Genomic DNA, 121896 nt, shown 5'->3' with positions numbered 1-121896 from the left:
TAGTAGTAGCGGTGGAGGAATCATGCTGCTCACACGGGGGGAAAGCTGAAGGTGGTGGCAGTCCGCAGAAACCAATGCAGCCCCAAAGACATGCAGCTGGTGCAGTGTGTAGCCTAGTGCCTGCGACCTGTATGGTGTGCAATTCCCAACTGCTCTGAAATCAAGCAGTTCTAATCTAGGGTCAAACACATTGTTGGACTGGCATGCAGAATTGCTACCACAGCATATCAAGTAATTTTAATTGTATTTTTCCCCAAGCTTTCACTTTTCAATAACTGAAAGCAGTTCAAAATGCTATGACAATGCTTTATATTCTCACTTTCACATATACATATGTTTCAAATATTTATCTCTACATAAAATGCATAAATTTGTAGGAACATTCCATTTTCTTTGTTTAAATCAAAATCAAATATTCATCCTATTCATTCTCCTATATTTTAAAGCAGAGTATGGTCTCTTAAAGCAGTGGTGCCCCCTGGACAAGAGGTGTGGGGTCAGTTCACAGGCCTGATCCAACATATGGGGATGGAACATGGTGGGGCCCTGTGCCAGATCGTCCCTATGACCCCATCCTGTGCAAAGGGCAATATCACATGGCTTGTGGGTCATGGCAATTTGGTAGTGGGGGAGCAGCAGCAGTATTAATTGCCACTGCTCCCCTGCTGCTAAATTTCCAGATCCATAGGGAACTCAATGCCATGGCTGCACAGGCTGGATCTAGCCCACAGACTGGTGGTAGAGCACCACTGTCTTAAAGTATAAATGAAAATCAGATTTTGTTGTGATTCAAGTTGACAGTCATGCTGCACTCCTGTGTTTCTGTAACCTTTAAAAGGAAGAGATTAGCAAACATGTATACTATACTGAAGAAAGAATGAGTAATCAAAGGAGCTCAAATTCAATCTAAAAAATCCTGTAAATAATATCTAATCAATCTACTAAGGGGTCATATTCTTCACTGGGAAGGAGTTGCACAAAAAATTGATTGATCTGAATGGGCACATACTAGGAAGAAATTTGACCTAAAATCTACTCCAGATTAGCACTTAAATCACCAGGTCAGAGTTATTTGTACTTTTTTTTTTTTCCTACAAAATGATTATAAAAAATAACTGCAGTAGTCTCTGTACTTCTCTTTCATTACATATAAAAATGCCAATCATGGGGCTTTTGATTTCAAATAAGCTGTTATCCGAAAAATGGATTCATTTTAATGCAGAAACATTTTTATTGGAAAGTTTGAAAATACAATAAAAAAGCAATAGCATGGTAAGGTAATGAAAATTTATTATTTCTGTAAAGCTTAGCTATACCAGTATTTCAGGGAGCGTGCGTCTCTCAAATGTCATCGGCTTGTTGTATTAAACTGTGTGAAATACTGTCCTGTTGGAAAATTTGAATATACTTCTTCCTGAAGATAAATTCTCCTAGTAATAAATCAAATAGATTCAGTTAGTATATATATTTTTAACTTTCCAAATGTTTGATATCATAGAAATAACCTGAAGTAGAATATCATATAGATATATTGAACACCTTTGTGTGTTAAATTTAGTAGTATTAAGAATAAAAAAATATAGCTGTATTAAAAATGGTCTCCAATACATATGAATTGTCTCAAGATTACATAATAATTCTTATTTTTCTAAAAATGTTTCCAAAATCTTGTAATGCCAGTGTGGAGAAATCAGCATTACCTGAGCCTCGAAATTCTAGAATGCTAATTTTAAACTAGGAAACTGTGTCAAACAAAACCAAATCACGTAGTGGAAGAAATCAGGAGTTGAAGATTGGTAGCCACATTGGCTTATTTTGATTGTCTTTTAAACAAGCTCTTTTTAGGGCCCTTTTTTTTTTTTTTTTACCATCTTCAGGGCAGACCTTCAGGGCAGACCATCTATAGACCTTTCCCTTGATTACTGAAACACTAGTTAGATCTTTTTGGCAGAGGTCTACTAAAGGTGGGATAGATTTGTAATTAAATCACAAAAGCTTAGGCTGTATAAGTGATTTAGTCTTTAAGATGCAAATCTACCCTGCCTTCTGCCTGACTTCAGAATAATAGGCTAACTATCTCTATGTCTACACAAGACGCTAAATGCACAGTAGACTAATTCTACTGTGCATTAGTGTGTCATGGCAAAAGCCATGCTATTGCACTAATACGCAGTAGAATTAATTTACTACACATACGCCAGTGCTACTGTGCTACAGCGCCAGTTACTGTGCATTTAGTTTAGTACCTGTTATTACAGGTACTAAACTAAATGCTCAGTAATTATGAAGCATTAATGCATGTGTAGCCCAATGGCTTTAGTAGACCTGTTTCTGCTCAGAGAGGTCTACTAAAGCCTTTGGGTCTTATCCTGATTTATAAACTGGCAGTTTTACTTAAAAAGAATTCTGATCCTTTCTAATTCCAGGAGACTGAACTTATCAGATGGACAAGTATTCTTTCAAAAATACTTATTACCACACATTTTATTGTATTTATGATCCTTTTCAACCTTCTGTTGTCCACTTTTTTTATCTTGATACTGCTGTTTGTAACACTGAACATAATGCTTCCCATTATGCTCCCAGGCAGAATACCACTGATATTTGAGCCACCGTACAAAGTGTGTGATTTAAGAATAAGCATATCCCACTACTATTACAAAAATTCTCTTTGGTTTGCTACTGCAAAATCCAGACACTTGGTCTAAACTGTTGTGATTTCTTAAACCAGTGACACAGATTAAGTAGAGCAGACTATATTAGTTGAGCTGTTGTGTCGATGGGAAAGAGTTGCAGTACAGAGGCACCTGCTACACGTTACACTTAAAGCAGAATTAACCAAGTAATCACAGCTTAAATTGTAACCTGTCCATGTGTTAAAGCAATTAATGGCAACATAAACCAAGGGATAAACCACAAAGTTATTCCACAAAAAATCTGGAATAACTCTATGGCTGGTTCCTATGATGCCATTAATTGAACGTGTGGCCATGGCTGGAAGCCTAGATTAGCTGATGGGGCTCCCAGCAGTGGGAGTACATGGTGAGCCCCATCAGATGAGGAGGATCCCAGCCATGGGAGCCTGCTACTTGCCAGTGCAAGAGGAGCCTGGGATCATGATCCTGGGCTGTATCTGAACCAGAAATAAGGCATGATGACAGCTGTCGGATCCCACAACCATGCCTCCTGCATACATGTGGCATGGCAAGAAGTGCAACTGTATGAATCGTGCATCAGATACCATCACACCTTTACCTGCATGACTGGAGGAGCCCAGAACAAAACCCGCTTTGTGCACTAACCTTGATTTTTGCTCCTGGGACAGCTGTGCATTGGCGTTATCCAGAGCTTTGCGATGTTCTCGATTCAGTCGCTGCTGTTGCCGCTCAGAAAGAAGTTGTGCTCTGGCAGCTCGTACACGTTGCCTGTCCCACTCAGCATTTCTTTGGAGTGCTTCCTCCTGTAGTCTCTGTATGAATAACAGTAATGTTTGAATTCTCTTTGGTCAAAGAAAACACGCTGTTAAAATAAAGACTAATGAGCAAATTCATTCATTTAATTAATTTGTTTATTTCTGAGAGGCTTAAATAATCCACACAGATAGTACAAACTGCATTCTCCCCCCTATCACTTCATGCATGAAATTCAACCATGGGGGAAAACATATGGTGGTGGTACCACTTTTCCTGTCCAGTGATACCCATTGGATGACATCTCTTAATAGCCAGTTCTCCGTGATCAACCAAAGGATGTTTTCCGGGGAGGTAAAAAAATTGAACTGGTGGAAGTGGGCCACAAAGTTCATGTCCTTTTTTTAGCTAGTCCTATATATATTTGAAGCTTTGCTGGGCAGCTATCTCCTTCCAAAGTGGAGAAAACACTGTGTATTACTGTTAGCTGTATCAGGTAGAGCATAGACTGAATCAGGCTTACTACCTGTAATCTTGCTGTAATTTCTGACTCAAAATTTTCCTTCTTTGCCAAATATCCTACTTCTTACAAGTTTTTCCATTATCACTTGCAATCATGCAGAGTTTATACATGTGCTCTGGGAGGCATGGGGGAGCACTTTAATTAGTGCAGCTCCAAGAGCTAATTGAAAGCGCCTGAAGCGTCACGTGCATCAGCATCCCCATGCTGAAAAATGGCAGTGGGGAGCTTTGAACTAAAACTCGAATGAACTTACCTCACTGCCATTTTTCAGCACTGATGCACATGATGCTGGATGCTGCTGGAGCATGTTAATTTCTATGCTCCAGCAGACTCAATGAATCGAATCTGCTCTGACATGCTGGAATTAAAATGCATTGAAGAAGGTTTCCTGCATGTGTATAAGAGTCCATATTGTCCCTCTTTTTCATTGCTTTGATAACACCTTTTGTAAAGATTCAAAAGATTTAGCTCTATACTGTGTGGATAAGCCATTCTGCTGTGGGTGTCTCTGTGAAAAAAGCTTAACATGTTTGCTTGGAACCAGTATACTGTTAAACGGTTAAAATAAAGCTGAAAAATTACTTGTCATACTACTTAACCCATTTAAATGAACGCTACAACACTGGTTGCAACTCCTTTAGACCCTAACACACTTGACTCATTGACAGATCAGACTGCAAAATTATACATGCTACAATGCTAAAAGAACATTAAAGTTGAGAAGTCACACACTATCTTGGTCTGTAGGCTTTTATGTAGTCTTTAATTACAGCCAACCCCCACTTAGTGCTCTTAATTGGTTCCAGAAAAACTGAGCACTAAGAGGAACCATGCTAAGCAAAACCCATTTCCCCACAGAAGTGAATGTAAACAGAGATTAATTGCCCATCCCACCACCACCTCTCTCCACTCCCCCGCCCACCTGCCAGCACTCTGTCCCCACGTGCCAGCCTGGGCCTGTGCTCTTGCTGCCCTGCCCTGCTCTGGGTCCCTACCGGTCCTGGCCCCAGGTCCCGTGCTCATGCCCACCCCTTCACTCGCCACTTCTCACTGCTAGTGCCTTTCCCCACCTCCCTTGCATGCCTACCAGCTTCTCCAGCCCCACTTGCCAGCCTGGGCACTGGCACTCCTGCCATCCTGCTCTGGGCACTGGCTCCTACTGACCCTGGCCCCGTTGTGGGCCCCATGCTCCTGCCACTCCACTCTGGGTGCGGGCCCTCATGCCCTCCCCACCACTCGCTACCGCTGCTGCTTCTCCCCACCCATCTGCTGAAACTCCCTGGTATAAAATCTAATTATCAGAGGTTTGCCCTGAATTTTTCCTACACCCACTGAAACAGCAGGGAAAATAAATCGGGGGGAAATCAGGTAGCCACTCTGCCTCTCCCTAACTTTGTCTCTTTCTCCACTCCTTACTGTCAAACCCTGCTCTCCCTGAGCACATAAAAGTGAGAAGCAAATTTGAAAGCACTCATCTAGAAACTAAACATAGCTGTAGTAATTCGCATATAGTACCTACAAATTTAGTTCATCTAGAATTGATGCATTTTATCTTCTTTGAAACTGCTGCAAATTTAGCACAGGTACTCCTTAAACACACTTTGGCACCTACTTAAATATCGTACAAACCATACATTATATTAGTCCAAAGCTAAAAAGCTCATGATTTACCATATAGCTCATTGGGCTGGGCTCCACCAGAGTGAAAGGCATTTCAAGCTATGGTGACCCCACAGCTCAACATGTGTATGATACAGCCCCAACCAAAAAGATCCGTATGCAAATTACACCCCCTCCTCCATGACTGGAACCGGGTGTTCTTGTCATGAGTCCTGGGATCCTCAAAAATTCATGTATATGAGGCTCAGGGCAACCTGGTCCAGCTCCACCCTATGGAGTGCAGGGCCACACTAATCATATGCAATAGGTTGAGAGAGGAGGTGACAGAGGGATTCTGGGTGAACTGTTTGGGGCCCCATTTGGTGATGTTTAACTAGTTTAATTTAAGGCTGGTGAAGAAAAAGGACTCATTGAAAATGGGAAAGAAAGGTGCAGCTCAGCTGTAGGAATAAATAGGAAGCTGAAATGTATGCAGCATAGTGGTTCACCACGGCTGGAAAAAAGCATTAATGCTGAGCGGGACTGTGCTCAATGGGCATTAGTATATGTCTTATTCAGATGGGTCATACTACCCTATCAGCATGTCTTTGTAACAGGGCTGTGTTGTTTGTCATTTGCAAGCGAAAGTGACCACATCCAGCGAGAGAGGGAGAAGAGAGAGAGGAAGTGGGAAAGAAAAAGGGAGAAAAAAAGGAGAAAGAAGAAAGAGGAGGGGGGTGGAAGCTAGGTTGTGTGGCCACACAGGTGACTTTGCCCAATCTTTGCCCTGAACAATCTACTGCAGCAGGGGCAGGAGAGCGACAAGGACTGGATGAGAAATTCTTGTCTTCCTGGCCACATATTTCCTCACTGCCTCTGCCGTGTGCTGCTGCTCAGAGGCCAGTGCTTCTGCTCTGGATCAATGACCTCCAAGATGGACGGTCACAAGCGATTTGCTGTGACTCTGTGTCAATGCCGAAAATCTTTTGGGAGATCTTTAGGGTGTCCTTGTACCACTGCTTTGGTGTGCCACAAAAGCATTCTCTATTTGACAGTTCACTGTAGAAGATCTTGTTTGGCAGGTGAGCGTTGGGAATTCTTGAAAGGTAGCTGGCCCACTTTAGCTCTGCTGGTTTCAGTAGGGTGTGGATATTGGGAAGAACTGATCTTCTGAGCACCTCAGTGTCTGCAATCTTGTCCTGACACTTGATCTTCAGTATCTTTTGCAGGCAGCACAGTTGGAAGTGGTTTAGTTTCTTGGCAGGACGCTGGTAGACGGTCCAGGTTTTGCAGGCATAAAGGAGGGTAGGAAGAACAATGATTTTGTAAACCTTCAGTTTTGTCAACAGTCCAATGCCTCTGCGGTCCCAGACTGACTTACAGAATCTGCTAAAGGCCATACTGGCTTCTCCTAGCCTCACGTTGACTTCATTGCCAACGTGGACAGCACGGAAGAGTGTGCTGCCTAGATAGGCAAACTTGTTTACCATAGACAGTTGTTGGCCTTGAACTGAGACATGAAGTTCCTGGTGTGTTGTACCAAGCTCAGGTTGAAACTTCACTTCAGTTTTCTTCATGTTGGTAGTGAGTCCAAAGTTGTTGCAGGCTAATGAGAATAGGTCCATGGACCGTTGCATGTCAGCCTGTAAGCCTCCACATAACGCAAAGTCATCAGCGAAAAGGAAGTTGCAAAGTAGTTGTCTGGACTTTGGAGCTCACTTGGAGCCTGTGCAGGTTGAAGATGTCTCTTGTCGAAACGGTACCTGATCCCCAAACCAAGGTCATCATCTTGGAAGGCATCCAACAGCATGGCATAGAGTACCATGCTGAAGAGAGTAGGTGCAAGCACAGAGCCCTGCTTGATACCATTTGTGACAGGAAAGGGGTCAGAGCATTTGCCATTCACTAGGACACATGCCATCATGCTGTCGTGGAACTGTCAAACCATATTGAATTTTCCAGGGCATCTGTACTTCTTCATGATTTCCCAGAGGCCTTCGCAGTTCACTGTGTTTAAGGCCTTGGTTAGGTCGACAGATGTGAGGAGAAGGTTAGTGTTCTGTTCCTGGCACTTTTCTTGAAGCTGTCAAGCTGCAAACACCATGTTGGCAGTTCTGTGTTCTTTTCTGAAGCTGCATTGACTCTCAGGCAGTAGGTCATCTAGATGGTTGGTCAGCAATTGAGGAGGACTCTCATGAAATCTTGCCAGCATTTGAGGAAGGAGATGCCCCTGTGGTTGCCACAGAGTTGGTGATTTCCCTTTCTCTTGTACAGCTGGATGATGGAAGCATCCTTGAATTCTTGAGGGACCACTTCCTGCACCCACATACTGCAGAAGATCTTGGTTAGTTTCTCCATGAGGCCACGACCACCTAATCAGTAGACCTATGCTGGAATCACTTTGGCTCCAGAAGCGTTGCCATTAGACATTTGTTGTACGGCCTTCTGGATTTCCACAATTATAGATGGACCTTCAAGTGAGGTGTTGATGGCGATCTGAGGTAATTTGTGTATGGCATCCATGTTGACAGAGGAGCTCTGATTAAGGATGGCACTGAAGTGTTCAGCCCATCTCTGGAGGGTCTGGGCTGTGTCAGCTAGCAGTGTAGTCCCATTGGCAGACAGCAGAAGGGAGGATCCGAGGACCTGTGGACCATAGCCTTTAGGATGTTGCAGAACTCCTTTGTGTCACTGCAGTCAGCATAGTGCTGGATTTTGTCTGCTTTGTTCTTCAACCATGTCTCCTGCATCTCTGGCAGCTTGCGCTGAATGGCCTTCCATATCAAGCTGTAGGTGTGTTGTGCCGTCACAGACTTATCATAGAATCAGGCTCTGTGGAGACGCTGTTTCTCTTCCAGCAGCCATTGTATCTCCTTGTCATTGTCATCAAACCAGTCTTGGTGTCTGCAGACACTTAGTCCCAGGGTCTCAAGAGCTGCAAAGTGTATAGCTTCATGGAGCTGCTTCCAGTTGGCTTTGATGGAGCCAGAATGGAACAGCATAGTGTGAACCTGATCTTTCAGATGGTTTGCAAAAGACAGCCTGGTGCTGTCATTTAGCAGCCCTGCAGTGTTGAGCCCTGTAACAGAGCTAAGAATGGGAATGGCGTAACTGTAAAAGTGCATTTTGGATTGTTAAGTGAACAACAGCTGTCACAAGACAGTTGTTAGTGGTACAATTTTAAAAATATAGATATAATGCAAAAATAATAATAATTAAAAAAACCAAAAACAAAACAACAACAAAAATGGGAATATTTGCCCAGTATGGACTATAGGTTTTATAGTCATACTCAGTGTTGGTTGCATTTAATCAGCTCTGTAGTTGGTTTCCATTATTGAACATGTGCTGTTTTCGCTAGTAATTTAATGATAACCTATGTATTTAATGAGGTTTCCTTGTATGTGAATACAAGACAAGGGGCTTTTTTCCCCATGCTGATTTAGGGTGGGGGGCGGTGGAGGGCCAGAGGCTTATATTGCATTTAAGTAAATAGGATACATGACTGCATGCTATTTTTTCCACCAGAACTGCTATCTCGTGCAGCACACTAGGAAAAAATCTGAGCTACAAAATAAAGACGGTTGTCTGTAGGCTCCCTGATTTTTTTTTTGCAAAAGCACTGAACGAGAGAGAGGTCATTTCAGGAAGAGAAACGAAAAGATATTGTTGTTCTTCAGGATTGCCGTGGAGACCCAGATACAGTAAAACCTCTGCTATGTGGTATTTAACCAACCGGAATACTCCATTAACTGGAGTTTTGCACATCGCCACCACCCACCACCCTGAGCTGCTGCTGCTCTGCTTGCAGCCACCACCGCCACCCTCCCTGCCCCCTGCTCTCAACTCCGTGTTATCTGAAAACTCTGTCAGTTATTTCAGATAACTGGAGATTTTACATAACTGGCAATCCCCTTACTCCAGGGATGCTGGAAAATAGAAATTTTACTGTACTACCTTTGCCTCTGCCAGAGTTCCTGTGCGACTTGTAGACAAGTCACTTGTAAACATTTCATAAGTGATCACTGATTATGCATTAGTCATTTCCTGCATACCTTATCTGAGACCTGGACATCATTTAGGAAGGGCTGAGCACTCACTGATTATGCATTACTCATTTCCTGCATGCCTTTTTTGAGACCTGGACACCATTTAGGAAGGGCTGAGCACTCACAGCTGCAAGTGAAGTTAACAGCAACTATGCACTGAATATTATGTGATCATTTAATTAAAGATTAATTAAATATTATAACATACAGACAAAGGACTTAAAGTTATAAAGGCAATTAATTCTGGCATTTCTGAATGCTTTACTTTGCAGCCTTCAATTTTTGTGCAGTCTCAAGTTTTTGAAAAAGCAAACTGAAAAACATAAAAATGTCCTCATGCAACAACACACAAATCATCAGCACAGAAGATCTTAATTTAATTCCACCTGACAGACCTTTGCAACTTGAGTAACAGGAAATATTAGTAACAGTATGTTGTCATCCTCTAAGGGGATTGGTGGTAGAGAGGGAAGAGATACCTGTGAAATTTATTGAAAAGTATGTGCTCACAGGAGAGGACAGGGGGAAGCTCAAGAATCCATTTGAGGCTCTGGGAAGTAGCATTGTCACAATATACTTTTCCCCTCCCAAGTGTGACCCCTTCTGTCCCATCCCTCCAAATTGCCCAGTTCCATCTCTTCCTCAGCCCCAGCTCTTTGTTCCATTCTTGTCACTTTAGGTCAGTGTTGTGAAACATATGGCTTGAAGGCCTGTGGAGTCCCACAATTCATCCCTGGGTACTGTCCTATTGACCCACATGCTGCACCAGACCAGCCCTGCACACAATGCCCAGGATATGTGCAGCATGCAGGACTTGGTAGGGTTGGGTCCTGGGCTGTGAAACTTATGGGGCTAGCTGAGGCCAGGTCCTGGGCTGTGCTTCCCATGGTGCTTGCTGAGGTCAGGTTCCATAGACCAGCTCTGCACCACTCATTTGGCCGCTTGCTTTAGGCCTTTCATCTCCATCTCGTGGCTGGACCAGATTTATTTCACTGTTTCCAGTTGACTGTCTGAGCTCTCTTCTACCACATCATTCCTCCCTCTTTCTTCCATTAGCTCCCAGCTATCCATGTTCTTTCTAATCCAATCTCTGCATTGGCTCTTTATTGGCCATAGTACTGACAAAATCTCAACACAGCACCATATCAAATTTTAGCTGATTTTTTAATGAAATCTTCATATCTTCCCAAGCAAGAAACAACTTTGACCACCTAAAACCTGAGATCTGCTCCTGCCTTTGCCTAAGGTAATTTGTATTATCACAGCCTCACAGAAGAGCTGAAACTCCTTACCAGCTAAGAACTGCTGCCCAGAGGGTTTTTCCATTTATTGACTCCTCTGTGAAATCCTATGAAATATGAACTTTTGTTTCTACCCAGGAGAACTTTTACAATCTTTTCTCTGATGCCTGATGGAAGAGTGTTTGTTCCCAAAAGCTTGCAACTAAAGAATTTTTTTTGCAAAAATCTTTTTGGTCTAATAAAAGATATCACCTCTGTCCACAAGCCCTGATTGCTTCAGCACAACACCAAGAACTCAATTACAATGATCTCCCTCTCCCCCCACAGCCTGCAAAAGTCCCTCTCAGAGTTACTATTTTGGAGTTGTTTTTTTTTAAACAGACTCCTGCATTGTAGGAATAACCAGATATGAACTATGCATTCTGGGGATTGTGATTCGTATTATTTATTAAGAGTCACCAGTCTTCCTCATTATTTATTACACCAATCTCTACACCATCCACAAATTATAGCAGTAAAGATTTTATACCACTCTAGTCCCAGTTTTCTTGCCCAGAAATTCTTGGTTTCCCTTCCTCCATGCTACTCATCAGACCTCATCCCCCACTATCATCTCCCTCACCAAATCCCAGTTTCAGCTTTCCAACCCAACTCTCAGCCCCAAAGTCTTTGAATCTTGGTCTCTATGTGGCTCTTGTTTTCACCTTTCATTCTCAGTTCCTAGTTTACAAATTTCCTTTCCAACCCCCACGTCATAGGGTTTCTTTTTCCTAACTACTCCTTTTGTAGCCTCACTATTGATCTCTTGACCCCTCTACATTTGAATCCAGTAACTTCTGTCTTCATGCTGCCTAAACAACAGCATAGGACTTAATCAGAGTACAGGTAAACAAATTATTACTTGAGATGCCTGACTCTAGGCAAGCCTGGAGGAGCTGGGAGCTTTCTCTACAAAAAGAAGTTCTATTTTAACCCTGTAATTATGGGCTAGAACAGTGGAAGCCAACCCTTTGTGCCAGCCCTGCATCCTCCCCAAGTGCTATTCTGATCCCTTCCTCTGTCTGGTACATTGCTTTGCTTTTGCCTCCCAGCCTTGTGCTCCCTTCCCTGTCTTCTGCTGTGTTCCTTTCTCCCTCCCTGATCTGCTGAGTGCCACACACATAGACTGCCTATGCCACTTGCAGCAACCATGCCAGAGGCTAGACACCCCCCAGTTAGCATATACTCAGTTGGCCCCTGAGGATGGGATATGTGCAGTTCAGTCACATACAGGAACTGAAAGACAACAGAATCATTGAATAGTTATAGAATCATAGAAAAGTAGAGGCAGAAGGGACTTCAAGCAGGGATTGGACTAGACCTCCTAAGGCAAGCTATCCTAGACAACTGTTTGTCTAATCTGGTCTTAAAAACTTAAGTAACAGCTTTGGCATACAACTACCAGACATAATACCTGAAATGTCCAAAAGACCCTTTAACTTGCCACAAGTGCAGTGTTGGGGAGAGACAGAGGTGGTGGGGGTGGACATAGTTTGTTAAAATATACTCAAGAGATGTAAGGAAGAGGACCACATCTCTCCATGACAGAGGATGACAAAAACCCTCATAGTCCATCTCAGTTTGACCATGGGGTAAAACGCTTCTTGATCCCCAAATGTGATGATCAGTCTGACCCTGAGCAGGTGAAGCACATCAGAATGAAATCTTCAGAGATGCTTCCTGTTAAAACTCCAACAAGTCTCTAATGAGCAAGTGGAGACTGAGATTTTTCAAAGGTTTATATCTTGGCCAAATCTGAGTGGACATTTATGGGAATAGCAAAAAGCAAATTCCTGCCAAATTCCATGCTCTTGCTCCAAAAAACTGGGAACAAAAACTCTCTCAAAAGTAAAGTTTGATAGATTTTTTTTAACATTGCCAAATAACCAATTTTTCTCCTAATCCAGGCTAAAAAAATTCCAATAATGTTCAACCAGTTTCAGGCACGCTACATGAAAAGCTTCAGCCAAAAACTTATGAAACGTTGGTGATGTCATAAAGAGCATTATATACCATAATAGCCTGAGCAACCCCAACAGTGTGTGCTACTGCCTCTCCTTATACTATTCCTTTTAACAATTCAGATACACAAGCAAGCTTGGATACCAGTTTCTCCAGAACTTGCTGCTGTTGAGTGTAACGTATTGCCATCAACTGATCCTGGTTCATTCCTTTCCATCGATCTGTAAACACACGATGTGGCCCAAAGGACCTGGCTGCTTGTTCTGGATTTTCAGAAAGCAAGTCTCCTCGAAGGAGGTTGGAAATTTCAGCCATATTATCACCTTCTTCCTGACGCTTTTCTATTTTTTTTCTTTCTGCTAAATCTGCAGCCTAATAGGAGGAAAAAGGTGAAAGTTGAAACCATTTATTTTAAAGCAAACACCAATTCAGTACAGGAATCAAGGAATTAATACACTAGATATGTGTTAAACAATCTTATTTCCAACCTACATGTGACCAAGTGCATTATGTTCTTGACTTAAACTTATACAAAATATAAATGTATCCCTTGAATGCTGTGATGGCATAAATCAAAGACACTTGGGGAAATACCTGCATGCTTGAAAACATATGCCAGAATTATCAAAATTATTTCCACTTATATTTAAATACATCAGCTCCAATTTTAGTTTGACAAAACATCCATCAAGCATAACAATTTACTCAGCTATCACATGCCAGAAACCAGACTAAAAACTTTACAATCTCAAATTAATACAAGAAACTCTATTTATATGAATATTTGATTAGGGATGTAAATTAATTGTTTAACTGATAAGTCCAGTGATAACTGGTTATAGTTTACTAGTTATCATTTAGTGCTGGGCAGAGAGCAGTCTGGCAGGGAAGGGGATGAAAAGGGAAGCTGCTTGACAAGAAGTGGAAAGCAGAAGGGGAGGAGGGAGGGATGGAGGAGCGACAAAGAGTGTAAGGGGAGTAGGAAAGGTGAGGGGAACTAGTACCCATAGTTAGTCTGCTTCATTCTTCCCTGTGTGCCGGTGGCTGCAGTGAGCTGGGAAAGCCCCTTGCCTGTTGTGCTGCCCAGGGTGTTGGCTGGCAGGGCTTTTTACCACCTCCTCACCTCTCCTGCCTCTCAAAGGCCCTAGGGAGTGGCTCCCAGAAGCAGCTGTGTCCGAGCAGGTTTGTGTGTAGCACCCAGCTCCCCATACTGCACTGTGTGGTGGCTGCGGCCCCTCCCCCACCACAGGGCACTGGCCTAGGGCTCCACACTTCCTGGCCAGGGCTAGGTATGCATTATTGGTTAAAGATTTAATTGATAAAATTAACTAGAGGTTAAATGGGTAATTTTTTAAAACAATATTTACATCATTATATTGGATAAACAAACATTTCACTTAACTACACAACAAAATACCAGCCTCAGTTTTTTTGGCTGTTGGCTATTGCTTACAACAGGGCTGTCCAATTGACTTTACAGACAGCATGAAGCCCACAGGGGTTAAATTGCAGTTCTCAGGCTCCTGCCTCGCTGCTGCTTTCACTCTGCCCATCACTCTGGCTGCACTCTCCCTTCCTCCTCCACCAGCCATGTTCTGCCTCCACCCCAATCTTTAACTTTAAATGATTTACTTTTAGGTGGGAAAGAAAATAGGATAAGATTTCTGCTGTAACACGGATAAGTAAACTTGAGTTAAATGGAGTGACAGGCCTATGAATTATCCACTCTCATTCCTGACCATTCTCTTTGGTCTGTATTGGGGTCTATAACCCCAAGTTAGACTGTTCAAGACAATGCAAACAGTGGACTCTTTGCCTGATATGATGTAAAGTGTCCACGCTAGTTCCATGTAGCAAAGCAGTACAGACAGCATGTTGTCAGGCCTACGTTTTCCACCCCCAACTACAATTAAGTCAAACGAGTACAGAATGGCCTTCTCCCAGCCTTAACTTTAGCTGGCTGATTAGAATGGTCTCCTGGGAGATGTATATTTGAATCCCTCTGGAAGAGGGAACTGTACCCAGACTTCCCACTTCCAGGCTGAGTGCTCTAACTAGGGTAATTAGGTGGAAGGTACCTACTACCACATTCTCCTCCTGCTATGTTATGCATGGAAGTGAATATGGCTAGTTTCTGCTAAAATCAGCAATCTGTATGTTAGGTATGTTCTGAGCACGCCTACTGGATTGGGCATCTCAGAGGTCACAGTTTTAGAGACATGAAATCTATGAATTCATAAGAAGTAACACCTAAATGTGCAGGACAGCAAAGATGTTGGCAGTTCTGGGTACACACAGCAAAAGAATGTTGGTTCGCTATGTAATTTTAATGGCACAAATTTATGTCTCTGCAACTTCTCTAACAAATAAGAAGTTGCAGGGGAGAGAGTAGAAGAAAGGGGGAGCCTTTGTGAATTACTCACTTGGATTTAAATACATAAATTCAACCTAAGCTCTGTTTTAGACACCTAGGTACTCTTAGCATCTGGCCCCAAGTATTTTTAACTTGGGAGCTGCCATAAAAATACACCATGATTTATAGAATGGACACTTTGGATGGACAGTTATTGTTAGAAAGAATTATACAAGGTTAAAGCAGCCATGCTTTTTAAAAAGCTAATCTTGCTGAGATCTGGTATTTGCTCCAAGAACAATTAAATCTCCTAAGCATGTTTCACATTTTTAACATTCAAACATCCTCAGCAACAGGGAAAGTCCTAAAGTTTTCTGAACCTCCAAGGGAACCTCACTGAAGGAAAACTCCAAGTATGTGCAACTCCATGTATGTATGTATGTATCCATTAACAGAGATTTATGGGCTTATAAAAGAAATATCTTGTTCTCAGACTAAAATCTGTTGCACTCTCCATCAAAAGTCAAGTGCCCAATAAAAATGATATATCAGTATAGCTTAGGAAACAAAACAACTGGCTGAAGGATACATTATTTCCCGTATATTTTAGCCTGCTTTGTGACATTTTGTTTATGTTGCTTCATCCTGTTACAGCTGTATAAGTTACTACATACAATATAATAAGAGATGTGGGGAGTAATAGCTTTGAGGCCAGAACTTCCCATGCTGAAGGCACTGCCTCATTTAAAAAAGCATTTTGAATTGCTGAGAAAGCCAAGTGCTTTCAAGCACAGGGCTGAACGAATGCTTCAAAGGGCCTGGAGCAATTTGGCTACATTTCTCAAGAAATACTGGAAGAAATACTTATTTACATGTAAAACAACTGCATACATCTATTTCACATTAGGATCATGAATGCACACAATTGGCTACCTGTACACATGCTTGTTCATGTTTTAATTAGAATGCTCTGGAGCAGACTCCACATTCTAATTAAAATCCTCTAGCATCACCTCATTGTCATGTTTATTGAGCCCTGTACGTTTTTAAATGCCTGTGACAGCACTTTAGCTAAACCTTGTTGCGTGAAGCATTCTGCGGCCATTTTCAAATGCATGGGGGTTAACAGACATTAAGATAAGGCACTTTAATTAGAAAGGCTCTCTGGGAACCACTCTTAATTAAAACACACACACCCTTCCCTCCCTGAGCATGTATATAGTCAGCCAATGATTTAAAACTGGAAGCTTTTGGTCAGCAGTTCCCATCAGGGTGGTACATGTGCACTGAATATGCCAGGGCCCAGAACTAGGGGTGTACCAATAGAGATTTTTGCGGCCAATACCAATAGCTGATATTTAAGGAGGCATGTTGGCCAATACCGATCTGATTTCCGATACCAGCCTGGCAGTGTGAAGAGCTACCTCCAGCTGGTAAGTCAGAGGGTCGGAGGGGGGAAAGAAAGGGAAGGGGCATGGGCAGGCAGATCAAGGCTGCTGCGGGGAGGGAGGCTTGTGGCTGGGGCTGCCCAGCTGTGGCAGAGCAGGTGCAGGATGGAGCAGCAGCTCGTCCGGGAGATGCAGGGAGGTGGGGTGAGCAGCTTCTGCTGCCATGCGCCACTTGTCCAGGAGCCTTTGGTCTGCCAGCTCCCACCACTTGTCCAGAAGGGCATGGGGGGGACATGTGCCCCCAGATCTGTACAGGGTGGGCTGGGCTGGGGCTGCACCAAGCTCTTCCTGGTGGGGCAGGGCTGTGCTGGGAAGGGGATACAGTGAATTCGTGGCTGCAGCCCCCACTCGTAGTCTGCCTTTAGAAACCGAATATGTAACAGAGCTTGGAGTATTCCGACTGTCCTGTGCAGGGCAAGCTAAAAATCCAGGAGACTATCTTTAAAGAAAAATAAGTAAATGAATAAATAAATCTATATATTCTGATTGTTCAAATAAATTTGGAATTTAACTGCTGACAAGCCCTTGTGCCATAATGGATTCATCATAATACTCCTCAAAATTATTGTTGGTCTTATTTTCCCTCCATTTTATAAACAAAATCAATTCACCTGGATTCGGTTAAAATCCTTTGTAGCTGCACAAACAGCTCGTCTGGTTTCTTCATTTATTTTCTGCAGTTCCATGGCCTTTTGATCAAGTTCAACCCTGTTCTTGTCATAGAGATCCTCTGAATTTGATTTAAGTATAAGATATGCATGAACATGATATGTCATATGTAAATACCAATTTAAATAGTCTATTAAAGTGGAGTGAATATCTCAGACTGAAAGTTAATTAAAGCATCAGTTTCCAACTCCTTATCCAATTTGTCATCTTCAAATTTGTGATGAGTTATAAGAAAACAAAAACATTTTTAATATTAATATTAAAACTGCAAAGAAAATATGTTTGTTTCAGGTCAGAAGTTAATGAATAAATCAGACTACAGTTTTTCTGTTCAAACACTGGTCAAGTTAGCTTGACTTCACTAAATCAATTCTCAAACCTTTATAGTATACCAACTTCTTCAAAACTAGTTAATCCATCACTTGAAGACAAGTTCAGAAATCGAGATCATCCTAAATTCAGGTACTTTTTTAATTGACACATTAAATCAAAATTACTTTCTATCAGTCTCCAAATGTTACTGCCTATGACAAGTTAAAACCCCCACTCATTTTGTGAAATACATTGAGGTATTTCTGTATCACAGACTAATATAAAGGACACTTGTATAATTTTGTCAGTTACCACCTTCAGAATTTGGTGAGAGAAGGGAATAAAAAACAACCCCTCCCCCCAAATATCCAATTTTTCACATTTGTTACCTGCAAGTTTTTTATCTGCTAATGCATTTTCCCAATCTCTCTGTTGCTGCAGAAGCCACTCTCTTGACTGCTCCTTTTGAAAATCTGACCGCTGAGCTTGGTTTAAATCTTCTCCTAGAAACATCTGCAAGCCAGACACAGTACATCGAGGGTCATTGTCAGAAAGGCGAGCAGGAGTATCTTTCTTTAGGCCTTGTGGATCAGATAAGTCAAATTCACGCCGAGTTTCTGGCTTCTGAAAATTTTGTTGAAACTCTGCAAGAGCTTTATTTAGGTTTCTGATGTCCTTCTTCTGTCGTCTGTCTAATATACAGGTGATCTTGTCATTTTGCTTCATCTCACCAGCTAAATATATACATTTTAAAAGTGAAGATTTCAGTATCAAAATATAAAGTCATGTAGGAAGAGTCTGACTTTGAAAAGACAATAATAAACTTTTATATATGATTACAGTCCAGTAATGTAAAGACAATGCTGATGTTTTCTAAAGCTGATAGTAGCATCCAAATATGACACTTTTAAAGGGTTTTTAATAGGTCACCTTTTCATTAGAAGCATGATCGAAAAGATAATAAAAGCAATGGATAAAACTGGTACTAAAGCTAGATGACTTTATGCTATATAATGTTGCTGCAGCGTAAACATGAAGTACTATAGTACTTCCCTAGTACAGGAGTAGGCAAAACACAGCACACAGGCTAGACTTTGTGGGGCTCGTGGCAGGTCCCAGTCCCACCTGGGCCAGGCACTGTCCAGCAGTGGTGTGTTCTGCTGCCCCTGGGCATGCAGTAGGGCTGGGGCAGCTCTGCAGCAGGACTGACTTTCTAGGCAGCCCAGGTGGTGGCAGCTTCTTGTGGCTGCTGCTACCACTGGCCTGAGCCCCAGCAGGGACCCATGCTGCACAGTCCTGACCCTGTGTGCCCCACACCGGCTCCGGGCTTGCCCGCCCAGGCTGAGCAGTGGTGGCACAGAACAGAAGCTGTTGCTCAGCTTGGGGGAGAAGCAGCCCTCCCCCCACAGCTGCCAACCATTCCTGTTTTAGCTGCCTGGAGCCTGCACCGCACCAGGCTTCCCTGCATCTCCACCAACATCACTGCCTCCAGGGGGTGGCAGGACACACCACAGGCAGGCAGTACGCAACAGGGACAGGAGATAGGGCTGTGCCCAGGTTCTGGCTGATCCACTCTGGCAGGGGTAAGCCCGGAGTGGGGTGAGGCGTGTTATTTGTGGTGGCAGGGAGGTGCCGCAGGACATGTGCTTGCTTTGGGCTGTTGCAGGGTGGGTGCTGACTGGCATAGGGGGGCTCCCATGCACACCACACCATACCCACAAGCCCTGCCCCACACACCCCACCCTCCCCCACACACAATCACACACCCACCCACACCTGCCACAAACCCCACCCCTCCCCACATGTACCACCCCCATACACACCTCCACACCTCTGGGGGGGAGCCCTGCTCACTTCTACATGCACACACACACACACACCCTCCACATACCCCACAGCCCCCCAAACTCCATATCCACCCACACACAAACTGACATCCCCACAAACATGCCTCCCCAAACCTCCCATATCCCCCCACACACACACCCACAGCTCCCCATTAACCCCATACCCACCCTTCCACACAATATACAAGAATAAGACTTCATTTTGAGCTATTATGCAACAACTTCTGTATACATTATACAAACACATGCAAACCAGGACAACATTATTCTACTTCATAAAAGCCTAAGTCTGTTTGTCTGTCTGTTTGTCCATAACACTTTATTTGCGCTCTGATTGGCTATCTTAGCAGCCAATCAGAGTGCCCTACACAGACAGGGACAGACAGCGCAGTGCCACCACGCCAGTGGGGACTAAGGGGCCGGAGGGGAGGAGGAGAATAGCCCCGGCCCAACATGATGGTGGGAGGAAGGCAGGGAGGGCCCCGGCCACAGCCCAAAGCAGCGGAGGACGCAGGTCTCTGTCCCTACCCGCCTCCCCCCTGTCATTCTTGATGGGCACTTTGTAACTATTTTTAAATAAAATTAAAATAGTTATTGTTGTAACAGGGGGCCTGCTTGGGGCATATCCAATTGTGGCCCACCCACCTGTTCTTGGGCCAACTGCCCACTCTCTCACCTGCCACGCCTTGATCTTAATTGATTAATAAAGTCGTCAATTAAGTAGGAGGCTGCCCATTTTCTGCCCCACTGCCAGGGGGTGCTATCTGCAGCTCCATTCCTCCCCTACACCACAGCCCAACCCTCGCAGATGGCATCTAGGTGTTCTCATCATCACCGGCCCCACAATCCTCCCGATTAAACCCCAACCTAGAGTCCTTTCATCAGGCGGCCTCATCCACCTTCACACAGGCTATATAGCTCCCCAAAACCATTTTTCCTCTCTCGGGCGTGGTCCCTCAAGGGACCTTTGGCTACCAGCCTTGGCCCACCTCCAGGCTAGTCGGAACCCCTGGCCCTCGGCTCTTGGACGTCCCTTGCAGTGGGCCCCTGGCCCGGTCTGGTCCTGGCCCCAGCACGGGCCAGTCGAGGGTACTCTCTCAATCGGTCAGAGTCTCTAGCCCCTCATTCCCTCCAGGGGTCCACCCTCTGGGCCCAGATAACACCATGATGTTTTCATATGTTCCAGTCCCACACGACGGCCCCTACTGTAGGACCCCACCTGGGTTCCTCCCTTCAGGCGGACTCTGCTGCCGTCATACCAGGCCATATATCTCCCTGCCACTGGTTCCCCTTCGGGTGTGGTCCCCTCACTGGGACCTTCGGCTCCTCTAGCCCCGGCCCACCCACAGGCCAGTCAGGATCCCAGGCCCCTGGCTCTTCAGCGTCCCTCTTGGTGGGCCCCCTAGGCCTTCTGACCCTCCTGGTCCTGGCCCCTGCCTGGGCCAGTCAGGGGAAGCTCCGACAGGCCTGGATGCATGTCCCTCACTCTTTCCCCAGGGTCCCCCTCTCTGGGTCCTCCTTCACGGATCTGGGGAGCTGAGGTACTTCACACCATGACTGGTGCCTCAGGGTCTCACAGGGGACTCTCACTCCCCCCCCAGGGCAGCAGGTTGTGGTGCTACTACAGATGTTATTTTTGACCCACACACTGCCTCCCCACAGCGGAGGACTCACTGGGGTCAGGAATCAGCTCTCACTCTCTGGCTGAGCCCCTGTTCTTCCCTCACTGGGTTCCACCTCACACTGCCCCCTCACACTGGGGCTTCACATCGCAGCCCCCACACACTGGCTGCTCTCAGCGCTGCCCCTTCTCACTGGGGCACCTCAGCGCAGCCCCCAGATCTCTGCTTCTTACTCACTGGGGCTTCTCATTGATCGTAAGCACCCCCTCTACTCGGAGTCTCGGGGCTTCCCTCTTCAGGTAGGCTCAGGTGGCCGCAGCTGTACTTGGTCCCCACTACCTCCTCAGAGTCTTGCACCTACAGGGCTCGGGCAGCCTCAGTCATACCTGGCCTCTAACTCTCCCCCTCGGGGTCTCAAACCCCCACAAGGCTCAGGCGGCATTAGCCGTATATGGCCCTGGCTCCCCACTCTCCTCCTCAGGGCTTGCACCCTGACAACTACCTCCAATGGAACGCAACCCACCCAAAGGTGAGGGCTAGGGGTTAAGGTGCCCCTGTTACCTATCAGCTCCATGTTCTTGGGGAACCCTGACACAGGACGCAGACTGTCTGACTCACAAAGAATCCCCCCCACTCGCACCTACCTAAACAGAAACTGATTAAGATTCAGTAAGAGACACACCTAAAACCCTCCAGATAAGGGTGACAAGAGTGAAACAACTGCCCTAGGTCTCATTTGCATCCGAGATGGAACCAGATGACCATTCATTTACATGAGAGATGGAGAACAGAAAGCCTGAAGCAGAGACTCCAGTGAATTCTGGGATCAGAGAAGCAGGGGAGCACTGCATGATGGGGAATCTGTGCTCCAAATGCTAGTCAACTCACACACCCAGCGCAGCATTTATCAGACCAGTTCTAATCTGGATTTACAAAGGACCCCCCCCCCCCCCCCCCCCCCACACACACACACACACCTCTAAGCAGAAATAAATTTAATAGGCATCTCGGGCCATACATTCCACGGTCCCACTATGGGAGACCTGTTTAAACTTAATTGGCTAAAACGCAGCGGCCAGGTTAGGGAATGCTGAGACAGGATACCGAGTCAGGGGGTATGGGCAATGTTTGAACAATGGTAAAGGGTTCATCACAGCGTCCAGCCCATTGGAGCCCTGACCACAAGTGTTGTCCTACTTTTCCCGGGATGATGGGTGGAAGTCCTCCCCTCACCTCCCAAAGGTTATGAACACTCCAAAAATTGCCTTAAGTCTGTTAAAAGACTATAGTAAGATCTGGAAAAGTCATGCTAAGCTGAGGCTTGTTCACAAGTAAAAATCCAAAACCCTGATGCTGCAAGCTATCTATTGTTTCTGAAGAAACCAGGAGTTATCCCATCAGTATATCTGCTATCCATAGGAATGTCAAGCTGGCTCCTAAGTATGTGTTTGCTGAGTAACAATCAGTTTCCTGAGATGTTCCAACTAGATAACCCCTTGTCAAGAGAAAAGACAATTTGATTTACACTATTGAGAATGCTTGAAAGAGGCTGAACCGAGGGTATAAAAATCTGTAAAAGAAGCAGCAGTGTGTGTGCTGACCCCACCCACTTTCTTCTGAAGAGGCTGAAGGAGGCAGATCATCTCCCTTCAAGGATCGTGCTGAGAACTTTGACCTGTCAGCTTTGCAACCCGAGTGCCTTGAACTGGTAAGATTCCAGCTCTCTCTCTCTCTAAGCATAGATTTCTGAAACTGAAGTGTATTAGTTACGCTTGAGCTAAGTTTCCCCAAATACTTAGTGAAACCAGGGTAATACTGTAACTGTTTGTGTTTGTTTTTCCTTTGCATGTCTGTTACTACTAGTGTCATTATATATTTCATATACTTAGCAATAAATAACCTTTATAGTCAAACTGGTGGTAATTAGGTATATTTTTCCTTCTCTATTTCTCCTTCCCCACTTGCTCTGCAGCAATGCTTCTTTTACCTAAGCTAAAGATCCCAGTGAAGCCCAAAAATACTGTAGAGTCTGCTCATCAAGAGGCTAAAAGATTGGGATGTGCCGAGTTTAAAACACATAAGGGGAATCACCTTGCACAGGCTGATTGACCCAGTTTGGCTCAGGTGTGCCCTAATGAACTGAATGCTGGCCCACGAGGGTGTCATCTGGACACCCAGCCGGATTCAGAGGTATTCTGTTTAACTGTGTGCTTGTGACTGACTGTAGTTATTGTTACTCTGATGAACTGATTCTTGGCATATGAGGGTATCAGCCAATCCATGCTGATCAACCCGGCCAGGTCAGGCGTGTCACGTTAATCTGTGTGTGTTTGTGTGTATGACTGATTCGGTCCCAGCCCCATGGAAACTGAGTCCTGCAAGATAGCTCCATTCAGGGTGAGGGCTTGCAGAAAGGAGAGATACAGCTCCGTATAGAAACACAAGTAACACAAGCAGCACCTTAATAGAATTACCAAGACCCTAGAAATGTATCCCAAATAAATGAGGACACCCCAAAGTAACGGGCAAATCTGGTAACACCCCGACCCGCCTTTCACCAGGGTGATCACTGGCCTGGCATTTGACTGGGGGCTCCTGTGCCACTGGGAGCCCCACCAGGCCACCCACTCCCAGCAGGGTGTAGTTTTAGGTCATACCCAGGACCAGGAGCCTCCTTACCCTCCCCTACAGCTCCTCCCTTAGCTCCGGATGATCTCAACAGCCTTTGGGCCAGGCGATGTTGTTACCTGGCCTCCAGCACCCAAACTGCCTTGCTTATACGGGAAGGCCTGAACCTAAAATGGCTTCCCTCATTAGGCACCTGGTGGCTGCCAGCTCCAGACCCTTAAAGTAGCAGGTACATGCAGTGCCCTGCCACAATTGTCTATGTTTGATTTTTTATATACATTTTTATTTTTCAGTTCCAAGATGGCAAGCCCTCCTCTCAAAAGGAGTATTTCTGGGTGGGGGCAAGGGGAGGGATGTCTGATGGCAAAGGTCAGGGGTTAGGGGACAGGATTTCCAGTCCCAAGATGGTAGGGCTACTCTTGTGGCCCTTGACAGCTCACCAAAACTCATTAAGCGGCCCTCTACGCAAAATAATTGCTTGCCCTTGCCCTAGCATTTACTCCCAACTTGCAGTTGGGACAGAAACATACTTGCTAATTAGGACCAAAAGAAATCACAAAAACAAATCAATGATTTAAATAATGGAGGTTTAGATGGTTATGCTAATTTTCCAATTTTCAGCAAAACCACTCAGGGGAAAAAAAGTCTGAAGAACACCATCACTTTTAGAAGAGCTTATTGTCACTTGTCCACAGCTGAAGTGCAACACTTCAGCTGATCCAGTATGAGATAGTACAGAGTCTGACCATTTAAATATAATCCACAAGTGAATACCACAGATGTGCATTCTGGCAGGAGCAATTTCTGGCTGTTTTATAGGGGGTCAAATTCTGGCAGGTATTCTGTCTGGGTGCCTGCCACAAAAATCATGACCAGAAACATGAAGGTATAGCAGAAGCTGGATACTGCTTTCTGGGTCTTCTTGAAACTCAGAGAGGTTAGCTTGTGGTCCCTTTGCAAATGAGATCATGTGGTGGCATTCAAGCTGTGGCATGGTGAGTCTTACAAGCCAAGGGATATGGTCATTATGTTTGTATGGGTATGTTCCCTGCTTGATGTAACTAATTCAAGTTTCTAGCAAAAATAATCTGTACAGAGGGCAAAATCAATTCACAGATTTAAACCCCACAATTCTGAGAACAACCCTGTTGGTAAAACATGGTTCTTTGTCTGTTTGTTTAAAAAAAAAAAAAAAAAAAAAAAGCATATATCTTCAAGCCATCTACAACTATTGTATTTTGTATTGCTGCTTGGTAAAAGAAATCGTTGCAATCATTGTATTTCTCACTTTTAGGTCCTGTCTCAAGGAAATTCAAACTATCATAACTGTGTTGATATAGTTACATTGGTGCAAGCTCCTGATACAGACCCACAAGAAATCAGTGCTTACAACTAGTGTGCATACCATGGGTGCCATAAGATCCTTCAAAGGATACCACAGGAGGTATGAGAAGAAAAGAGAAGCAGATAAGAGTAGGCTCAGGCTCCCAGTGTGAGGAGATAAGCAGGGGCTCCCCCTGCCTTGCCCCTCTGAAAGAGGTAAGCACTGTATTAAATAAACGCATTTTTGAACTGGGGTGCTGCTCAGTTCACAAAACTTATGCAGGAAATCTTGAGTCTGAGTGGTGCCTTGACTCCAAGGCTGTTGAAAGCCAGTGATTCTCACTCTAGCTTAGTCTGGTAACATACTAGACTTGTGTAAATGTAGCCTTTTGCTGGGGTAATGCATCTAAATAAAGTAGCAGGTCACTCTGACACAACTATACCAACATAGTTACATGAGTGCAGACTTCCTTAGTAGAATCAGGGCCTCGAGCTCTTGGCCAAAGAACAGACTGTTTATACAGAAGTAGGAAGAAAAAGCCCAGAAAAGCAACTTTCTGTTTGCTTTCTAATTTGAATTATTGAAGAGTAGGGCTGGAAGGGACCTCAAGAGATTATCGACTTACTCCAGGGGTCAGCGATCTTTTGCTACAGGCCACTGCTTGTGACTTTGCCTGCAATTCTCTGCCCCTGAAATGCCCAAGCTGCTTATTGCCATCTACAACAGCAATGGGGAGGGGCAAATTCTGTGGCAAAAGTAAGCACAGATAAGAGAGAGCAGGAGCAAGGGCTGTTGAGGGTGGCTGTGTGAGGGGTGGCATGGTGCAGCTGCTGATCCACCAAGCCATCCCAGCCAAAATGGACCTTCATGAGCTGCATCCAACTTCTTTGCAGGCTGGATCTGACCCAAAGCTATAGCGTGGCATGCCCTCTTCAAGGTCATCCCAGTCTGAACATCATTAATTCTTTACTTGCAGGTGTTAATACAAGATATGGGATTTAATGCAATAACTTTGTTAACATTAAAATAACGGTACAGCCACCCCCAAATAATTATTTTAATTTGTCAGGGGATCAAAACATTAACTATTTTTACCTAACTAACAGCAAGTAGGATGTACATGATCTATATTAATGCAGAACAGCACACCAAACTGAAGTTCTTATTCAAGAAAAGCCTGTACCGACTTTAAAAGGAGTATTGCCTAAGCAGGTACAACTAGGTTAAACCAATGTGATCTGTCTCCCCCACAGAGGAAACTAGATATTGTTTCAAGGTTTACACCTAAACATGAATAGAATATACGCTCTCTGTCTGAATTAAGAGGGAAATGATGACACACAATGGATCAACGAGGTCCAAATGTAATGCTATTCCATCTTGACAGCATCTCTAAAAATTGACAATGGATGTATTTTACCCATCAGAGCATTAAGGCTACTTCATAAATGTAGACAGAAGGAAAAGAACTCATCTACTTTCTACACTAGTAGTTTTGCAGAGACCCAAACAGTGTAACAGGATTGCATTTAAGCACCACTTAGATGTTTAGTACACTTTAGGACCACTTAGACTTTGACTTCAACTGAACATACATTCAAGATTCAGTATGTAAATATAAATGCAAATATAAAGTTGCATTATCGCTAAATATACCAATTGTTTCATTTTGTGCTTTTTCAGTTTCCTCTTGAATCTTCCTATCTTTGACCTGGGTGTCCAGAGCATCTTGATCAACCTATTAAATTGAAAAAAACATGAAACTCTTTAAAAATGTAATCTATTGAAAATATTAAAACATTTATAGACTTTTGTCTAACCCTGTTTGTTAAAAATTGACTTGATCAAGAAATGAACATATCTGACCTGCAAATTTATAAAGCAAGGCAGCTGTGAATTGAGCTACTGCTAGTGAATTAGCTTTAATATAGTAAATGACACACACAACATACTTTAAATATGTGGCTGTAAAAGAAAATCCAGTAAGAACATAGTCCTGTTTGTTGATTTCATTTTAATAGCAACAAGTACATTCAAACACAAACATGTTTATAAGGCTTATTGAGCTCCTATACATGGCTGAAATATTTCCTCCCCGTTGTAGCTAGCTGTCTAATTTTCCTCCTTTCACCATTCCCCTTTATTAAATAGTTAAAAGGGTTTTTACCAGTTATGCTGTAGTAGAAATATAATACCTTGCTGTTGTAAGATAGTTTGGACATTTACTTATAATGCTCTATTCAAATTCTTTGTTGGATGACAACATGGGAGTAGAAGAAAACTTTCAGCCTTTTCTGTAGAAGATACTATTTTTGGTGTCTGGAAACAGTGGTTTAATCCCTGAATTTTCCACTGACTTGTGTGTGATCTTTGCTAAGTCACTAAACGCTGTATACACAGCTATACAATAAAGATGACAATACAGATAATATTACATGACCGCCTTGGTAAAGCAATGAGATAATTTGGTGTAAATTGCTGTTTTCAACTGGATCACAAAGGTTTATTTGAACAACAAAGCTCCTCATAATGTCAATAACAGTTAAGGAAAAAAAACACAAAACAATTTTTCCTCAGAAAATCCTGGGCATGGCATGGGCAAGCGATTAGATAGTATGTGGAAACTCTTAATTATTATACTAATTTATCCTTTATCATCTTAGAGCATATAAAAAGCTAGTCATCATATTAACTAAACTCAACTTAAATAATAACAGCAAAATAACAAAGTACTTGCTATCCTGACATAACCAACTCCTTTTTTTTTTTTCTTCAATTTTGTCTTCTAATCCGTATTCGTTAATTTTACGTTATATCCCTAATGATAAATACTGGATAAATGTTAACATAGCTTTATTAATTATTCAGTCCATATATCTCCACTTTTTCCAAAAATAAATTATTTTTAGAAAAATTAGATTTTGAATTGTAACAGTTATAGATTTAAAAAGCTATGCAATTGCAAAGACTCTTTATAAATAGGAGTAAATTTTAATTTGCTCATTTTGCAGATGAGAACATTCAGCACAGAAGTAACTTGCCTGAGATTACCCTGTAAATTAAGGGCATGATCATTCCCACTTCCACTCTCAATCACCCATTTTGATTTTGCTTCTTCTGAAAGATTTGTTGACTGTTAAGTCAAATACTGGCATGGCCTTCCAACTGTGTCAGCCATAGCAGCTAGGCAGAGGTGACAGTGAATATTACAAGTTACACATTAGGCAGTAATTTTAAAAGTGTACCTAAAAGCACAAAAACACCACATCTACTGTAAGTTTATAGGATGTTTCTACTTCATGTTTTACTTAATCTCACAACAGACGACAACTCCATCCCCCATGTTACCGTTACCTTTCAGCTGTTGAATATATCATTTTCATCTAAATAAAGATAAACATTTACGTGGGTTTCTCTTGCATTTCTGATGTTTTTCTGGCAAATTGATCTGTTATACACCTGTTTGACATATTACTATTGCAAAACTCTTTGTGCCATATCCTCATTTGCTGTAAATTGGCATCACTTTATTAAAGATATAGAGACTCAATGCTGACTTACATCACCTGAAGATTTATCACTGAATTTAACTTGTAAGAAATGCTGTAGAAACGTATATGACAGAACAAACTAAATGATATATTTCCACATGCAGAAAAGTGGAGTTGCCTTCTTACTTCGTTATTTTTGTGTGCTTTATTATTTCCATCTACTAATTGATTGTTATCATTTTCCTTTGATGGATCTGGGTACTGGCTGTTGTTACTGGTGACAGAATCTTGAAGCAGATGGATGACCGCTCCGACAGCATTTCTGCTGTTTCTAGGTAATTAAGTTGACTGTGGCAGAAAGGTCACATGTATAATCCAAAGACTGATCGCACACTGGATGAAAATTCTTTTCAGTAACGTGAAATATAAATCTCAGTCCCTAAGACTTGAAGGATAAAATTTAGCCTTGTTGCAAGCATACCCAATCCACCAAATGCAACAAACCAGGGCTGCTTTCACCCATTCTGAATTTGATCTTATGTGATCACGTAAAATTGTTCATGCAGACATTATTAGGTGACACTGGATACTTCCAGTATGCGTGAGAATTTCACTATACTTGACAAATATTAGTTCACTTAGCATCACAGCACATCTGCAAAGCAGGAAAGTGCAGCTCCACCCCATAACACCCCCTACCCGAATCAGGTGGCAAGCCTTTTGGCCAACATGACAAAGGCTATAAACACATCAGGCACATCCAGATGAGCAGGGACGTGCAGTATGTGGCACCGCAAGACAGGTCTGTAGCACCACACACTGAGGATACAGGCATTCCCTACGGTGCTACTTTGTAGTAGCAGGGGTCATAAAACCCACACCAAAAAATAGTGGGGTGATGCACATGGCAGTATTGCGTGCTGCCCAGAACTGGCTGGCTGGGGCCACACTCTGGCTTCTGATCAGCCTCCCAGCTGCAGATAGCATTCAGATGTCCCCAGAACCCCAGGTCAGGCTGCTGAGGCTAGCACAGGTCCTGGCCCCAGACTCCCTTACTCCACCTGAGGTAACCTGCTGTGTGCCAGAGCATGTGTGGCATAGGCACTCCCCAAGGACAAGTAGTAGCAAACCAAGTTGTGCCACTTGTCCCCATACATGTTCCTCCTTGTCCGGACACGCCCATTGAGTTTATCCTCAGTCTGATTATCCCAGCCTGGGAGTCCCCATCAAAACAGGTGGGGGCCAGCCAGCCAGAGGACTGGACACCAAGAAGCTTGAATGGCAATTAACTTAAATTTACTACTCCTGCCCCCAGGCTAAGTGTCAATTCAGATACTTCACATAAACAAGAGACAGTGGGATTGGTCCTCTGGATAAAAACAGACAACCAGCTTCATTCAAAATTTGATCATTTTATCTCCTAGCAAACCCCAGATTTTACAGAGGAACAGACAAGTTTATTGTCCCACATTAACTGCCTGTGAATTATCCAAATTAACACATTGCCTCAGAACCATCCTGGCTGATGTCACTCTCCCTAGGCCTAAAGAAGGGTGTTTATGCCGGAGAGCTTGCAAAGAACAGTTTTTCCAACTATTTAGTTGGTCTAATAGAAGATATCACTTTTACCCAAGGAACCTTGCCTGGATATCTTTAAGAGTGTTATATATGTTACAACTGCCTGGAGATGGCAGGAGGGAACAGCAGGTAGGTAGGCTAAGAAGGCTCTCTGAATAAACAAGCTTTACCAGTTTAGAAGTTTAACTCCTTGGTCTTTTGAGAATAACACGGCTAATTGGAGTTAATTACCTTGTTTGCTTATGTAAATAGGGATCGAATTACAGAGAAGCTCAGGGGATTGATCCCCATCGTAAGAGATGAGAGTCTCCCCCCGAAGATTTGCGTGATAACCTGGTATAGTGCCATAGCAAGGGGGGAGAGCGGGGGACCGCCCGGTGTACTGACGAGGGGCGGGATGTGGGACGGAGTCACGGGTGGCTCGTTGGGAGCCGGGGACAGGGGGAGGGAGACTCCTGCTGCTGCGTGCCCTCCCGGCCAAGCGTGGGCACATGCCTGCCTGATCTGTGCAGGCTTTGCTCCAGGAATCAAACTTCGTTACTATGGCACTGAGGGGGGCGGGTCCTTCCATTTCATTCGGGCAGCTCAATTTCTTTTGCACAGCCCCCAAGAGTCGCCGGTGCAAAATGAATTCGTTTTCTACCTAGGAAAACTTTCACTATCTTTGAATCCCCGCAGCCCGACGAGGGGCGCTCGGACCCGACACCTTACGAAGAAAGGGATTTGCTCCTGTTGAGCTGGTCTAATAAAAAACCCTCACCTCCTGCTCCAAAGCTTGCCTGTTTTTTGGAAACGGCTGCGCCCATGTGCGGGGATGCGGCTCATCTCACCCCAACGCCGCACGGACCCGCCTGTTGCTCTCTCCGCACAGCTAAGAAACACGCACGGGTTTAACCCATCCTGGCCCGCACCAGCACCGCAGCGACACAGCGGCTCCCGCAGGCCGGGATAAACCGGGACTGCGCCCAGCGAGCGCGCAGCTCCTCACCCCGATGATCCTGGCGCGGGTGTCAAAGATGCGAGCCTGCCGGCGCCGCTCGTTCTGCCACCGCCACTCCCGCAGCGCCGCCTCGGCGCGATCCGGCCCCGGCCGCAACATGACGCCACTGCCCCTCAACAAGTGCCGTTGCCACGGCAACCAAACTTGTCCGCCCCGCCCCACCAGCTCTCGCGAGACGCTCCGAGACCTGTGCTGGGCTGCGTTTGCGACGCTGACACGTGCGCGAGGGCTAGACGTAGGGCGCTGCATTTGTCCGTCCGCCATGGGTTTTCTGAAGCTGCTAACGATGGAAAACTTCAAGTCGTGGCGGGGCCACCACAACATCGGGCCCTTCATGCGCTTCACCAGCGTCATTGGGCCCAACGGCTCAGGTAGCCCCGCCCTCCGGAGTGGTACCTCCCCTCCCCCCACCCGGGTGGCTGCTGGGGGGCAGTGCGCAGCCAGGGATGCCTCGTCACAACCAGGGGTGTTTGCGCAGCCATGAAAATGCAAGGGAGTATTTGCACAGCCTGCCATGCACCGGAGGTCTTGCTGGGAGTTGTGCCACATGTTGCTGCCCTGCTTCCAGGGGCTATGGACACTCAAGTCACTTCACCACATTGGGGTTACTTTATTTCCAGCTAAAAAAAAAGAGGGCACCTGTCAGGGCGGTGGTAATATTGTTTGCAGTGATATGGCTGCGCCCTGCCCCTCACTTCCAAGACACAGCTACCCTAGCCCTATTCCTGGTCCCAGTACTGTGCCCCCCAGACCATGCTGGTGTCCCTCTCACCCAACATCTCCCCCAGCCGGCTGCTGCCCCTCTCTTGCAGCCTGCACCCCCTTCCCCCCACCCCCAACTGCTGGTGCCTCTCACTACCAACCCTGCTACTCCCAAAGAATGCTCCCATCTCCTTCCCTTGCTGGAGGGGCAGGCACCTCACCTGTCTGCCCACCCTGCTGCAGCCCCAGCAGGCACCTGCACCCACCCACACATGTGTACAACCCCCATCCCCTCCCAACAGTCCCCATGCCCTGGCCCTCCAAACCCTGCCCCCCACAGACTTACCTGCTTGCAGCTGTTGGGGCTTCACACAGAGCACATGATGTCCCTGCCTTCAATCGCCCTCCCCTGCTTCCCACACCCCAAGCAGCTCTTTTCTGGGGCAAGCCAGGAAAAACTTTGATGCTGAGCAGAGGCAGAGCAAAATTCCCAGACATTTGTTGATATTTTAAAAAAACGTCTGGACAGAGATGGGAGGACCCAAAAAGAGGACATGTCCAGGAAAATCAGATGTATGGTAACCCTACGCTACATCAATTTGGGAATACCGCGAGTGGGGATATTGTGAGACTGTTGGTTCTAAATTATTTAAAAATCTCAAAAAAAAAGTTGTTAGTGTCACTATTTCTTGAATGTGTATACAAGTTGTGAAAAACACTTAAAAAACAAATAGAGATTGAAGTTAAAAACTTCAAATGAGTTGTGAGCTATGCCCGTTCATTTTTTATTCAACTAAAAAAAAATCCTTTTTTATTTTTAAGGCAAATCAAACATAATAGATGCTCTTAGTTTTGTGATGGGTGAAAGAACAGCTAACTTGCGAGTGAAAAATATTCAAGAACTTATTCATGGCGCACATGTTGGAAAACCTGTTTCTTCTGCTGCAAGTGTAAAAATGGTATATTGTGAAGAGAATGGAAAAGAAAAAACATTTGCGAGAATTATTCAAGGTCAGTAGTAAGCTTCTACAGCCAGCTCTGTTATAAATTGAGGTCCAGACTCACCAAAGTGTTTAAGTAGAATTTAATCACATATGTCTGAAGCTCAGTTATTTACAGCAGCTCACCTAAGCTCCTAGGTGTACATGGACAGCTAGAATTTCACCAATGAGACTCCTTTTCTGCCTATAACATCCTTTTATGCCCATAACTCCGCTATTGGCTGGGAGCCTGTCTCCTGTCTAAACCAATTTAGGATCTACCAGCTAGTCATACTTGTGCCAGTAACCAGGCTAGGCATAATTGTGCCAACATCCCCCTGAGCAGGACCCTTCTGCGCTCCCTATTTAAATGCTGGCAATGCTCAGTGCAGACACCTACACAGGATAAACTCAGAGATGTCATATAAGAACTAGAGCTGTGCAAGTTTTCAGATAGAGCTTTGGATCCGGAGAAGCTTCGGGTCTGGAACAGCACATCTGGGTCAAAGCACTGGCTTCGTTAGGCTTTCCAAAGCAGTTTGGAGCTCCCGAAGAGCTTCAGAGTTGCCTTGCAGTTCCGACCATAGGGTATAATGGGGAAACAAAATATCTATAACTTTGTTGTTTTTTTGTCCGATTAGGTTGAAATTTTCAGGGGTGGTAGACTGCAGAGAGGATGAAGCTTGCCAAATTTCAAGAAGATTGGTGCAGGGGCTTGGAGGGAACAGCATCCCAAATTTTTTAAAGCAAAACTTCTGTCACGTCTATGTGTTACAACACAGGAGGGTCAAAACTGCAGGGCTGGTAGCTGTTACTGAGGCCACAAAGCCTGCCAAGTTTCAAGAAGATTGATGCAGGGGTTTGGGGGGAACTGCCCCAAAAGCTGCGGACAAGCAAAACTTGTGCCATGGGTGCTGTGGAACTGACCGTCTGTCTTGGGGAGGGGAGACACTACTGCAGGCCTGGCTGCTAAGCTACTGTGTTACCGGTTCCCAATCAATCAATCATGATTCACTCAGGGACTTAGGGACCAGCTCAATATGCAAGACCTAGCTACTACATAACGACTTAACGAGCATCAATTAGCACCTACAAAACCAGGCTAAGGAGAGGAAAGAATACAGGCAAATATTGGCTGTCAGTAGCTAGGGGTGCAGGGCCCCAAACCCCCCTGCACCAATCTCCTTGACAACTGGCAGGCATCATGGCTGCAGCAGGGACTACCATCGCTGCAGCTGTCACCCTGCTGTGCCTCAACACGCAGGGTCACCCATGGCACAAGTTTTGCTTGCCCACAGCTTGAGGGGCAGTTCCCCCCAAACACCTGCACCGATCTCCTTGAAACTTGGGAGGCTTTGTGGCCTCAGTAAAAGCTACTAGCCCTGCAGTTTTGACCCCTCCTGTGTTGTAACACGTAAATGTGACATGAGTTTGGCTTTCAAGAATTTAGGGTACAGTTCCTCCCAAACCCCTACACCAGTCTTCTTGAAACTTGGCAGGTTTCATGCTCGCAGCAGAGGCTACCATCCCTGCAAGTTTCATCCAAATCGGACAGAAATCAAAGTTATAGATATTTTATTGATTCCCCATTATGCCTTATGGCTGGATCTCCGAGGCAGCTTCAGAGCCCCTTTGACTGGATCAAGGCGGAAGCCCCATCCAGAGCTCTGGATTGGATCACGGCCATCCAAAGCAGCCAGATCCGAAGCCGGATCAGATCGCTGCCAACTCGCACAGGCCTAATAAGAACCCATGGTGTCAGAAGCATTCTGCCTTGTTGTCTTTATGAGTTCTTTCCAACAGAAGAATGACTTTATGTTTTACAGTAAAAAAAATGGTGGAAGTTCAAAGCTGACATTTCTGAAAGGTGCCTTTCATATAAACAAGTTGAAAACCACTGGACTAGAGCAGTGATTTTCAAAGTCATGGAAGTCATGGAACCCTCCCATATCACTTCTGCCGTGGAATCCCTATTCCTATCCGAAAGATGGACAAGTTTTGTAAATGTAAATAAATATATACAAATAACGTCATTTATTCTATTTATTTTTCTTTATGTGTACAAATAGTGATGACTGTGAAAAGATAACTATATACTTGCAGGACACACTTGATTTTAATGTGATGGGTGTCCTTGTCTTTCCTTTTATAAAGGTCTCTGATGTTTGGTATGATGGTTGACAATTGTAGATGCATCTCTGGTTCTGCATCTAGCCTGTTTCAGTGTTTTTATTCTTTGTAATGGTGCTTGATGAGAAATCTACCTTGCATAAATAAGTAGTAGCAAATGGCATTAGCTGGATTACTGCATGGTGAGTAAATTCAGGATGCTAGTTCAAGAGTTGTAGCCATAAATTCCCCAAAGATATTGATTTGAAGTGTTAATAAGCTGCTTGTGCTACAGGGAGAAACAAAGATCTCCTGCTCAGTGTCCACCTCTCCCTCTCATTTGCTGAGTTTTCCTGGAGTTAAACCCAAAAAACCTGGTAAAGAAAAGGGGTGACAGTATTTAGATCTTGGGGAGCACTGGATTTGCAGCTGAATAAAGGCTTTACTCTGTGTCTCAACAAAGCTGCTGAACACAAGGCAGAATGATATATTAAAAGTAACATAGCAAGACACTTAGGCAAGCATTTTTTAACCATACAATATTGTTGTATTGTATAGAGCTCATTATGTATCATTAGGAGGTAAAGCAGATTTTGCTTATGAATGCTTATGCTAAGCCACCCATTTGCTTATGCTAAGTAACCATCTTAACTGTGTCAACCATTTTCAAGTGAGTCTGTAAGTTTGTGTGAATGAGGTGAAGTTTTAGGACTGTGGAGATGATACAACCTGAGACCGAAAAACAGACTGGAACGTGAAAGACAATACGTAACTGGTAACAGAATCCGAGATAAAGATATGTGAAAAGGTGAATGGTAATTGGTGAAGAGGCCTCCAGAAGCTTCCAGGTTTTGGTCGAAGTCTGCCCGGTGACTGAAAGAAGTGGAGTCAAGGTCTTAGACGTGTGCTCATAGCAAAAAGACATGTAAATAAGTGAAATACATAGGTAATTCCATGCTAATGAAATAAACAGAAAACAGAGGTGGAGCTTGAGATAGGAGGGACTATGAGTGGAACAAAGAAGAAACGAAGGTGGAGTAAATGTTAGTGAGCGGGATCCAAGGTGTATAAATGTAGAAAGAACTAATGTTCACAGTGGTTCCCCGGTTTCTTTGGGAGCTAGTCTGAAGCTGTCTCCATTTCGAATAAAGCTGTTGTGAGCAATGTGTGCTGGTGTTTGCTCCCTGAGCAACTGGATCCTGAGCAATTGGATTGTAGTCTTCCTAGTCGTTGGGTACTGCATGGAGTCGGGGTCTAACAGAAACAAATAAGAATGGTCGATGAATCTTTCTGAAGTATTGGAGTATTGCATCTAGTTCTGGGCACCACACTTCAAGAAGGATGTGGAGAAGCTCTAGAGAGAGTCCAGAGGAGGGCCACGCTCATGATTAGAGGGCTAGCGACTACGTCATCTGAGGAGAGACTGAAGGACTTGGGGCTGTTCAGCCTGGAGGTCTGGGACTTAGTGGCAGCCTACAAGTATATTAGGGGTGTACATCAGGGCTTAAAGGAGCATCTATTCACTAAGGCCCCCCAAGGGAGGACAAGAAATAATGGGCACAGACTGATTGAAGATGATTTCAGGCTCGACATAAGGAAAAACTTCTTTAGAAGTTGAGCGCCAAGGGTTTGGAACAGGCCCCCCAAGGTGGTACAGTTACCCATCCTGGCGATCTTCAAGAGGCATCTTGACACCCATTTTGCTGGGGTCATCTGATCACATCAGTCTTTGCTGCCCAAGTGCAGGGGGGCTGCTGGACCCAGTGATTTGTAAGGTCCCTTCCAACCCCTAACAACTATGAAACTATGAAGGGTAATTAACATGAGCTGGCTGATGGATTTGCTGATTGGATTGCACAGCCAGGCCAGGGACTTGGTTATTCCTGGAAAATATTTCCTGAAAGCTGTTCATATATTAGACGGTTGTTAAATTATGCAACACTTAATACCTTCATCTAATTCAACTAGTAATAAACAGATCATGGAAGGACAGGAAACACTGAACACTATTTTTCTTAATGCTGTTGCACCAAAAATCAAGTTTTAGAAGCATCAACTTGATTTTATCTTGGACATTCAAGAACATTCATATTTAGTCCCTGACAAGACAAGTTCATCTAATTAAGCTAGGAAAATATATCCATGAGATGCCAATTTCTGTACCCAAATAATGTCAACAAATTTAGGTGCAAGTTTAAATGGAAGGTGAGAGAAGAAAAAGTGTGTTTCTTTTTGTAGTTTGTACACGTGAATGAACACTTTTCCACAGGAGAGCTAGTGGACATAAGTATGTATGTAGCAGGACAATTATTTGTATACTGCCCATCTCCTCATACAATACCAAAACTACCTTGGAGTTAAGAGGACGAGCTTTAATAAAAATTTACAATTTTCACTGCTTCACGAAGCACAACTTTCAGATTGTTCAGCATGTGGTTCATAATGAGCTGGATAGTGAAGACTGCAGGCATCTGCTTTTCATATAAGGAACAACATTTTCAATGCATGCTGCCACGCCTCCAACTTTTTCAGTCAATGCTTTCAATATGGCTTTTCCTCTTGTTTTTGTCTTAAGTGGACTGTACAAAAGCAGGCATTCCTGTATTGAAGCTTCGAAGAGGCAGCACAAATATGAGCAGCATAGCCGACCCAGCAACATCTGTGGATTCTGGATTCATTCATTTGAAGAATCAGGCCAGTGGAACTAATTTGAATATGCCTAACTGTAACAGAGCCTGGGCCTGTTACGATTGGTGTGGAGGAGCCCAAATGGGCCCCATACCTTGGAGACATTCCCCACACCCACCCCAAACCATCAGAGGCTGAGGATCCAGGCCTGGAAATGTAGCGAGCCTCCCAGCAAGGGAGCTCACTCAGGTGTGGAGAATGAAGAGCTGGCCCACAATAAATGGCAGGGAGAAAAATAAAAAAACACTGAAAGCAGCTTCTGGGGGTGGCTACACCAGCAGAGGCAGAGAACGTGGCTGTCTTGAGCCTGGGGTCAGTCATGGTCAGGCAGCTGCCAGGAGGGGCCCCGAGCAAGAGTTCTCTTTTGTTTGTTTATTTGTTCATTTAGTTTGTGTGGGTTCTCTTCAAAGCCTCTGAAACATGGGGGTGGGGCTGGGGGAGAAGGGACCCTGTGAAAAACCTAGCAAGCCAGAGATCTGGAGCCAGTGAAAAGCTAAGTGGCAGTGTATTTGTTGAACTTTGTTTCTTCTGTCTTTCTTACAAACCCAGGATGGTATTGTGTTATAGACCAGGGAGTTTCAACTTTTTTGAATCATTGTATCCCCCAGCAGCTGGATGTGGGACAGTGTACCCCCAGCCACTGAGCTGGGAGGGGGGTGGTATGTGGCTGGATGTGGAGCGGTGGCAGCCACTGCATGCAAGCTTCCCCTGTCCCTCATGTCTGGTTGGGTGGGTGGCGCCTGTGTGGCAGCACAGGATGGTGCATGGTGGCTGTCTGTCCCCACCTGCCCACGCACACCTCCTAGGGCCTTCTCAAATACCCACCAGGGGTATGCATACCCCTGGTTGACAACCCCTGCGATAGACTAACTTGGCTGCAGTGGAGGCAAGAACCCTGAACAGTGGGTCCTTAGCTAAAGCCAGCAGTGAAAGTAAAAGTAATTGGCTCAGAGTGCGTGACCAAACTTGACTAGCTCCACCCTGCCTGAACGCTAACCATAATAGTGTATATTAATTAGCTCTGCTTTGCAACTATCAGACATGTCTTTAGTGTGTCTTGAAACCATACTGTCCAAAAGTTGAACAATATATATTTTCTTACCTGACTAGTTGATTGCCTGTCAAAAATGAGGGGGTGGAGGTAGCCAGGGACAGCAGCCTGTGTCTGACCCCGCTCCACCCCCCCACCTTTGGGGTCACGCCTGCTCCCCCTTTCCCCCCGCTGCTCTGGGGCTGGGCTGCCCCCTGCCACCTCTGTCTGCTGGCCCCGTCCACTCCGTTGCCGCTGCCTGCAGGGCTGGGGGACATGGCCAGCGGTGCTGGCCATGCCCCCCACCCCTGTCCTCTCTGTTTTTGCAGCCTGCAGGGAGCAGGAGGTACAGGGCCAGTGGTGCTGGATCCGCTCCCTCTTCATCCACTCCATCACCGCTGGCTGCAGGGTCGGGGGGCCAGGGCCAGCACTGGTGGCCCATCCGCTCCATCGCCTCCTGGTGGGGGACAGACCTAGGGCCAGGCTCACTCCCCCCACCCTCTCCCCTGCCACTGCAGAGTTGGGGCTGCTCCCCCCACCCGGTGGGGCCAGCAGGGCCAGAGCCCAGTGTCCAGCACTGAGCCCCCACTCCCCTTGTCCGCCTCTGCTCCCACCCCCAATTCAGGCCTGATCCTTTCCACCCCCACCCCGGCCCTGTTCCTCCCCAGCAGTTCAGGTTTGGGGCCACTCCCCCCCGTCCCTCCCCTCACCATGGCAACCCAAACCCCATTCCCCCTCCCTCACGCCACCACCACCTCCTCCGTGGGGCATGGGAGGGCGCTCCCTCTTTCCCCCACTCTGCTGCAGGGCCAAGCCTGGCCCCCCCACCCTCCCTGCTGTCATTGCGGGGCCTGGCATTCCCCCCTATACCCTCCATTTTGGGGCCAGCCCAGGCTTGGTGTGCCCCCACTGCCCTCCCCATCACCACCAACAACTCCAAGGAGTAAGGGTGGGGAGCAGTGCTGGCCCCCCTATTCTGTCTGCTCCATTGCCGCTGCCTCCAGGAAGCGGGGCTGCTCCGTCCCCTATGTCCCCACCATCATGGCGGTGCTCCACCGTGCCACCCTTTCCTGTCCGAACTCTGTATTTGCATTCTGATTAGTTGTTTCCATCAACCAATCAGAGTGCAAATAAACCATTATGGACAGACAGACAGACAACAGTGTTTATAATATTAGAATTTTTCATCCAGCATGCAAGTCACTATTTCTCTTGCACATAGCTATTCTGAATTTTCTTAGTCTTAAAACGAAGTACTGAAAACAACCATATTTGACCTTCAGTAGGCTGATGAGACTGTGCCATCCTTGCACACACTGAGGAAAACCTCCAGATCATGCTGGATCTTTTTGAAGAAGCCTATTGAACTTTGGACCTCTCTCTCAACATTGTGAAGACGATGGGGCTCTATCACCCTGCCCCAGGCCATGAATGTGGCCCCACTCCCCAAATTAGCTTCAAGGGAAAGACTGGAGGTAGTCAAGCACTTCCCCTACCTCAGTAGCTCCTTCTCAGTGAGCAACTGCTGATGAGATCCAGCATAGGATCTGGTATGCAAAGTCCTCCTTTGAGAAATTCTTTTGGCATGTATTTATTTATTGCAATCTTCAGAAAAATACTATGATCCAAGTCTATAATATAGTCATTATCCTGTCCCTTCTCTGTGGAGGTAAATGTGTGAACTACCACCCTCATTTCAAGAGTCTGGAGAGTATCATTAATGATGCCTCTGGAAAATCCTCTGCATCAAATGGGAAGATAGCTGCACAAAGGCCACTATCCTTGCTGAAGTCAATGGTACCAGCATTGAGTTGGTGATCCTCAAGAATCAACTTTGCTGAATCAGATGTGTGAGGATGCCTGACATATGGTCTCTGTACTTCTCTTTGTTTTATTCCATATTTGAAGAATGTCACTTAAAGTTCCTATAGTTAGTGTATTATACTGTACAATTAGTGTTTTATACCAGTGTTCCCCAATGTTTTTAGACCGCGGACTGGCAAACCATGGACTGGAAGTGACCACGGACCAGCAAACTGTGGACCAGCATAGTGCAGATCAGAAGTGACCGGCATACTGCAGACTGGCAGCCAGCCCTTTTTTATACTCAGCATAAAAAAGGCTTTACTGCTGGTCCACAGTATGCTGGTCACTTCGGACTTCCAGTCCGGCAGCCAATCCTCCTGCGAACCAGGCCGCAGACCGGGGGTTGGGAACCTCTGTACTATACAATGTATTTATACTGTATCTATTTCTGACTTTCCTAATCTGCTTCCAGAATGTGTGTGTATGTTCATGTGTGCTTGTACTTCAGTATTGCAGTTCCCTGTTCAAAAGGTTTTTCTTCCTTGTATTGCTCTGTAAGAAGATCATTGCGAGCAAAATGAGGAACAGCTTAACAGACCAGCTGAATTTGTCAAATATACTAAAACAAATATTTTTCCCATCTAATCTCAATTGTCATAGACTTAACTCTGTTTTATAACAAAAAACAAGTACAATGTTTTTAGATAGAACAATGATTTTCTCTTAAAGCTGACTTTAAAATATTTGGTCACAATTAAAAGGCCACTTGTACTTTGTAAATTAATTCAACAACTTTTGATATAGAAAGATATGATTATAGAAGGGACTAAAAATGTATTTATTTATAATAATGATACTCATTTAAAAATAATATATATTAAGAAATGTATTTGAATTATATTAATGCATTCCCAGCAGTTGCATTTTCATACATTTTGAACATCATCTTAGGTCAAGTATTAGGCTGTATATTACTCTTAATTTTATTGTTGTTTCTTCTTTTATCAGGAAGTTCTTCAGCATTTCTTTTCAATGATAAACCTGTCAGCCGATCTGTATACACAGCTGAGCTTGAAAAAATAGGCATAATTGTCAAAGCAAGGAACTGCCTGGTTTTTCAGGTAAGTATTGACGGTCCAAACTTACAACTTACAAATTATCTGCAAGCTAAATAGGGACTGGGAGGGCCATGGAAGTACAGGTTTCCCTTGATTTATGGGGGTTCTGTATACACAAATTCACTTTTATGCAATGAGCATTTTTAGACCCATAATTCATTATATGTGAAGTAAATTTGCTCTTGTGCGATTGGTATAGGCGCCCCCACCCCCCTGCCCAAGCAGGTAAATCGGGAGAGGGGAAAGGCCAGTAAGGCTGGGGCTCCACTCATCCTAGCACTTGCTGCAGCAGCCCCAGGTGTAGCCATTGCCAGCTGCCTCCAGCTGCTGGGCTGCACCATGCTCCACCTGTCCCCCACACCTGGGCTCCACCTATCCCCACTCACCTCAGCTCCTGGTGCAGGCAGCTACCTGCCCTAGTGCAGACAGCTGGTGTTGGCTGTTCCTGGGGATACTGCAGCAGGGACTGGGGCGAGTGGGAAGAAGTGGAGCCCTGTGCAGCAACAGCCTGGAGCCGCCACTGGCCCTAGCTTGCTTCAGCACCATGCTGTCATCCCATGCGCAGATCTAGGGGCACGTGCCTCCCAGGAAGAGCCCAGCACAACCTTCCAGCCCACAGCCCTCCTTGAGGGCACCCCTCCCCACCACTGACACTTCCCTCTTCAGCTGGTGCCAGCTGCTCCTGGGGCCGCTGCAGCAGGGGCTGGGGTGAGTGCAGACAAGCTGCACCGTGCCCCATGCCGCCCAGGGCTCCACTTCTTCCCACTCACCCCATCCTGTACTGCAGCCGCCCCAGGAGCAGCTGACACCAGATACCTGCATCAGGGCATGGCACAGCCCAGGAGCAGGGGTGAGTGGGGACAGGCAGAGCCCAGGTGTGGAGTGACAAGTGGAGCACAGTGCAGCCCAGTGGCTGCAGGCTGCTGATGCTGGTTGGTCCCAGAGCCACTGCAGCAGGGGCTGGGGTGACTGCTAATCTGTTTCCTCTGCTTTGCTCCCTTCTGCAGCCCTGGGAGCAGCACCCCTGCCCCTTCCCTGGTCCCAGCTTCACTCCCTCCCTTCATCACCACCATGGGAACCTATCCCTATTTGTTACACTATAAAGTGGGTTCACTTTATGCAAATTCAATTTATGTGCTGTTCTCCACGAACACATGTACCGCATAAATTGAGGGAAATCTGTAAAATGCTTAAGTCATGGCAATAGACAATTACTGTACATTAGGGGTGGGCAAAATACAGCCCATGGGCCAGATCTAGCCCAACAGATGAATTTATCTGGCCCATGGCTGCTCCTCTGAAGGAGAATTGTATGCAGCCTGCAGCTGCCCTGGTGCTGCTTGGCTTTCTCCCTTCCCTATGCCAGCCAGCTGCAGCAGCAACAACCCCTCCCTGGCCAGCCCACCCTATCCCACCCCCAGCCCATAGTGTACCTCCAAGACTGTGGATACTGAGTGTCTAGCCAGGCTTCTGCCCATTGACGCTATCTATGCAATGCTTGGACCCTATGGCCATTCGCAGACCAGACAGCCAAGCCCCTGATGAACAGAAGCTCAGGTAAGGTTTTCCTTGCTGGTGGGGCAGGGGTGTGGGGGGAAGATGGCCAGGAGTCATGGGTTATCCAGGCTCTTTTGTGCCAGGGCTTGGTAGGGACACGGGTACCGCTAATACAGTGTCTCACTGTGTCCCCATGTACCACTTTGGGCTGCCCCACGTGGGTGCAGCTGGAACAGTTGGTGCAGCTCCTGGCTGACCCAAAGTCCCCTTTACACAGATGGGGTGGACAGGAGCCATACCAGCTGTATCCATTTAGCCTGAAGTGGCATGTGGGAACAGTGTGGCACCAGCCTAGCCATGTGCTGGGGACTTAGGGCAGGGCAGGGAGAAGTGGGGAACACAGTGCGGAAGCTGGGAGCCCCTGGGCCCAGCTGGTCGGTGCAGGGAGTTTCCTCCCATCTGCACCAACCCCAAGTCCCTGGAACGCAGCCAGGTCACAGGAACTGTGCCAGCACGGCCCAAGGTGGTGCACAGGAATATAGCATGGCACTGGCCTGGCCACCTTCTGGAGACTCAGGGTCTGGGAGGGGAGGGCAGGAAAAAGGAGAGAACAAAAGTTAGGTTCCCCTAACTTTGGTTCTCTCTGCCCTTAGATCAGGGGCGGGCAGTTTGTAGTTGTTGTAGCCAAGATTAGGACAAGACTTTTTTTTGTTAGCAAGAGACTATTTCTTGGTGCTCCCCAGTTAGTCAAACTAGTAACTGTGTACAGCGGGATGAATAATTATGTGGGCTGGAAGGCCACTTACAGAGTTTGGGAGAGCTGTTGTGGGGTGGGGGCAGGGAGAATGGTGCTGACCTGGCCTGTGACAGCTCACCCAAACTCTGTAAGTGGCCCTCTGGCCCACATAATTATCCACCCCTGCTGTACACAGTTACTAGTTTGACTAACTGGGGAGCACCAAGAAATAGTCTCTTGCTAACAAAAAAAGTCTTGTCCTAACCTTGGCTACAACATAACATGTCTTGAAATGAAAATTAGGTGGCTTGCTGAGAGATGTGTTCATAAGAAATCCAGCGATTTTTGTGCTTCATTAGAGACACGCGTTCTTCATTTTTTAATTAACTAAGGTTGATTTATTGAGCCAAAATGATTTTTCTCCTTATTTTTATAATATTTGTAGAAACTGAGGTGAGAAGATATTGTTAAGATATATGGTCTGTTTTCCTCCGGACACAGTTTTTCTTTAAATATTTTTTTTCTACCACTGTGTCCAGTCTAGCCTAGTTTAATCTATGACTACAGATTTATTATTGACAATACAAGCCACTGGCATCTTTTATTTATAAAGGCGCTCCCCCACAGTGCTAGCTTCCTTCCAGTGGCCTGTCAATGAGCCTAAATACTCAAGTGGAAAAACTTCTGTTAAGGTGCAAGTTCATTTTATATGTTTGTTCAGAAATTCAACTTTCAAAGCTACCAGCAAGTATGCTATTCTTTTTAGAGGATGTGATGTTCTGTGGTCATTTTTCCAGTAGGAAATAGAATGAGATGACTAAACTCCTTTTGTGCAGTCTTCTGCAATGGTCTCAAGTTGCTGCAAGGAAATTTGAGGTTATATATTTGAAAATACTTTCTCACTAGCAGGGTAGTAAAGCACTGGAACAGGCTACCCAGAGAGATTATGGAATCTCCATCTAGGGAGGTTTTTAACACCTGGCTAGACAAAGCCTTGGCTGGGATGGTATAGTTGGGGATGGTCCTGCTCCAAGCAGGGGGTTGGACTAGATGACCTCCTGAGGTCCCTTCCAGCCCTTATTTTCTACAATTTTAAAGAACCATCAGAGGTTATATAAAGAGTATGATAGATTTGATTTGGTGCTGTAGAAGAACTGTATCCTAATACTAATATCCTTTTAATCAGAATACTAGTTGGAACTGAAAATACATTATAAAAACATACACATTAAAATTTTCTTGAAAAGCTTGCCCTACATTTATGTTAATACACTTGAAATAAATGGGGCATAATACTGATTTTTTTTTGCATTGGTGATAATACTGTATCAAGATCCCAGTTAAGTTTTATCAAGATCCCAGTTAAGTTTTAGCCTACAGAATAAGAAACATGTTTGAAGTATATAAATTGTATATTTTGAATACTGATATTTATACTGTAATTTCCAGTTCATTTTTTTTTGCTGGTTCTGGGGTTCAGAAGATACATGATGTTAGAATTCCACTGTTTTGTAGAAGATATCTGAGTGTCAAACTTGGGTTCAGTGGATTTTTAAGTCTCCATGATTTAAAAGTTATTCAAGCTTGTGGAATACTATGGAAGCAAGCTCCTGAGTTGATGAAAATAGCAGCAAGTTTTAATCATTCAATCACTGCACAGTAGCGCAATCTGTGATACTATGATTCATAGCACTACGTGTTTGCAACTCCATTTTAGGGAGAAGTAGAGTCAATTGCAATGAAGAAACCCAAAGAAAGAACTCAACTTTTTGAACAAATTAGTAATTCACGGGGCCTGACTGAGGAATATGAGAAAAAGAAGAAGAAAATGCAGCAGGCAGACCAGGACACACAGTTTAATTTTAACCAGAAAAAAAACGCAGCAGCTGAACGGAAGCATGCAAAGTTAGAAAAAGAAGAGGTAACTCCAAAAAATTTCAAATTTAAGATATTCATGCATAGGGCTTGATATCTCATAAACTCATATAGTACACAATACAGTTTTAAGATAAGTAATAGTTTTTAGAACTTAGGTCCAATGTCTGTAATAATTTTTTCTTTTTTTCCCCTACAAAAAAAGGTCCTTGATCTTATATTTTTTAACTAGAATTTTTGCCTTAAATTTGTGAATGACTTATGTAATCTGAAATACTTAACCAAAAAGAACAAATCTGACCAAGGAAAGCCTGTGAAACTGTGAGCCAGTGGGTGCATCTACACAAGACATTTACTGGCATCTACGCATGCGCCCCTATTAGGACATGCAAAACTAATAAGCTCCACACAAAACTACTGTGGAGCTTTTTTATGTACAGCAGCACTCCTGTAGATGCTGCTCCAGTTGGCTGGGACACAGGCTGCTTCAGTGTGAGGCAGCTGGCAGGAAGACCCCATGCTCAAGCACCCTTGTGCCCCAGCTAACTCCATAGTGGCATGTGGAGCCCAATCTTAGTGGGGCCGCTGCCAGCCCGGGCTACTTCAGTCAGGCTCCACGTGCTGTGCATGAATTAATTCTGGAGCAATATGCTCCAGAGTTTATTAATGGGCATTAATTGCATGTGTAGACACGCCCAATATATGTTAATGATATTGGATTTCTATATATGTGTGACTTTTATTTGGTCATGGTGTGATATATTTTTGAAGGAGCAATATAATAATTTATTATTGGGCAAAATGTTTAAAAGTGGAAGAAAAAGTTTTGTGTCCAAATGAGCTTGGTCTTAGAGGGCACCTGTACATGCGTATCTTCCTGCAAGTGCTGACTGATCACCACTCCTACAAGCAGCTGCAGCGATTGGCCACACCAATTAGCCATCGTGGGATTGGCTGTGGGTTTTCCCCCGAGCAGCGAGATCAGCTGCAGGAGGACCGCCCCCGCTCCGGTTGGTGGGATTGGTAGTGGGGGCACCCCACCCCGGTTGGTGGTACTGTTCTAAGGACCTGACTAAGGCGGCACCAGTCACCTATGGTATCAAGGTTGCTTCGACATGCTGTAATTGCAGCACATCAGAGCAGGCTGTATTAATCAAGTCTGCTGATGCGTAGTAATTGCTATGCTGCAGCAGACTCCAGCTGTCACGGAGTCACATAAGTGCCCCGTGACTGTGAGTATGATTGGCAGAGCTGCCAATTATCCAGGCAGCTCAGGTGCCGGTTACCAGGGCAACCAGGCGGGTCACGTGGCCAGAAGGGGGCAGGGCCAGGCCTTTATAAACAGCTTAGGCCGGAGCCTGCCTCACAGTTCCTTTCTGACTGCCACAGGAGCAGGAGCTCTGCGGCTGAGCTGAGTGGCCCGAGTTAAGTGGTCGCAGCCTTACCACACTAACCGGCTGCGATGATGCGGGGAACAAGATCGACCTGAAGGGGGGTAGGACTGAGAGCCCTGGCGGGGCTTGGAGTTATGGTTAGGCGTACAAAGCCTCTGTGTTTATGTTGCAGCCAGATGGCTTGAGTTTATGTTACAGTTTGCACTGGAGGACCAGGTGAGGCTGTAGGGGAACGAGGAGGCCTCACAGGGGCTCCCCAACAGCTTGGGGGTTCCCAGTGCCCAGTAGGGGCACAGTTGCCAGCAGGGCACTATTGTCGGTGCCAGAGAGGCACCGTATTGCGCCAGGGAGGTGCGGTGTGCGGGGTTGCCAACCCCGGCCCATAAGGGCGGTGTTTGCCCAATTGGGCAAATGGACCCAGAGAAGGGTCAAGGGGACAGGCACGGCGGCGAGCGCCTGTGCCCCTAGCGTGAGGTGTGCGGTGTCAGCCCTAGAGAGGGCAAGGCCCCAGAGCGGGGCAGAGACAGAGCGCGAGGCACGCGGCGTGTCAGCCCTAGAGAGGGCAAGGCCCCAGAGCGGGGCAGAGACAGAGCGTGAGGCGCGCGGTGTCAGCCCTAGAGAGGGCAAGGCCCCAGAGCGGGGCAGAGACAGAGCGCGAGGCGCTAGGCATCAGCCCTAGAGAGGGCAAGGCCCCAGAGCGGGGCAGAAACAGAGCGCGCGGCGTCGGCCCTAGAGAGGGCAAGGCCCCAGAGCGGGGCAGAGACAGAGCGCGAGGCGCGTGGTGTCGGCCCTAGAGAGGGCAAGGCCCCAGAGCGGGGCAGAGACAGAGCGTGAAGCGCTAGGCGTTGGCCCTAGAGAGGGCAAGGCCCCAGAGCGGGGCAGAGACAGAGCGCGAGGCGCGTGGTGTCGGCCCTAGAGAGGGCAAGGCCCCAGAGTGGGGCAGAGACAGAGCGCGAGGCGCTAGGTGTTGGCCCTAGAGAGGGCAAGGCCCCAGAGCGGGGCAGAACAAGCGAGGTAGCGAGCCAGACCCAAGGGCGCCGGTAGAGAGGGCGGCGATAGCGAGCCGGCCCAAGGGCGCTGGTAGAGAGGGCGGCAGTAACGCTCTAGACCCAAGAGGGAGCCAGTGATTAGCTGGATGCTGGCGAGAACCCGGCCCAGGGGGTGCCGGTATTAGGCGGCGCTAGCGAGCCGGACCCAGGGGGCGCCAGCGATTAGCTGAACGCCAGCGAGACAGGTCCAGGGCGCAGGGAGCAGGCTGGAGATAGGAGCCCGGCCCAAGGGGGCGCCAGGTGGGCGAGGAGCCCCGGGGCCTGAGAGAGAGAACGAGGGCACCTGAGGGGCAAGGGACTATACAAACATCCCCCAGAACAGCTGCGAGGCTTGGGGCGTGCTGAAGGGGAGGTTTGGAGGCACGCATAGCCCTTAAGGCGGGGCGCATATAGATACCCCATTCTGGAGTAGGGACAGGAACATCAGTACCGTCCACTAGGGAAACAGGCAGCCTCCCATACTACTTATTGGTCATCAAAGTCGTGGCGGGCGAGATTCTGAGGGTGCTACGTTCACCCTAACGTGACGGTAGGGGGCGCTAGGGAGTTCACGGCCGCCCCTAGGCCCCGCTCCCTCACACCAGCGTTATGTGTATCACCGTCCAACCACTGAAAAATGGTGGTGGGGGCACTTTAACTAAAGCTCGTTTGATAAGCTTCAGTTAAAGCACCCCTGGCACCATTTTTCGCCACAGGGATGCCGATACATGTGATGCTTCAGGCACTTTAATTGAGCAGCTCTCAGAGCCACTCTAATTTAAGTGCTTTCTCCTCCCCGACCTCCTGGAGCACATGTATAAAAGCCGAGAGGGCCTAAACCTACAACTTGTTATTCAACCATAGTAAACCATGTTCAAGTGCCTGGAATTTTCTGAACTTTTGGAAACTGAGTTGATTTCTCCTGTTCACTTTTTCTGTTGAGAGTTCAGTAATACTGTATTGTTAAGTGTGTTTTCTGAAAGCATAAATAAGGAAGAACAGTTCTAAGTGGCCATTTTTCATAATACTTAACTGAATTAGGTTAGAATGCATAGTTTAGATTTACAAGATGAATTATGTAAATATTTAATTAAAAAATAAAGAAATGACAGTTTAGGTCTGGCAAAGGTTACAGTAACTCTACAGAACTATACAGCTGAGTTTTGTGATTAGGCCACGTTACTGAAATAATCATGAGTACCAATACACCACTTAATGTTGGGCCTGAGATCAGACCATTACTGATCCAAAACTTTTTTTTTTAAAACTACAACTAAAATGTTACTGTTTATAGGCAGAGCGTTACCAGATGCTGCTTGGAGAGCTGAAAGAAAACAGGATACAGCTGCAGCTCTTTCAACTTTATCACAATGAGAAAAAAATTGAATTTCTGCAGAATAAATTGGATGAAAAGAATACGGAGATACGTAGCAAGAAAGACTCCCTTTCTAATGCTGAAGATACCTTTAAAGCCAAGAAAAAAGTATGTGGTATACTAAATAGAGACCAGCAGAGCATAGAAAAAGAAATGAAGTAAGTTTCCCATGTAGTTCCTGTGATTGTACAGAATTCAGTCTTTAAGTTAGTTTACATTGTAAGCCATTCTTCAGAATATATTTTCTCATAAAAAGAATGGTGAAATCTTAGCTGAGTTAAATTTTGCTACAAACTAGTGGAATTAGGAGTTCACCTACTGTTTCAGGGACTGATTTGTCACTTTTTTTTTTGGACTATACCATAAGAGTGCAGGTGTTCAAACCAGTAGCATTATGCTTTACTTCAATTTACACATCTAGCTTCAAGTTTGAGTCAAAACCTTCTAGGCTGAAATGTCACATGGTTTGTCATAGTAGAAATGTGATTTAGAAAAAAAAAGAAACATTCTTCTGTCTTCTGCCAGACTGCATTTCTTAATTTTTCTAAAGCATAACATTGACAAATATGTTTTTTTTAAAGGACTATGGAAGCATCCTTGTCTCAGAAGAGGCCCCGATACATTAAAGCAAAGGAGAATACTTCTCACCAAATCAAAAAAGTAGATATATCTAAAAAATCCTTGAAGGACAATGAGAAACAGTATGGTGCACAAAAGCAAGGCATAAAAGAAATGGAGACAGAGCTGGCTGATATTGAGACAGCATGGGCAACATTTAAAAAGAAATTTGAGGAAGAGATGGTACAGAGAGGAACAGATATTGAACTGGAAGAAAGTCAGGTGATTTTTGTAGGGCAGAAAAGCAAAGACTCTTGCCATTGACTTGAAAGGTGCCACTGTTTCATCTGTTCTTTGGAAAGGGGGTCTATAGACTAAACTGCAAATAAGAAAAAAATAATTCAATTAGTAAGATGAGAAAAATAATGCTATTCCCCCTTTTCTTGCACTTCTTACACTATTGTTTTTAGAAACTGGCAATTATAGAATCTTTTTGGACTTAAAATACTTGATACCAAGGTTCCTTCTAAGGTTTGCGCGTGTGTGGCCACGCACAAGTAAAAGGCTGGCTGCACAAAGACTTCTATAGGCCACGCACCCACCAGGATAGGAGCTGGGCTGTGGCGTAGGACACTTACAGAAGGTAAGCTCCTCCCCGAGCCAGAGGCGGGAGCCTGGCGTGGGCTCTGCTAGCTCCAGGGAAATGCTCCGCTCCCCCGGCTTTGCCTCAGGGAGCGAGGAGGCACATGGCGTCAGGGCTGGGGAATGGAGCACTTCCCTGGAGCCGGCAGAGCTCATGGAGCAGTTCCCCGGAGCCGGGAGAGCCTGCACCACCCACCAGCCTCCATCTCTGCCTTGCCTCACCTCACGGAAGAGCTGCTGTCTGCCCTGAGTGAGGCTCTGCCAGCTCTGGGGAAATGCTCTGTGGGCTCTGGGGAAGTGCTCCATTCCCCAGCCCTGACGCCACATGCCTCCTCGCTCCCTGAGGCAACATGGGGGAGTGGAGCAGTGTCCTGGAGCCGGTGGAGCCCGCGCCAGGCCCTAGCTCCTAGGCCCCCAGCCCCAAAGGCCCTGGGCCCCAGCCCATGCTGCTTGCCCCAGCTGAGGAATGAGGAGCTCATCTACAGTAAGTGTCCCACGCCGCACTGAAGCGGCATGCTCACGGACCGCTACTCCTTAGAGGGAACATTGTTTGATACCTCTGTCTTTGTGGGAAAAATCAGTTGTAATTTCCTTTTCAATATTTATGACTTATAGTATGAAGCTCTATGAGTGAGACGACATACCCATATTTTTCTTTAATGTTAAGGTCCTTGGTCTCCCTTAATGCAGAAGAGGTAAGAGAGCTGTCAACCATGTGTGTTTGGACTTTTAATTTATTTTTAAACCAGCAAACTCATGGGGTAAATTATAAAAAGAACTAAAGGAAACAAAAGGAAAAAGAAACTAGTATCTAGAATTTGTTTAGCATATGTCATGTTACTGTAAATCAGCAGGAAATTATCCAGTAAATTGCTCACAAAAATATAAGTGCTAGCACTTTTAAGGAAGGGGATAATTCAAGCTTCCAAGAAGTGCCAGTCATAGAGAAGTTTTGGAGAGTACAGGCAGCCCCCACTTAATGCTGTTTCGTGTACTGTTATTTCACTATAATGCTCATTTAAAATTAATACCTGATTTCACTTAGCACTCAGCAGGTTTCATTATAATGCTCATGGTCACCATCTTGGGTCATTAAAAACAATTGTGGTTGCCATCTTGGGTCGTCAAGTACTTTTGGTTTCACTTAACACTCGTTTCACTTAACTCTTGGTTTTTCAGGAACCAGTTAAGAGTGCTAAGCGGGGTTGCCTGTAAAACTAAGAGTGTATTCAAAGATACACACTTTTGAGAGTGTTGGAGACAGTATACACCTTTCTGAGTGTAAACCAGATTAATTTTAAGCAATAGTGAAAAGTCTTCTTTAATGATCACCAAAACAACTCCCCACAGCAGTACCCAGCTACTGTGGATAAAATTTGAAATTGAGGTAGTTCATATCTTATTTTAGGCTGTTTTGTGAGGAAAGCACACCAGTCATTTTGCACCGAGTTCATGTTTCGCACCCTCTCTGCATGCTTTGTGTATGTACGTGCATTCTTTGTTCTTTATTTCTTTTATTCCGTTAATATTTAAGTTCCACAGAACCTGATGGGTGAGGTACTTTCTTTTTTTTCCACTTACCAGGAAAATTTCCTAGTCCAGTCTAATAAAAAAAAAATGTTAAGCTCTTGGTGTAATTTACAAGGTTGCCCAAAAATCTTAATTAGCTATTTAAGCTGTTTTACTAAAATAATCATGCTGTACTTAAAACTTTCCAAATTTTTGAGCATCACACACTAGATGATACCTTGGCCTTTTCCTGTCCTGCAGAACATGCTAGATGATATCTTAGCCTTTTCCTGTCCTGAAACATTTTAAAAAGTTGTATTCTTATGACAACATTAAAAAAACACTTTAAACAGAAGGCAAATACTAAAGACTAAGATGTGAATTCCATTTGTCATTAGATTTGAGTGTTCATACTTGACTTATCAAGGATTCAGACTATCCGATTACTAAGGCTATTAACTTGCTAATCAAGAACAAAATGTAATGAGACTTTATTTTATGTTTAATGGAGTAAGTTATTAATTTTTAATGCCATTTGTACAGCTGGATCAGTATAAACAGCTAAAAGAACTAGTAAGAAAGAAAGTAGCTATACTGACGCAGCAGTTAGAAAAACTTCAGTGGGAACAAAAAGCAGATCAAGAAAGAATGGCACTTGACCAGAGGAAGCAAAAAGAAATTGAGGTACTTAAATCAAAGTGGAATTAATTTAACTGGGGGGAAAAAACCCTGTTGTCCTTTCTCTGTCCTTCCTCTCCCCTTCCAGTCTAAATTCTTTATATAATCATATCTTTGCAAAACATCTAAATATAATAAAAATATCTATACTTCTTTTCTGATACACCTACAGAAGGTATGGAATGTCTCTTTGTTTTTATGAAATTAATCTCAAAGGTATGGCTATACAGTGCAAACCAGCTCCTCACAGATACCATGAGGTAGCTCTTTGTGTGCCAGCTCCAGAACTAGAAGCAGTAGCTGCTTATATACATGCTTGGGAGTGGAGGGTGGGCATTTTAATTAAAGCAGTTTGTGGAGAGCTGCTGTAATTAAAACCCCAGTGTGACATATATTAAGCCCTGACATGTTTAAAAATGGCCACAGGACACTTTAATTAAAGCTCATTTGACAAGCTTTAGTTAAAGTGCCCCAGTGGCCAATTTTAAATCTGCAGGTACTTATACATGTGACACTGCAGCTATGCTAGAGCATTCTAATTAGAACATGTCAGAGCACATGTATAGTCACTCAGGACGTCTGCTTACTACACCCAAGCTAATTTGCTTTACAAAGAAAACCAACACGTCACCTTGGAAAATCCATTCTAGCAGTTACCAGTCCTGAAGGTAATTAAGTGCTTGTTAATCTGGGGCTGCACTTACGGCACAGTGGTAGGTTTTCCAATTATGTACTTGTATCTCTTAAGTTCTTTAGCTCACTAGATTTGGCCTCCTGTTTTGATGCCTTTTTTGAGCAGAGCATTTCAAAGCTAGCTCTCAGAGGTGAGGGGTGTTGTACTATTTAATCTTCCAAGAGTGAGAATACCCAAAAGCAATTTTTTAAGTGAATTTTTTTTAGTCTATATATTCAGATGCTGCAGTCCTTTGCCACTGCCCACTTTTTTGTAGTTCTGACCTGGTCTGTTTTACTTGGTGGAGAAAAAAATGAGGAAAATTGAAAGTGTGCACAATTTCTATGAACCTGTGTCTGAATGTTCAAAGATGGAATCCATTCCTGCTTTTGAAGGAGAGAAGACATATGGTAATACTCCAGAGCAGGGCTTCCAAATGGTGACCCACAGGCCACATCCATCCCTTGAGGTATTTCCTGCCCAGCTGCCACTCCCCTCCATTGTTCTTGCTGCTGTGATAACTAGGATCTCGAGCCAGGGGTCTCAGTGAACTTGCTCCTGTGCAGCGTCGAAAGGGATGGCTCCTGCTGTGGGCTGGGAGGAGAGGGAGGTTCTTACACTTTCAGTGCAGTGGGACAGCTGTCTTGCCCATGCAGTGAGGGTCCTGGAGAACCCACATGATGTGCAGCCTGGGTCCTGTGGCTACTGTGCTGTGTGGCCCCTAGCTACTCAGAAGTTAGACAGCTATGTTCTTGAGTAAAAAGTACAATTAAAATAAAAATTGTCATAAAACAGAACTAATTATTCTAGGTCTTCAAACTGTTCTGAGCTTTGAGAGTCTGTCATCCTGTACAACATAAACAGAAGGCACCAGAATTTTTTCTGAGTGGGGGGGGAAAGGGGGCTACCTTAAATCAAAACAGCATGGTTCATTTCACTTGGGAACATATTTTCTGTAAAAACAATAAGAAATGTCAATTAGATCTAATTTTAGCTGATAGTTTCTTTATGGGATTTTTATACTAAGTATTTTAATATTTTCAAATAACTTTTTGGAGCACAAAGTTAAAAATAAAACATTGAAGTGAGAATATAAATATAATTTTCACTTCATCATATACTCTACACTTTATTATACTGTCGGATGGAACAGTTTTAAAAGGCTGGTTATTTTACTTGCTTTTTTCTGTTCGTAGATACAATGCTGTGAGGTTGAATTGCAAAATCTGTGGAGAGACATGGTTTTAAAATTGGAAATATTTATAAAAGTATTTCTTCATTGCTTACGTGGTGGTTATGAAATATCAAGATCCCTTCACTTTGAAGAATCTGTTTGAGTTGTGCCACAATATTGAAAACATATTGTCATTTTTTCTTGATAGATTCATTTCAGGTCACTGTTCACTAAATGCTCAAAGTGATATGCTGTGACTTGGTAATAAAATATGCATTGAAGCCAGGGTTAGCCACCACGTAAATCTCAATACCACACATTAAATGCTTACAGCCATTAGCAAATTGATTTTAGAGTTACTTAATATTTTCATATTACATTCTTTTTGTTTGTTTAGGAAAGTATAAAGCAAGCTGAGGAACAAATAGAAGATCACAAAAAAAGAATAGAAAAGGTGGAGGAATATACCAAAGCATGCATGTAGGTGTTTTGTTGCTGTCATTCTTTAAAATAAGTTTCAGTTGTGACTTTAGCGTTCCAGATGTTATTCAGGTAGCTGCCTATAATTTTTGGCAAGATCTATCTTTTACCAAAATAATATTGTTTAGTTTGATTTAAATGCTGTTGACTTGGTTTTGGTTTAATTTTCCAGTTGATCTGACTATTTAAATGTGTCGCAAGCAAGAATTCCTCAAAGATTCTGTTTTCAGACATTTCAGATAATTGCTTCCCCTATGTTATATGTATACATATACAAGGAAGGTGTCCTCAGTACAAACTAGATAATAGTCCATAAAACTAAACAGCAGCCGATTTTATCCAGTACTGATTAGAGATTTGATTTGCATCAAAACAGGGAAGGTACAGTCATTTACACACGAAACTTAAGTGACAGTTACTTCAAATTAGCCATAATTGTTCCAAGGCAAAGCATTAATTTGGATAGAATCATAGAATAGTTGGACTGCAGGGACCTGTAAGATCGCCAAGTCCAGTCCCCTGCCATGATCAGGAGGTAGTTGAGCTCAAATGAGCTCAATGGGGTGCTTGTCCAGCCTCCTTTTGAACACCTGCACGGATGGTGACTGCACCACCTCTGCGGGGAGTGTGTTCCAGATTCTAGGTGCGCTTATGCAAAAGAAGTTTTTCCTTATGTCCAGCCTAAATTTTTCTGCGATTAGCTTGTGCCTGCTCATCCTCGTCCTCCCAAGGGGTGCCTTTCTGACAAGTTGATCCCTTAGATCTTGGTGTTCACCCTTGACATACTTATAGGTGGCTATCAAGTCACCTCTTAGTCTTCTCTTATGCAGACTGAACAAACCCAGTTCCCAGAGTCTCTCCTTATACGACCTATCCTCCAGGCCCCTGATCATACAGGTGGCCCTTCTCTATAACCTTTCAAGCTTATCCACCTTCTTGAAGTGCGATGCCCAGAACTGGACACAGTACTCTGCTATGGCCTCACCAGTGCTGAATGGAGGGGGAGGAGCACCTCTCTGGATCTATTGGCAATGCATTGGCTGATGCACACCAGAGTTACAGTTGACCTGCTGGCAATTTTATTGCGCTGATAGCTCATATCCATCCTCTGACAGTTGTCACCCCCAGGTCCCTTTCAGATGCAGTGTCAGCCATTGGATCACCACTCATCTTACAGTTATGCTGAGGGTTCTTCCTACCCAGATGAAGGACCCAGCACTTGTCCCTATTGAACCTCAACTGATTACGTTGAGACTGTAGGACCAGCCAGTCAAGGTCATTTGGATCCTTGCCGTATCCTCAGATGTGTCTGTATTTCCCCACAGCTTGGTGTTATCTGCCAGCTTAATCATTGTGCTTTCCACTCTAACATCTTTATCAATGATTTCAGTGGGGAAGAGCACAGGCCCAAGCACCAATCCCTGGGGGGCACCACTCAAGATAGCCCTTCAGAATGAGGCCAGCCCATCAGTTACAACTCACTGGGATCGGCCTGTGAGTCAGTTGCCAACCCACCTCACTATAGACTGGTTTAGCCCTGTACCCTCCAACTTATTTGAGAGAATCTCATGGGACACAGTATCAAAGGCCTTGCTGAAGTCTAGGTAGATGATGTCAACCACATGTCCCATATTCAGTAAGTTAGTTACCTGGTCATAGAAGGACACCAGGTTTGTTAGGGATGACCTCCCCTTGACAAAACCATGATGGTTGTTTCTTAATACCCTGCCAATTATGAGCTTGTGGTTGATGGCCTCCTAGACATTTTTTTTGAAGATTTTTCCCAAGACCAAAGTCAGACTGACCAATCTATAGTTGGCAGGGTCATCCCTCTTCCCTTAAAGATGGGTACCACATTAGCCCTCTTCCAGTTGTTTGGGACTACTCCTGAGTTCCATGACTCTTTGAACACCGCTATGAGGTTGGCCAGTTCTTTCAGGACTCTTGGATGCAGGTCGTCTGACCCAACAGACTTGAAAACGTCCAAATATTCTAAAAGTATTTTCACCTGTTTGGGACTGATTTCATGTGGACTGCTGTCTTCTTCATATTCTCTGGTCCTCTGGACAGGTGACATGTTCCCACCTGATTTCAAGAATACTGGTGCAAAGTAAGTATTTAGGAGCTCTGCCTTTTCACGGGGATCAACTGTGGGCTGCCCCTCCATATTCAGTAGGGGTCTGAGAGTGGAGCTTGATTTTTTTTCTTGCTCCATGTGTACTATAGGAGGACTTTTTGTTGTCTTTTAATTTGGTTGCCAGTTTGATCTCTATGCATGCCTTGGCTTTCCTTGTCTCATACCTGCAGACTCTGGCTGTATGTGTGTATTCCTCTCTGGATGCTGCACCATTTTTCCATTTCATGTACCTTTGTTTTTTTCTTTTTTAGAAGTTCTCTAATGTCCCTGTTGAGCCAAGTGGGTCTCTTGGCCCCTTCCCATGTTTTTGACCACATGGGGATGGCCTCTTTTTGAACAATGGGAATTGCCTCCTTAAGGAAGGACCACTCTTCCTGAACTCCCAAATCATCCAGTTACTGGTTGTGAAGGGCCTTTCTAACTAGACTCCTGAGTTTACTGAAATCTGCCCTTCTGACTCCAGGACTTTTGTTCTGCTGGCAGAATCCCCAGTCTTTCGGTGGATGGTGAATCTGATCAGATCATGATCACTGTTGCCCAAAGTACCTCCAATCTTCAGGTTGCTTACCATGTCTTCCCCTTTGGTCACCACCAAATCCAGAGTAGCATTACCCCTAGTCAGTCCCTCCACAGTCTGTGTCAAGAACAGGTCGTCTATAGCTGCCAAGAAGTTGGTTGATGTACTGGAGCTGGCTGAATGGTCTTCCCAGATGTCAGAGTAGTTGAAGTCTCCCATGACTATCAAGTCTTTAGTGCTGGCTGTTTTGGTCAGTTCCCTGGAGAATGCCTGGTTGCTTTTCTCTTCTTGGTAGGGAGGCCTATAGTAGACACCCAACATCAGGTCCCTTTCTCCTGAGCCAAAGGGTCTCAAGGGGCCTCTCTGTACAATCAAATCTGTAATCTGCAGGAATGGGTATTGCTTTCACAAAGAGGGCTATCCCTCCACCCTTTTTCCCAGCCCAATCCTTCCTGTAGAGCCTATAGCCCTCAATATCCACTGCCCAATCATAAGTATTGCACTAGGTCTCTGTCAGCTCAGTGAAGTCAAATTCCTCGTCTGCCAGAAGGAGAGCTAGTTTGTCCTGTTTATTGCACATTCTTCGGGCATTCCCATAAAGACAGCTGAGTTCACCCCTAGTTTTCTCAGGTTTTCTGTCCCCCTGCAATTGTCTTGGGGCACTGGTACTCATCCAGACATGGGCAACTAGTGTCACCTTAGTCGGGGGGGGGCATGTGCCCCCATAGCGACTGGGGATGTGTGTTTCCACACAGCCAATGTTGCTGATGGGGGAGGGGGTCTCCCGTGGCTGATCCTGCCAACCAGGGTTGGGGGTCTCCATGGCTGTTCATGAGACAGCCAATCACTGCAGCCACTTCCAGAAGTGGCTGTGGCTGCTCCTGGGAGCACCATGGCACTCCACTCCGTGGCTGGAGCTTGCAGGGGGGACACCAGTGCTCCTACCTGCCCCCCTGCCTGTTGCCTAAGCAGCGAGCATGGTGAGTCAGGGGGTGCACCAGCACTCCTAGGGGGTGCATGTGTACCCCCTATGCTTTGCTACTACATCCGGATGCCCCCTGCTTGAATATCCTCCAATGATACTTCATTGATACTTAATGTGGGACAGTGGACCTGTCTGTCAGGTCTGGGATTTGCTGCCAAACAAGACGCTCAAATCTGAAGCACAGTAGCATTCTTGTTTTAGCCCAGTGATCCACAAGGTCTGAGTAAGAGGCTAAAATAGCTTTGTAGTGCTTTTGTAGAAATAAACTGGATTGTGATTTAGAATCGCAGCTTAGTTTCTAGTCCATGTCTCCTCTTCTTCTCCTTCACCATTTTCTCCTCTTGAGTGTATGAAGTAACATGAACCAGTCTTACTTGGCACATATTACTTACTTTCAATCTGGCCGAGCTATGCTGGTTTGTACATTTTATGGTTGGAATCAATGATTCATAGATTCTGGGGTCAGAAGGAACCTCAACAGATCATTGAGTCCAACCTGCTGCTTAGGCAGGAGTGTGCTGGGGTCATATGACCCCAGCCAGATGCCTATCCAGCCTTCTCTTAAACAACCCCAAGGTAGGGGAGAGCACCACCTCCCTTGGAAGCCCATTCCAAATTTTGGTCACCCTTACCATGAAGAAGTTTTTCCTGATATCTAGCCTAAATCTGCTCTCTGTCAGTTTGCGACTATTGTTCCTTGTTACCCCAAGAGGCACCCTGGTGAACAGAGCATCTCCAATCCCTTGCTGCGTCCCCTTAATGAATTTGTAGGTGGTCACAAGATCACCTCTCAGCCTTCTTTTGCAGAGGCTGAAGAGGTCCAGGTCCCTCAATCTCTCTTCTCATAGGGCTTGTCCTGTAAGCCCCTAACCATGAGTGGCCCTCCTCTGGACCCTGTCAAGTCTATCAACATTCTTCTGGAAGTACGGTGCCCAAAACTGGACACAGTACTCCAACTGCAGTCTGACCAGTGCTGCATAGAGGGGAAGTATCACCTCCTTGGTTCTATTTGTCATTCATTTGCTGATGCATGATAAAGTGCGGTTAGCTTTGCTGATGATTTTGTCACACTGACGACTCATGTTCATGTTGGAGTCCACTAGGACTCCAAGATCCCTTTCCACTTCTGTGCTGCTGAGAGGGTCACTTCCCAGCCAGTAGGTGTGCTGGATATTTTTGTGCCCTATGTGCAGCACTCAGCACTTGTCCTTGTTGTACTGCATCCTATTGTGTACTGCCCACTTTTCTAACCTGTCCAGGTCTGCCTGCAGTCGTTCCCTACTCTCCAGAGCGTGCACTTCACCCCACAATTTAGTATCATCCACAGACTTGTACAGACTACACTTCACACCCACATCCAAGTCACTGATGAAGATATTGCAGAGTACAGGTCCAAGGACCGAACCCTGCAGGACCGCATTACCCACATCCTTCCAGGTTGATACTGACCTGTCTACTACCACTCTCTGGGTGCAACCACTAAGCGAATTTGCCACCCACCGGACCATGTAAACATCTGTCATAGCCTCTTAATTTATTTCTGAGACTAGGATAAGATACCATATCAAAGGCCTTCCTAAAATCCAAGAAAAAGTCATCCACCTCTACTCCCATGTCTAAGCATTGTGTACCCCTGTCATAAAATGAAACCAGATTGATCAGGCATGATCTACCTGCTACAAATCTGTGCTGTTTGCCCTGCTGCATTATTTTTCCTGCTGGACTTCCACAAATATGATCCTTCATAATCTTTTCAAAGACCTTTCCAACGATGGAGGTGAGACTGATTGGCCTTTAATTACTCGGCTCCTCCTTCCTCCCGCCTTGAAAATAGGGACCACTTTGGCCCTTTTCCAGTCCTCCAGGACCTGACCTGAGCACCATGAGTGCTCAAACAGCTGTGCCAGTGGTTCTATGACACCAACCAATTCCTTTAGTACCCTCAGATGCAGCTCATCTGGGCCTGCTGACTTGAACACATCCAGTCCATCCAAGTGACTCTGCACCAAGTCAGTGTCAACAGTTGGTAGGCTGGTGTCCCTCTGATGCCCATCTAAGAACTCATTAGGAGACTTATCTTGAGCCCTGTTCAGGAACACTGAGACAGAAAAATTATTGAGCAGCTCAGCCTTGTCCTCCCTCTCTGTCACTAATTGCTCCTGCTTGTTCAGTAGTGGTCCTATGCTGCCCTGCACCTTCCTTTTACTCCCTACATACCTAAAAAAAGACTTTTTGTTATCTTTAATTTGTGTTGCCGGCCTCAGCTCTGTAGTTGCTTTGGCCTTTCTGACTGCCTCCCTGCAAGTGCAGGCCAAGTAGGAGTATGGTCCTCCTCGGTAGCTTCCCCCTTCTACTGCCTGTATGCCTTCTTTTTTGCCCTTAGGCTCCCCTGGATGTCCCAGTTTAGCCAGGGCAGCTTTTTGGCTCCTTTCCCCCTTTTCCCTCATACTGGGTTAGTTTCCCTGTGTGCCTGAAGGATCACTTCCTTTAGGAACGACCACCCTTCCTGGACTCCCATCTCACCAGTACTCTTCTCCTGCAGTGCATCATTGACTAGACTCCTAAGCACACTGAAGTTAGCCTTCCTAAAGTCAAGCACTTTCACCCTACTAATTATCTTTTCCACCCTATGCTGTACAGTGAATTCGATTGATTCATGGTCAGTGTCCCCAAGGTGACCACGAATCTGCAGCTCCCCTACCAGGTCTTCCCCCATAGCCAACAACAAGTCCAGTAAGGCATTCCTCCTAGCAGGACTGTATACCTCCTGCGTTAGGTGAAGGTCCTGCATGCAGGTTAAGAACCTACATGAATGGTTGGATTTGGCTGACTGCTCCTCCCAGCAGATGTCAGGGTAGTTTAGGTCCCCCATGACAACTATGTCCCTAGACTGTATGGCCTTGGAGAGTTGCCTCAAGAATTCCAATTCTAGCTTTTCCTCTTGGTGTGGTGGTCTGTAGCAGATCCCCACCACCAAGTCTCTTTTCCCATGACCTCCATGTATCCTAAACCACAATGCCTCAACTTTCTCTGATCCCATTTTGATTAGGGTAGATGTATAATGCTCCTTTACATAGAGAGCAACCCCACCCCCTTTCCTCCCTACTCTGTCCCTTCTGTACAACCTGTACCCTCAATGGGTACCGCCCAGTCATGGGTAGGGTCCCACCAAGTTTTCATTAGCCCCACTAAATCAAAGTTATTATCTGCAAACAGAAGTGCGAGTTCTTCCTGCTTGTTCCCCATGCTCCTAGCATTAGTATAGAGGCACTTGAGCCCTCTGAATGGTGCCTTTGATGCCCCCCCATTCTGATGCCCACAGGGCCCCTTGGTACTTACCTAGGATGTACTGCTGCATGTCTTGCAGTTTGTAGGTTGTAGACTCTCTCCATCTCCTGTCTCCCCATCCCCCATCGTATTTAGTTTAAAGCTCAACATAGGAGGTCAGCCAACCTGTAAGAAAAGACTCTTTTGTGGAGAGATGAAGACCATCGTATCCCAGGAGGTACCTTGCACGGAAGTGCAGCTCATCGTCCAGTAAGCCAAAACCTGCACAATGGGACCAACTCTGGAGCTGCGGGTTGGCTTCCCTGACACAAGTGACGTGATGCCTACTGTGACTGCTGACTGGGAGGATTGACGACAAGACCACCTGCGCCCCTGTCTTCCTAAGCTGGGCCCCCAGAGCCCTGTAGTCACTCATGATACGGTCTGGACTACTGGCCGCATCATTTGTTCCCACATGGATGAGGACCATGGGATAGCTGTTGGAGGGCTGGATGAGGTCAGGAATTCTCACTGGGACGTCCCTGATCCTGGCTCTGGGCAGGCAGCAGACCTCACGCACCATGGGATCCAGACAACAGATGGGTCCCTCTGAACTGCCATGGAAAGGAGTAACAGCCCATTAGTGGAGGATTATGGGTGATTATGCTGGTAATGTGTAGGATTGGAAAACAAAGTGACTTATGCCCCCTTATACCTTGTGCAGGTGATTTCCTCAAAATTCCCAATCCTTACGAATTTTCACCAAACTGTACCTTGTATTGATCCTGGATAAATTTCTGCATTTCAGTGTTGCATACATCTGAGAACAGAAATTGAATTCAGATTAGAAGCATGTGTTTTTACTGTTTACAAATGGTTACAGGGTGTGACAAATCATGTAACTTGGCAGAAAAAGGAACTATACATAACCAAGAAAATAAAACTGAAGAAGCTTAAAAAATTAAAAAACATGCATACAAAGCCTAGCTAAAAAACATTTGGTTTAACTTCTGAAACAGTAATGTATATGGGTCTCAGCTAGTTGAGGCCTGCCTGGGCTTCCTGGCTTACTAATGACCTCCCTGTCTCACCTGCTACACCTTTGTTCTTGCTTTTAATTTGGGATGCAGCAGTTAAATCACTAGAGTGACAACTTCAGTGCCTTTCTCTTCCCTGCTCATCATAGGGCTCCTCTGTGTAGTCCAATCAGTTTCTCCAGAGCTCCTTACCCCTCTAGTTCAACAGGCTCCTTGCCTCTTAGTTTGTTACCCCAGCTCCCTCAACTACAACCTTTCCACGCTTACTTACCATTTATTTCCAGTGCCTTTGCAGTCCTCCTCAAGGTGCTGCTTTCCCTCTTGCTGCTTGAGCTCTGCTCTGGAGCCTGACTTGTATCTCCCTTGGCTCTACCCTTTCTGGCCACTATCTTCATGGCCTTTGTGGTATGGGTTCCCCATTACATAATTAGGCTTGTTGCTTTGCTGCTTCTAGCCCTGAAGTTTATAACCTTGCAGGTTGTTATCTGTAGCCAAGCAGTTTATGGACTTCATTATGCACTCATCCTCTTCTAATTAACGAATTAATTCTAGTTAGGTAATTAATTAATTCTGTTACAAAGTGTTTGGCTTTCATAACAATAGTCTGAAAAAAGACTGTGATGATCAGTTAGTTATAGCTGAAAAGCCATTGTTACTTTATCAAACCTTGAACAATGAAACCAATTTACTGTCTTTTGACTCATGTCTGCACTATATTCTGTGCAAGGGACCCAAGGGAGCCAAGGGACCCTGCCTACTTGCTCCCATTTGTACATACCAAGGGTGGTGGTGTTAGTGGCCACTCTCAAGTGAAGGCTTTGGTTTCAGGAATGCCCATGGAGGAATGATGCTCTTGGAGGAATGATGCCTAAACTCAGTGCCACATTTCCAAGTTTGGCACGTGTGAATGGGGTGGGTGGATAGTGTGTACTTGGGAGCATCCATTCTGGAAAAAGTCAGGAATATGCTTTAGGTATACACTTCAACATCAAAGTGTTGTAAAAGTAATGTGTTTTTAAAACAAAATCAGTTGACCTGTATTTACTTTTTCTTCATGTTCTGCCTTGGTTTGAAGTGACTCGCTAACAGAGAAAAGGAAGCAGGAAGAAACCCTAACTGCAGAAATTGAGAATTCAAGAATTCGAATGACAGAAGTCAATGAAGAACTAAATAAACTATATGATGAGCTACAAAATGCTAGAATAGATTACCACGAAGGAAAGCGCCAGCAAATGAGAGCAGAGATCCTAGAAAGTCTCAAACGTCTCTACCCTGATTCTGTGGTAATTGAATAGTTTATTTAAAATCTTAGTTGATAATTAGATTTGAGAGTTGCATTTGGAATTGGGGTGTTATCTTGAATATATTTTACTTTGGAAGCTGTGTACGGATTCTGTGGTTACTTCCAAATGGGAATTGACAGTGGTTCATGTACAACCATTTAAATTCTTTCTAATGCTATAAATGAGGGGTTGACTTTCACTAACTGGGACCAAATAATACCACTCAATCCTAAGGCAATCTAGGGGTCTAGAGCAGGGCTGTCCAAATTTTGGGGGTTCGGGGTCGTGTGCTATGCAGGCCAAAAAGCAAGCAGCCCATCTTTCCCCTGCCTTATACTCAGCCTCACCTGCTCCCAGGTGTGCATGCTGCACTTGTAGCCCTCTTCTGCAGTTGCACACAGCAGGGGCAGCCCCCCACCACACTTACAGCGTGGGCACGCCAGCCTCCTCCTGTGCACTGATCCACTCCCTGGAATGGGTAGGAAGCCGAAGCCTGGGAAAGGGGGAGCTTGATGCCCCCAGCCACTGCTGCATCAAAAGCAATGAGGAGAGTGGCAATCAAGTGAAAGTCCATGAGCTGCCCCATGTTAGTCTTTTGTGGGTTGCACATGGCCTGTGGCCACCTGTTGGACATACCTGGTCTTGAGTATTAATCTACAACTGTTAGTAATTATTTGCAAGAGAGGGCCTTTTAGAGGTAGTTAAGGACTTTATCTTAAGAAGGGTGTTGGTACTTCTAAATGCCATTAACTTTGACAGAAGCCAAGGGTATTATGTCTCATTTCAGACTGATCCCAACACTTTAATATAGGGCTTTTTAGTGGTTAAACTGGAATCGGTTATGCTGATGTCAGCCCCTTTGACTCATGGGAATATTTGGCAGAGGCAAGTCCATGAAGTGCAGTTGAAACTCTTCATGTTCTAGCCAGAGTGTAATTTGGATAATCGCTTTCTGCTAGCACAAGACCCTCTTTTGTAGCCCTTGTCTGGCAGGTCTAAGCTCTCCAAAGTACTAGAGTGCTGTGCCAGACTGGAGCCTCCTAAACCTCTTCTTTGTGCTCTTATAAAGCATAACCTCCACTGAAGAAAATAACAGGCTGTGGCAACAAATGCACAGCTGCCACTATAGTAAAGACTGGGTGTAGACATGCCCTGTTCATGGACCTGGGCCTTGTGTGAAATTGAAAAAAGTTTAGGGTGCAGGAGAAATGAGTGAGTCAGCGCTGTAGAATAAGCCATGCAGCAACCTGCTGGTCTAAACTGAGTACCTTCAGCTTCCTGGCAGACTAGCAAGTCCTGCAGGTCTTGTTGCACTCAGCAAGGTAAAAATGGCTGTATCCTCATCTCCCCTCTCCTGCTCCTCTGCTTGGTGTGGGTGAGGATTAGCTAGAATGTGAAGTGAGGAGAGCAACACCAAGCCCCTCAGGGCACTGAGCCCCATACCTCCAGTGCTATAAGGGAACAGAAGCGGTTTTGTTGCTGCTTTATGTGCTTGGGGTCCACACTTCTGGGGGCTTGGGAGACACTTGGGTGGAAAGAGCAGTGCCTCAGTACTAGTATACTTAGCCAGATAAAAATCTCCTTATGGGCTGAATTTGGTGAGTCCCTGAGCTGCTGGCTGACTGTGGACAATTCGTTCCTTAGCAGCAGCAAGATTTGCCCCAGAAATAGCTTCAGTACTCACACAGTGATGGCACTTAAGATGAAATATACTTTACTTTGCCATCCCTGACACAGACTTGGTAGAAGAACTGTACTGGAACTAACCTAGAGTTTGCCTCCATGTTCTGGAACTACCTTACCTCTTACACGAGGCCTTGTCAGCCAGTACAGCCTTATAGCATTAGACATCATTGCCCAAAGCTATGCTATACATTTCCACTTCAGACTCCCTATTCCAGCCCTCCTCCCAACCCAACCCTTATCCAGGTATACTTTTCACCTAGGGCCTGTTAACAGAAGTAACCTGGTTGCTCCATTTAGAAACGTGTGGGAAGTCTTTCAAAAGTACAGCAAAAAAGGGTTCTACTCTTGATGTTTCAAATGTACAGCATGTCAGACACAGAAGGGTAAAGTTTGCATCCATCATATAGGGGTTGGTTTAATAAAAAATATCAGATTTACCCAAATAACCCTGTCTGTCTATGTCCTTAGACCAACATGGCTACAACCTAGACCCCATCCATCATATGTATTCTTCAGGTTCAAGACTTTTGTGACTATCTACTTACAGGTTTCATTCTTCCGTGTTGCCTTCCATCTCACAATAGGAAATACCCAAAATTTATAGTATCATACAACCATTACTAGGTACAGCCATTCATACTTGCCACAGCACCTCAAGAGTTTATGAAAGATCTAGTGACAAAAGTGATACACCTCAGAAAGAAGCTTATTTAAATCTACCCTAACCTGGATGGTGTGTTGATTATGGACAATTCTAGCAGAAATAGACAGCAAGCCCCAAGACATCCTCTTCCTGCTCTCTCAGTTTAGACCTTCTGGAAGCTATGAAAAATTGTTTATCTCATTACAGATGACGTTTGGGGGAATCTTGGTCTACTGTAGAGAATTAAGAGCATACCTTTTTAAAAGACAGGTTTCTGTTATGGATATGTGATGTCACTTGCCAAACTTCACTGTGACCTCTCTAACTTTGGCTTAGGTGGTTTATTCTATAGCTTAACATAAAATGAACATGAAAGCTGTGCTCCTACTTCCTGTAACTTTCAAACTGAAATGGAAGGAACCAAAATGTATGAAGAGTGATATCAGTCTCTATCTATACCAGGACTTGATGCATGTGTCAAGAACAGGCTAGATAGTCCATATAGACCATCTACAAATGGAAAGGACTTATGTACCAGAAAATACAGAGCTCCATGTGACTTATGAAGTCCCTTTGGCTTCCTCTCGGCTTTTCAAATCTCTGCAGTGCATATTTTAACTTAATAGCATGTTTACAATGTGCTGTGTAAGTAGTGAATTCTTGTTCCACGTCTATTCAGAAGATGTCAAACTGTGACATGGTACTGCCAACATGGGATAATCATTGATAGCAGTTTTTTTCCTGGGAGTCAGTTGTTACCTGGGAGACTTTGTGAGCGGAAAAAATGAAGTCCTGTGATACCCAGGGTAGTTTCAGCAGCCCCGTCCTCAGAGTGGCATACCTGCTAAAGCAGTTTTGACTGCTGGACTTAGTGCATGTGTCTACTCAACAGCTGATCTAACTCTCAGCTATGTGACCCTGATCTTGCTATCTGCAACATACTGCCCTGAAGCTTACTGGCCAGATAGTCCATCTGAGGCCTGAAGTTGCTGTACCTGATATGGCTGTTGGTTAGAGACTTGCTCTACAAGATCCTTGCGTAAAGCAGGAAAGCAACCCAAAAGACATGGATTCAGATAGGTTAGGTACCTGCAGGGGTGGATCCAGTATTTGGTAAGGGGAGGTGCTGCAGTAGCAAACTGTGCTCCAGGGGTAGCTACACCCCTGCTCCTAGCCTCTATACCCCTTCGCCACCCGCTTGTGTGAGCAGACCATGCTGAAGGAGGCTGCAGGGAATTTTTTAAAGTGGTGGAGAAGGTAAGAATCTCCTCTTCTCCCCCTCTGTGCTCAGAGTCAGTTCCTCTCCCTTCTGCTTCCCCCGCTTCCCCGCTCACCGCTGCTGCTTTTCCCATTTTCTCTGGGTCTGGAGTAAGTTTCAGAACTGCTTCTGCCCACCCCAGCTGGGCTGTGTGGGGGCTGGGCACACCTGGCGCGGCAGTAGGGGTAGTGGTCCCCCAGAGCAGGTGTGGGGAGGGAGACCTCCCCTGCCCATTGCTGCTGCTATTATCTGGCTGAGCTCAGCCCTCTCACAGCCTAGCTAGAATGGGCAGGAGTGATTCTGAAGCTTCCTTCACCCTGGGACATTAGAGAAAGCAGCAGCAGCAGCAGGTGGGGGAGGAGAGGGGAGGGGAGAGGACATGACTGAGTATGGGGAAGTAGGGAGGGAATCCTTACTTGCAATGGCAACACTTAGTGCACAGGGGGTGCACATGCACCCCCTGAGAGTGCCAGTGCACCCCTTGACGGCCATGCTTGCCACTTAGGCGATGGGCAGGTGAGGCAGGTGGGAACGCCAGTGCCCCCCATGCAAGCGCCAGCCGATCTCTGCGCTCACTGCAGCCACTTTTGGGAGTGGCTGTGGCCACTTCTGGGAGCGGCTGCAGTGATCAGCCGGCGCTGCTCCCAGAAGTGGCTGCAGTCATTCCTAGGAGCGGTTAAAGTGAGCACAGCGATCAGCTGTTGTGGGATTGCCCGCAGGGGCCCCCACCTCCAGACCACAGGATCACCTGTAGGAAACCACCTCCCTCCAGACTACAGGATCACACACAGGGCACCCCCCTCTGGTCAGTGGGACTGGTCACAGGGGGGGCATGTGCTCCCCCTGACTAAGGCAGCACAAGTCACCCATGCTCACTTGCTTTGGGAACTTTAAAAAAGTCCCCAGAGGTTCCTGAGGTGTGGTCCAGTCTGAAAAGGGGTTGAAACTGTACTACTGCATACTCTGGATTTGCCCCTGGGTGCTTGACATGGTAGGACCTAGTCCAGCCTTATTATCAAAGATCCTCAAATACCAAATTAAAACAGGCTCTCCTTTCTAATCCCTTATACTGGGTTCCACACGGACCATACAGGAATTCTGGTCTTTGAAATGTTGCCACTGTAGACCTATTCTTCCTTCAATGTTTTTTGAAATCCATGGACTTCAAATTGTGAGGGAAAAAAGGATGAGGTTACGTGATAATTCCTTTTCTTTATTACATGCTTTGATCTGAAAACAAAATATTTTTTGTTATGACATTTAAGATACTGTCACTAGGCATCAGTCTACACTGTCTTGAAAAAATTCAAGATGTCCACATCATTTTCAAAGTTGTTGTTTTACAATCTGCAGACTTGGGTGTTGTGAATGTACAACAGTGCATTGTTTAATTAAAAATATAAGCTGTTTTATTTAAACTGGTTCAAAATTCTGTGTAACTATTCTTTAAATAATTAATTCAGCAGTTAAAATAAATTGATAATCCAGGTCCAAAACAAGAAGGTCAGAAGGTTTGTGCTAGTTTGAATTACATTTTTAAAAGCAATTTCTGTTAAACTACAACTTCTTTGTAGGGAAGGATAGTCATGACTGCATGCCTTTGTATTTTGAAGACTACTTTTTGAAAGCTGCAGCTGCTAGAGATTCATCTATCCCAATATGTGGCAAAATACTACTTCACTTTCATTATTCATGCTGCTAACCAAGTGAAAAGGGTATTGACTTTTGTCATCCTCCTGGTATTAATGTTGCATACAATACCTTTACTTTTGATGAAAATAAATTTGGCTTCAGGTATTGTTTTTCTTAGTCGGTGCTTTTTGTGCATTCAGATATTTTGCGTGTATTTTATTATACTTTATACACTGCAAGATAGACTTTCAAAAGTAGGGATTTTCAGTATGTTTGTGTTCATCCTTTAGCTTCATACTAAAGAATATGGATTACCGTTATTTTTGGTCAGACTGAAATTATAGACTAAGGAAAATATCAAATCTTAGAATTTCTGTAGTAGTACTTGTACTACAGATAAGGCTTTGTGATATACAAGTTTATTAAATACCAGAAGTAAAATAAGACATAATATATATTTTTTTTTATCCTAAGTTTGGAAGGCTGCTTGATTTATGTCATCCTATTCATAAAAAGTATCAGCTGGCTGTTACTAAAGTCTTTGGCAACTACATGAATGCCATTGTTGTGACCACTGAAAAAATTGCAAGGGATTGCATTCGATTCCTAAAGGAGGAAAGAGCTGAGCCTGAAACATTTCTTGCTTTGGATTACCTTGATGTAAGTTTCCTTTTGTCATCTTGAAAAGTACCCACACTGGTTAAGTTCTTTACAATGTGTTAGAAGTCATTATGAGAATGTATCGGTGTCCTTGGAATCTGATAGAAAATGTTGATTGGAGCAAGATACAGCAAGGGATTCCCGGCCGACTGAATGGAAAGATCAAGATTTGTATGTCTGGCAGTAGACTGTCCTAAACAGATCATGTGACATGCATATCTGGGCAATAACAGTTTGGCTTAAGAGATGTTACACAGCACCCACTGGAAAGTAGAGTTGTGCAAAGTTTCGGTCACTGATTAGATTCAGCAGAGATTTGATCTGATTCGGGGGCTGAATCTCCAAATCCAAATTGAATTAAAGGACCCTTTAATCTCTCCGAATTGAATTGGAACCCTCTGAATCGATTCGGAAAGATTCGGCAATTCAGACATAGAAAAAACATTTAAAGCTGTGCCTACATACCTCTAGGTAGCAAGCAGCTTGTGAATGCTGTGATGCCAGGGTGGATGGGGTGTCCCCCAGAAGCACTTCCAGTCTGCTTCTGGATCCACGCGGGAGTGTGCAGGCCCCCGCCCCCTATGCTCCCCCGGCTTGGTGACTAGCGCCTTCTGGGTGTGTGGGGGGTGGTGCTGAACCAAGAGGGTGGAGCCCCCAGTGCGCTCCCAGTAGACCCGAAAGTGAATCAGAAGTACTTCTGGTCCACTTCTGAGTTTGCTGCCAAGCGTGTTGTGGGGGGAGTGCTCCAGTGGGATGCTCCGTGCGCCCCGGCATCACAGCATTTGCAAGCTGTGCTGAAAAAACATTTAAAGCTGTGTCTGTGTCTGAATCAGCATTGAATCTTCAGATTCAGGTTTGGCCGAATTGAATTTTTGACCTGGAGGGACGTGGGCAGTGGGGTTCTGCAGGGCTCGGTCCTCAGACCCATACTGTTCAACATCTTCATCAGTGACTTGGACGAGGGGGTAAAAAGCACCCTGTTCAAATTTGCTGATGACACTAAGATCTGGGGGGATGTGGGCACGCTAGAAGGAAGGAATAGGCTACAATCGGACCTAGACAGGTTACAGGGGTGGGCAGACGAGAAGGGAGTAAGAACCAGCACCATACCTGCAGGCTGGGGAACTCCTTTCTCGTCAGTGCAGGGGCAGAAAAGGATCTTGGAGTCGTCATTGATGCCAAGATGAATATGGGCAGGCAGTGTGGGGATGCAGTCAGCATCCTTGCACCTTGTCATGCATCCACAGATGCATCTTGAGCAGGTCCAAGGAGGTGATCCTTCCCCTCTATGCGGCACTGGTCAGGCCGCAGCTGAAGTACTGTGTCCAGTTCTGGGCGCCGCACTTCAAGAGGGATGTGAACAACATGGAGAGGGTCCAGAGGAGGGCCACTCACATGATCAGTGGGCAACAGGGCAGGCCCTATGAGGAGAGGCTACGGGACCTGAACCTGTTCAGCCTCCACAAGAGAAAGCTGAGGGGGGATCTAGTGACCTATTACAAACTAGTCAGGGGGGACCAGCAGGCATTGGGGGAGTCCCTGTTTCCACAAGCGCTACCAGGAGTGACTAGAAATAATGTTCGCAAGCTGGCAGAGGGTAGATTCAGGCTAGACATCAGGAGGCGCTACTTCATGGTCAGGGCGGCTAGGATCTGAAACCAACTTCCAAGCAAGGTGGTGCTGGCTCCTACCCTGGGGGTCTTTAAGACAAGTCTTGACAATCACCTTGCCGGGGTTGTTTGACCCCAGTACTCTTTCCTGCCATGGCAGGGTGTCGGACCTGATGATCTAACCAGGTCCCTTCCGACCCTACTATGAAACTATCTTATGAGTTCATTTCTAAACCATTAGTTGGCTATTATAAGGTTACATATGGTAAAACAGAAGAGCTATTATATACTTCATAAGATTTTACATCACTGTAAAACTCCAACTCCTCTGTTCTTTACATGACATATTTAAGATCATTTGATGTAATCCTTTCTATTCATTGCCTCCTTTATGTAATTTTTTACATAAGTTTTTTATGCAATTGTAAGCTACTAGAGAATTCTGATTTTATAAACTATGTAAGGTAGACTTGAAAACTTCAGAGAAACCTACTATAAAAGCCTTATTTTCAGCCTTCTGTTCTACACCACCCATAGTTGGCATTCTCTTCTTTCCCACTTGGACATTTCATCTAGTTTATAGTTTCACTCCTGAAAAAATAGAATACAAAAAAACCCCTGTCATATCTTGAAATCTATGGTCCCTTCTTGTATTGAGTAATAACATTTTTAAATAATAAATTGGAAACTGATTTAGACTGTACATCAAAGTATTGTATTGCATACTTCTAAAATTGTTTTAATAGATAAAATTCTTGCTTGTTTCATACAAACACAAATATTTTTCATAATCTTAATGGAGTAAGCCATTCATTTAATGAACCATGATAATATCAGCAGGACACAGGGAGTTTTCTTAATTGACAATTAATGTTCCAACCTAGGATATTCTAGAGCAGCTGCTACTTCTAAGCTTAGCTATGGAAATCCAATTATTCCTCTCAATACATTTAAAAAAATACTTCATCAGCTTCTGACTTCAGGTACCTTACTGCTTATTCCCTCTTCTCGCTTAGAATATTAGGCCACTGCTATTCAGGATGTTGGTGCCTCCTGCAGTAAACTACTGCCACAGATGCCAAAGCTATCCTCAACTCTGTTAGCCTGGCAGTGAAATATTGCTTCTTTAAGTAAAGTACTCTAGATAGACTTTGCTGCAACCTCTGCTGTTAAAAAATGATATTTGGTCCATGGGGACTTTATAATAAATTTGCCTGTGAATGTACCCTAAATTATGTTGTTTACCTAATAACCAGGTTTATTTAAAGTACAGCTGCTGTAATAGAACTGTTTCTGAATTATTGTTCCCATTTCTGCTTTTCAGGTTTTAATGTAGAAATTGCTACTGTAGGCACCAATTCAGGAAGGCATACTTAAGTACTGATTGGGGATGCTTTTTTGAGTGCTTGTGATTGCTTATGGGTAGAATTCTAAAGTTACTGAAATGTATATTAACAATATAAACTTTTTTTGGCTATAGAAGGCATAGAGAGGTATTGACAGAAAATACCATTCAGGAAAATACGGATGTTTGTTTGATAGCTTCATTCAGGCCGTGTACTATACTATCATGTTATTTGCATCAGTTTCAGCCAGTTTTGAAGACTGCCTGTTTGCTTTTTTAGATTAAGCCAATCAATGAAAAGTTAAGGGAATTAAAAGGATCTAAAATGATGATTGATGTTGTTCAAACTCCATTGGCTTCACTGAAAAAAGTGCTTCAGTTTGTATGTGGGAACAGCCTGGTCTGTGAAACTATTAAAGAAGCAAAACAAATAGCATTTGATGGACCTTTCAGGTTGAAAGTAAGAAGCTGAATTTTATTTCATGTTTTTGTATCAAGGAAACTGAAATTCCATATGATGTCAATTGTAATAATTTTTCCCATAAAGATTCTACAAAATATTATTTAATTTAGCTAAATTGCCCTGCCCCACTCACCGTCAAAGAGGATTTATCTTTGTTTTGTGGGAGGGAGAAGTTTCTTAGAGAATTAGACAGAATTGCAAAATTATATACCAGGGTTAAAATAATAAGTTTCTAAGATGTGAGGACTAACCAAAATTACAATCCCTAGTTGTGGGATTAATTTCCAGTATTTTATGACACTAATTTATCTTAAAACATTCTTCACTACAAAACAGAGTAACAGTAATTTGCCTCTGTAATACATCCTATATTAGTCCAAGTAAATGTGTCATGCATGGAAGGTTTGCTTTTGATCTACTAGTTGCTAGGATGTTGCAGATACACAATTTATAACCAAACTTAATAGTATTGTTCATTCAGAAAAATAAAATATCTTTAATTTTCAGACAGTAGCTCTTGATGGAACTCTATTTTTGAAATCTGGAGTGATTTCTGGAGGATCAAGTGATTTGAGATTTAAAGCTAGGCGTTGGGATGAAAAAGACATTAATAAAATGAAAGAAAAGAGAGATAATTTGGCTAATGAACTAAAGGTAGGTCTGTTTGATAGGCAATTATAGTCTAACCAAAGGCAAAACATATTTAAAATCCTAGACTTGAAGATGACATGAGAAACTATTAAAATTTGGTTTGCTTTATAATAGCAACTATAGGTGATGTGTGCCTCCTGAGGCTGGGGGGGCATGGTGACACAGGATGAGTGGGGACTGTCTGCAGATAGCTGTGGTGGTACTGACCAGGCGGGACTTGAGGCTGAAAGTGCTGGTGATGTGCCCAGAAGTGCCAGCGGCATTTCTCATGGTGGTGGGGGGGAGGGCGTTAGCACTCTGTCTGCCCCCCCGCCTATTGCCTAAGCCAAGAGCACTTGCTGTCAGGGGGTCACCAGCACTCTTCACTCCCTACGCATTTCCACTGATAGCAACTTAATTTATTTAATTCCTGATTTACTTATTCTTTGAGAACGGGAGAAATGAGTGCTAACTTGGTGGGGGAAGATGTTAGACAAAGAACAGTATCATTTTGGCAGGAGGGATATACTAAAACTGCAGACTATGCTATAATTAGTGTGGGGCCTACCAAATCTGTGGTTTTACAATGTTCAAAGAAACTGTGAATTTGGTAGGTCCCTTGTGAAAAAGCTTGATCCCTGCAAAAAAGCATGGGGACCACAAAAAGGCCCTGGTATCCTGAAGCATGGGAGGAGAGTGGGGAAGAAGGGGAAAGATGTTCACAGCAGGGGGCCCCCACACTTCTGATTGGCTATGGGGCCATGGAAGTCCTGCCCCTCCCGAGAGATTGACCATGGCCACCTTTCAACCTCAGGGGTGGGGGGCGGAACTTCCAGGGCCTCTTGGCCAATCAGTGACCTGCTGCACTGCACTGCAGGACATGAAATCAGGAGGCAGCCACCCCGAATTAGGTAGGCCCCTAACTACAGTATGTCATGGTAACCTCTGTATCATACCATGAAATGAAGATCAGCTTATACTCTTCATCTGTTTCTAACCCATAGTAACACACTGTGCTTCTCTATTATTATTTACTGGGTAGTTCACACATTTTGGGGAACCTAACCATGCTTCGGATTAGTGTCGATTAGCTGTGTAACAGCTAGCTGTGCTAGGGGAGTTGCGATCTGGTCAAATCACTACCATCACAGAAGATAACATGACTTACCATAGAGGTGTCAAAGGTATGGCCCAGAGTGTAGGTTCAGCTCATGGAGCCATTTTGTCAGGTCCTCTGGGCTGCTGTGAGACCACTGGAGATTGAGGGGAGCATGGCCAGGTTAGAAGGGGAGTGACCTGCTGCAGAATCTGGACCACAGTGGATATGGTGACCAGGTGCAGAAGGTGCACAGGAGCTGATACAGCCCCGGCTGCCTTCCAGCTGCTTTGCTTGTTGCCACTTCTGCAGCCCTACCTTGCCTGGGATGTAAGGTGAGTTTGACTCCCTTGATTTATTATAACTATATCTTTAGCACAGACTGGGACTTTAATCAAGATCAGATTGATTTTTTTAAGCCTTTGAATTTAAGAATACAGCAATATATTTGCAGATAACTTGACTTCTTTTTTTTTAATTTGCTTTACTACTATTTCCGCCTTTTCTAGGAATTGATGAAGATCAGCCGTAAGGAGACAGATTTGAAACAGTTACAGGCTCAGTGCCAAGGAACTCAGACTCGGCTCAAATATTCACAAAGTGAATTAGAGATTCTTAAAAAGAAACACCTTGCTAATTTCTATAAGGTAATATAAAAACAACCAACCATTAGTTTTTCTCAAGTGTTGATGATACATTTATTTCTTATACATATTTTAGCTACGATCCTACTTTCCTGTGATCATCTAGGATATAATGATCACATGTTTAGCACATATTACTTTATATTTATTGATGTATACTTTTAAATTATTACAGTTAATAAAATTAGAGAACAAGTTAAGGTACTTGGTTAAATCAAGGCACCTTTTTCAGTGTAATCAGATTTTTTTTAAATGTACTTGACCGTTATATAAAAGTTATCTCTATTTTAGTAACCCCAATATGTCTGCAAATCAAGCCTTACTGATACATTTACTTTCTTATCTTACATTTACTTTCATCTCTTAAAACTGTGACAACTAAATCAATAATGTGTTTTCAGAAGAAAAAGTTTTAATTTCTTAACTCAGAAAAAGATAAATTTTCAGTGTCAGTGCATCCCTGTACATGTAAAAAGTCATCCATACTGTTTAGGGAAATAATTATCTTCCCCCTTTATATTTAGGAAAAGTCTAAACTGGAAAGTGAACTAGTAAATATTAAATCAGAATGTGCTATGCTAAATGAAGGACTTGCACAAAGAGTAAGGAAAATGGAAGAGTTTCAGAAGAAAATAAATGAGGTAACACTTTCTGTTATGTTCATGATCATTTATGCAGTTGGAGATGGCTTGTGGCAGCTCCCTGCATTTCCTGTGGCTATAACTATGGTTCATACAGCTTTAAAAATGTTTTGTATAGCTACAATTTAGTTATGTTCCAAATCCAAGTTCTTCAGAAAGAGCACCTACTTTCTATATTCCCTAGATGTGAGATGAGTCTAAAATGGAAACAAAAAAGTTCTACTGTTGTATTTACAAACATCTGCATTTTAACTGTGCTTAACTTAAAAAACTGAATGAAGTTTTTCAGTCCCAAATTATTTAGTGGGCATTCAAAAAAGCATATTTGAAGTTTCAAGTGTCAAGTGCAAGACCCTCCAACTTTTCTCACAGCCACAGAAAATTCTGCTTTTTATAGATGTGTCTTCCTTTATGCTGTCAGGGACAGCAACATATGATTTTTGCTCATGCTGCATTTGCTCTGTGTTATTGCCTGTTGTAAACTCGAGTTGGCCTTAAGCTTTTTAATGTAGGATAGAATTAGGAGGTGCATTGTGTCCGGGAGTTACCCGGACTAGGGGACTCCGGGAAGCTCCTGCGGCTCAGGCGCAGGGGGCGGAGCAATCACTTCCCCGATCCAGGCCCCCGGATGAAGCGGGCAGTTTAAAGAAGAGCGCGAGATCTGTCCGGGGATGGGAAGCAGTGGGACTGGAAGCGGAGGGGAGGATCCACGCCGCCCAGCGAGGAGCCGCCGGACCAGAGCTGCGAGGGTGGTCCCCAGCCGTCGGGGAGGGAGCGGCGAGGCGGATCCCCGCTGCCCAGCCCCAAGCCGTGAAGCCGGAGCTGCGAGTGTGGTCCTCAGCAGCTGCGGAGGAGGCGGCGGGGCGGACCCACGTCGTCCAGCGCAAAGCCGCAAAGCAGGAGTGGTTGACAGGCTTTCCAGCCGCCGGTAAGGGGACGGAGGGGCGGATCCACTCCACGCAGCGTGGAGCCACCGAGCCAGAGTTGCCGGCGTGGATTCCAGACGACAGCGAGGGCGTGGGGGAGCGTAGTCACCCCGCCCAGTGCAGAACCGCAGAGCCAGGTCGTACAGTGTGGTCCCCGGCCGCAGGCAGGAGTGAGGAGGGGCGGATCCATGTCGCCCAGCAAGGATCCGCCGAGCCAGAGTGGTTGGCCAGGACCGCGGTTGCGGATGAGGACTCGGAGGAGCAAGTAGGCATCGTCCGACATGGAACCCGGACATTCTGGCGCAGTGAGCAGGGACGGCCGGTGAGAACACGGGGAGCCAGCGGTGAGTCAGGCGCCCGGGGACCGCAATACCCAGTGGGCAGAGGGCGTAATGCTAGCCTGGGGCCAGCTGTAGCCGATAGACCCCAAGTGGTGGCCGCGCCATACGACCCAGGGGAAACTGCGGGACCCCCATAGACGGAGGACGGAAGCAGCGGGGTCGTACCCCGCAACACCCCTGGTGAAAAGGGGGACTGATACTTTGCTTAAGGGGAGCGGTGAGGACGCTCATCCCGGAGGACTGGGCGAGGGTGTAGGGGAGGAGGAGCCCTCAGGAATCCCCGCGGATCACCAGTCTCATTTTTGGACACTCTTGCACACGCTGCACAGGAAGATCCAACTGAACCGGGAATGACAACAAAGTCGTGGCAGGCGAGTGCGGCGGGCGCAGAGACAGCGAGAAGGAGGGAGGAGAGGCTGGTGACCGGAAGAGGGGATACTGGGACCGTGTCGCCAGGCGGGCGACTGGCACGTTCACACATTGATACATTGGTCCAGTATCAATGTGAAGAATATTGCCTATGTCGGATATCAGCCCTATGGGGCTAATAATTTGGCTGATAAATGCCTGTGCTGTGCGTAGCCATGGAGAGTTGCCTACAGCTGGTAAAGTCAGAAGGGAAGGAGCATGGGGGGAGGGCAGATCAACCCCCCTCGATGAGGGAAAGAGTAGGAGCAGGGAGGTAGGGGCATGGGACAGCCACGGCTCATGGGGTGGGGCGGACTCCCTCTACTGCTTGCACTTGCGGGGGTATGTATGCCCCCAAGTCTGTGCAGGGTGGGGTGGGTAGCAGCTGCGGGGTGGAGCCGGCACTGCGTGGGGCTCTTCTCACTGGGTCTGGGCTCAGAGTGGGCCCCGGTGGTGCTGGGAGGAGGCTGCAGCCACTCCAGATTTTGCTGCAGCTCCACTCTCAGCCCCACACAGCCGCCTGACATAGCCCCAGCTGAACGCCTCGCCTCCACCCAAGCACCGGAAAAAGCCGGGGCTGCAGCGGGTGGCAGCATGGGGCTGGGACTGGAGCTGTGGCGAAATTCTCCCAGGATACAAGCAGTGGCAGGAGCTACCTCCACCCCATGAGCTGCATCCCCATCCCACACTGCCTCCACTGCCCAGGCTAGGTAGCACCTGCCCCTCTCTCACCACAGGGGCATTGATCTGCCCCCCCCATACCCTTTCCCTTCTCCCTCCCCTTCCACCACACTGGACTTACCACCTGATGGCAAGTGTACCAGATATCGGATCAGTATTGGATGATATGCCTCCTTAAATATCAGCTATTGGTATCAGCCCCCAAAATCTTTATCGGTGCATCCCTAGATAGAAAGTATAGATCTGTATATGTATTTGCTTGATCAAAGTTCAGAGAAAAACAGGCAAAGGAAATGATCAGGTGAGAGAATGTCACAAGGTGTGAACCATTTTAGAACACTCAAGAAAGATGTATTGAAAAAGGTAGGGTAGAGGTTGCAAAGTTACCTTGAGTACATTTAGCGTTTGATGATAGACCAGACTAATTTTAGACAAGATGTAGTTTAGATAGGGAATAAAAATATGCAAATGAATAGTACATAGAGTAGCACCTTTTAGGAACATATTTACATTTTACCTTATTTAGTAAGCTTTTGGGTATTTTACACACTCAATAGAATATAAAATCAGGGTCCAGTGTGGAATTTTTGCCCTTCATTCTTAAACTATAGTTCTTGCTCAGTTGCTGTTTATTAACTTAGATCTTGAAACCTAGGTAAAAAGGTCCTTTTCCTAAGGGTCTGGCCACCTATTAGAGGGTTTTTAAGATTTTTGGATTTAGAAACTCTAAATTGCTTTCAAATATGAAAAAGATTCTTATGCCTTTAGATAAGTATTCTAATATTTTAAGAGCCTAAGTAGGTCTGCCTGTCTATCTGTCTGTAATGCTTTATTCGCCCTCTGATTGGCTGTCTCAGCAACCAATCAGAGTGCCCTACAGAGACAGACAATGTAGTGCCACCATGACAGTGGGGACTGAGTGGAGCAGAGCAGAGCTGGCCTCGCCCTCCTCCCCTACTCCTTGTCAGTAATTATAGTAAGCTATAATAATGATAAACTATAATTAGTTTACTGATTATACATGAGGCAGAGGGGGACTATGGGGACTGGACTGCTGCCATAACAGAGGTGATGGAGCGGGCAGGGGGCAAGGCCAGCAGCGCTAGATCTGCTCCTTGGAGCCAAGGGCCAGCACCACCCCTCCCCACAACAACAGCCAGGAGGGAGAGGAGTAGGGCTTACTGATGGCTGTGCCCCACTGCCACCATGAATGCCACCGCGGTTGCAGGCCCTGGCTCTGGCCCAAAGCGGCAGTGGGGGGGGGGGGAATGCCCCAGCCCCAGCCTGAAGCAGTGCAGGGGAAGGGGGGGAACGGCCCTGACCTGGCCTGAAGCACCAGGGGGGGAGGCAGGGAATGGCCCAGGCCCCCGCCCCAGTCCAAAGCAGTGGGGGGGAGGCGGGGAGAGGGCCTGGCCCTGGCCCCAGCAGGAGGAGGCAGGGAACAGCCCTGGCCTTGGCCCCAGCCCTGGCGGGGAGGGACGCAGGCCTCTCTCCCCACCAACCTCCCTGTCATTCATGAAGTATTTTATGGATGAATAGAAATTAATTCATATATGCTTAGAAGTTTTTTAAAATTTGTCTCTACCAGTGAAGCCAATTATGATTCTTATGAACTAATTGTACAGAGTTTGAAAGCTGAAGTATACTCAAAAGCACATTTTGCAATTTCCTGTGTAAATAAAGTACTTCTTGCTTTTGCAGCAACAGAAACTACACATTGGGAATTAATTTCCAAAGAACAGTATAATTGATTGAATGCTTTTAAATAAACCTGGGTATTAATATATTTATAAATGACAATATGTTTGACATTTGAACTTATTAACTCCTTTTTTGTCAGATCTCACCAAGTTTTCTTACAGAAATCTAGATCTGGTAATTTTGGATGTCTTTTCAAACTTAGTCTTCTGCTAGATCCAAAATAGCTCTGTATTAATATGTATCAATTTCCCTGTTAAACTGTCATTCTTCTAATTTACAGTCTGATTATTCATTTTAGGACATATATTTGTGTTGCTGCTCCAGTCATTATCCATTTTTCATTAGGAGACGCATTGGGGTTTTTTTTATTGGTATGGAGGAGACTGGTGGTGGTCCCTCTCAGCAAAGGTCCATTGCAGAGACAACAACACTTCTGGATTCCTTGCAGGGGACCGGTGACACAGAGCTTTACTCTACAGAGGAGCTTAGTAGCAGGAAAGGACTAGGATGTTCAAGGAACTGTGCATGCTGGCCAGCCTTATCTTTTTACCACATAGAGTGAGAGCCACAGCTGAGAGACATGGTTAATATTTCAGTCTACTGGCAGGAGTAATCACTGGAATGACCCTGCTTGTTCCCTGGCAAAAATGGGTAAAATAGAGATTCCTCTCCTCATTTATCCTATGGAGGTTTCATCCACTGTTTGATTTTTTGGATGGGATAACCACTTTGAAACTCTTTAATGCAAGTAAATTTTTCCTGGCAACTTAAAACATGTTGCTTATTAAAAATCCTTGAAAGAGCTAGACTGTAGTATCAAATACAATTTCTAAAATAATATTTTGTTTTCATGAGCTGCAAAACAGTTTAATTATTTGTTTGTTTAAAGGTTGAAGATAGTATATTCCAGGAGTTCTGTGAAGAGATTGGGGTAGAAAATATACGTGTGTATGAGCAAGAGCATGTGAAACAGCAGGAGGAAATCGATAGGAAAAGGTGGTAGTATAACTGAAGTATAAACTAATAGAGATAGGTGTTATCGCACAAGTAAATGGGTAATCAGTTATCAGAAGAGACCTCAAAAAGGCTTAAGGGACTGTAAAATGTCATGTTATCTCCATTTTCTCTATCATATTTTATTGAAGAAATACAACAAAATGATTGCATGCTTATTGCTGGGAGATGTGTCAGGACTCTCTCTGTCTAAACTGCCAACACAATTGTAATGTGTCTGTCCATCATGGAATTCCGCGACAAACTGAATGATGAGAATAAGCTTGTAATACAGTGGTACTGATAATATTACAATAGCACCTATATGTAGCAACAAGGAAAAATAGTGTTCTTAAAACTACACTGAGAAATGATTCTTACACAGATGTGAAAAGTGAACATTTAAATAAAGTTTATACTTCTAAAATGAAAACTGAATGTTAGGTGAGAGAGTTCTGTGTGAAAAAAATGGAGATTTTCAGACAAATAGTGGGAAATGGATTCACAAATTTATTTAAGAAAAGACGGGCTTCTTTCTGAAAGAGGAGTCAGAGTCATTAGACACTGGTGTACTGTTCTTAGCTTTCATCTCAGAGAAATGGAACATGGGAGGTGAGGATGGGTTTAATAAATCTGGTGACAGAACAATGAAAGAAGAATTTATATATAAATCAGCTCAGGTTAATGCCTTAATGCACCTTGTACTAAGTCATAAACTCTACTTTTCTGATGGGCAAAATATTCTAGTCACATGGCATTTGTCAACTTTGGATATTGTACCCTGGATTAGTGGATTTCTCTTTTCTTTCCAGTGTTGTCCCAAATCATAATGTCATGTTATTTGTCTAGACTGGAATTCGAAAACCAGAAGGCACGATTGAACATTCAGCTTGAATTTAGTCGTGGTCAGCTTCAAAAACAGTTTAACAAAATCAGTGCATTGAAAGAGGCAGTTCATAAAGATGAGGCTGAGATTGTCAACCTGAAGAAGGTAATTATAACCTAGAACAATCTTGTGTTTTAGGGTAGAGGAGGAGGAAGTAATATAGAGAATCACAATTTTAAATGAAATGGTTGATTCTATTTGTCATTCCTTCTAAATATTCAGTACTGAACCATAAATATTAAAAATGATGCATACTCTTATTTTAACATTGTAAGTATGTTAATATAACAGTATAAGATATTTGAACTCCTCAAAACTAGAGAAATCCAGCTATGTAGAGATAAGACCAATGAAGGTCTTTTGAAAGTTTTATAAGTAATTAATATTGAACATTATTATGGTTCTTCTTATGTTCAAAGCACTTTACAAATATTAACTAGTCAACTTAAAATAATTTAAGCGTAACTCAACATAAAGAATGGTTTATATCTTGGTTATGTAATATTTTTATATGAAATGGCTTTTGAAGTTGACCAGATGTACAGAACGTACAAAGAGTTGTAGTTGGTTTTCCTTAGAATTTATCCTTAAAATCCTCTGGAGCTTTAACTCCTTAGGAAAAAAAAGGATCACATGGAGTAATAGAAAAGTTAAACATTTGTGTATAGTTAACACTACTTTAAAAACCCAAAATCAAATGCCAAAATTTATAGGTATTTAGAATTTATTTTATTACTAGCCAATTGCTCATCAAGAATGGTGGGAGGCGAGGGGGCTGGGATGGAGTGCTGTCACCTAATGCCCCATGCTGCTGCTCTGCTTCTTGCAGGGAGCGGGGTGGGGGAGTCGGGGCCATCACTGCTGGCCTTGGCTCCCCCACCCTCTGTCTGCCTTGTCACAGTTTCAGAATCATGGAGGTGCTCCCTCACTCTTGGAGCACTCTGATTGGCTGTTTCCAGCCAAATAAAATTTTACAGACAGACAGACAGATTTAGGCTTTTATAAAATTAGAGTAGTGATTGAGACACTGGTAGGCTTCCAAATTGCTTTAAAATTGTAAATACATCAATAAAACATTGTGTTCAATTGATACCTGTCAGTTGATAGTGGCATTTCATTTTAATCATGGATTTTGGGGGTTTTATCAGAGAATTTGTGATTTTTATCGGAGAAAACCAGGATCCCTCATATCATATAAACTTGTTCCATACTGAGAATGATTTCATGTACCTGTGTATTTTTTCATCTTTCTATTGTATAATAAATATAGTTATATATAATATATTATTATAATATATAGAAAAGCTGTTTGAAGGTATGAAACTCTTCAGCTCTAGATTCAACAAGACACTGAAACACAACTGTTTTTTCTTATTTAAGCATGTATTCACTGCAACTGAATTTTAAGATAAATGTAGTGACTTAGCTATTACTGTTGCAGCCTTGTAACAGTGTTTCCTTTTTAGAGTTCATAATAGGCATTCCAGTGGGAACTCTGCTTGTCCTGGACAAGCCTGAGTAAATGGGACAGTTTGTACAGGAGAGCTTCCCATGTGAGCTGAGAAAAGGATGGTGAGGTATTACTGAAGAGACAAACAGTAATCCATATAGTGTACAGTTAGTGTCATTTCAAAGGTAGCTATGCCCCTAGTTGTACAACATCCCAGTACTTACAATGCATAGGACTGGCTGTGCAGGTTTTACACAGTATGTTTTGTTCTCAGTACCTTCCAGGTATAATGGGCTGTAATGTACTGTAATACAATGGAACATTCTTTCATTTTGACTTCTTCTTTCTGTGTAGTAGCTAATAGGGGCAAATTAGATTTTCTTGATAAAAGTCAATCTAAAGATACAAAAATATTTTTGTTTCTTATGCAGGATGAAGAAAAATGTCTACTAATGTTGAATGAAGTAATGGAAGAACAGCGGCACCTTAAGGATAGATTAATGACCCAAAAATCTGAGGTTACAAAAACACAAAGTGAAATTGAGGAAGCCAGGAAGATATTACTAGCTCTTAATAAGTAATTACTAATTGTGCTTACTAACAGGGATTAGTTTGGTTAATACAAAAAGAGGTCTTGACTTTAAATGCCTGAACTTCTTGTGCTTGTGCTTTTTGGGAGCCTTTAGAAGCAAGAAAATTGCTATTTCTTTGATCAGGTCCCCAGTCCAGTGTCCTATCTCCCAACAGTAGCTGCGACTTCAGAACATTAGCACCAAGTGCTCCTCTTGAATGGATAGTGTAGACTACAGTGGTAAAATCCCTTATTTGTTTGTCCTTACTTGATCACTACCAGTTATACAATGATACAGTTCTACAGGCTGTGATGATACTGCCATTGTTTACTGGTTTCATGTATTTTTGTACTTGTAGGGAAGCAGGGAAATTACAAAGGGAAGCTACAGCTATTGAAGCCTCTCTGGAACAGAAAAGATTAGAGAGACATAACAGGCTTCTTGAATGCAAGGTCCAAGACTTGAGAATTGATCTCCTGTGGGGATCACTGGATGAAGTCAGTGAAATTGAGGTACTTAAAAAAATATGTATTAAATACTTACTGTGACAGAATAATTACCTGGTCCTGAAAAGAAAACATTTTCATTTCCCTTCTAGGAAAAAAATGCCGTTGTTATAAAACGTATAAAAACAGTAATACAGGCACAAGAAAAATTAGCCCTCATCCAACAAACAACAGATCTTTACCTTCACCATCTTTGGCAATATCTTCCTGAAAAAAATACTGGCTTTGTACTATAAAGTTTTGGTGTATCAGTACTGAAAAAATACATTTAAGAGGGTACACAAAGATCCAGCCAGAATTACAGAAGTATAAGACCTGAGGATGGGGTAAAATTCAAGTTTATATGCTTGGCATTGAGAATTCATCCACATGAATTTCTAACATAAAATTCTAACGCCTCAACTTCTAAAATGATTGTTATCTAAATATGAACCTTCTTCATCCAGCAGAGGCATAGAAATACAAGAAGTAATATAATCTGTTGATGGAGGATTGATACTTTATTACATTTTCAGTCTTTCTTCCTTTCCCAAGAGAATCTTCCCCACAGTCAGTGGCTTGTGAGGAGAAAAGATTCTTTACTTTTTTTGTTATCTCAGTAGGAAGAGAGTGATTTTTTTTTTTGAGGAAGTTTACAGGAATTGTCACTAAACCTATTAATTGGGAAGGGTCTTATGGGGAGATCAGGCAGAAATGAGAATACAAGGAGGACGAAGAATAAGATGACCAGGGTACCCTCTGAGCGGGCAGGGACATGAAGTCACTCATGGAGTGCATATATCAGAGAAAAAGAAATCTCATATGAGGGTAGAGCACTGGCCCATACTTAGAGTTGAAATGAGGAAAGAAGGGTGGATGGGGACATCTAGTGAAGGTCTTGGAGGGAATGTGGCCTTGACACTGAGGATGGAAGTATTTGGTGAGGGACTGATACTGAGACCAGGCAGAAGTTCTGTTTGTCAGGGAATAGCTACTTAGATCTGGGTAGTTACCCTTTGGGACTGGTGAATAACAAGTATTCTGCTTATGCTTACTATCAGCACAGGAAATGGAGTCTCATTCATTTTTTATAAGACCAATCCAGTGGAAGAGATGTTTTCTCTGGACAAAATACTCTCCTTTGAAGGGGAATGAACTGTTCTGGGAAAGCCAGCCCTCAGATCAGGATAGTGTTGCTTTTCCCATTGTACGCTAAACAACTCCACTGCTGCTTTCATCTTAACATTACAGCCTCAGTTGATATATTCTTCACGGTTTGCAGATAGCTTTTTCAACTAATAATGCAAAATGTCAGGCAATTGCTAAATCAACTTGTGCTTGCAAAATAAGTTAGGCATGGACTTTTTTTTCTTTTAACAATTGAAAAGATCACTGTATTTCATGTTTCTCAACTGGGAATTCCTTCACCTATTTTATAGCTAGGATCAAAAATAGAAAGCACTCAGACGACAGCAGATATCTATGAAAGAGAAGGTGCAATTCAGATAGACTACAGCAGTCTAGCAGAAGATCTAAAGGTAAACAGTTTTTATTTAGCACTTGGGGAGCGGACATGGGAATCTTTAGAGAAACTTCAGAATAAAAACTGGTAGGCCTGAGATTGGACAGCAACCATCCCCTGTTACTCATCTTGACTTTATACCATTTAGTATATGTTTTGGGGGTGTTGGTTATAGCTGTGTTGGTCTAAGGACATAGGCAGATAAGGTTCTTTGGGTAAATGTCATATATTTTATTAGACCAACTAAATAGTTGGAAAATTTCTTCTCTACAAGGTTTTGGGCACAAGCACCCTTCTTCAGGCATAGGGAGAGTGTGCTGGTTATGTATGAGCTCTCCTGGGTGAAGTAGAAGCTTCCCAAAGCACATTTACCCAAAGAACCTGGTCCGCTTAGCATTAATATATGCATTTGCCTAGTTGGAATACATTTTTAACTTTATTCTGTAGGTCTAAGTTTATGCAAATCTAATGGAGAAAAAAAGCAGGATTGCTGTTCTGATTTTCCTTTATGTTGTTGCCTTCATAGGATAAACAGTATGTGTAGCATCCCTAGGTTCAGCATTTTTACAAGTGATTGACAGTTGAAGTGCCTTGAGCCCTCCTTTTCTTAGTCTAAGGTTATAAGTACCCTTTTCTCTATAAGAGTCCCTCAGGTCATGGTTACTCACCTGTTGAAGAGGTTACAGAAGCAATTTTCCCTTTCTTGATCAAGTTAGTTTTCATAAAACAGTTAAGTTGGGGAGTTGTGGTTGTTCATGGCTCTGAGAGAAGAGTTCTTAAAAAACTAGCTCCTAAAATATTAATATAGTTGCACAATGTCAAAGTCTGGTTCAGAATATCAGGCTAAGAGTTGGTAATGTTGGAGTAATGTTCCGGCCTTGATAGTCAAGGTATCTTCTATTGAACCAACTGTGTGGTTGGGGTAGACTTAGACAACCTTTTGATTGCAATGTATCCTTCACATTCGAAAGCTTTGGTTGTTTCAGTAAAACATTCCAAACATGAAGTTATTCCAATAAAACAATACCACCCACAAAAATCCTTGCCTCTTGCAGGTTAAAAATTAGTCATGATTTTGATAAAAGCCATAACATATAGAAGTTCTGAATGAATTTTGCTAAATGCTGAGCATCAAGGGTTTTTCAAATAGAGGTAAGAAAAGTACCTTTTGGGCACATCTACATGTCACCATACAGCAACATTGCTATGGTGCTGTGCTTTAGTAGTTCCTTTTGGAAAAATAGTAAAACATGGCACAGTAACTGCCCAGACTGCACCGTGCACACTACATACAATTAAGTTTTGTCACTATGCCTCCACAGTAGCATGCTATACTGGGGGAGTGTGTCACTACAGCAGTGTAGCTGCTGATCATGTGTAGACCCATGTGATTGCTATGTTGCTGTAGCGCACCATAGGACAACGTAGCGCATCACTACATCACTGTAGGGCAACATGTAGACGCACCCCTTATAGTTTTGCAGGGTCTCTTATTTCAAGAGAAAGAGTTGTTCTCTCAGTCTTCAAGATGCCTCATACAACAGATTATTAGGCTTAGATGTTGGGGTGTCTTGGTATGTCTAGACAATCCTTTAAGTGTAAAGAAATTCTAGACAGTCCTTTAAGTGTAAAAAAAAACTTCCTTCAGGAAGTACATGTTGCTAGGTGCAACTGATTTAAAAGGTTTGCTTAAGACATTGGCATTAGCCTAGTTCTTGCCCATTTATTCCAATACAGGTTACCTTGTAAACTTCTGTTTCTTTAGCATTTTGAAGACTTGTCTGTTTAATTCCTATTTCTGCTTAGCATGTTGCAGCATTTGTCCATTCCCTGTCAAAACAATGTTTTAAAGCTTTTTAATAATAGGGCACTACCATTCAGGATCTGCCTGAGTAATGGCAAGTAAACCCTTTTTATGAGTTGTCTGTCTTTATGTAGGACCTACAGTCTGATGGAGAGATTGAGGCTCATCTGAAACAACTGCAGCAGCAAGCAGCAGCAAAAGAGAATATTTTGTTAAGGACAGCTGCACCAAACCTAAGAGCACTGAAGAAATTGCAGATTGTGAAGGACAAGTTTGAAGAATCAGTAGATGGTAACAGCAAACTTTTACTTGTTATTAGTCACTTCTCTGGATAGTGAATAATCTTGCTTCTGAAATTGACCTTCACTAATTTCACTCTTCAGGTGTTTAAGTATTTCCTTTGCTTTTTGCAGAAACTTCATTCTACATGCCTTACCATTATCTTTGGTTTCACTTTTAAACCGACAGGGTGCATCTACACGAGGCACTTTACTGTGCAGTATACTACACAGTAAGTGTGTGTGTCTACATGTGCACAGGCTTACTGCACCGTAAACCTTGCTAATTGCAAGTAAATTTTTTACCTGCAAATGCAAGTAGCAAATTTACTTGTGATTACTTACTGCAGAGTAGCACTTGTGTAGACAATGCTTCCTGCCCCTGAGAGCTGCCTGCTGCCAGGGCAGGTTCTGCCACTGGAGTCCAGGTGGGGACTATGTCCCCATGCCCTGGCAGCAGTGAGCTCCAAGACCCCAGCTCCAAGATCATGAGCAGGGGCTGGGAGATCCTTATTTCCCAGCACCCACTTCACCATTATGATCAGAGAGTGGGGTCTGGGATTTCCTTATCTCAGCGTCAGCCCCCCAACTGCAGAGCTGGCACTGGAAAATAAGGATCTCCCAGTACCAGCCCTGCAACCACAGAACTGGTGCTGGGAAATACAGATCTCCCAGCACTGGCCCAGTGACTGCAGAGTCTGATGATGGGAGCTCCCTGCTGCAGGGGCTCAGGAGCCTGTTCTCCACTCAGCTCCATGCTCAGGGTGCTGAGCAAGGAACAAATTCTCCAGCCTGTTCCCCAACCAGCTCTGTGAGCACAGAGCTGGGCGGCATCCAGGCTCTCCAGCCCCTGCAATCAGAGTAGAGGCTGGGAACCATCCCAGTCGGGCAGGTCCCAGCCCTGTGCCCTGATCAAGCAATTGAGGTGCGGGGCAGGGGAAGGGCAGGTCCTGGCCTGCTGCCCCATCCACCAGTTGGGCAGCTAGTAGGAAACCCCACTCACTGCTAGCTGCCCCACCAGCGGATCAGGGCAGGGGGCTGGGACCTGCCTCTCCCCTGCAGCTCTTTCCAAATCTCCTGCCCCGATCAAAGAGCCAGGGCCAGGAGCTCCTGGCTGCCAGGGCAGGAGGACACTGCCAGGGAAGCAGTGTTCCAGCCCCAGCCAGAAGACAGCTTTCTCTTGGCCCAGTGCTCCCTGCCAGCCCCTGGGCTAGCATCAAGGGGGACTGTAGAGCTCTCCATGGTATGAACAGGTGCTCATTGCAGGGCCCCTGGAAGCCAGAGCAGTTTGCTACCATTAGCAGCAAATCTGTTTCCACTTCCTTTCATGGGTAGACGCCTGCCTGAGAGCATTTACTCATGAGTAGTTTACTTGTGAGTAAACTGCTCCTGGTTCTAATACACATGTAGACACAGCCACATGTATATTAATGACTTTATATAATGTTCTGTATGTATTTCTAAATTACTTATTTAATATTCCATCCTTAGTTCTGTTTCATCTTCACCAAAGAGTATAATCTTTGGAACTCAGATGTATCATAGATGGTGTATTTAATTGTTTTTAGAGATAATTGATTTGATTAGTAATATCTGTGTTTTTTAAAACAATCCACTTATTAGGCTAATTCACTTATCAGTTCTGGAACACAGACACCAGCATTACTGCACAAATACCATTCAGTTAAATTGACCTTCTGGTTATTGACTTATCACTGAGAATATAAAGAGTTAAATTACTGCCAGAACAATAAATAGCCATATAAAATGCTTTAGTTTAAATATTCAGTTGTGAGCATTTTATGCACCCAGTCCCTTATCACAGAATGTAAGTTTTTTTCTAGTTTTGGGTCCTAGAAGTTGGGATTTGGAAGCAAATTTAAGACATAAATATGTTGAATTATATGTGCTTTAAACTTGTTTTCTGTTTAGATGGCAAAATACAATTTCCTAATAAATATGACTTAATCGTTACTTTTCTTGATGCTTGATAATTAAGAAATGGATTAAGAGAATTTAATTTGAAGCTTACTGTGGTTAGTTTCTGTGTTGTTGACTGTCTTAACTCTATTGTGTGTTAGATTACTATTATTGTTTTAAACATCTTATGACATAACACAAAGGAAGCATTAAGTATATTTATTGCAATTTTTTCATAGCATTCGAGGCCAGTAGAAAAGAAGCCAGGCTACGTAGGCATGAATTTGAACAGGTGAAAAAAAGAAGATGTGAACTTTTCAGCAAATGTTTTGAGCATGTCTCAGTAGCTATTGATCAGATCTACAAGAAACTCTGCAGAAACAGTAGTGCTCAGGTGAGTAATGGTTCAGGTACTTGGCTTAAAGCTTTGCAGACTTATTCCCTTTCATTTGTAATAAGAATCCTGTACTCAAAGCTTCAATAATCAGAATAGTACAATTTCCTAACATTTTCACTCTCCAAAGACATGCTGGTTTCAGTCTTGGGCTTGAGACCCACTATATATCAGGGAATTATGCGCAAAAAAATTCAACATTATGTGCAGAAAAACACAACATTATGCTAAAATAATTACTTTATTATTAATATTTTTACAAATAAAACTAAATATAACACTATTTGAACCTTTTTTAGAAATACATGCAGGTACTTTGTGTGGTATGGGGGTATGGGGTGGGATTTTAGAAGGTGTGGCAGGATGTGAGTGTGTGGGGGCGGTTTGTGGGTATGTGTGGGGTTCGTGGGGGGATTGTGAAATGGTGTGGGGGGTGTGAGCCTATCACACATTTTCCCCCTGCAATGGTACACAGCCTCCGGTGGCACAAGCCTCTGGCTGAATCACAGGGCCTACACATGCTAGCATGGAGCTGGCCTGGCTCGCTGTTTCGTGCCTTCAGACCAGATCATGCTGGCTGTCTGTCAGCATGTGTAGATCACAGCACTACAGGTGGGAGCTGTGTGCCATCAGGTGGGCGGGCTCTGTGCTTTCATGTGCGGCTTTCCACTGGAGTGCTGGAAGCCCCACATGGAAGCACGGAGCCTGCTGACCTGGCCTGATGACATGTGGACTAGGAGCTGCGCGACATGGTGTTGAGCGGACTCCATGCCTCCATGCAGGCCTTCCAGCACTCCAGCAAGAAGCCATACGCAGAGGCACAGAGTCACACGCCATTGGGCCGGGCAGGCTCCGTTCCTCCATGGCTTCCTGCTGGAGTACTAAACCAGCCAGCCCAGCCTGATGGCATGTTGCCCATACTCATGCACAAACCCTGCACCCATCCACACACCTCTGTGCCCACCCACAAACCTCATGCCCACCCCCACAGGCAGGAGCTTCCTTCCTCACTTACCCAGCTGTGCAGTTGTGTGTCTCTGTGCCTCCACATCATGGAGGTGGAGAAACAGAGCCCACTGCAGTTTAATTATGGAAAAGTATGCAATTGTGTGCAGTCATGCCTTTTATGTGCAAAATTGCTCAGGTGCATAATTCCCAAGGGTGTAATTTATACCTGTGGAACCCAAGGCTGGGCAGGGGGCACCTTATAGACTCAGTGAGGAAAGAGTTTTCATAGATTACAGCCTACTTAGTTAGATTCTATGAACAGAGAGCATCTCTCTCTCTCTCTCTCTCTCTCTGCAAGTCCATTCATAGCATCTGACAAACTAGAAAAAAAACATTCCTAAATAATTCTTGATACGAGTGACAAGGCTAAAGACCATGCAGAGTTTAGCTAGGCACTTGACTTAACTAACAAAGCATTATGGGAGTTTGGTTAACTAATTAGCACCATATCCAAACAAGCATGCCAGGTAAAATAGCTATCCAAATAATAACATGCCAATAGCTCTTGCAAAGACATAACACCCCCACCCCACCCTAGGGCACTAAAGGGAGCAGACTCTAGCAGGGCAGCTCCCTCTACCTGCACATGCAGAATGAATTGAAATGCTTCCATGTTCTCCACCAATTATTCTCTGTTATTCCTAGCAGCATAGCTGAGCATGGAGAGAATCTATATGTGAAGTTCCACTCTTATCAAATAGAACACAAACTGTGCCAAGCCTACAGCATTTTGTATGGCAAGGAAAGGGACACCCCTCAGCAGAGAGCTAGGAAACTTTCCAGACATGGGACAGAGCAAAAGATGCATCACAAAAGATGCCCACCAGCTACATTCCTAACTGATGAAAATGCAAAACTCTCTTCTTAACCAGGGTGCCAGATCCCTTTAAGGACGCCACAGTGTTAGCACTGTTCACTGCAAACTTTTATACTTGATTCACAAGAAAAACCCAGAGATTTTCAATGGGAATCCATAGTGTCCAAGCCATTCTGCCCTGCTGTTGTCTCTGAGTTCTTTGAAAGAGAAAAGCTGCTCTATTATTTTTCTGCAGTCAAAAAATGATTGAAAGCTAAAAGCTGGCATTTTCTGAGCAGTGCCTGGAGTCTAAAAAGCTTGAGAACTGCTTTTCTAAAAGACTACCACGACCAAAGGAAAGTTTTGTCCAAATAATACAATCTCTGCAAATGGGTTTTAACTAACTTGAGAACATATTTTGGCATTGTTGCTGATTTCTGTGAAGTTTAAGGGATTTCTAAGAGGACATCCCTTCATAGTATTCATTGTCTTGTGCAGTGGGAAAACTTGGCTGAATGCATTCTGTGTAGGGATGCACCAATAGAGATTTTTGGGGCCGATAGCCCATTTTTAAGGAGGCATATTGGCCAATACTTGGAAAGCTGCGTGCAGCTGGTATGTCTGGTGTGGGGGGAGGGAAGGGGCATGGGGGTGCAAATCAAGGCTCCCACGGTGAGGGAGGAGTGGGGCTGGGGCTGGGGCTGGAGCAGGAGCAGGGGCAAGCACTCCTGCTGCTGCTCATCTGGGAGGGCATGGGAGATGGGTGGCATGTGCCCCCAGATCTGGGCAGGGAGGGGCAGACTGGGGCCAGGGCTGCATAAGGCTCTTCCTGGCCCACCCTGCCCTGCTCCATGCGCTTTCTCGGGTACACCCCTCTCCTCCCCACCCATGCCCTCCCAGATGGGTGGTTGGAGCTGCCATCCAGCGGCTCCAGGACGAGCAGCACACAGTGGCGGGAGCCACCCCCCCAACTCATGCCCCCTAGACAAGCCATGGCTCCATCTCACGCCCGTCTCTCCCCAGATGGGCAGTGCTTGCCCCTGTTCCAGCCCCAGCCCCACTCCTCCCTCACTGTGGGAACCTTGAAGTGAACCCCCAACACCCTTTCCCTCCCTCCTCCCCTTCCACCACGCCAGACTTACCAGCTGCATGCAGCTCTCCAAGCTGCAGCTGTGTGCACGCACAGGCATTTATTGGTCAAATAATTGGCTACATCAGGCTGATTTCTCATATGATCAATTTTCTTTATATCGGTGCTGATCCGATATTGAACCAATGTATTGGTGAACCTCTAATTCTGTGTAATTGTGAGAATGAATATAATGCCATGCAATTTATTATTTTTTTTCTTTAGAATAGACCCATTAATACTTGTTTTCTGATGGACTATTTTTATTAATATACTTGGTATACTGGATCTCATCTCCAAATAAAGCTTGCATATAGTAATATCCTCCTAGCAATAAGGGCAGTGTCAATTTAAATTGGCCTCAAATTTACATTTTGTTAAAAAAAAAAAAAAAAAAAGCTTTTTATGAAAGCTGAAAAGCAGCCCTGAAAGTATAATGTAAAAAATCTGTTCATTATTTTATCCAATTAAGGTAAAATAAAAAAAGTAAATAATGAAAATATTTTTAAGATCATTTTATATATCCTGTGCAGTCTCTAGAATGAGACTTCTTTCAGTGATGTTTGTCCCATCCCAAAGATTTCACAACATAAAGACACTTTCTAGATACACGTTTATCAATGGTTTTTTTCAGCACACATTTATAAGTACTTACTACAAGTACAGTCAAAAAGTCAGATTTGATAGTATCATTAGAATTTTGGATCTCGACAATATTGACTGTAAATCTTCCATGTATTTCTTTATCAGTCTATATAATTGGCATATCTGTTTCAGGCATTCCTTTGTCCTGAGAATCCTGAGGAACCTTACCTAGGTGGTATTAGCTATAACTGTGTGGCTCCTGGAAAACGCTTTATGCCAATGGACAACTTGTCTGGAGGTGAAAAAACCGTGGCAGCATTGGCTCTCGTGTTTGCTATACACAGGTAACTGTAGTAAAATCTGTTTCATTGTAACAGGGCATCGATGACATGAGCATAAGTGAAGCGTGGTATTTTTCAGGATACATTTTGAACAACTTTTTAAGCAAGAAATCTTTAAAGAATAGACAAGCATTAACTAAAATGAACCATCACAGAAAAAAAGATTAAAAGACAGAGAAACACAAGGATAGGAAAACACTTTTCACAGAACAGCCATTCCCTCTCTCACCTCACAATCCTTGTGCTCAGAGAAAATTTACAAACTCTTGAAAAAATTGAGCCTGGGAGCAAAAATTCACAAAAATTCAAAAATTCACAAGTTTGCTGGACATTAAGAACCAAGAACTAAACACAAAAATTGACTTTATAGATCATTATAATCTGCCTGCTCCTGGCTGTCTGCACTCCACAGGTGTTAATGACACTCTTCCATTTTGCAGTGGTTTTGATCTACGCTAATAGGGTTCTCCTTTCCTTTGAAATTTTCTTGTCTGTTATCCACTGATAACGTCCTTTCTTTTCCTGTGTCACAGACCAGCAAACTTTTTATTTACTTGCAGAGTTTTACACAGAACTTAGCTCAGGCTGTACCTACTTTTTCCTCAGACCTGGGACGAATGATTTGTACTTGAAAACTTGTCTAAATCTATCCTAAATGTGCAGTTGATCCAGTAAAAGAAATCACCCACAAAAATCCTCATGCATTTCCTGAACCATCATGATCAAAATCACTCAAAGACTACCACAGTATTTAAAATTGTGTTTACCATTCCAGTTCATTTTTGTTATTGTTTCTGTTTGTTGTCAGAATGTTATAAAGCAGCAAACTTAAAACCTTAAATAATTAGTACATTTGAGCAGATTACTTTTGCACAATTTCTTTGCAGTTTCTGCCCAGCCCCTTTTCTTATTTTGGATGAGGTAGATGCAGCACTGGATAATACAAACATTGGGAAAGTAAGTTGGTTCCTTCCATTCTGCTAATTTACAAGTAATTTGATGAGACAGTAGTCTCCTTTTGCAAAAGAATAGTTGTTTACTTTTGAGTGTCTGGGACAAAGAAAATACCCATTACACTGTATCACTATCAAAATGGGCCAGGTGAGAGACAGAAATTAGTTACAACACAGGTGCTGCTTAAATGCTGCCAAATAGCTGGTTACTACTGCAATTATAATTATTTCTTTGCTCAAAAAGTTCCATTTAATAACCAGCTAGAGCATCAAGTCACCTGGCTTCCTTTGTACATAAAACATCTAGCTATTTGCATAACAATGGAATCAGGCAACTGTGTGAAGTTTTACGCCTACTCATTTTGGTGGTGGTTTTTGGACCAAATGATTCTCACAACCAGCTGGTTTTAGTACATGTAACTGCAAATTGTAAATACATCTGTTAGATACTCTATTCAAAACACTGATCACCATTAACTAATGCACCTGGTTTTGAAATATGCATACCAGAAAATATTATATAGAACACTGAAGCAAAATAGAAGTTAAAATTGCATGGCAGAGAAAGTGTAAACAATTTACAGGTATCAGAATAGCTACAGAGGTCATGTTACCATTTATCTTTTGTTCTGGGTTGATGTTTTCATCTACTTCAAGTAAGTGTAGTTCCATGCTGTAACATTTTTGCTGGTAGTAAAGAATGTTTTCTGTTGCTGTTGTGTCAGTTTAATATACATCTATAATCTAAATCACATATAAACAGTAAGAACTAAAGTTTTGCCTTATACAGGGGTATCCACCTCCCTTGAAAGTGCTATCAAGTGAAGTGCCTTCCATTATTTTAGAAATGTGGCATACTTCTTTCTTGAAGTGGATTGTTTACCTATATATTTTTGGAAAATCTTTTGAGTGATATTGGGGAACCCACATGGTTCCATTCCATTCCTCCTCGATTTATAAACTGAATTTTCTCTCTTAGTGTAACATATTTATTCCTCTGTCATTCTGGTTAATGACAAACCCCTTTTTAATGCTGGAATTGTTGGCTTCTCTCCAAAGGTATCAAGCTTCATTAAGGAGCAGTCACAAGAACAATTTCAGATGATAGTTATTTCTCTAAAGGAAGAATTTTATTCCAGAGCAGATGCATTAATTGGAGTCTGTCCAGAGGTACATAACATCTTCATTATAACTCTCCTGTAATTTCATTTAAATTAGTTTCATATGACAATTAACTTACTTTTTAAAAATATCAACTACTGTTACTGTTTTTCTTTGGAACACTGATCTCTGCAATTCTTTTAAAATGCAACTTTAAGTATGTTTTTGTTGGGCAACTCAAACATTTGGCTGTTATATAGACTGAGTAAGAAGGGATCCTTCTGGTAACCTGCAGCACCTTATGATCAGTTGTGGCATGCTTATGTTAATAATGTATATGCTGAATTTTGTAAATTGATATAGCCCTTTCTCTTTTCAGCAAGATGACTTCATGTTCAGTCGGGTGTTCACACTAGATCTCACTGCATATCCAGATACTGAGGACAATGAAAGAAGACAGAAACAGAAACATAGCTCCACACTGGATTAAAAGCTTTGATAGTTTCAGGACTATCTTTGGATGAAGATATATTAGAATTTCTAAGGTCCACTTTGTGACAAGTTTCTAAGTTTGCATATTGTTACCAGTATATTCATATACAAAATCCATGAAAATTTTCATTTGAATTTGGGAAGGAACAAATGAATGTTATACAGCATAAAAGCATGTCCCCATTTTGTTAAAAATTAAAAGTCAGCTTTTGAAAGACATTACTGGAAGTGCTGGATTCTAGTGACTAGAGTCTAATGTCTTTAAAATGTTTGTTTTAAAAGGAGCGATTGCAAATGTCATGATAATATAAAATCTGGTAAATTAAATGTGTAACACTTTGCTGTTTACTGGTTGCTGCATTAATTTTCAATAAGTGTCTGTTCTTAAAATGTTTTTTCTGTAACTTCTAGTTCCTTAAAGTTGAAACAGATGGATTTTTGTTCTAGTTACAAGGCTAGATTTGAGACAGTTATGATGTTGGAAAAAGTTGCAGCACATTTTTTTACTCTTTAATCTTACAGGAATGTTTCAGCTTTGTTGTGGTTGAAGAAACAAAGTTCCATAGTTTACTTTCTGAGCCTCTGCCTTAGAGAAGCAGGGGAAGAGATGCTGTCTTCTAACACTTGTGAAAACCGGCTTCACAAGAAATTTCACTCTTCCTGAAACTGAATCCAAAACTTCCAAGTTCTATGACATTTTAGATTTGGAAACTGATCTTAGCTTCATATTATATGGCCGTGTTGACAGTTCAGTATCAGAGCAAAAGCTATAGAAATAAATACATATAAAACAAAGAGAAGGCAGAGCTATATACACATATATGCATATACAGACAAACACAGATACATATTCAGGAGAGGCAATATTAACGTCAAACATATACATGCAGCTCTCTCATCTCTCCTTTTGTTTTGCTGACAGATGAATGAAAATATACAGCCAAGACAGCTGAAACTAGGCAAGGCCAAATGGTGATACCTTAACTCGTTCTGAATAACTTACACCATAAGTAGTTCCAGTGTAGTCAGTAGGACAGTTAATGGAGCAAGTTACTCCATGGGATTAATGATGTTGCTTTGATCCTTCTTTTTTTAGCTGCGGAGTACAAAACTACTAAATTCCATAAGAGCTACATTTTAGCAGACCGGTTTTCATTGTCAGTCTTTACTGCATGACTTCATCTAGTCTCTGGGCTAGTAAGCTTTTGAGACAATTCTTTAAGGCCGAATTAACAAACACACTTTCAGAATCTTTTGTTTTTTCTAGTCTGATAGACCTCAAGAAATGTAGTTCAAGCAACAGCAATTACCCTTAGTCATAGTCCTAGATGTTTTGGGGATCTTGTTATACCTATAGACCATTGTTAAAATTTCAGTGCTGTTATTACGAGTTCTTAATTTTGCATGAGTTCACAGCAGTTTAACTGGTTGTAATCTATTTGTTATTCCACACAATGCTGAATTGCCACTCATTGATTTTTACTTAAGAGTAGACTTTTCTAGTCTGACTGCAAGAAAAACTAGAATGAATATATAGCTCAAGACACAGGAAAAACTTAGAATGTTACACAGACTAGTATGCTTATTTTGACAGTTCTGGTGATGTAGTTTCAGCCATAAAAGGCACACCTTTTTTAAGATGTGGAGAACTCTCAAGAAGCAGATGTCATATGAATTTATAAGTTATTAAAAAAGGCTTGTTAAAAATCTGGTGTACAATTTTTTAAATTGTAGAACGTAATCAATATGCATTTTTAAAGGGGTGTGATCATTAGCAACCGCAAAACAGACAAAGGCACTCTCTCAGCTCTTGCCAGCCACTTTACTGATGCAGCAAACCTGGTGTTATACAAAGACCAATAATCAGGTACACAAACCAGTGTTTCATTTTGCAGCAAATGTAAAGACTACATTTACAATACTCCCCAGGCTCAAGGAATCCAGTTGGTTGACATTCGCATTACTCATTACGCATTCACAGTGCATTGTGGGAAAATGGATGTATAGCTTCTAGTACCTGACCAAGGAATAATGTGCCCAAAAGATATAAAATAGCATAAAATAAACACTGCATCTAGGTATTATTTAACTTAACAAGTGTCACATCCTACTTACAGAAGGATGTGCACTTGATACGCATTTTGCTGGAGAAGGTGAAACACGGATAGCTGTCATCCTTATTGACCATGTTTTATGAACACAAGTCATATTTAGTCATGTCATTGATCTGAATGGCTTTAGAAGTTGCAGTCCTGGATATGCGAGTGATGAACAGGAGAGAGCCTGCTATTGTTCATTTTCCCTAGCCAGTTTGAGCTTGCATTTCAGAGGCAAAGATCAAATGCACAAAGCTACACTGTACTAGAAGTAGAAAGTTTTTCCAATTGATGCTTTATGCAGCATTTCCTTTTGTATTCTTCAATTTCTATCTACTGACCTTGGGTTCAGAATTAAAGGAATAGACGATTAGAATTAGAAGACACGCCATGGTGTTCTGGGCATTAGCTAGCAAGCACTGGAGAAGAAAAATAATTTTAAATATCTATTTTTTTAAGTTAAAATAGTACACAACAATAGTGCCCTGCTTTAAACCAATCGAAGAGGTTGAAAATAAGTATATCACTTCTCTAGTCAGCACAGTAATCATAGGGCTCTAAGAGGGAAACAAGGATAATAAGTAATGCATGCACACCCCATATCATACACGTGCTACCTCCATGGCTGTCTTTTCTGCACAGCATGCTCTTAAAGTGCTTACTGCATGGAGCCCTGCAGGCAAGGAACAATGGCTGCTGGAAAATTCCAGAGGGGGTTTGGCCTAAGCGTAGCAGTGTCTAAACTTGAGTGGTTCTGAATGTACCTAGTAACAGAAACTCGGTGCACAAGTAGCAGCTGAGCACGAGAGGCCCAAGGACATCAGGGGCTCTGAAATGTTGGGGTTCAGGGCCAAATATGACAGTTCAATGCCTAAATCCCCCTGTGGATCTAGCCTTTCAGTGCTTAACCAAACCCAATACACCTTTGGTCTTTTGGTCCACAGAACAAAACATGAAGAAAGGGAGCGAGGTTTAAAGAACCACCTTAGCCCCAGCTCTAAGACAGATCTGAATTGTGCAAACAGATTTTAAATCTGGTTGTCTAAGGTCACAATTAAGTAGTGCATTTAAGCACATACTTATTTTTAAGGAACTGAAGTGGTTCCACTGTCTTCTACTACAGGAGGTAACAGTGGCCTGCTTTAATTGCATAACAATGAAAATTTCTCTAATAAGGTAATGACAGTGTATCCTGCCCATCATCATACCCAGTGGGTGTGTCTACACATGCGGTAGACTACTTCAGACTACTTAAGCACAATTATTTTTAGCTGCTACTGTGCAATAGTGTTGGCATCATGGTTCACGCCTGGCAACACTACATCATAGTAGCTCATTGCTATGGTGATGTAGTGTCTTTAGTGTCCAGAGCATAGCTAGTAGTTCAATGAGTCCCATTCCACAGGATTTGTTAACACTTTTCAATTGCACCCCTGTCCTTCCCCCATGACCTGATGCTCAGTAAAGGTGCCAGGCCAACATAAGTGAAAACTGATACGCTCAAACTCCAGGTGTGACATTGGTGGTGCTACCTGCTACGCAAACATACCGAGGCAGTTCCTGTTCCAAAACAGCTTATAGTTAAAGGCCCAGATCTGGTAAGCAGCTTTCTGCTGACAGAACTGAGGACATTAGACTCCAATAGCCTTAATGCAGGTTGTCAGTTGGGGGTATCAGATGAGACAAAGAAAAAAACATTCATTTTAAGTGGGTCACTGATAGCCACATTACTAATAGTTTGAACTGTGACAGGTAAGTTTCTCCATTTACACTTCTATGCAAAGCACTACTTTCACCGCTAGACAAAATTATTGAGAGCTGCTGAATGTTTTAACTCCACTTTAGAAACAGAAGCAAGTAATTAGCTCTACAACTTTTCTCTATTTCCTACTTAAGCATCTGGGCATAGCACTTTGCTCATTAGGTGGTGAGAATACCATTATCTGATTGTTTGATTCTCGTAGAAGGATTTGTGCTATTTTCTCCTAATTTTCTCTTTGCATAGTCCTTACATGAAGTCCCTGGAAGGAAAAAAAAAGGAAAAAAATAATCAGAGAAGTTGTAGGCAGCTGTTTAATGTCTTTTCCATTTTTTATACACAAGATTACTTCAATTCTGTGCAAATAATACTTATCCAGTTGGAACTCTTATATTTGGGGATTTTATCCAATGATCTCAATTTGTGCCATAAAGGAAGCAATGCTTACAGATATCTGATGCTCCTATATCTGTTACAAATGGGTTATTCCTCATCTTCTAAGCACAATGGGATCTTTATACATGCACCGGGGGGTGAGGAGGGCACTTTAAGTAAAATGGTTCCAAGAACCACTTTAATTAAAGTGCCCACAGCATCTCCTGTATTCAGCATCCAGCGTTTCAAAGTGGCAGTGGGGGCACTTTAAAGCTCATTCAACAAGCCTTAGTTAAAGTGTACCTGCCGCTATTCAGAAGCACGGGGATATTAAATGCATAAGATGCAGAAGCTGCTGGAGCACGCTAACTAGCACACTCCAATGTGCTATAATTACAGCATATCAGAGCAGCATCCCCACATGTCTACAGGCACCCTAAGGTATTTTTAACCTCTCTGTACAGCCAGCAGGTGGAAGAGCTGCTCAAAGAACTGCCTGCCTCCCTTTGCCTTATCGTCATTCTAAACAGAAGGAGATAGTTTCTTGACAACTGCCCTCTACCTCTCACCAAACAAGGTCATTCCTACTAGTATAATTCTCCTTCTCCTCAATGCCCTCCTGATAGAAAGGATTTTTGAGAACAGGAGTCTATGGCAAACTGGTGCACAATGAAAAAACATGACACTGTAGCAGAAACAGCTCAAATTAAAGAGGTTCCTGCTCCAGGCCAACCATGGAAAAAGGTCTGTCACCTTTGTAATTGAACAGCAATGTGACAGGCTTGAAACTGTTTGGAACAGAAATGCAATGGCAGAAGCTGGTGCAGCAAAAGTCTCCACGACAATTGTTTTTGACTCGGTCATAGTTTCTGCTCAGAGCTCCTGGCTGAACTGAAAAGTAGCAGCAAGGCCTGAATCTCCAAGACTAACAAACAGATGTCACATTTGTCCTGGGACAAACCATTTTATCCCAGGACAAAAAAGTGCAATTGTGCAGATATTCATGTTTGTTATCCTGACATAATACCCTGAGAGAGGAGTGGTATGTGAGTGGCCCTTTGGGGCTGTAGAAAAGAGCTACAACTGTGCGCCCAGTTTGCTTCAGCTGTAGGCTGGAGAAGTAACATCTGCGAGGCGTGGGACCCATGGAGGGAAGGTCCGAGCGGGTATTAGGCCCTTGTCAGCAGGGCGAGTAATGGGTAGCCTCCTGCCTTAGTAACAAGTCTCATATTTTTCCATCAAGATGTGGGAGGTGAGCAAAGCAGGCCATTACCCCAGGGTTACCCCAGGAACATGACGGCCAGTGAAGACCTGATGAGAAGGCCACCCTATCACAGTCCTGCAAACACAAAGATGATCTCATGAGCTCCCTCCAGCCCCTAATGTCTATGAAATCTATGAAGTGACAGAAAAAATATCCAGCTAGTTTATGCCCATACTTAGGGGAAGGGAAAAAATGGCTTTAGGTTTAACTTAGAATGAGAGATTTGTTGTCGAGTATAATATCAGCCCCATTGAATTGAATGGAATTACAAGATTATGGTCTAAATTTGCAGTAATTTCTGGTATTTAATTTTGCACTTATTTCAGATTTACCATTTAATCAAGCAGTCACCTACACTGATGAAGTAAACATTAAGTAACAGAAGTACCTGAAAGGATGGACTTTAGTCCACTAAAGTCCCTATTTTCTATAAACACTTTTAACCTATTCCCCAGAAATATGATCAGATATCCTTCCATTATATGCCTGCAATAGACAGACCAGCCTCCCTGAAACCTAAATGGGGTATTTGCTATTTCCCTCATCTTTCAGGAAAATAAATCCACAACTATCCTGCTTCTAACCATAATCTTAACTAGGTTCCAGAAATCATTAGGCTATACTGAACTGAGCTGACAAAGTTGTAGTCATAGGAATCATATGAGCGTAGGGCTAGAAGGGACCTCAAAGTCATCTATAATGCAAGTAGCTCCTCAAGACAGGACAGTTTAAGTGGCAGTATACATATTTTAAAAAATGCTGTGAAGCAAATTTATACTCAAGGTTAGTTTCTCTTTTTGATGTCTCCCCTGCGTTCTGAGAGAGGTCACTGCAAAAGGGATCTTGTTTTTGAAATAAGTGCTAGAGAAGCTCTTTTAAAGTGTTTTTCATCACCACCTTTTTTCTTTTTGCCTTTAATAAATCTCTCTTTTGTTCTTGTATTTTAATATTTTGAATATTTCTATAATTTCTTAATGAGTTAATAGACTTCAAGGATTGGAGATGAAGATATTTAGTAATTAAATATAAGTTATTGCCTTGACAATGCAAGATTGCTGACTGCAGGAATTTTTCAGGTTTTCCAAAATTTAGTTTTAAAATGCTGCACACAGTAGCAAACTAACCATTGCCCATAGAAAATTGCTCCACAGCTTACTCAGCCTTACTATAAAAATTTTTTTTCTTATGCATAACGTAAGCATTTATGATCAGCTTCCCTTCAATTCTCCTATGAATCTTTAACTTGTGTGCATCTTTTGTATTTATATCTTTCAAACACTTGTAAATTTTATATACCCACTTCATGCTTTACGGATGACTGTCAGCTTCCCTCATAATCCAATTCCCACAGTCTACAAATCATTCTTGTCATATCTGAACTCCAGGCTCTTGTAATATGAAGTCCAAAGAAGGTTTGCAAATAGAGTAAAATTCCTGTTGTTAGACCCTGACTCCAGGCGACAATGCCCGATGACTAGGGAGACAACGAATCGATGCCATCAGGCATCATCTGCACACATTGCTTGTCAACAGCTTTACTCAAAATGGAGAAAGCTTCAGGCTAGCTCCAACAAACCAAGGAGCTGCAGTGAACATTATTATTTTTTTCCATATTTATACACCTTTAACTAACATTTACCCCACCTTTGTCCCCGCTTTGTTCCACCCTTAGTCCTTCGCATTTTAAACTCCGCCTCTGTTTTACTGTTTGTTTCATTAGCATGGAATTGCTTATGTATTTTACTTATTTATCTTTTCGCATGCCTAAGACCCTGACCCCACTTCTTCAGTCACTTGGGCAGACTTCAACTAAAGCATGGAAGCTTCTGGAAGCTTCTTTACCAATCACCATTCACCTTTTCACATATGTTTATCTCAGATTCTTTTACCAGTTACATGTTGTCTTTCACATTCCAGTTTGTTTTTCAGTCCCAAATTGTATCATCACCATATTCCTAAGACTTCACCTCTTTCACAGCACACAGACTTACACAGACTCACTTGAAAATGGTTGACCCAGTTGCGATGGCTACTTAGCATACACATTCATAAGCAAAATCTACTTTACCTTCTAACAATAACTGGTAGTTTGCATCCTGTTTCTTTTATACAATGAGCTATATATCTTGCAACACTACTACAGTGTTAAGAAAACACTTGCCTAAGTATCTGCAATGTTACTTTTAACATACCATTCTGCCTTGTGGTTAGCAGCTCTTCTAGGCCACAGGTTATAGCCTCTTATTCAGCTGCAGATCCAATGCCCCCCAAGATCCAAATACTGTCACTCTAACACCTGTTATCTAGCATTCTACAATACTCTATTAACTGGAATTTGGCCGGCTGGATGCTAGGGAGGGCAGGGAAAGCTTGCATGCTGCCACTGCCACCACTCTGCATGCAGCCACCGCCACTTCCCTCCCTGCTCCCCCCACCCCCCTGCTCTGTGTGCAGCCACTGCCATGTATTCCCCTCTGCCCCATCCCCTGCTCTGCATTATCTGCTTCAGATAACCAGAATTTTTACATAACCAGCACCTGGCATTCCCACTTATGCCAGATAATAGGGATTTTACTGTACATTTAAAATTTAAACTTCCTAACAAGAACTTTATAGAAAAAAAGGCATGAAATTGAGAATTAAGTTTCAGTTTACAAGAAATCAAACTTATAAAAGTAAAAAACATTATGTTATAATTTGGTAGTATATGCTTCAACCCTGTTACTCACCCTCTACTCACAAGCAGAGATTTCTGCCTATACACTCAAGACTCCTCCTAGTAATATCTCTGATCAAGGACCACATATATAAAGAGTTTAATGAGAATTAAATTATTTTGGGCTCTCACAAAAATTAAAATAAAAATTAAAAAAGTTACCTGGACTTCACTGCATGCAGGTTTGAGCAGTTAGATCTTGGACACAATCAGGGAAATATTCAAAGCAATCCCCATAGGACACTATTTTTATTCCATGAAGAAGCATATCTGTTTGGAGTTTAAAAGAGTGGGTTTTGTTTTCTTTAGGCACCAACATGTAATGTTCTAAATACATGTTATTCTTTACAGTATAAAGAAAGAGACCCTGGAATATCTGATCATGCAGAGTCTCTCCACAGCCCCAAAACAAGAAGGATTTGGTGTGATACAAGTTTTGAAGAACCTTCTGTAAGAAAAATGTAAGCTAATTTCATTTCAATAATTGTAGACCAGATGCATGCATCAAAGACAGACTATTTTTCAAGTTCTACATAGTTAAAGAAATGTTTGATATTCTCAATCATTGCATAAATAAGGATTTATTTTAAGAAGAGAACAAATAGGCATTTGGTCCAATAAGTTATTTCTTTAAGCACTTTCTTTAAGACAGGCTTGAAATCAATGACTGCTCAAAATTAAAGCTTACAAACATGCAAATTTTTGCAGGATTGGGGCTTTATATGCTAGCCATATTTTAAAAAAGGAAAACAATAATTAGGACAAAGCATCTTTCTGCTAAAGTCTGTCTATATAAAGGAAAGTATACATATTCTTGGGTAAAGTCTGAAAATTTAATCCATCTTCATACACAAAATGATATGAATGCTAAAATATCTGGATATTCAAAAGACAGAGAGCAAGGATCCAGAATTTGTTTAATTACATAGTGAAGAATCTTTATATTAATATATCATTACTGTACACTGCACACTGCATTTGGGTACCACAATAACTCAGCTTCACAGCTGGGATTTGTACCCAACATTTCTAGTCTTGAGAAAAAAAGATATATCATTTTAAAATGAGCACACTGGGCACATCTACACATGCACTTTGCTGTGCAGAAGATGAACTTACTGCACAGTAAAGCAGCACTGTCTATGCACATATGGCAATTTGGCCAGTGTAGACTAATTTACAGTGCCCATCCCATCAGACACAGGTACTAACTGATGGCAGAGTAATTTACTGCACTTAAACATGTGTAGATGGTGATGTTGGGATTAATTTACTCCAGCTCAAAATGTGCTGGAATCTAATTCAGCCACATTAATTGCACATGTGGATACTCCCACTAGGACAGACTTTGGATATCTCTCATTCAGGTGATGATATACAAGAACTCATTGTCCTCTTGCAGCAGACTCAGACACTAGCTTGATAAAGACTCTCAAAAGAGCTTTCTGACACTACCACCACTACTTTCTGAAGCCCATCAGGAGTTCCTTTGGTAGTCTCCCATCCAAATATTGACCTGGTTCAGATACATTTATTCTGCAAGACTATAGTCCAATTCAGCAGGTTCCATAAGAAAAGTTTGACAAAACTGAATATGCTCTTGGATTAAAATAACACATAACATTACTTTAGGATCTTGAGTAACATCTTTATAACCTGGAGGATCTAACACCATTCCACAGGAATCTGTATACATGCCATGAATATGAAGAACCCCATACTTTATATGGTCTCTTGCCCACTGAAGAACCTAAAGCAAATCAAGCATGTTATATTAATTCTTTTTATTATGCTTTTAAGAATAGGGAAGCTATATATTTTTGCACAGGACTAAAATTGTTCTTTATTCTTTTTGTGTACAAGGTGACAACAGTAGCTACTATTAGCATAAATTACAGAAAAATTAAACAGCCAAAACTTTGAATCAGAAGTGACTAACCTGTAAACTATAAAATGATTAACAGGTTATTCCTTACACTGTATTCCTAAAGGCTTTTCACCCTGCATTAAAACCTTTTAACCAAACAAAAACTTTGTTTTAATTTACCAAAAACACTGCTGTATTTCACAAATCCAAAACCAAACAGTAATACACAGAAAATATCTCCATATGCCTAAGATTTATCTTTGAAATTCTTCTTTCCCTGTGAGCAAGTGAATAGTTACTCTCTCCACTAGATCAAACTACATTCCATGCAAGGGAACTATTTCTTACCTATTTTATAGGTAAAAAGCAAATACTAGCAAACCATATCACATTATTCAAAATAAATAGATAATGAGAATAACCTTTTGCTTTTTGTTTCCTGTTACTTAACTGAAACATTTTAAGCCTGACAGTTTTCTAGAAATGGAGGGAAAAAACCCACAGAAGGGCAACAAGACACCTCCCTTCCTTATGAGACATCTAGACATTTTATCAACCTCATCATACCTTATCCTTATGTTTCAAGTCACCAACTTTGATGTGCTCAGGGCAGTAGTCAGGGAGGCACTCAGACCCCAGGGTGTAGCTGGTATGGGGGTCCAGGAAAGGTGGTCCTTCCTCAAGGAGACTATCCTTGGGGTGCAGCAGGACGCAATTCCTCTGGGCAGGAAGGCGGGAAAAGGGTCCAAGAAACCTTCATAGCTGAGTGTGGATATCCAGGCTGGCCTGAGGGCAAAGAAAAAAGCCTACTGGCAGTGGAAGCAGGGGGCAGGGACAAAGGAGCAGTACACCTTCCTGACTCAAGCTTGTAGGGATTTGGTAAGAAAGGCTAAAGCAGCACTGGAGCTTAGATTAGCTTCCAGGATTAAGGATAACAAAAAGTCCTTCTTCAAGTATATAGGTAGCAAGAAGCCTCACGGTAACATTGGACCTCTACAAGGCAGGGCAGGGCAGTTGGTGACAGACGCACGAGAGAAGGCAGAACTCTTCAACAAGTTCTTTGCCTCCATGTTCCTGTCTGCTGACAATGGGATGCTCTCAGGTGATAGTGTAGAGAGGCCCAGGAAGGATGCGAGTCCCCCAACTGTTAGTTCAGACCTAGTTAAGGATTACCTGGTGGGCTTAGATGTGTCCAAGTCAGCGGGCCCGAATGCCCTTCATCTGCAGGTGCTGAGGGAATTGGCTGGTGTCTTTGTGGAGCCATTGGCACGGCTGTTCAAGGACTCCTGGTGCTCAGGCCAAGTCCCTGAGGACTGGAAAAGGGCCAGTGTGGTCCCTATTTTGAAGAAGGGGAGGAAGGAAGAGCCTGGCAACTACAGGCCAGTCAGCCTCACTTCTATCCTGGGGAAGGTCTTTGAAAAAATTATCAAGGGCCACATTTGTGAGAGCCCTGCAGGGGAAGTGATGTTGAGGGGTAACCAACACGGGTTCATGCCAGGCCAATCCTGCCTGACTAACCTGGTCTCTTTCTATGACCAGGTAACAAAGAGCTTAGATGTGAAGGAGAAATTTGATGTCCTCTTCTTGGACTTCCAGAAGGCCCTCGACACAGTGTCCCACCCAATTCTGGTGGGCAAGCTGAGGGACTGTGGCATTGACGAATGCATAGTCACATGGGTGGCAAACTGGCTCCAGGGGCGCACCCAGAGGGTGGTGGTGGACAGGTCGAAGTTGACCTGGGAGGGTGTGGGCAGCAGAGTCCCCCAGGGCTCGGTCCTTGGGCCGGTGCTGTTCAGCATCTTCATTAGCAACCCGGACGAGGGTGTGGAGAGCACCCTGTTCAAGTTCGCTGATGACACCAAGCTGTGGGGTAAAGTGAGTACTGGCAGGCAGGGACCGCATCCAGGCAGACCTGGATAGGTTAGAGAAGTGCGAGGATCTGAAGAGGATGCGGTTCAACAAGGACAAGTGCAGAGTGCTGCACCTGGGGAGAGGGAACCAACATTATGGTTATAGGTTAGGGGCTGCCCCTCTCGGCAGCACAGAGGCAGAGAGGGATTTTGGAGTCAGGATTGACTCCAGGATGAATATGAGTCGCCAATGCGACGAAGCAATAGGCAGAGCCAACCGCACCCTGTCCTGCATCAACAAGGGAATCACTAACAGGTCCAGAGAGGTCTTGCTCCCCCTCTATGCGGTGCTAGTCAGGCCACAGCTGGAGTACTGTGTCCAGTTCTGGGCGCCGCACTTCAAGAAGGACATGGAGAACCTGGAGAGGGTCCAGAGGAGGCCACCCATATGGTTGGAGGCCTCCGTGGCCAGCCCTATGAGGAGAGGCTGAGGGATCTCAATCTCTTCAGTCTTCTCAAGAAGAAACTGAGGGGGGATCTTGTGGCTGCCTACAACCTTATCAGGGGCCAGCAGTAGGGACTCGGGGAACGTCTGTTCATCAGGGCCCCCGTTGGGGTCACCAGCAACAATGGCCACAAGCTGAGGGAGGATAGGTGTAGGTTAGATATTAGGAAGAACTAATAAGGGTAAGGGTGGCCAGAGCCTGGAATAGGCTTCCCAGAGAGGTGGTGTTCTCACCTTCCCTGGAAATCTTCAAGAGGAGACTGGACAGGCACCTGTCTGGGGTCTTATGACCTCTCCCACCCCCAGTGCTCCTTCCTGCCCATGGCAGGGGTGGAATTCGATGATCTGTCTAGGTCCCTTCCGACTCACTGATTCTATGATTCTAAGTCTAAAGATTCCATAGGTTTGCCTTGCTGCTGATCAAGAATCTCAAGTAAATGCCATAGTTCGTAGTAAGGACCACAGTGCCTCTTTCCATGAGTCAGAGGAGTGACAGCAGAACAACAGGATTCTGGATAAGCTGTTCCATGTTATCAAACACCTCCATTAAGCAATCTCAGAAAAAGTTGAGCTTGGTGTCATTTGTGCGCTGAAGAAAAAAAGATTAAAAGATATACATGTCAAATGGCCTGTGTTGTATATTGTTACTGCCCACAACCGGACATCTATGGCACTTAATCATTTATACCAGTGTTGTTTGGGGAAAAAAGTATTTACAGAAATAGTTTTATTTAAGGATATTGTACAGTATCTAAAAATATTAGCATCTGAACACACAAAGAAGAAGTCAGAGATAAGCTCAAATGGCTTCAAGCTGCCTGGACCATGTCATCTATGTAGCTGCAATGTTTTTCATTCAAATTTCTAAAGTCTCCTGACAGGGAATCATCTTGTACAAATGTATAGATTTTAAGGAGAGAAATCTCTGCTGTAGTTTTCCATAGTTAATTCTGCCTTTGTCACTTCCAAACTGTAACATTAAAGTACACTCCACTCAATTTCAACTACTGTAGAGTGATGTGGTAGACTGGCAGGCATTCATAACATTTTATGGACTGCATTGGTTTCCTATTCACAATTCAATGTTGCAAAGCCCTATACAATTAAGATCCCACCTACATAGGAAATCATCTGTTTGGATATGCTACCACTGCTTTTGTGGTCAACTGACATGCTAAAACAGTGGTTCTCAACCTTTTTTAGACTCAAGACACCCATCATCAGACTCAAGGTACTGCTCATTTGATTGAAGGAATCCTTCGGAAAATTCCAACTCTTAGTTTACAATAATGTTTTAACTACAGAAAAAGAAAAGAGCAAGTCCTCTGTTGCAAAGACCTCAGAAAGACTATGACAGATCAAAATGTTTTTGAGACTAGGGATTCCTATTTGAAATCTCTGGGTTTATCATATGAATTACATTTGCATCCTTAACAGTGCTAATGTTGTGTGGCACCCCACAGCACCTTGCAAGAATCAAGGCATGTCAAGGCATTGGAGCATCCTGGTTGAGAAGCACTGTGCTAAAGTTACCACTCCCTAGATTTAAAAGTATGAGGGCTCCTAGCAGAGAGTTTTAAATGGCAGGTCCCTGTCTCTAGATATCATTCTTTTGTGTTGCCTGACTTGAGCTAGAGCTTCTTGACTTTGAGAACATGCTATAACACCCATTCTTATACCGGCTTTCCCCAGAGGATTGAACTATATATGTATTTGTAGGTCTCTCTCTGATTTGGAGTTCAAAGTATACTTTATACTTTATCAATAAATCTGCCACGGTTACTGTATTAGATAAAATATTTGAGAAAATCCATTAAAATAGACTAAAAAAGCCTCCTCAAGCAAAAACAAAACAAAATGAAACAAAATAAAACCCATCAATAGCCAAGTCAGTCACAGGACATATGAATTACATTTGCTTGAAATAAATAGAGTTGGAGCAATAATAGGCTTGGGAGACATAAGGCTATCAGTAATATCAAGGTCTGTCACTGTTTCAAAAGAATCTGTTTTCTACCACTACTAATCACTATTTCAGTTCAGACAGTACTGACAGCCTCTATCATAACTCAAGCAAGAGTGTTGAAAGTTAGCATAATCCTCTTCCCCAGTCTCCAGATTATTTTATTTCACAGCTTTTGAATTAACTCAAGTAATAATCAACTATTTTTATACTGCAGGAATGCCTAGAAGTCCTTAGTTGCTGAAACCAAAGCCCAGCTGCAATAAGTTGTCCACAGTAATACAAAAACTTGCTGCCCTCAAAGCACTCTCCACCTAGAACTAATACAAATACCTTCAAATAGTAAGTGTTATATATGCACTCACTGGTGACATCTTTCTGATAAGATCATGTACCACTACAAGGAAGTCTCTGTCTCTGATCACCCTTTTGCAGAATTCAGCAACATCTTCTGAATGAAGCACATCCAACTGTTCAGCTGCTTTGATGAAAGCTTCAATGCAGCCCCTCCGTGAACACAGTACTGGTATTCCTGGCACTACAGTAGCGCTTGCTCCAGTCCCAATTACCCAAAGAAGGTCTTGAGGCTGCTTTCTTATTAAACTTTTAAAAAACCTCCTAAAATAAAAGCAGAAAAGGAAACAACTTTCAGTCTTTAATTCCAACAGTTCAACTCAAAATAGCAATCTAGAAATTAAACGATTTATTGGCAGTTATCAATTGGGCATCCCATCTAAGTCAGCTTTTCAACAGTGCTTTTAAGACTGCAGAACTTCATGGTACCGTTGACCAACAAGTTAATGCACATTCAGACATGAGTGACCCAGTGGAGATATTTCCAAAATACCACGGAACAAGGTTGCAGCTGATCCACATATAAGTCAGCCAGTGCTGAAGTAATGTATACATAGTTGCGGTATGAAAGATGATAGCTATATGTATTCCCCCTTCACCCTAAAGGGTGGATGCCTATAGGAAGGATCTCTGAAGCAATCAGAGCTATCAGAGATACACTGTCCCACATCTAAGAGTATTTGCTTTAAAAAAGCAGTATGTAGCATTCAGTTTGTGTTTTTATTTATGATTACCTAATTGTTCCTTGCACAGTTATATAAGGCAGAAAACTTCTAAACAAAAGTTAACCAAAAAACATTGTATCGGTTGCCCTCAATATTAGATATACAACAGTAAGCACAAGAATTCTTAAGTAAGTCGATCAGGAGACTTTCTGCAAAGCTAACAGTAAACTCCATGCCAGTAATAGAATTCTCTCTATTTACTTTATTATTCCAAATCCATCCTTTGTTGTAGAACACTTAGTAAGAAGGGATATCCCTGCCATGTTTCAGGGGTATAGCTTGTAGCCGTGTTGGTTGAAAAAGCAGAGGCAGACAAAACTCTTGGGCTTCGAGGCGATATCTTTTATTAGACCAACTAAATAGTAGCAAAAAAATTTCTCTCATTGCAAGCTTTCAGGTCCAAACACCCTTTAGTCAGGCAGAGGAGCGTTCAAAGATTGTAAAAGTTCTCCCAGGTAGAAAAGAAACTTCACCTTGTATGGGGGGGGGTAGAGGGTAGCAGGTTCCCTTGCATTTCAAAGTCCATTTGTGAAAAAATTGCAAAAAAATACAAATAAAAGAAGAGAAGCTAAAAGATGTGTGGGCATGGGAGAAAGTTTTCACTAGAACAGATCAAAGTAGAAGGAAACAATCAAGAACTGACTTTGTATCAAAATAAATAAGGATAAGGAAGAAAGAAACCAGGCATGTAGCTTTCAGTGATCATCGGATGCTGAAGGTAGAAATGAGCCCCATGAGAGGGAAGGGACTACGGAATTTAAATGTGTGATAGTTACAAGATGAAGAAATATGTCAAAGGTACACAAGACAGTATAAGGGGTGGTGAACACTGAAGAAATATTTGGGAGTACCAGAAAATGATGGATGATGGCAAAGAAGAGGACAAGAGAATTCTTAGGAAGGCAGGCCTAGGATGCATGGGGAAAAGAACAAAAAAACTAAGAGTGCGGCAAATAAAGATGCAGGAGCTGCTAAAGGAAGCCACAGATGAAGGCAGGTATGAGAAGAGCTAGAAGAAACAAGGCAAGAATTAAAAACCTGGTTTAAAAGAATGGTTTAAAAGAGAGAAAAATGGTTTAAAAGAGAGAAAATGTTCCCAGCACAAGCACCCTGAGTGGGGAAAAACCAAGAGCAATCTCAATACTTTTCAGCCAGAGTGAAGGCAGCAAAAGGAGAACTTAAAACAGTGCAGGAAGAAGGTGTTGCCTGGGTGGAAAAGCAGGAGCAGGTGCTGGAGGTGATGAGAAGATCTTACCAGATGAAGGAAACAGAAAGGAAGAAAATGAAGGATTTGCAGGAAGAGACTCAAGAGAAAGTATGGAGGAGGAAGCAAAGAAGATGGGAGAGAAAATAGGTGCTTAAAAACCTTTAAAAGAGGAAAATCACCAGGAGCAGACCGACTGCCTATGGAATTTTAGGAGAAGTTTTGGGCATAGGTAGTGAGAGTTATACTGGATGTTTCTGAGGAAATAACGGAAATAGGAGAGTCAGGTAAAGATTTTACAAGAGGTGTTGGGATCTTACTCTTTAAGAAAAGGGAAAAGGAACTCCTGAAAAACAAAACCAATGACACTCCTTAATATGGACTGTAAGTTAATGGCCAAGATGCTGGCTTTGAGGATGAGGAAAAACCTCCAGAAAATAACACATGAGAACCAAGTATGCTCAATACCAGGTAGAAGGATCTCTGAAGCAATCAGGGTGATCAGAGGTACACTGTCCCGCACCAAAGAGAGGGAAACAAAGACAGTTATAGCAAGCCTAGATTTAGAGAAAGTATATGACAGAGTGGATCTTGATTATGTATTTGAAATGCTAGGAAAAACGGGGTTCCCAGAGAAAAGTATATGTTGGATAAGGGTTATCATATAGAGAAGCCAAGAGTCAAGTCCAAAACAATGGGCACCTGAGTGGGGCCTTTAAACTCCACACACAGGTGAGACAAAGGTCCCCGGTCACCACTACATGTGTGCAGCATGGAACCGTTAGCACAAAGAATAAAACAAGACGAGGTTGTAGACAGTGGAGTCCTGGCATTGTTACGCCTGCGTAGGCTGACCAGAGGCTGGAGTATTGTAGAACATTTGAACTCTTAACCTTAATGATGTCATGACCCACTTCTGAAACCTGAGCATGTGCGGCGAGATGTTTGACCTAGTTGTTTGTTTGGTAACCAGGGGAACTGTGGCAGTTAGGACCATTATGTTAATGAGTTCTTATGTTACTGGGTTGTTGGGATACTTTGATTTGTATGGTCCTAACAGTGATTGACTTTGATTGGCATTGATGGAGAGAGTAATGATTGGATCTGCACGTGATTGACAGGTGGTGTGGTTTGGACGTTATAAACCCTGTCCAGTGCAGCGGCCAGCACAGCTTTTGGGGGCTGCTGTCGTCGGAGTTAGAGCTCTGTCTCACGCTCTCTCCCTCTTTTGCCTGGCATGTGTGCATGTGCAACTGATTTAGCATTTGAGTACTCGTGGTTGTGGAGCCCGTCATTTAGTGACTGTGGAGCAAGTGAGAACAGTGTGTGTGGGACAGTATTTGTGAGCAATGACACAATGACAGGAGCACCTGAGCACTTGCTGGCTACTCAACTGCTTCTGCATGTTGCCTGCGTTGGGTAAAGTATCATCTGTCCTTTTTCTGAGGTGCTCAGTACCCACCTGCTTGTGCAGGAACAGCATAGAAATCCTCAGGGGTGTGAGGCTGCAGTGCAGGCCTGCCCTGCCTGTCAGCTCTCTAGGGTGATAGTCGGCCACCTTGGGTGACAGACTGGCATCGAGTTTCATAGTTGATAGGATCCAAAGGGACCTGAGCAGATCATCAAGTCCGACCTTTAGCTGTTCTATAGTTTAACTGTTTATAGTACTGTATATTGTGTCTATATACTGTTGTTTGGTTTTGCTGGTTCTTGTCTTAATACACTTGTTAAACTTTATAGTCCTGTGGGGTTTTGTTTGGTATTTTGCACCTCTGGTCAGGGCGAGGCAGTAGGCCAATTTCCAGAGGGATTTAACTCTTTGGTGTCCCTCAAATCTAATAGGGTGGATGGTAGGGTACAGAGGCTTAACAACCCTCTGTGTGCATTTGAGAATGTGGGTGGGTGCCTGAAGTGGTTCACAGGTTTCCCTGCTTTATTGTGGTGTGCCTGCCTGCTTTTCCCCACTCTTCAAGGTCATCAGCAGAATAAAGATATGCGTATAGGGTAAGGTAAAATGTATCCTATACATGGATGATATAAATGTTGCAGTTAGAGATAGACTTTCGATAGTCGGGGTTCTAAAGCATACATCAGAGTATGGAGAAGTGATCGGGGCTAAACTAAATAAATCAAAAAGCACCATAATGGGAGTGGGGAACTGGAGAGAATTCCAGAAGTTGGGCCTTCAAATAAGAGAGAGACAAATCAGAATGCTAGGGATCCTGATGGACATAGGAGAAAAAGGTAATACATAGAGATGCACCACTACATCAGTCCATATAATTTCAGCACCAATAAAAGAAAAACTGACATTACCAGCAATCAGCTTTTTTGGCTGATGTAGCTGATAATGTCGCTGATAAATGCTGCATGCATGTACTCAGCTGCAGCATACATACGGCCAGCCCAGCAGCATGGAGAGCATCTGGCTGGTCTGTGGGGGGTGGGAAGGGGCATGGGGGGCAGATCAAGGCCCAGCTGGGGTGCGGCAGGGTGTGGAACAGAGCCGCAAGCAGCTTGTCCAGGGGACATGGGGAGAGGGGTGGTGGCTCCTGCCACTGCATGCAGCCCTGCAGGAGCATGGGGAGCATGTGCCCCCCAGATCTGTGTACTGGGTGAGGGTGGGATGACACCGGGCTTTTCCTGGCAGGGGGGTTGAGCTGGGTCTGCACTCCGGGAGGTAGCAGTGGCGCTGGGAGTGGGCTGAGTGCAGCACTGGCCCAGCCCACCTCCGCCAGGAAGAGCCCAGTGCCACCCCTCGGCAATCTAATCAAAGTTAATATATGTTATTTCAAGGTTTAATATATGTAGCTGTATTTTTTGGATATGTAATTGTTTCTGTGATATGAAGTCTTGGTCAAACAAGGATGCTCAATATGTTTAGTTTTCCAAGAGCAGGGTGATGAGTGTGTTTTTAATAATATTTCTAATAAAAATACAGGTTTCCAACAGCATGTTTGCCCAACATGGGCCATGTATTTTATAGTCATTAGCAAGAACATGCTGCTTTTGGCAGCAGCGTTATGATAAAAAGGAACTTCATTACATTGTCTATGTGAATGTAAGATGAGGGGCTTTTTCCCCCATGCTGATTGGAGGAAAAAACCCTCATCTTGTATTCAAGTAAATATGGTGTTTTCTACTTCTGGACATGCACGGTACTTACAACTCATAAATAATTGGCCAAAGTCTGAAATACCTTGGAAATGGAAAGGTATTTTAAGAAGTAACAGCTCAACTTTCCCAACATATCTAGTGTCATTTTATAAACCCAATTTAAAATACTTGAATTACATTCTTTTTTTTTCTAATGAGTAGTTAAATTTAAGAAAAGGCTAATAAGTTTTGTCTTTTTCTTCCAACTATTTTCATGGGATATTTTGATACTGTTCTTATGCTGTGTTTACGCCAAGATTAACTCAAACCATGGGTAACAATTAATCCAAGAAAATTTATCAGTTATGTTCTTGTTGCTGGTGGTCTTAATTTTTGTAAGTATTTTTAAAAAGTATGCATTGTGTAGTTGTACAGACAACCTCAGAAACTAAAGTTTAAACTTCAAAGGGATCCAAACTGGAGACCCATCTGCCCTCAAAGAATGACTACAAATATGCACATGTCAGAGGAAACCTTTTGAGGATTTGATAATAAGCAAACAGAAAGAAGCCAAGAAAGTAAAACAGTGTACAAATAAATTCCACAATGCTTTACTTTCACAGAAGCACTCAAATGCAATCCTCTTTTCCTTGGACAAGTCTTTTTGAAAGACAAGAAACAGCAACAGTTGACTAAAGACTTTCCATGAGATTCCCCAAGAAGCAGATTCTCATGAATGTGTGTCCTCTATCCCTTTCTCTAAATCATCCACAGGTGCATTATTTACCTGGATTTTTGTTCACTTCTGTTTGTTGTCCTTTCTGCCAAGTCCATCTTTGAATACTGTTAAAAATATTAAAACAAATTTTAATACTTAGATTTATAAATATTGCCTCAAACAGTTATCTCCAAAACTGAACCCTGAAGTTTTGATCTGTCTGTGCACTTCCAGTTTATTTTCATTAAACTTTTAAAATAGTTGTGCAAACTTCTCTCATTAGACAGTTAATGAACTAATATAATTACAGGAAAGGAGCTACATCACCTTTCAAAACAAACAGGCCAAAAGTTACAGCAGTTTAAATAGTACAAATTGGCAGAGCTCCTTTGACTTAAGCCAACTGACACTCTGAAGGCAATGGAACTGATGTAGCCTGTCTAGATTCAACACAGAAGACTTATTTTTTAAAGTTATGTCTGGGCTCCCTGTGTGCCAAATCTGTGTGGCATGTTGAGGCAAAACAGTTCTTCCAAACAGCTCTTTGTTTTGTTTGCCTTCCCATTTCCAAAAAACACATGCAATTTGTACATATAAACTTGATCATTTCTCATTTAGGGTCTTTGTGAAAAAATGGTTAGAAAACATTTTAATTGCTTTGGTATGCTTGATTTGTTTCAACTCTTAGCTTCTGCAATTTGCCAAACTTTAAATCTGATCATAAAAAAAACCCATGGTACTGAAAAGAAAAATAGCAAAAAGTATTTGAGATATTTCCTTGGTTTAAGAAAAAGTCAAATCTAACTTCTCAGAACACACATCAACAGATCAATTTAGATATGCAAAGAAAATTAAAAATAAAAAAAAACTTCCCTTTTTCCATTTAAAATACTTCTGTTATTTAAGAGTAACAAATCAATGATGTCAAAAGGACAAAAAGCAGATAAGAAAACCATAATTTTAAAATATGATTCATACTTTTAGAAATATTACATATCTGCACTCTCAAACCAGTAAGAAAACGTGGTAGTAAATAAGCCTTATGAACTTTCTCTCTTCACTGTAGAATAAATATTTACTGTTCTAACTTTCATTAAATCTGAAATGGTTAGCTAATGGTTAGCTAAATTGATACACTTTGTTCTTAATACCATCCCTTCTCACAAGATTAGGTTTATTGTTAAAAAATCTCCAATGTTGATCTTGGTGCTAATTTCACCATCCATACTACTGCCCAAGTTAATTCACTGCAATTAACCTCCTTTATGAAGATACTTAAGCAGGAGAAAAATAGTAAAAAAAACCAAAACAGCTATGCCCCCAAACAGGCCACTAACCCATATTCTAGCCTACATGCCTCTTCACATCCCTTACAAAGCTGAATCTGTATCTTCTAGAATCACAGAATCATAGAAAATGTAGGTTGGAAGGGACCTTGGGAGGTCATCTAATCCAACCCCCACTCAAAGCAGGACCATCCCTAACTACATAATCCCAGTCAAAGCTTTGTCTAGCCAGGTCTTAAAAACCTCCAAGGTTAGACAGCCCCTGGAGCCATGTGAACAGGCTGCACAAACAGGCATGCTTGTCTACCGGAGCCTGAGTTAGCACGGAGTTCGTGCAGGAGGGTGCGCAGGAGGGCTGAGGCCCTGCCTGCAAGCCCCCTAGGGTAGACAGACTCAGGCCCAGCCTGCCTACCAGTGGCATGCTGCGGATGGGCATGCGCCACACCCCAAGGGTCCCTCGGGCTCTACGGCCCCTGCCTCTGGCACCTCAGAGACCACCACCCAGACGGAGCCCCTGGCTCTTGGCTGCCAGGGCTGCCTGTCCCTTTTTCAAGCTCTGGGGCCGGGGAGCATGGCTACCTCCCCTTGTGGGGTCTGCTCCCTTTTGGGGTCCCTGGCATGTCAGCTGGAGGAGCTCCAGGCCACAGTCCAGAGACTGCGTGCCATCAGGGACTGTGAGCAGGAGATTGACTCCTACTGTCAGGCCCTTCTCCCCCGGGAGCCAGAGGGTAGACCACGGTCTCCCTCCAGGACAAAGGAGGACTCCAGGACCTCCCACTCTGTCCAGTCAGGGGCATGGACCAAGGTGGTCAAGGGCCGTAAGGCCCGCCGCACTAAGGCCCCTGTCCCACTGGAGCTTCACAACAGGTACGCACCTCTTCCTGCTCCAGCAGAGCCTGCTGAGCTGCCGGCTCCTGCAGGCAACACAGGCTCAACTGCAGCTACCGTCCCCACTCTCCCCAAGACAAAACGTTAAGTGTTTCTTGTGGGAGACTCCATCCTAAGAGAGGGGGCAATCTGCCGCCCTGACCCCTTAGCCTGGGAAGTCTCAGTCATCTCTTCTCCAGACTGAATAAGCCCCTGCCCCCTCACCATTTTCATTGCCTTCGACTGGACTCTTGCCAATTGATCCACATCCTTTCTATAGTGGGGGGCCCAAAACTGGACACAGTACTCCAGATGTGGCCTCACCAGTGCTGAATAGAGGGGGATAATCACTTCCCATGACCTTCTGACAACACTCCCACCAGTGCAGCCCAGGATGCTGTTAGCTTTCTTGGCAACAAATGCACACTGCTGGCTCACATTCAGCTTACTGTCCACTGTAACCCTCAGGTCCTTTTCTGCAGAGGTGCTGCCCAGGCAGTCAGCCCCCAGCCTGTTCTGTGCATGGGATTGTTCTTTCCTAAGTGCAGGACTTTGCACTTGTCCTTGTTGAACCTCATGCGATTTCTTTTGACCCAATCCTCCAATTTGTCTAGGCCACTCTGAACCCTAGTCCTACCCTCCAGCATATCTAGTACTCCCCCCAGCTTAGTGTCATTAGCAAACTTTCTGAGTGTACACTCTATACCATCTTCCAGATTGTTGATGATTGTTATTGAACAAAAGCAGCCCAAGGACCAACCCCTGGGGCACTCCACTCAATTCCAGCTGCCAACTAGAAATTAAGCCATTGATTACTACCTTCAGCCCTAGGCTCCATCCTGTTTTCTATCCTCCTTACAATCCGTTCATCCAGATGTCCTTAGCTTGCCTCCAAGAATACTGTGGGAGACCGTATCAAAAGCCTTGCTAAAATCAAAGTATACCACATCCACTGAGCCAGTCATCTCATCACAGAAGGCAATCAAGTTGATCAGGTATGACTTTCCCTTGGTGAATCCATACTGACTGTTCCTAATGACCACCTGCTCCTCTAAATGCTTAGAAACAAGGCATAAATTTCACCCAGCTCATGGAAACCCTATTTCTGTACAGGGTGCTAAAAATGTGGGAATATCAACCAAAATGGGCCCATTAACTTATTTTCAATGCAGACTATTTCTAAGTATTTCTAAGATACAGCAAACCCTCCACTTATGAAAGCTTATGCTATACATCTCTGGTTTAATTTATAAAAGTACAAACCTACCTCACCTTCTGCCTATTTCTAAGTCATCTATATCATCCTAGCAATTAGGCACCTTTTCCGGCTGAGCAGTTTCTGTCCTAGAAATGTCAGTCATGCATTCTGAGTTTGTACTTTTTCCTTTGACATTCTACACCTACGCACATACATATATTTATATATATATATACCATTACTGCTCCAAAGGAACCAGCACTGAGACTTTCCCGGCTTAAAGGAAATGTCAGCAGTTTTTGTTTTGTCTTTACCAAAACCCAAAATACAAAAGCACCCTGCTTCTACAGTACTAGGCAAAGAAACTGCACAAGTATTTGAGAGAATTAACAGATAATTCAACATTTCAAAGCTTATGACTGTTTTAAGGAAGCAGGTTGTGAGAACCTTCCAGGCAAATAAGTTAATGTCAGTGCAACTACCACCTACTGCTGAGGCAGATCAAAAGTGTTTATAGGTGTAGCAGAGACCGAAGAGGTTAACTGTTTTCCCCAGCCTCCTGGGCAATTCAGCCTATGCTACACTTTACATAAAGGAAAAACATTC

The 121896-nt window shown here is 43.6% G+C and overlaps 3 protein-coding genes across 3 annotated transcripts; 1 reads left to right on the top strand and 2 right to left on the bottom strand.

Moving 5' to 3' along the window:
• Window positions 1-301: 301 nt before the first annotated feature.
• Window positions 302-31215, bottom strand: RIBC2 (RIB43A domain with coiled-coils 2). The gene is made up of 7 exons (XM_090043801.1): window positions 31084-31215; window positions 26683-26764; window positions 17995-18339; window positions 17236-17354; window positions 12968-13195; window positions 3303-3469; window positions 302-1430 (listed from the first exon to the last, which is right to left on the bottom strand). Exons 1-7 carry the CDS (start codon window positions 31192-31194, stop codon window positions 1349-1351), a joined length of 1134 nt encoding a protein of 377 aa, XP_089899927.1. The 5' UTR covers window positions 31195-31215; the 3' UTR covers window positions 302-1348.
• Window positions 31216-31324: 109 nt separating this feature from the next.
• SMC1B (structural maintenance of chromosomes 1B) lies at window positions 31325-97530 on the top strand. Its single transcript, XM_090041121.1, has 25 exons — window positions 31325-31466; window positions 32620-32808; window positions 41419-41531; window positions 45479-45682; window positions 49353-49591; window positions 50015-50273; window positions 52686-52826; window positions 55065-55147; window positions 64166-64373; window positions 70067-70252; window positions 73488-73667; window positions 74178-74324; window positions 75906-76043; window positions 76565-76681; window positions 81628-81734; window positions 82581-82722; window positions 84499-84644; window positions 84998-85151; window positions 86564-86662; window positions 88585-88741; window positions 90888-91042; window positions 94753-94904; window positions 95789-95858; window positions 96914-97024; window positions 97335-97530. The coding sequence occupies exons 1-25, from the start codon at window positions 31358-31360 to the stop codon at window positions 97443-97445; spliced, it is 3717 nt and encodes a 1238-aa protein (XP_089897247.1). The 5' UTR covers window positions 31325-31357; the 3' UTR covers window positions 97446-97530.
• An 8296-nt stretch (window positions 97531-105826) lies between these two features.
• On the bottom strand, window positions 105827-118055 carry SIRAL2 (SIR2 antiphage like 2). The gene is made up of 4 exons (XM_090041613.1): window positions 118009-118055; window positions 112208-112460; window positions 107273-107407; window positions 105827-106105 (listed from the first exon to the last, which is right to left on the bottom strand). Exons 1-4 carry the CDS (start codon window positions 118053-118055, stop codon window positions 105827-105829), a joined length of 714 nt encoding a protein of 237 aa, XP_089897739.1.
• Between the last annotated feature and the right edge of the window lie 3841 nt (window positions 118056-121896).

This window comes from Crocodylus siamensis, chromosome 4, assembly GCF_052110815.1.
Source record: "Crocodylus siamensis isolate JL-2025a chromosome 4, ASM5211081v1, whole genome shotgun sequence".
NCBI lineage: Eukaryota > Metazoa > Chordata > Crocodylia > Crocodylidae > Crocodylus > Crocodylus siamensis.
Note: the sequence above shows the minus strand (reverse complement) of the source record. Positions and strands in the feature narration are given on the sequence as shown.

Bases quoted from the DNA above. Each gene is read 5' to 3' on its own strand.
- SIRAL2 (XM_090041613.1), bottom strand. From the start codon at position 118,055: ATGGACTTGGCAGAAAGGACAACAAACAGAAGTGAACAAAAATCCAG. The intron at 107,408-112,207 runs GTGAGTGCATAT...GATTTGCTTTAG, and splicing joins TTATCAGAAAGATGTCACCA to GTTCTTCAGTGGGCAAGAGA. The intron at 106,106-107,272 runs GTTATTTTAATC...TTTTTCTTACAG, and splicing joins ATCCTAAAGTAATGTTATGT to AAGGTTCTTCAAAACTTGTA.
- RIBC2 (XM_090043801.1), bottom strand. From the start codon at position 31,194: ATGTTGCGGCCGGGGCCGGATCGCGCCGAGGCGGCGCTGCGGGAGTGG. The intron at 17,355-17,994 runs GTAACAAATGTG...AATCAAATTCAG, and splicing joins AGCAGATAAAAAACTTGCAG to AGGATCTCTATGACAAGAAC. The intron at 13,196-17,235 runs GTGAATTGATTT...TCCTCCTATTAG, and splicing joins AGGATTTTAACCGAATCCAG to GCTGCAGATTTAGCAGAAAG.
- SMC1B (XM_090041121.1), top strand. From the start codon at position 31,358: ATGGGTTTTCTGAAGCTGCTAACGATGGAAAACTTCAAGTCGTGGCGG. The intron at 41,532-45,478 runs GTAAGTATTGAC...ACTCCATTTTAG, and splicing joins GGAACTGCCTGGTTTTTCAG to GGAGAAGTAGAGTCAATTGC. The intron at 55,148-64,165 runs GTAGGTGTTTTG...CTTGGTTTGAAG, and splicing joins GAATATACCAAAGCATGCAT to TGACTCGCTAACAGAGAAAA.